The sequence below is a fragment of the Panthera tigris genome, chromosome F3 (genome assembly GCF_018350195.1).
Source record: "Panthera tigris isolate Pti1 chromosome F3, P.tigris_Pti1_mat1.1, whole genome shotgun sequence".
NCBI classification, from domain to species: Eukaryota; Metazoa; Chordata; class Mammalia; order Carnivora; family Felidae; genus Panthera; species Panthera tigris.
Genome location: NC_056678.1, coordinates 54327335 through 54471513, shown reverse-complemented (window position 1 = coordinate 54471513; position 144179 = coordinate 54327335). Strand labels below are relative to the sequence as shown.

The window sequence follows — 144179 nt, the reverse complement described above, 5'->3', positions numbered from 1 at the left end:
ATGAAGCCTGAACACAATGAGTGCTACATCAAAACAGTTATTTTATGAGCATTTAAGTGGTCTCACAGACAAACATTTTAAGGTGCTTTCCACATCATTCCTTAGTGTATTTCTCAGAATCGCAAATAATATATTTTTATGAATAAAAGGGAACCACTTTATAGCACTGCTGCCAGAAATAATTTGGGAAGGAAGAACAGTTAAAAACACATTCCATGTTTTGGAGTTTTTAAAAGAATGACTCCTTAGTGCAGAGATTAAAGCAATGGTACCAGGTTTTATAGCCATTAGTAGAAATACTTTCACCATTATAAGATGCTACAATCTTGATAGTTTTGTTTGTTTGTTTTTTTTAATGAATCCTTTAAACAGAAACTTGGGGGCATGCTAGACATTTTGACGCAGAAAATTTCCAATATATATATTTAATAACCAAAGTATTTCTAAGGAAGAATCCATTTCGGGAAAAATCCCCAAGAGTAAACTAGAAATTTCCAAAAGACTTCCCCCAGTCTACAGGGAGTTGCTCCATAAACCAAAGAAAAATTCCCCCAGAAATTCCTTTAGGATACCATGGAAAGCAGGAACAATTTACAGTTCAATTCCAAAAACTAAAAATTTCTTCACTTGGTAATGGTTCTAATAAAATTACCAGCAGAGGGGGAGGCCCCCAAAGACCGGATGAGTCATCCTGCTTATTCTGGGCCATGTATTTAGTTTGGCGTTCACCTTCCATAATTTCCATTAATGGCTTTTCTAAGCAGTATTTGCATAGGAAACATAAAGGTGTCTCTGCCACTTCCATTTATTAAGTTATTCCACTGCACTGCTGCTGGCTCAGAGGTAAACATCGCTGAGCTTTTAGGTGAAATTAAGTCCCACAAAGCAGTTTTGGAAAAACTTGAATTTTGATAATGGGATCCTGAGGAGTAGAAATAGTGATTGTGCCACCTACGTCTGTGTGAGCGAAAGGGGAGAGCAGATGGTCTAGACTCTTCCTGCCTCGTAGGGCTAAGCTCTGCTCATGTGCTTGGACCCAGGACAGACCACAAAGAGGGAAGGGACACAGGAAAGGAGAGGGAGGAGATGGAAGAAAGAGGAGTGGAGAAAGGAAGTGTAAAGTGTGTTATGTCCTATATAACACACTTTTTTTTTTTTGGAAGTGATGAAGGGCCCCTAGCAAGCTCCTTTACGTGCCCTTCACTGTAACCCAAGATCCTAGTCTTCTGCTTCAATTTTTTGACACCTTAGAATTGAAACAGCTCTTTTCCTGTCTTTTCCTCCAAGGCAAATTCATTCGTTCGTTCCTTCATTAGTTTGTTTCCTCCTTCTTTCCTTCCTTCCCTCCCTCCCTCCTTCCTTCCCTCTCTCTTCCTTCCTTCTTCCTTTGTTTCTTTCTTTTAGAGCAAGAGTAAATCTTAAGAGTATCAAGTATATAAACTACTGTCTTTGGACACATGCAGGGATTCAGCCTTTTCTTAACCTCATACATCTCTTCAGTTACTAAGCCTAGAGGATTCTACTTACAGAGGATCCTTTGATCTTTTTCGATGCATCCCCTCAGCTTGAGTATAGGTCACTCTCCTTTGTCATCTGCGTGACTGAAATTGTCTCCACTGGTCTACATGTCTTCAGTGCCACCTGTGCCCGTCACCTTTTGCACCGCATAGGATGAATTCCAACCCTCCGAGCCATTATATAGGCAGCTATTCACAATTAGAACCTAATTTATCTCCCTAGCCTTCTTAAGGTACCATAGGTTTTAGTCACCTTGCCCTTCTCCTGATTGCCTGCACGTAGCATGTTCTCATTCCTATGTATCTCTGTGCAGTCTCTCAGTCTGGAATGCCCTTCTCATCCTCATTTTTGCCTGGAGAAGTTCAACACATCTAGAAGAAATGACTTCTGTTTTGTGAAGACTTCCTGAATCCTTAGACAGAATTAACTGTTTTTTTTTTTCTCTACATTCCCATAGGATTTTCTACATACCTCTAGTATAGCACCAAATATATTACAGTGAGTTGTTAAAGAGTCCCCCAGTGGATTCTGGGTCTTTGAGGGCAGACAGTAAGTTTCATTCTTGTCTGACCTTCTCGCCTCCTGCCCCTAAACCCAGCATGGTGTTTGGGACCTGAGTCCGTGTTCCATCAATATTGATGATAAACTCATTGGCAGTGGATATACTAGGAACATTCTTTGAAGGTTCACTTGAATTGTGTATGTATGTGTGTGATCATGCTTGTATGAGTGTGTGCGTGTTTATATGTGCATTATATTTGTTAGTAGCCTTAATTTTTACCTACTCTTTTATAAGATTTTTGTATCTAATGACTCAATGCTAGGATCTGTTATGCCAACTGAATTAGTCCTCCAGGCTACTCTAAGAAAATCTGGCTGTTAATTTATATGAAAAGGAACCACAAACAATACAGAGAGAGAAAGAGAGAGAAGAACCTACCATTTATATTGAGTCCCTACTGTGTGCCAAAGTCTGTCCTTAGATGCTTTTTATAATCTTAGTTATACTTCTCAGAGGCCATAAAATAGCCAGATCCCAGGTCTGCCATTTTTGGTTGAGTAAACTTGGGCAGTTACTTAGCCCCTATGTGCTTCTGTTTCTTTTGCTTTTTTTTTTCTTCATGGATTGCTGTAAGGAATAAAGGAGTTAATGCATGTAAAGCACCTAAGACCTTGCTTTGCACATACTAAGTGCTCAGTATTGTCAACAAATATATAATTTTTAGTAGCACCTACTATCCTTATGTCCTTACAGATAAAGAGGCTAAGGCTTCGAGCGTGTTTAGGTATCTTGGCCAAAGTCATATAGCTAGGAAGGAGCAGAGCTGGGGCTGGAGGTGGGGGTGGGGGCATCCCATTCAGTGCTTTAGGCACTTATGTTTTTCCTCCACTGCAGCATGCCTCTCTCTCCAGAGTCCCCTATCAGAACCTGTCCAAATCATTGGTTAAATAACTCAGAAGAAAAAAAAAATAAATGATCACACTGAAGCTATGTCAAATGGGAAAAAATATTCCACTAAATATTCTGTTAATGACTTCAAACCCCGTAAGCTGAGTTGACATCACCTATTACAGAGATGGGGAAATCAGCCAAGGATAAAGTTGGTTGGTGGGGATATTGGAACTCTGTATTTTTCTAAATTCATTGTTAAATCCTGCCAACAATAGGAATTCTGGTTTGGGAAATGGCAGCATCTTTAGGATCATTTTGGAACCTGGAGCAAAAGAAAATACAAACATTGACTTTTGTACAATTATTTAGACTTTACTCTAAGGGCACTTTATGTTTTTAAAGACTTCCAGTCTATTTTAATAACTTCTATCTCTATTGCTAAATGTGTGACCTCTAAATTGAAGGCACACCTGCTATTGTACATGCTGCTCTGTACCAAATACTGTATAGGGAAAGAAATGAGGGCTAGGCTTTTCCGTGACAATGAACTTCACTTTCGTGGAGACTGATCACTCTTGAGAGGTGATAAATGCCAGTGGAAAGGTACAGTAAGCCATCATATATTAAATATGGAAAAGTAGTTTTAAATAATACTGAAACGTGCAAAATACAAGCTGACAGCCACCACGAAATGAATTGTAAGCCAAGATTTTGTTTGACAGAATTAACAGCCAATGAAGATTTTGACAAGAAATGCCAGCATACACAACACACATGTTAGCTAATGTGTCAACAATCATGCTATTTTTACATATGTGTCTCCTGTCTCTTTTGGGGTTATTGTTAAGAAATTTTAAGATTATTTTCAGAAAAAAGTAGACTGTGATTTCTAAAGTGGTTTTTAATTGTGATTAATTATCGTACCCCAGAGTATTCTGTCTTCTTGAATCTGATTAAAATAGTTAGGGATCTTACTGTGTTTGTATTTTTTCATAAAACAGATATTGCCAAAACATGAAGCCGGGATTATTGTTTTTGTTATTTGTGGCTAGAAGTAGGAATGCAGGAGCATCAGAGACTGTGGCCACTTGGGGGTTCAGAGCTCTGTTGCAGAAGCCGTTGGCAAGGATGAAGTGGGCTCTCCGGGTAGATGAAGGTGTGACTCCATCAAAGGTTCTCCCGAGACAAGTACAGAGTAAGTGTTGGCTTCTTTGCGAAAAGGTCTGTGTTCTCTTCACATGATGTTGATGTGCCAGCCATTGTGCTAGGCTTTAAGTATACACTAGTCAACAAAAGCCGACGTGATCCACGTTCTAGGAAAGTTGATGATGTTGTGTGTAATAATCTCCTGAATAAATGTAACAGCGGAAGTACTTATGTAGCAGAGGTAGGTGGTGCCATGAAGTGCTTGTAATAGCTTAACAAGCACAGCTTGTATGAACGTCTAACGTCGTACACATTACAAACAAGAGTTTGTGATAGATTTGTTATGAAGAGGGAGCTTTCACTGGCAATTGTACGGTGCAAAAGAGAAGGCGAAAGGAAATTCAAAACTCATAGATGTTCATGTACCAGAGAATCCTCTGAGCAACACAGAAGGTATCTATGTCATTTATTTGTGTATCTTTCAGAAGAAATGATCCCTCCTTTTCTTGTTTCTAGATTATTCTGGTTATCCTTATTTCGGAAGTGTTCTGCGGACTAGGGGAGATTGGCAAAGGTGTTCTTAGAACAAGTTGCAATCTGATTGCTTCATTAGATTTTAATAATATGCTTGGTGGTTTCTGCCCATTTTGAATGGGCTCCAGTCAGTAAGAACCATCAGGCTTGGGAAACTGTACAAGTGTGTCTGTAGTTGGGGAGATGGGTTAAGCTAACGGTGGCAGCTCATCAGTTGTAGAGCCAAAAATAGAACACTGGCTTCTGAGTTCAGTGTCTGGGCACTAGAATATCCGGCACACTCCATGCACAAGGGCCCAGTGATGTTGTCCAGCCCCATCGTTTCTGTGAATTGGATACCGGGAGCTCCAGGGAGGATTAGGTTATGATTTGGTGAATCTATGATTCCCTAAGAAGGTCTTAGGATGTCTAAAAATATCTTCCTTTTCTCTCTTGACACTTAGAGGAAATCTGCTTCATGCTCCCCTCAGAAGGAGGACTGAAATGAATTTATAACCTGAATGCCTATATTAAATATTTGCCCTAAAAGCAATGAGACCGGGGCAACTGTGCATGTATGAAATACACATTGTTTTGGGAGAACATTTTCAGAGTCTGCAGTCATGACAAAAGTAATAAAGGAGGATAATATTTAAGTTGATAAAAGATGCAAACATGGCTTTATTGGGTTTCTAAATTCAAATTAAAAGAATAAATATTTCATCAGTGATACTAATTAAAGATTGGTCAAAGATTTGTCTGTGTCTCATATAGCAAATACCAATCAGAACTGATTAAGAGAAGTAACATTTATTGGACTGCTCAGTTATAGAAAGAAATGATTACTATGAAGTCCATTTTACTGAGTAATGGTTATTTGATTATAACTTGATTTTCAAATGACATTAGTGCTTCTTGATATCATGTCCCTCTGTTCTTTCCATGGAGTAGAATTTTGATCTGAGGGTGGAGGCGGATAATGCTTTGGGATGACTAATTATATACATTTTGTGTATTAGTAGTATTGTGTGGTTATGTGTGCTTCAGTGTTTTTCCTTAGCGCTATCCTTGCTTTTTAAAAAAGCCAATTAAAAAGTTGATTGAAAGGGCTGTGAGGTTCACGTCTTCTCATTGGATCAACATAGTCACATGTTTCTTTTCTGTTTTGTTTGAAGTATTCATGTCTTATTAGACAGAAAACTCTGATAAAAACCATTTGTGTATTCAGTAAAAATAGCAATTGAGGCAATAGCGTTAATGGTGATATTATTTCAGTATTGATGGTGATATTCAAACCATTGTCTCTGGGCTGGGTCCTCTGGTGTACAAGATGGGGCTGTTCTGTAGTAGGGCCTAGGGGCTGAAATCTCAGAGGCAAGTGTGAGTATGTACACATAGGGTTCTGGGTGCCACATCTTTCTGCCCGGTTTCATTCTTTAGAGTTTGAGGCATGTGAAGTTCCACGCAAATGCCCACTTGCTCACCTTTCTTTCTGAACCATGGTATGTGCTCTGGATTCCCTTACTTTTAGTTTATAAGTTAGGCTGATGCAAAAGTAGTTTTGCTCGTCTACCTAATAAATGTAAACAGGCGAATCAGAGGTCACCATGGTCTGGCCTGTACTGATGTCAGCCTTAGCCGTCCTTTCCCCCCCCCCCCCTCCGACTCCATCCACTTTTCTCAAGGAAGGGGTCATGGAGGTGTGGGGATGTGGTCAGCATTTAGATGGAATTGTCTTTAACCCTCTCAGGAGTCTGGATGTGACCAGAACAGACTCGAGATTCCTTTTATGCTTTCCAGGTAACATGCTCTCATGAATGTAGAAATTCTTCACAGTTTCCTAAGGACAACAAAACCATTATGGATTCACTTGCTGTTACACAGGGAGAGTTCTCTGTGAACAGCCTCTCGCAAAGACGATCTACAGATCAATCTGTGGATTTATCTGAGGATAAATTACCTTTCTCTGTTAACCAGATGAAAAGTACTAGAGCATTGTGACATCTTTTCCTCTCCCTCTCCACGGTTACGCTGCACGCTTATGTGGACACATGTCTCCTTGCAGCTGGTTTTGTGAGCAAATATAGGAAACAATGAAGAGTTAATTCTCAAACTGACCTACGCGTGCTGCTCCCGCACTGTCTCTCTGTATGTATGTATGTATGTGTTACATACCAGGTACATTAAAATTCACATTTAAATTTCAAATGAGTTAAATACACCATTGCTTTCAAATAAGTGACTGATTTTTGTTCCTCTCATGTTATATTAATATTAATATTATGGAATCCTGTACCCTTGCATTCTTTGCTGACTATCTGATAATTGGGTTGGGGGGGTGGCGTATGGAGGGTCATCTTGTTTAGCTTATCTCTGCAAGAGAAAGAGTGGCCAATAATAAGGGAAAGCGGCAATAAAATAGTAACAAAAAATTGAAAAGAAGATTTAATCTCTGGCCAATTTGAAACATATCCCAGGGAATCCACAGAGAAAAAGATAAAGTGTGACTATGAGTAAGTTAACTAAACACATTACACTGTGTGAGAGCAAATGGAGTTAGTCCATTGTACATGTTTAATTTCCTATTAGTCTCTGGCGTTTACTACCACGTCTGAGTTGGGGCATCTGTAAATTCAGTTAAATACAGTGCATTGTCTAAACATATCACAGCTCCAATCAGTCACCCCAGCTGCTGATAAGAAGCCTCTTGTATTATTGAATCTACAATGGGGAGGCTCTGCAGACACCAAGATAACAGCTAGGTATTTCACTTTTAAGTATGGAGAGGGGGGAAAAAAATAATAATAAAAAAAAGGAACCTAGCCGCTGCCTTTGCTTTTACAGCTCTGACATTTATTATTGCGCCCAGATTTGCTTTCTACTAGCGACGTGATTTTGTTTTGGGATGTATTATGTCTTTCTTTGGTTTTAACTGAAACTCTGTGAATCAAAGAGCAAGGAGAGCAGGGCAGCAAAAGTACTGCAAACAAAGAAAGAAATCAGCTCTCCTGTTACTACGAAGATAGCAGCGGCTTCTTCAGGAGTATTTTTTGTTTTGTTTTAATTTAAGCTCTCTTTCACGATTTTGCTTTTCTTTCCTGGATGCATAGGGATGAAACCTAGTCTTTTGTTTGCTTTTCTCTTTCATAGTTTCGTTGAAATTTTTATTAGAGATCTTTTTTCTTTAATTTTTTCAATCTTAATTTTGAGAGAGAGAGAGAGAGACAGAGAGAGAGAGTGGGAGCTGGGGAGGAACAGAGAGAGAGGGAAACACAGTATCCGAAGCAGGCTCCAGGCTCTGAGCTGTCAGCACAGAGCTTGACGTGGGACCCAAATTCACAAACCGCGAGTTCATGACCTGAGCGGAAGTCGGATGCCCAACCGACTGAGCCACCCAAGCACCCCGTTATTACAGATCTTCTAATGATCGATCTCAGAAGGCAAATCACTTTGACTCTAACAAATTGTAGGGCAGGTCTGTGTGTGATATGGTGTGTGTCGTTCCCAAATGCCACCTACGATTTTTCTTGCCTCTTGTTATTAATTTATGTAGCCTCGTATAATTAAATTCCACCGTTATACTATTGGTGACAGTGTAGACACACACATTTATTTTTAGAGATAATCCTGTTTTTTATTTTTAAAATTTCTTTTCAAGGAAGGTGTTAATAGCTACTCTCATAGTCGAGAAATAGTCACATACCGTTTTCTGAAATTGTATTCAGATACTGGCTCTCATGTTGTATGAAGATCATAATGTTACCTGTTTCACACTTTGTTTTTTAATAGAATGATTGATCATCTCTTGCGAACTGCTCCATATGTCTCACATTCACATATTTGTGAAAGTACAGATCGCATTGCCTTCATTTAATTTTATGAGTTTATATTTCCTCTTTCCCAAGCAGATGTTTTACTACAGCTGCTATTTGTTTAGTAAATTGGTTCACAGGCCATGGTTCTGTTTTCATATAACATTGAGGAACTGACCAAAAACACTAATGCCCCCCCCCCCCGCCAAAAAAAAAGCCATGTGACTCCTTTGTCAAGTTCTGGTTTGAGCTGTGTCTTAGTTACATTTTTTTGGCCTACTTTTTGTGCTGTGCTTCTCTTTACAATTGCAGCCTCATTGTACACACATACTCATCCGCCCCTCACATACAGGCATGGCCCCCTCCCCCTTCCATCCACCTGTCCACCTGGTCACAAGCCAAAGCAGCCCCAAGGCCACAGGGCTAGGGTTTCAATATATTCCAAAGACGTATTCATCCTGCACAAAAATACTACTGTGTATTTGGCGACAAACAATTATATAATTTGTCTTTATAAGGTTAAAAGGTCAAGAACAAACTTTTAGAACAAGGAGCAACAGATAAATATTTTAGGTGACACAGGCCATGGAAAAGAATGTAAAACGTGGGAGTTTGGGGGGTGAACACGAGGTATTAGCAACAGATTATTGGCTCATGAAAGTGACCCAATCCCTTTCTAATGCCATAGGATGCACTTTTATAGAAAGGTTACGGTTTCTTAGAGATGAAGTTGACGACCCAGTTATGAAAGCCCTCTTAAGCCTGGTGCGCTTTATCAAGCTATTGTTTCTCAGCTCTAAACCCACCCTTTTTGTGATGCGGGGGCTGGGACTCCCGGCAGGAGGAGGGAGAAGAAATTTGATCTTTATGTTGGCTTCCTGTTGACTTGTTCCTGACAGAGCCACCCCGTCTAGAGACCCTTTGCCCTGGCATCGGCAGTTGGCACAGTTTCTAGCTCTTTCTGGCACTCCAGACCAAGCCCCATAGTGCCCCTCGGAAAACCCAGCACTAGCCACTGGCTTCTGCTGCTCAGAGGTCTGAGTCTCAGCCAGCAGTGTCTCTTCATTGGGCTTCCAGATTTTCAAAGCCCTGGACCCTTCCTTTTGCTCCCACAACTTCTAGAAGCCGCAGTTGCAGTTATTGCCCCTGTTTCCTTTTTGCTCCTGTATTTCTCCCACACCCTTTGAAGCAGTTTCTCATATTAAATTCTCCCTGTTGAGAGGCCTGGGGCGGTTTCCATTTTCCTCTCTGGTCTCTGTTAAAGGTGAAACAACAGTCTCATAATTTTATATACATTATTTCTTTTAACCTCATTTCCTCCCTGGGTGCCCAGAACGTGTAGCTAGGGTGTTACGGCATACATTTTGATAGTTTTTCTGTTTTCTTTACTGGAAGTACCAGAGCTTTATACAATCATTTGAATACCGAGATCAATGAGCCTCCGTGTTTGTTTGTTTTTTTTTATCTTTCGTACGTCTGTTACTTAAGCTGGTTTGCTGCGTGGATGGTCTGTTGTGGAATATTCACAGGCTCCTTAGCATTCAATAGTGTCTTTTTATGGTGAGGATTAAATAGAAATCTATCTTCATCCAGCCAGTAGTCAAACCATATAAAGTAGGTAGGTAAATAAAGTTATAGCAAATATTTGCATGCTACTTCAGTGACATTAGGGTTGATTCATGGATCGTGTCAGTCTGGTGGAGAATAGATGAATAAAATGAATTTTGAAAAACTTTGGGTAGAATGTGGGTTTTGAGTTTATATTTTAAAGTAAGCAAAAGATTTAGTGTTAAAAAGGAACAAGAGGAAAAAATAATGAAAATTAAATGATATTTAAGGACTACATAGATTTCCTTTAAAATGTCACTCAGCACATTTTAATGATTGAAATGAGGTTTGAGGTAATATAAAATGTAAAAACAAGAAAATTAATGTGATCATTGTGATCGGTAGAGAGAGCAGTTAACTTCAGTAATTCAACTAAGAAGACAATGCTTTGGGATCTTTGTTATCATATTTTGCTGTCTATGGCCACAAGAGTAAATAGTATTTCCACCTATTATTTCCTTTCTGCTGAATAGATATTGTTTACACTAAGTTATGATACAGCCGAAAAATTATTTTGTCTTACAGGCAATGTAGGCAATGAAAACAATGTTGGATTATCGATCAGGTATTAATTTAAAGACTAAATTAATTTATAGTGAGTTTACATTTATTTTCTGAACCTTGAACATGAGGAAAATCATCTCATTGTTCTGTGAAGCTGTGAAGATGTTGCTTGGCTAGGTAATTCGCTGAATCACAATTTTGAAAACTTGGTTCATCTAGATTGTATGTCAGAGACATTCTTAGGCAATTCTAGAATAATCCCCACAGAACTTCTCTCCAGTACATGGAGTCAGAGATCTACTTGGGAACATTTAGCCTGGAATAGATAATCCAGGGAGTCTTGGCCTTGAAATGGCCAAAGTGTTCCAGGTCAGAATAGGGATTATACCAACACAGTGATTCATGGAAAAATTTTATTAGCACCTGTTACAGTTGGCACTAGTTCTGATTTTCTTATCCCAGCCTTATTGTTTGAAAAGTACAAAGAAACAGATTGTATTTGGTATTGAAGAATGTTTGCTTTCACAAGCAAAAGTTTATTTTTTGCATTACATTTCGCATCAAAAGCTTGTAGTACCTGAAATGGTCACAAAGTCTCGTCAAGCTCATGAAAAGATAGGGTCTGTGAGGGTGTAGCCTCCTCGGGTAAATGTAATGGGAGAGGAATTATATGTACAGCAGGGACAGGTCCTCTCATTCTCCCCACTGATCATTACAAAATCCCTGCAGATGTCAAAGGCTCATTCAGGCCAGTGCTTTCTGTGCTAATGTGGATAAGAGCCTTAACTGTGTGTTAAACAATTACTATCTTTGAAAGCACCAGGAATTTAAGCAGGACATAGAAAGGCCAGGAGTTATTGAGACATTTTCCTATATATTTATCTTACTAGCTATGTGGCCTTAGACAAGTCATTCTACCATTTTGAACCCTCATTTATGTATTTGCTTTAGAGGCATTTTAATAAGTCTCCCCAAAGTTCACTCCAGCTGTGAGGCGCCTGGGTGGCTCAGTCAGTTGAGCGTCCGACTTCGGCTCAGGTCATGATCTCACAGTTGGTGAGTTCGAGCCCCGCATCGGACTCTGTGCTGTCAGCTCGGAGCCTGGAGCCTGCTTTGGATTCTGGGTCTCCCTCTCTCTCTGCCCCTCCCCCACTCATGCTCTGTCTCTCAAAAATCAATAAATGTTAAAAAAAATTAAAAAACAAAACAAAAAACTCACTTCAGTTGTAAGGGCTTTGAATGCACTTCAGTTTTTAAAGTAATATAAGGTACTCTTGAACAAGTCTATGATTTTATGAGGTGTGCTATAGAAAGCCTGTCAGATTAATACAAGTTAGGGAGCACTATAACATGATACTTTTTGTCTTGTCTTGTTTTGTTTTGACGGAAGTTATCTCTCCCTGTGTCTTTACTTCCCCTTGTAAATTGTAGGTAATCATGTCTACCTCCTGTCTTGATTAATGAAATCTCTTCCAACCTGTGGGCAAGCAGGGTGTGGGCACAACAGTTACGACAAGGGATGTGGGAAACAGGCCACTGAAGAGAAAGCAACCGAGGAGAGCTGACTTGCAGCAAACGTAGAAATCCCAGACTCCCCACATCCCTGCCCTGAGTAAAGGTGCACCCCCTTGCTGCTTCGCTTTGAAGCTGTGTTTTTCTGGCAGACCCAAACGGCTCATAATTCACACTGGGTAGTACATGCTGTAAAAAATATATATATTCTCAGTTGTTTGCCTGTCACACACAAGGGGTGTTCCTTACAGTGTCTGGTTTTCCGGGAGCCTCCCTCCTTCCCCATGGCCGGTGCCCTGTGTTGCCTCTGACTCTGACATTGGCTCTTGGCCGCACACAGCCCCCCACGGTGGTTCTGAGGCAGTCCCGGGGAGCCCGCTGAGGGGGGCCCCGGGGCGGCACCCCGAGCCCTGGCTGCAAGCCAGCGGTCCTTGCCGGGCTTCAACACGCAGCTGCCCCTGCGGGGTCCGGGCTGGAGCTGGGCTGAGGGGGGTGCCCTCCACTCCCGCAGCTGCAATGCTGACCCCTCTGGGGCTCTGCGCAATGCCCCTAGCAGTCCGGGCCCAGGAGAAACGCATCCCAGAGAACAATTTGGGCAGAATGCACCAGCCGCCTTTTCGCCCTCCTCATTGGAGATACTGTGTTATGTTGAACAGTCTGTGCCCGGGAGGGAAAGCTTGGGGTCCATCTGTCTACGGAGGAAACGGGATGCAGCCTGTGTGCAAAGTCTCCGTTACACTTTCTGAGACCTGTTGCAAGGCCGGTCCTTCCGAGTCCCTTACTCTTGTACATACAGAAGTTTAAAAAATTGAACCAACCGAGGAGAGGTAGTGAAAATCTAGATCCTTTATTCTAAATTTCTTTTATAAGATTTGGGATGAATGCAGAAATCCTGTGGACCTCAAAAGTGGGGTGTGGGGGTGGGAAGGATTATTTTTTCTTTGTAATTGAATTTATTTTTTTAAGAGTATTTATTTATTTATTTTTAAAATTTATTTGAGAGAGACAGAGAGAGTGTGGGATTGGCCGAGAGAGAGAGAGAGAGAGAGAGAGAGAGAGAATACCAAGCAGGCTCTGCCCGATCAGCTCAGAGACATACCCGGGGCTCCAACTCACACATGGGAGATCACGACCTGAGCCGAAATCAAGGGTAGCCGCTTAACCCAGGCGCCCCTTTTAAAAGTAGTTTTAGATTCACAGCAAAACTGAGTGGAAAGCACAGAGTTCCCATATACCCCCGCCCCCACCCTCCCCAAGCACACACACCATCCCCCGCTTATGGACATCCTGCACCCTCGTGTGACATTTGTTACCCCTGATCCTACACTGACTCAGCATTATCCCCCGGAGTTCCTAGTGTACCTAGAGGTTCACCGTAGATGTTCTATGGGTCCTGACAAATGTATGATTAACCACGTCCACCATCATTGCATCATACCGCATAGTTTCACTGCTCTGAATATCCTCTGTGCTTTGCTTGTTCATCCCTCCCAACCCCCAAACCTTAGCCAGAAGTGAATTTTTGAAAATAAAGATCAGGAAAGAAGTTCTTCCCTAATTGGTGGCTTATTTTCCTTATGGACTGCTCCTGCCTCGTGAAAGGACATGGGAGCATGAAGCAGTATTTCATGGGTTAGGTTTTATTCACAGGGGCTATTAGTGTGTGTGTGCTTTCCTAACCCCTCTAGTGCTGAGGGGGCGTCTCCAGCCCAACCCGGTTTAATTAACAAGGAAATGCTCATATTATTTTGGTACACTGATGACAGGGAAAGCCGAAGTGGAAGTCAGTTTGGTATCCCAAGAGATTTTAGTGTTAAAAAATGCATAGGGTACCCTTTTCCTTTCTTTCTCTCTTTCTTTTTTCTTTCTTTCTTTAATTCTCCTCCATGAACTCAGATAAGCAGCAGGCCTGAGCCAGATTTCATTACTATCACGCACCCTTCATGGTCATCTTTTAATATTTGAAAGGATCATTTGTTAACTGGAAATGGTCAATTTTTTTTTCTTTGGCTTTTGAAATATAATTTTCAATTTTTAATTTGATTCATTTAGATGAAATCATTAATCAGGGTTGAAACTGAGTTAATTTTCTGGAAAATAAATGAGGTTGTTAGAGTGAACATTATTAAGTGGGCTCTTTGTGAGAAAGGGATAATAGCTGAAAATATGGAATAGTTGGAGAACTGTAGCATGTGGGTAAAAATCAAAAGGATTTTTTTCTTATTAAGTGGAATAATTCATTTTAAAAATTAGTTAGATCGGAGGATTTTCAGCATTAAGCATTATAAACACCCCATTAATTATATTAGAAATTGTAAATAGCAGAGTTTTAAGAATTTATAAGGAAAGTACAATGTGTAAAGTTCTCTTTCTTGTTGTGAGATGTTAGTACATGTAATTTTTCCAATGTGCTTTTTACTCTCTTTCTTTCAAAACGACTTATGAACCAGTCCTAGCTTTAATATATTTTATCTCTTATTTCTTTTCAGATTTTTAAAACCTTTGATTGTGGTTTTATTATAAAATAAATCAGAAAGAATTCATTGTGACCCATTATAAATATCCAAACCTACAATATGCTTAATTCCTCAGTATTTCCTTTAACCTGGTTTACAATTGTTAGCCTTAAAAATAAAATAACCAGTCACTGTATCAGCAAAAATGTATTGATTTGGGAATGGCAGAGGAATTGCAGTTCAGGACATGCAGACTGTGGTGAACCATAGGTAAGTCCAGAAAAACGAAGGAGGGGAACATTCTTTTATAAAGAAAAAGGAGGAGTTGGGAGTGGCTGTTTAAAATGAAAGTCCATTGAAGAACAAAAATTCAAGGTGGTGACGTCTTTTCATTGGTCGAGTGTGGCAGTTTGTCATTGGCCGAGCTGTTACTGGGCAAGGAGAAAATCTTTCTTCCTCCTGCTAGGGCATGTAAAGGGTAAGCTTCTTTTCCTTGGAGAAAGGAGGTCCATTTCCTCCTGCTGGAGCTGCAGAAGGCCCTGAGTGGTAGTACGTGAGAGCTCCCCCTTCAGGGCTTCCAGACTCAATTTTAAGTGAAATTTTCCTTTACACATTTTCACATTTCCCCTTTAGATCAAGATCTTTTCTTTCCTCAAAAGCATTGCCCATCAAGAGTTAGGTTTTCTGCCTTTAGTGGTTTTGTTCCTCAGTGCCAGGAAGGACCTATCCTGTTATATCCTATGTCTGAGGGAAAGTGCACAGATTGAAAACTGCTGAAGCCATATTTGAGTAACAAGGAACAGTAGGAGGGAGGACACTTGAGCAGTTTTCATCTAAAGCATATATTTTGTGGGGTGCCTGGGTGGCTCAGTCAGTTGGCCTTCTGACTCTTGATTTCAGCTCAGGTCATGATCTCACAGTTGTGAGATCAAGCCCCACATGGGGCTTTGTGCTTGGTGTGGAGCCTGCTTGGGATTCTCTCTCTCCCTCTCACTCTCTTTGTCCTCTGCTTGCACCAGCATGTGCTTTCTCTCTCTCTCTCTCCCTCTCTCTCTCTCTCTCTCTCTCTCTCTCTCTCTCAAAAAAAAAAAGTCTATATCTTATCAAGATTGTAAGCATTGGAGATCATTTTGAAGTGCACAGTTAGCATCACCCTACTGAGTAGGCCATTTCTACAAAGGTTTGACAGGGAGCAGATAAAAAGAATTAAAAATAATTACGCAAAGTAGAGTTAAAAGTAACATGAGAAATCCAGTCTGTTTTATGGTTCTGAACCAGGAGCCAAAACCTGAAGGTATCCAGGTATATAGGGCAAATAACCAGGGGTCATTAGCTAAAGTTTGTCGTAACCAATGGGCTCGTACCCTGTTATTGTATAATTGAATTTCTACCCTCCAGATGCATTTATCCATATGCAACAAGTGACATTTCCTATTGCACAAATGCCTCCTTGTTCGGCAAGTAGGTAATCAAGGGCTACGTAATTGACCAGAACTACTTTGGCCAATGAGTCAAGTGATTGCTGTTGGGCTGCTACTACTTTGGCTGAGGAAACCAACTGGCTTTCCCTATGGAGGCGAACCCAGAGTCACATGTACCTCCTGGAAGTTCCTGTTTAAAGTAGCCATGGAAGTTCAGTGGTGTAGACCAATGGGAAGCTTCTGACTTATTATGTATGTTGACAGGGATGGTTAAATGTCCCAATAAGCACTGACCTCCAGTTCAGTGGCTGTCTAAACATTCATATGTCCATGAGAAATGCTGTCTACCATGGACATACATGAAACCAGGTGGAGTACAGAGGACTTCTGCTAAGGTCTTGTTATTGATAGGTCCATTAGCTGGAATTTCCAGATTGATGTTTTCAAGCTGCGTATCAGAGGAATTGGGATGACATTCTGAAGGAGTCTTTCCCATCCTGAGGAGACCTTTCCTTGAAAGCATTACAAAGAGGAATTAGCCCCTTTGTATTTCTGTTGAGTGCAGGGGAACAGATCATATATGGATAGGGAAAAGTATGTGTAGAGGGAAGGCAAAGGTTGTAAAATTGTCAAAGCTAAGGGTGTTCAGCTGAATTAGTATGGTTATAGTTGGAGGAAGGTTGAAGCAAAGTATGGGAACACGTGGTTCTTTTTTTTTTTTAACGTTTATTTATTTTTGAGACAGAGAGAGACAGAGCATGAACGGGGGAGGGTCAGAGAGAGCAGGAGACACAGAATCGGAAGCAGGCTCCAGGCTCTGAGCCATCAGCCCAGAGCCCGACACGGGGCTCGAACTCACGGACCGCGAGATCGTGACCTGAGCCGAAGTCAGCCGCTTAACCGACTGAGCCACCCAGGCGCCCCTAGGAACACGTGGTTCTAATAGCCTAACCTGATAAGTAACACCCATAACGTTGTGGATATAATCAATGGTGGCATTTGAGACTAAAAAATTGGTTACAGGCAAACCAGGGGATTTCCAGCATCATGAACAGATTGGAGATTTTGGTGACAGATTCAACAGTAAGAAAGGTTTTCCCCTTTGCAGGGGATTGAGAAATTCAGATTAGAGCATGTCTTTCCAAGAGAAAGAGGGAGAAGAGAAGGTAAGAAGCAGTAGCAAGAAACAGGTACACAGGCTAGTCTGGACATCTTGGCCAAGCTGTCTCCTTCCAGTGCCACCTGTTTCGATTCCTATAAATGTTTACTTTTATTTTTGTATTTCATTTTTTAAAAGATTTTCTTTTAAAGTAACCTCTACACCCATTGTGGGCTTGAACCAAGGTCAAGAGTTGCATGCTGCACCAACTGACCCAAACGGGCACCCCTAGAAATCTTTACTTTTAGGTCTCCTGTTGGTGTGTGGATCCAGTTGGGTTTGCTCATTTGGTTGTTTCTAGATGTAAAGTTTGACAACACAAGGGTTGTCAACACAGTACTTGATAGGAACCTTTCCAACAGGGTTGAAGAAAACCTTCCTGGAGATATCTTTTCTAATAGATGAGATCTCTGGGCTGCAGATTATGACATCTGATGCTTTCATCTCCCAGGAGTGAATTATGGAAGATTGTCCTACCAAAGTATGATTATTCTCTATGGATTTGATTAGGCTTTTGCAAAATTGAAGTATAGCTCTTCTATCAGCTGTGAATCAAAGGAAGTAGGGGCTAGGTGCATTGGGTGTCCTACCACAAGAAGAACATATTCTCATTGATCTTATGCAAGTGCACATATTGCCATGGAAAGTAAGAATATTTAATAAGAGTTTCAGAATTCTGGAGGGATCAGGTAGGGAGAAGAAGATAAATGCTTCACCCTTTGTCCTAAAGATATACTTTATCAAATTGCTTCAAGTTAGAGAGCTTAAAGGAGAAGAGAAAAAGAGATCCTTTAAATCTGGAAAAACAGAACATTAAAGCAATCTGTTTTCTATTAGTTTTAGCAATTCTTACCCAGTTCAGTGTTCTGATCTTCAATTTATCAAAACCTGTATTTTTAGAGTACTTGTCAAAGTCTTTTTCATGACTCTCTTTGAACATGAAGCACTTAAAACAACAAATGATAAATGCTCATAAATGGTAAAAATCTTAAAAATAGCATTGGTTAGAGATCTGATCAAAGTTCATTATGATATAATTGACAAGTAAATTTGGTTATTTTTGTGATGTACATTTTAAAATTACGACTGATAACATTATACCAGGACACAGCAGAATTTTAGAAATTTCACATAATTTTTGGAACACTTTCATTGATGTACATCTATACAAATACAAAGTAAAAATGGCTTAGTATTCTTATTTGACAAATGCTACCCACGTTATTCAGCATATCAAATAAGCCTAATGAGTGTAACATCTCTCTTCTTTAAGAAGAGAAAACAAATCGTTTGAGATGTTCCAGGTACCTTCTGGAAATTTTAATAGCTGCCTTGAGTCAAAAGACTTCATTTAAAATTTTACTGGGGGAAGTTTGACAGAATGTCAAAGGTTTGGACACTTGGCTAAATAGGATCACAGAAAACTATGAAACAATACTTAATTATCTATTTAACCAAAGTGACAAAAACATTTCAAGGACATACATAGAAGATTCCATGGCTGCAAAAAGTTTGGCTCTTTTTGAGGAAAGAAGTCTCAGCTTTTCTAAGTCACCAAAGACAAATCACAGAATGTCTGTTTCTGAGGCAGATTACATTACAGGTGAAGAAGCATTTTTTTTTACAATTTCTTATTAAGATCAGACCCATACGCTAAGAAAATTTTGTCCTTTCAGCAGAAATAAAAACAAATTCTAATTTTGTGCCAGTGTACTTTTGATAGTTAAACTTATTTTAAAATAGTCATCCCAATCATAGCCAGCTTGATTACATATAAAATTAATGTCCCACGAACCTACAGCTTCCTGTGTCCATTTTAGTTTATCCCTTTTCTTTTTCTCTTTCCGAAATAACCATCTTTACTTCAGGAAAAAGTCACTTTCATTTCCCTCAACAAAATACATTTCCATTCCTCATACCATCTTTTTTTTTTTCAAACAAAAAACACATATTGTGTTTTCCTTGCTTGCTTGAACATATACAATGATTTTCTTTGACCCTTATTATTTTTAGTATTTTTATTTTATATATATTATTTAGAATTCTTAACCCTTAGAGTCCTTAATTGCCAGCAAAAAAAAAAAAAAAAAAAAACGAATAAGCAAGCAATTATGGACTAGGAAATTTAGAAATACATTTTATAATTTCTAAAAATGTGTTCTTTCTCATCGAACATTCTCCCAGTGTGACTGTGACATAAAACATGTTTGCTAAACATGAGAAACCAAAAGTGGATAAACTTATGTTCAGAAATTAATGATTTAGTATTTTATCTTGTTTAGAAAATGATTCAGGTATTCAATGAAATTCATTCATTTGGTTTTACTTAGCAAAACTCTAAAGTTGTGAGTTACCAAAAAAAAAATTTAAAGAAACTAATTTTTTAAGCACACCTACCATAGAGCATAATTATTGCACTTAAAAACTATCCCATTTCAATTCATGTCTCTAAATAATTTTGTTCCAGACAATTAGGTTTAGCTTACTCACACAACCTTTATGAGAAGTTCGAGAGAGTCAGTCATCATCTCAAGTGAATGCTGTTGCTGACAAATTTTATGATAGAGATAACATGAACGCATTTGGCTAATAAGCCCATGTAGAGTAAGAGTGGTATGTTTGCATTCTATTCAACGTTGATAACTTTAAGACATGCCTGTATTAAACCAACAAACTTAAACTAGCTTTTATTATCATAGATTATCCCAGATCACATAAACTTGAAAAACGTTCGGGTTAGTTTACTTAGTTTATACAAGTGCTTATTTTTTCCTTACGCCAATTAAATAGAGCTCTTTACAAATTAATTTTGGCAATACCTTCTGGAGGTAGAAATATATCATAGACATTCATAGACATGCATAAACAGACAAAGATCTTATTGGTGTAGTTAAAAAAAAAATGTTAGCCATGCTCAGGTACAAAACTCAAAAGAATAGTTGGGTCCACATTGTGTTTCTGGAAGATGAGCTGTTATGGTCACCTGCTCAGATGGCCAAAGTAATTTGCTAAAGATTTTTATTTTTATGCTGTAAGAATCCTTTTGGAGCTGTTTTTGAAGTCATTTTGTCTTTAAAGCTTCTGCATACGAATCAAAAAATGCATTCCATTGTCTCTGAGATGTTTGGGATCCTCTCTTCTAAGGTATTTCTTAAGATAGATTTATATAGGTCAAAGCTTCCCCAGAATGGCCATTAGAGTTACAAATTATCCACAAGTTCACCCAGTTTTCCAGAATAGCACAAGACCTTGTTCTTTTTTTTTTTTTTTACATCTATTTATTTTTTGAGAGACATAGAGAGACAGAGCACAAGTTGGGGAGGGGCAGAGAGAGAAGGAGACACAGAATCCGAAGCAGACTCCAGGCTCTGAGCTGTCAGCACAGAGCCCGATGCGGTGCTCGAACTCAGGAACCATGAGATCATGACCTGAGCCGAAGTTGGCCACGTAACCGACTGAGCCACCCAGGCACCCCATACAAGATCTTGTTCTAAGGACCAGGTGGAATCTATCGGACTCCCTAAAACATCTTAAATATGAGTGGCCCTGTTTTCCAACAGCTATTCTAAAACACCAGAAATCAGGTGTTTCCCTCATTTTGAACAGGATGGGTGGCTTACCGAGAAGCTTCATAGAAACAAAAAAAGATCCAGATAAAGTTGGAGAGCTCAACCAAAGGAAGGGGAAGTCTCCAAGAGGAGACCTACCAAATGGAAAGGGAAAAGAGAACTCAGGGAAACAGAGAGTGCAATGAGCTTAAGTGGGTACTGCACTCGAGTCCATGGGTCATTGGTTCCTCAGGGGTTCATTTCCTTTGGATCCCATTTCGGACATCATATAATGTTAATCTTAAGAATAAAATGGCCAGTTATTTTATCAGCAAAATGAATTTATTCAGGAAGAGCAAAGGTCAATTCAGGAAATGCAGACTGGTGAACCATAGGCAAGTCCAGAAAATGAAGGAGAGGAGCATTCTTTGGTAAAGAAAAGGGGGGAGCTGGGAGGGACTGTTTAGAATTCAAGTCCATTAGAGAAGAACAAGAGTGGTGGTGGCTTCTCATTGGCTGAGTGTAGCAGTTTGTCATTGGCTGGGCTGTTGCTGGGCAAGAAGAAAATCTTTCTTTCTCCTACTAGGGTACGTAGGATAAGCTTATTCCATTGGAGCTTGTGAATGGTGGCAGGTAGTGGTGTAAGAGAGCCACCCCTTCAGGACTTCCCAGCTTGATTTGAAGTGAAGTTTCCTTTACACATTTTCACAACCAGTCTCTCAGGTAGTCTTCCTTCCTGCACCCCATATCATTATGCTCATGCTTTATCCTAATTTCTAAAATCTCTGTAGCACTCAAGGATTCAGTTGAGAACATATTATTTTAAATATTGACTATTTGTTGCTTTTTTAATATTTGTCATACTATTTTCTATATGTATATGTTGTCTCTTTTAACTAGATTTTTAAAACTTTGAATGTCAGAATTCAGTAGACATTCAATTAGTTCTTTTTTTAGATGATCCACTCATGTGAATTACAAGAAAGTGATAAGGACTTAAGAGTCTAGTTTGGAAGGAGCTCCAGGGTCCAAACCATATCAGGCCAGGCCTCTATGTTTTGTTCTTTCAGAACCTGGACCAAATGTTGGCCATTAAAGAAGAAAGCATATTTCACTTGCTTACTGTGAAGCACAGTGTGACTTTAAGTGATTAGGATGGCGAGCAAAATACCCTACCCAAGAAAATAAGGAAAGCTGAGATTTGGCCAGACATCCAGCCACCTCAATTCACCATTTAAGTGAAATGCAGGTCACTGGAGAATTCACTGCTCCTGATTGCTTATAATTGTTGCCTCCCTTTCTTATAGTTTCGCACTGTGGGTTTTCAATATGAACAGTTTCCATCAGGGCTTGCAGTCGAATGCTCTAGGTAGAGAAGTTCCTCTTAACACAACTCAAGAGATTTTTATTGGCACTTCCATGAATGCCATATTATCTATTTGCAGATGTGTGTAACAAGCACAATCAACAGTCAACTCAGCCCCAAGTTCCAAGATAGGCTGCTTAAGGCTTAGGTTTGGTTGCCAGGATGAATTACATCATTGATTCAACCTGTCTGTGTGTTTGTCTGTAATTATTTCTACTCACAGTTCTTTTATTTCTAGTTCCATAAAAACAGTATAAATGAAGGATTAATTGGAAATACTGACGTGTAGATGTCAACATGGTTTTCTAGGACACCCTTTTACCTGTTGATCTTTATGCATTAATACATGGGCAGCATTTGGGGTGGTGCCTGGTCCACAAGAAGCATTCCATAAGTGTTAATCATCATCATTATTATTGTGGTTGTTACTGAAAATAGAAGTGGAAAACAACATATCTGGTGGTAAACATGTATGTGCAGTATCGCTGTGTGAGTGCGTGTGAGTGTGTATGTGTGCCATCTACACTGTGGCCTCAATGAAATTCTTTCCAAAACACAAGTCTCATCAAGTCACCTGTTTCCTCTTTTCCTCTACCCACACTACTTATTCTCCCACTTAAATGAATGTGTGGCTTCTTAAATATGGAGCCAAAGCCTGCATTTCTTTGAGTGGTTTGTCAGGATCTAGAGGATCAGGTCCCTTGGTGCATTTCAAACCTCATAGCTTGTCACTTCTCAGAAGTCTGCATCCCTGAGTCAGCACTGTCCAATAGAATATTCTGTAGTGATGGAAATGTTCTGTAACTGCATTGTCCAATAAAGTAGCCACTAGCCATACAGGACTATGGAGCATTTGAAGTACAGCTAGTATAACTGAAAAAAAAAACCCATTTTAGATTTTAATTAGTTTACACTGAAATTTAAATAGCCATATGTTGGGCAGCATGGCTCCAGATCCTGTTTTTACTTGCTTCTCTGGCACAACTATCTTGTGTGACTCAAATGTCCTATCTTTCTACCTTCTTCTTCTACATATATACTTCCATGTCTCACCTCAGTGATGCACAAGTACCTTCCTTGACTTCCAGAGAAGTTAATTTTTTTTTTTATGTTCCTTCTAGGGCTGGAGTCATGCTTTTATTAGAAAGCAAGCATTACATCACTGTAATTATTTTGCTATGTGCCCACCTCCCTACCAGACTATGAACCTGAAAGGAATCCTCTGTTATTGCCCCATGCCTACCACAGTGCCTGGCACATAACAAGCACTCCATATGTGTTGGAATGTTGGATTGGGTGAATATAGTGAGGCCAACAGATGAAACCAATCCCTTTAAGATGCGGTAGAAAATTAAATGTGTGGCCCACTCAGCTTGTTACTGCTGCTACTATCATCATCATCATCATCATCATCATGACACGGGGCAGGTTTAAACATATTAGAAAAACAACAGAGAAGAGCCTCTAGCTGGTCAGCCACTCTTACCTCTACCACAAACATGGTAGATATCCAAGAGACCAAAAAAGCAGCGTATATCTTGTATTAGTTAACCTGTCCTCCCCTCCCTCCCACCTCCCCGGTTCGAATTGCATCGCCTTAGCACTCAGGATGCTATGGCCAGATGAGATTTGGCCCAAGTCATATTGTAAGCAGATGCAAACATATGCCACTGATTGCAAAAAAATTAAATTTAGTTACTGTTTGGATGGGGAAGCCTAAGCCGCGATTCACTTATTTCGGAATTGAGTGCATTGTGATGGGTTAGCCATCTGTCCCACATGTGAGACGTTCAGCTCACATATACTTGTGGCACTGATACTGGCTGGTGGTGTTGGCCAAAGCCAAAGTGAATGCAAATGTTTCATGTTCACAAACAGAAATTGATTTAGAGGTAGCTGCTCGGTCCTCCCTCCCTTCTTCCTTCCCTCCAACCCTCCCTGGCCTGCCCACTTTCCTCCCAATTCTTCAGGCTTTGCAAAATAAAAGCGAGGCTAGTAGAGTGTAATGGCTCAGCTTTAACTTCCTTATTCCGAGGAAACTCCCTAGGTCAATTTCAGTCCCTTTCACACATCCTCCTCTGACTTTGAAGACAGAGCACCACCCCCTCCATCTCTGAAGCTGGGCAATGGCCCTTTTTTGTTTTCATGCACTGAAAATAAAGTGTTCACATGAGCTCATTTACTGAGAGTGGAGTTGGCAGTCTTATCAGGAGAAGAGAAAGGAGCTCTGAAGATGAAAAGCTCTCGCAGTGACAGAAGTCTTTATTACTTTGGGCAGTAATGGAATGTGGTATACACAGAGTAAAGTGACGGCTACCTAGAGCATTTAGGGAAAACTAGAGCAGTAATCGTGTTTTATGTTGTTCCTCATCTGGCTTTCTCAGGAAGCCGCTTGACCCCAGGGATGGGGCTTGTATAGGTTGGAAGCAATGTAAAAATGCGTGTTCTTCTCCAGAGAAAACGGAGCTGCGGGTAATCCCCGATTGCTCTCTGAATTGACTTTGGGGCAGCACACGTCAACACAATGCATATGAAACATGGCAATAAACCCTTGCCTTTCCACCTACACAACCGAAACATCCAACTTGTTGCAGGTTTTTACTTCGAATGTGCTACCATTTTCTACCAAAATTATGCAGAGAAGAAATTCTATTAACGTTTCGTAGAAGTGTTTTCATAATCTAGTGTTGTAGAAAATAAAATCGTCTCTTGATCCCAAGGGCTTTGAGGCAGCTTAAGCAGAAATTCAGCATTCTAAATAATCAGAAGTTGGGAGAAAATAGGCAGGAATGCCCTTAGCTTTTTCTCTGAGTTGTACTTGAATAGACAGCTAATTAGGCTCTCTCAAAATTTATTTGTCTCCAGAAAAAGAGGAAAGGTGCTAAAAGCATAATAGAAATGAAATCTGTGCTGCACCCTTTCCAGGAAATTGACATTTTATGCATTTGACATTTGACACTTGATACTAGCAGTTTATTTTTTAAACTATTTGAAGTTTAATTTTCTGAAATAATTTAAACAAGTTCTTATTGTGCATGCTTCTTAATGCATTTCCTGGACTATGTTTTATCAAATGGGAAATAAATACGCTCAATTGTGATTGATTATGTTAGACTATAGCAGTAGGACCACATCAGTTTCCTGTTTCTCTGTGGATTGGGCCCTGTCATTTTTGAGTGAACCTGAGTTCTTAAAGTAATGAGAACTGAATGCCATGAGGACTCAAGAATTTTAGACACCCGGTAAGCCTACCCAGGTACTAATATTAACCCTAAAAAAAAAAAGCCATGTGTTCTATCATTAAACATTGTTTAATGTGCTATATAGTAATGTTTTAACCATATTAGTTTCTCTTTTTCAAATATTTGTCTAGAAAGAAGTATCCTTCATCTCTCTTAGAAGGAAAGGAGATAGATTTCCATCCCGCACAAGTACTTGCAGGATTTTTCCTAGAGGAGTTGATGGGAACATTACCTCTACCCACAGTCTCCTGTCTGCGGGATGGATTCAGTGATTGCCACTTGTGACGTGACAGATGCTAGAAATATCCCAGGTCTCAAAACGTCTTCTCTATCAAGACACTGCTGAGTGCAGAAACTCAACCCAGAAAGACTTATTTTCTTTGCATTGCCGTGGTTTCCTTTGCGTGGTCATCCTTCCCAGGAAGGAGTAACGTGAAGGCCAGTAGAGAATTAACTGTTACTGAGGGTCTCTTGTGTGCCAGATACGGAGCTAGGCTTGTAGAAATGTTTTTCTGATTCCTCATGCTAACTCCACAGGAAAGGAGGAGAATGATCTTCGGAGGTGTTAATGAATTGTGCATAAGTCACACAGCAAGAAAGTGTTAGAGCTGTGTGATTCTAGCAAAATCCAATCATTTTTTCCACTTCATTTTACTGTGGCCTGAGGGATCGATCAGATCTCATTAGTTGGTTCCAGAATGCTTAGTGATCTGGTTAGCTGACAGGATGGAGGTAGGGGACCAACTTTGAAAGGTGGGAGGGACGGAAGACAGTTTCTGAAGGTTTTCCTTCTAGATTGGATAGCTGGCTACAAAATAGGGCTGATGGAACCATTGAGCAGATAAATTCGCATGGACATTTTGCTACCCATGGAATATTCCAACTGGAGACAGTATTCAAAGAGGTATAAATAATTGTCTCTAAATAGGCAGGGTAGAAATTTGAAAAACTAAAACAAAGTCTAACACATAGTAAAGTGTATCAGATATGCAAATGTTATTATGAGTAATAACTAGCATTTTTTGGTAATAGAAACAAATTATCTCATTTGGTATCATGTGTCCGGGAGGCGCATACGGTTATTATGGCCATTTTATAAATAAGCAAGCTAAGGCCCAACAAGAGATAAAACACACATCTGGGAAATGATGGAGCAGGGATTTGATCCTGTCTTATAAATTTAAAGTCACTGTGCCACTCTTAAGTGCTTCCTTACCCCAATTATATAAGGATTCCCTGTGTTTCAGGATTCATACTACTATTAAGATTCAGTCAGTATGAGTGAAATAAATCCTAGAATTATTCACTGGGAATTTATTCAAGCATATATATAGTTCCTTTTGATTTCAAATCTGTTAACTCCATCAGACTAGATAACTATCCAAACTTTACAAAGGCATACAAACTGGTAGACTTGTAATTAGTTGGATTTTTAAAGTAATAATTAGAATGCAGGTAGTTATTTACAATTGGCCATTATCAGAATCCAATCTTCTCTACAGTGGTTGGCCCAATTGTCATGGATGTTCCAGTTCAAGAAGGCAGAGCTGGGGTATGAAGGAGGGCCAGTGTCAGTGTTGGGATTGTCTTTTTAATGTCCAGAAAACAATGGGTCTATATTTCCATTTAATTAAAACACTAACATTGTGCCTCAAATATATGGAATTCACCAACAATTATAATTGATTTTGTTCATTTTCTTTATTTCTTTCCTTTTTTTTAAAGAAAATCACAATTAAACAATAAAGGACTGTCCATTTTAGTTACAAAGCTAAGTAGCAATGGAAGAGAAGATCGATTACTGTGTCCTTCCATACATTAATTGAGATGGCATAGGGACCATTATTCATTCACATTGAGCAACCTGAACAATACCAACTTCTTTCAGTGGCAATTCTTTGTCTAATTGATTTCTTCTGTTTTATAATGCTGAAATGCAGATAGTCCTTTGGATATATGATGCTGATGTCAGAGTGCTCACTTTAATCCACAAACAATGGATTGAATTTGCCTCAGTTTCCTCATTTGTAAAATGGGAAATATAGCAATACCTGTCTCTCAGAGTGGACTTGACAATCAAAAGAGGTAAGCTAGGTGAAGTGCTTCAACCAAAAAGTAATACACAAATGGTCTTCGAATTGTTACCTCTGACAGCTTTTACCAAGATGGATGCACCATCCTGAAATCACACCTACTCCAATGTCATTAAAATCTATTGAAAATACAGGTTCAGGAGGTAGAAAAAGAAATGGAAATCTATTGGAGGATAAATATTGTTTCCTGGTAACACTAACCACTAGAATCTGGGGAAGGGAGAGATGAGGAAAAAGAGGGTAAGACAGAAGAGAGAGTGAGCCATATTGAAGGAACTAAAAATTAAAAAAAAAAAAGAAACTCAAGGGATTACTGAAAATTCCAAGAGTAATATATTTCCATTGAGAAGAACTATAGGTTTATAATTAAATTTGAATTTTTTTCTTGACTGTCATAACTAGGAATGTTGAAGATTTGGGGCCAGTTATTTTGTAGAATCTTCTTCGATTTGGGTTATTATGTTTCTTCATGATTAGATTCAGCGTACGCAGCTTTGACAGGAACATCACAGAAGTGATATCACAATTTCATTACATCAATCAGGTGGCACATGGTTTCCCCTTGTCTCATTACTGATGACATTAGGTTGGCCACTTGTTGAGGGTATCCACCAGGCTTCTCCACGATAAGGATAAGGTTGCCCTTTTCTGCTTTGAGAGTAATAAGAACTATATGAGGTGATAATCTGATACTATATAGATGTTCCATTCTTCATCCAACCTGCATATTATTCATTTATTTATTTATGTCAGCATGGATTCATGGGTTCCTCTTTCATTCAGTGAGTTATACCCCATTGCTGTCATTATTTATGTGATGCTCAAACTGTCTCAGACTTATCCAGTGGGGTTGAGGGGGATGCTCTTCAAGATGGCTTCTTGTGAGTTACTGATATGTTGCTGCCATTCTTGGTTCACTTTTGTGCTTTTCTGGCCCAAAAGGACAATCCAGGTTTATTTTCTACTTTCTGTGTCATGGACGGAGCTAAGAAGCTTTAGTTCTTTGTGGTATAGAATGGTCCTAAGAAACCAAGATCTAGACACTATTGCTATTGGGTTTTCTAACACCAAGAACCAGTCTTCTGACTCTCCAGACACCACCTAGGTGTCCAGCAATTCACTTCAGTTCTGCCTCCATCTTTCTGGAGTTAGCATCAGATTTGACATGTTAAGGGCTCAATCACACAAAACTACTTTACTTTATATGCCCATCACAAGTTCCAGGCTACCCATACTTTTGACCAACTGGCTATAAATGGGATGTTCTCACACCCCTGTTCCTTAGGTTTTATAATTTGCTAGAATGGCTCCTAGAACTCAGAAGAAACTTCACTTATTATCAGTGATTATTATAAAGGACATACTTGGAGACTAGTCAAAGGAAGATATGTATAGGGCAAGGTATGTGGGGAGATTCTAAAGCTTCCATGCTCTTTCTGGGAACACCATCCCCCTACTTCAGTGTGTTCACCAACTTTGGAAGCTTGGTGGTTCAGTCAGTCTTCAGTCCCTGTCCCCTTCCTGGAGATTGAAAATTCCAAGCTTCTAATAACGGCTTGGTCTTTCTGGTGACCAACCGTAATCCTGAAGTTTACCTGGGGCTTGCCAAGAGTCTCCTTGTTAGAACTTAAGAGGCTCCTATCACTCTTATTTATCACTCAGACAATTCCAAGAGTTTTAGGAACTGTGTGCAGAGAATAAGAACAATGAGTAAATATCTTTGTATGATACCACAGGTATTGTTTGATTGTTTGTATAAATGGAATATCATCTTACCACAGGGTAATGGTCACGTGTCAGTAAAGCTTAAGCTTTAGAAGGTCACATGTCAATAAAGCATAAGCTTTAGGAGACAATAGAAGGAACATATATTTAGTCTTTAGTTACTGAATATGAGTCTATCTGTGATGCTGTATTGTGGCTCATACTCTCTTGTGGGAAATAAGGTTGGGTTTGTAGTTCTCATGTTATACTTTCATACTCCATAATAAGATGTCAGGCTATATTGTGTGTATTTAAAGACTTGAAATCACAGAATAATATTCAGTCTTTTGTTTAGAAGCTGGTTCCCTCTTCCGTTTCTCCATTTCGCCAAGAGCAAAATTTCCTTTAGGATCTAATTTTGGCACTTCCTTTGAACTTTGTCTTCTTTTCTTCTCTCACATATTCAGTTGTGAGTCTTGTGGATTGCTGCCTTTCACTTTGTTCCCATTGACTGCAAGTCCTGGGGGTGGGGAGAACATGGAGGTGGGAGGATCAATGAGTGAGTTACCTGCTTTCCTTTTATTTATTTCTTTTTCTATTTTTTCTTCTTAAAAAAATTTTTTTAGAGTTTTGGAAAGTATATGCTATATGTGTATTATACATATAAATACACACACACACACACACACACACACACACACACATATGTAACTTAGAATTACAAAACCAAGTCCAAGATCTTGGTTACAAGTTGCTTAGCTCTGAGCCTACAAACTGGAGATAGTAATCCTATACCCACAGCACTGAGTTATAAGAATTAAATGAGATGATCTATATGAAAGTGCTTGGTAAACATTAATAATTCATTTGGATGCTTTTACTTACTGTATTCCCAAGTCTTTGAAATAGAGGTGATTGTGCTCCTTCCAGCAGCACATATACTGAAATAGAGGTGATTAATGTATTTGAGATGTCTGGAACTTAAAGGCATTGAAATTATAGTTATTTATTTTTGTTTCATATAAGGCAATGCCAGACTTAATTCACAATGATAAATTTATTAATAGAAACGGTCCCAAATGCCTTGGTTGTTTTTTGTTTTTGTTTGTTTTGTTTTGTTTTTGTTTGGTTTGGGTTTTGGTATTGTTGTTTAACATGGTAGTTCCTTACTCTCGGGTCTTCACATATTAAACGTTATGGAAGGAACAGTAACCCAAGGATACGAAAGAATTAACAGCAGTGTAATCTGCAAGTTTGCCTAACTTAAATAGTACTGATTTCATGTGCTAAAAACCCTAACAATCCGTGGGCATCCATCAAATTAAACCACTAGATTGAAAATAAAGGTGAAATCACAGGTATAATGCACTTATTTATTGATATTGGTTCAAATTAATTGATGATTGAGCATTAGCCAGGGTGAGCCCATGTTAAGTAGTATGCCCATAAGATATGGAGGAATTCACACAACTGTCTGTGATATATTTGATACTAATTTCAGATTTATACTGTTGCTGCTAAAATGGCATTTCACTCTGTGCAGAGCTCATGCAGTTTCAAAAGATGTTTAATGTAAAATTAGGATTAATGGCTCAATGTAACCTTTCCAAATAGAGTCATGCTTAGGAAATGAACACACCTCAGCAATAACATACTGCTTGCATGAACGCTAATTCTCGTGTATTATGTCCAGAGTAAGCCTGTAGGCTATCCCTGCTTTAAAAAGGTTTATTACTAAAGGAGGGGAAACTATACGTGTTTCTTGCTGCACAGTGCTTTTCTTGCAGATTCCTTTTCTTTTGTTTCTTTTGGAATAGTTTTATTTAAAAATATGAATTATTTTTGTGAAATTCTAAACATAAATGCTTTTATAAGAGCAGGAAGGGAGGCAAGCCTTCTCTTGTGACAATTATTGTCCTTATTTTTTTATTTATTCATTTTTGGGTTAATTTAGTCTGGCTAAAATTACATACATATTCATGTTTCTTAATAAGAACAAAGCTTTACTCTTGGTTATTTTCCATAAATTTGTCCTCATAAGCAATTTGATAGACATGTACTTTAACTACTAGAATACAGGTTCACAGTGAATCCATAGAACTTGGTTTCAGATCTGTAATTCATTAACTCCGTCCCCAAAGGTCCAAATGCTTCTTTATCAGATTACAGTAAAATTGCTACTGCTTTCTTTTGAAGTTTCAGTGTGGGCACATATTGTCATCGAGGGGTAGATTGTCTGTTACTAAATGTGTTAGGATTATGAATGTCATTTCATTTTGGTCCGAAACATTGATTTGAAACAAAATTAGGGATGATGAAATGAGTTATAATTTTTCAAAAATGATTTTTTTACTCAGAATTCCATGGAATATATGTCTACCTGTTTTATGATAAAGATACCATTATTTTACTTACATTGCCAGTTTATCATATATGTATACACACACACACACACACACACACACACACACACACGAGATTTATAATACCCATTCATATTGAAGTACTAATAATGTGATGCTTTTTATTAAACTTTCAGTTATCATATGGGATTGATTGGACATCAGACACAGGAGACTTAAGTAGGACAAAACATCTCAAGTATATGGAGGTGCTAATAAAGGAAGATTTTGGAAACCCAAAAGTTAACTAAGGTTATCAACTTCTTAGACAAGTAGAACTTGACACAAAGTTCACTGTGATTTCACTTAATAGTTTTATCATTATTATATATATGTATTCATTTATATTTATTTATTATATAAATAATTTATTATATTTATAATATAATACATATAATTATAATTATTTGTTTATTTATATTATATTATTACATATTACATTTTAAAAATAATTAACACATCCTTTTAATGGCCAAAATTAATGCACCTTTTAACTTTGCCACTAATGTACTTTAAAAGAAAGCGTTAACTGTTGGTTTTCAAAATGATGTTGTTTCATCTATGGCAAAAATATCTTTGGAAGTCCTTATTTTAAAATATTTTTAAAGTATTTTTTATTCCAGATGCCTGGAGAGATTGTGCTGAACTTTTTGGTAAGGAAGCTGAAACCCAAGTAGTTTCAGAAACTAGCCTTATGCCAAAAAGGAAACTAGAAAAGTTGTAACGATTTCAGTTTTTAATTTAAAGAATCGTTACTCTGGTTGTGAATTATCATTTGTATATATTCACATTTCCTTAAAGGAAAAATGCAGTATTGGTACTGTGATTTCTTCAAAAGTATAAGGACTTTTTAAATATTAAAGAGTTAGCTTGATTTTTATGTATTTTCATTGGATTCAATTGTTGGGAATGAGAAAGCTTATATAATCGGTCCTATATTTCTATTTATATTGCATTATTCGATAGCAACATGTTATTCAAAAACAATGTTACTTACACACAACTATAAGACATTTCATGACATTGTTTGGAATAATTAATACCCTACTTGTAAAAGGTTCTTTTTTCTCAAATATCAGATTTCTTCCCCCATTTACTTATTCAGTGAATGTTTTAGGATTTATTTACTTCCTTATTCAGTCCTAACTTGATTTCAAGAGAAATTTTACAATTAGGTATTCTAAATGCAGATTTGGCCCTCTCTAAGAAGGCAGCATATGATTTAAATTGATATATACAATATTTGATGTACCCATGCTAAATACTTTGCATGAAAATTCAGAACATGTTAGCAGTTTATTAAATGTGATTATGTAGATTTACAGAGCTCATGCCATATTCTTTATTTTCCCATTTTAAGTATATTTCAATCTTGAAAAAGAAAATCCATAACAAGTACCAGCGAAACATTAAAAATACCAAGTAGTATTTTTTGTAGGTATTTTTTTCACATTAATACCAGGCCACTATCATATCTTATTTAATTTTTAAACACTTTCTCAATTTGGGACTGAATATGTGCTGATAGATTAATTGAATTCTCATTTTGTTAGAACCAATAATTAAAATAATTCCAGTTACTTTTATTTTCATCCTTATTAACAATGGACTTTTACTGAACATTTTTTGTACCATGAGATCTGAAACATTTTAACATGGTCCGGTATTTAACACACAATTGGTCTTAAAACAACTTCATCACATGTTGATATTCTTGAGTCATGCCTTCAACAATAATAAATAAATCATATTATGGACGGATATGTAGAGAATTATAGAGCAGAGTTCTATTTTCCCCATCTTAATAGTAAGCTAATAGTACTTGTCTTTCTTTTTTTTTTTATAAGTAGCAACTGAGACATATGTAGAAACAATGTGAAAATTTTAAAAGGATATGCAAATTTTTTATGATTGCTGGGAGATTATTTGGAATTTGAAATAATTTGAATAGTGGCTATTCACAGAATGTTCCTGAGTTTCCTGATGTATTTATGTTTTCTCAACTGTAACGTAAAAGTTCTTATAAACAAAGTACATTGATTTACAAAAAATATAATTTCATTGGGGCACCTGGGTGGCTCATATGGTTGAGCATCCAACTGTGGTTCAGGTCATTATCTCATGGTTTGTGAGTTCAAGCCCCGCGTCAGGCTGTGTGCTGACAGCTTGGAGACTGGAGCCTGCTTCCGATTCTGTATCTCCCTCTCTCTCTGCCCCTCCCCCGCTCATGCTCTGTCTTTCTCTCTCAAAAAATAAGTAAATTTTTTTTAAATTAAAAAAATACGTATATATAATTTAATTTAGAAAGATTTGATCAGTCCTTACATATATACATAATGCATTTGTATGTGTATAAGTGTGTATGAATACATATAAATTTAAATTGGTTGGGCAGACAGGAGAAGTAATGGAGAATGAGGGGGAGAATGACTTCTGTTTCTCCTCCCAAACACATTGGCCGTGTTGACGGTCTCCCTTAGGGTGTGCTTAAATGCATGAGGTAACTAAGATAAGACTATCCAAAACTTTTTTAGAAATCAAAATATCATATGTTTTCCAGTCTCAACATTGGGATGGAAATTTTATTATGACGTTAAAGTCTACTCCTCCCACCCACAGATAAGTAAGTAAGTAAATAAATAAATATAAACGTAAAATAAAGTCTACTCCCAGGCTGCTTGATGGGCCACCTGCTGTGCTTTCTTAACCTACCGTGTGATGACTTAGTTTCAATTTCTTTGTCTTTCATTTCATATCATTTCCCCCAGTATTTCCTGAATGCTGAGAGGGCCACCAGGAAGCCCCTGGAGAGGAAAGGGACATCTCATGCTGCCTGACGGCAACCTTCCTGACTGATCAGGACACTGTGATGATAAGTTCCAGGGCATTTCTGTCTTTTCTCTTGATGGCAGCAGAGATGAGATGGCCGCTTTGAAAAGCGACCTTCTGGAATTCATACTACTAGAAGCAGCCAGAGGTCCATGTTGCTGGGATGGCTTGATATAATAGGGGTTATGGAGTACCATTTAGTTCCTCAGATGTACACATTTGGCTTTCCTCTGTCAAAAATGAGTCTGGGGCCTCATAAAAATGAGTCAAGAGCCTCTGACTCTTAACTTCGGCTCGGGTCATCGTCTTCATGGTTTGTGGGATCGAACCCCATGTCGGGCTCCATGCTGGCAGCATGGAGCCTGCTTGGGATTCTCTGCCCCTCTCGCCTGCTTGTGTTCGTTCTCTCTCTCTCTCTCTCTCTCTCTCTCTCTCTCTCTCTCACAAAATAAATAAATACACTTAAAAGAAAATGGGTCTGTGTTTTCCTCCACTCGGCTGCAAGATATGTTGGTTCAGGACCTATTGCTGTCCAGTGTGTGCCATGGTCTGTCTAGAGATGCACTTTTTTACCCTGTGTGATGCTCTATTCGGCATATGGAAAATCATTCATGATGCATTTGCATATTCTTCATAACATTTAACAGAAAAGTGATTTTTGCCACCTTCTTTCAAACTTACCGGTTTTATTTTTTAAACACTCAAATCTTTTCAAATTAAAATTCTTTCTCCTTCTCATAATATCTTTGATAGACAGTCACTCTACTGCGACCATCTCCCACCCACACTCACCCCCTCCAGCTTTCCATCCTAGCAGCATCTTCTGGTCCTCTGTACTTTGTGACCTACTAACCCAGGGAAAGCACGGTTACAGCCAAATTCCTTCTAGGGCTGCTCCAGAAAGCATTCAGCATCATCTTACTCCTTTGCCACTTCGAAGACCTTCTCTTCCATATCATGCAACAAGTTGGGGGAGAAAGGGTGTAGGCCAACAGAAAAATGATTCTCCGCCAGCTAATTCCCAAAGATGATTCATCTGGTGTAATCTCAGTGACAGTGGAAATGTGCCAGTTGTATGATAAGAATTGTCATTTCCAAAAGAGTTCACAAGGCAGAAAGATGTTCCTTCAAAAAGTGAAAACATTTAGCACACCTAATGGGTGAATTTAAAGAAAGCCTTTGCTGCCATTTACAGTAAATTACCCTGGAGATCTGTGCCTAATAAGAGATTCTTGAAGAGGGACTGGCAGCCCGAGGGCCGTCAATTAGCTAAAAAATTGTGCAACACTTAAATATTGGGTGATTTTATGTAAAGGTCCAGATTGCTGGCTTCTTTTGGAAAAGGGGAACTCTGATAACATCAGACTGCTATTCAGTTGTGCCGACCACTCACGAGGCGGTACCACATCAGAGCTGGCCAGAGGCTGTGCGCATCTGTGGGACGAGTGCACTTTCACTCCCTGCATACAGACCCCTCATTTTTTTTTCTTTTTTAACACATAGCCCATTTCACCCCATGTAGTTGTTTGAATTTGCAACTCCTGATATAATTATCCACATAAACACACATAACGCGAGTTCTCTTTGGATGGGAAAAACTTGCAAATATAAAAAATTCTCACAGGGGTGACTGGGTGGCTCAGTTGGTTGAGCATTTGACTTTTGATTTTGGCTTCATTCATGATCCCAGGGTAATGGGATTGAGCCCCACCTTGGACTCCACACTGAGCGTGAGCCTGCTTAAGATTCTCTCTCTCCCTCTCCCCCCTCCCCCCACCTCTATTTTTTTATTATGTTTATTTATTTTGAGAGAGAGGGTGCAAGTGGGGGAGGTGCAGAGAGAGAGAGAGAGAGAATTGAGAGAATTTGTCAGTGTAGAGCCCAACATGGGGCTCAGACTCACGAACCATGGGATCATGACCTGAGCTGAGATCGAGTCAGACTTAACTGACTGAGCCACCCAGGTGCCCCTCCCTACCTCTAAAATAAAAAGTAAATAAATCTTAAAAATTCAAAACACAATTTGCACAGAATCATTTGACCAGCCAAATCATTATCAGGAAAATAAAGAAATTGAATAATATCTCTATATTTAGAATTGTGTGTGTATCTTTCTCTGTACTGTCTATATATTTTTGTATGTGTGTGCATATACATAATGTGCACACACACACTACAATTTCTGAAACATGGATGGCTGTAGAAGTGGAGATGGAAGATTACCCACTGTGATATATTTACTGAAATCTGATCAACTTAGATGCCTTTTTCTTTTTAAACTCCAGATGAGATTTAGTTAAATAGCACAGTAGCCATTAACTACTCATTGGTTGCTTTCAAAATATCCATTATTAGGTCATCTTCTCCTCTCCTTAGCATAATGTAGTGTCTATATTGTAAAATGCACACAAATCTGTAGCTGTTTATGATTTTCCATACTTCATTCTCCATAGTGATGTGCAACAGGCATTGATCTTTTCCTAATGCAGTAATAAGCTAGAAGCATTTTTCAAACATGGGCACTTTATTTGCTTTATTATTGTCAAGAACAAAAGGAAATGCATTTGGCCAAGGTCAGCATGAGGGGAATGCTAAGACCTGGACCAGAAAGCCTACTGCTCTTCTGGTTCATTAATGCTCTCCATTTGGCTCCGGTCTTCCCTGATTTAAGATATGAAGCATGTTGATGTTTCCAACTGCCAAGCAGTTGTCGTACTCTGAATCTGTGGGTCAGTTCCATCCTTTTAAATACACCCATTTCATTCATAGAATCCTAGAACTGGAAGAGAGCATACCACATGATCAGACTCATTCATCTGCTTCCAGGCAGAATGACAATAAAAACGTCTCAGAAAGAGAATGGTGTTCTTCATTTGTCAAGTTTCCCAACTATAGGAATCTATGATCTTTCTTGTTCAGTATTCAGGATCTAAATGTAATTATCATTAGTAAGTTTTCTTATTATCTATCTGAGTTTTTCCCAGCAAACCAAATGCTGGGTGTGTTTTTTTTTTTTCTCATATTGTCCAGGATGAACATAGAAACATTTAATTCTGATGTCTTACCATTCAGAAACTCCTTTTTTCAGTGCTTCATGCTATTTGTTACCTTTAAATTTTCTATCCCTTTCTAAAGTTATTATAGATTAGTACATTGAGAGAAACACAACCAACAAGAACTATTGAAACAATTGTCAAGAGAGTCCTATCTCTCTGTGTGTCCATGTGGGGTTTCAAACAAACAAAAAGATGAGAAAAAACTAATTATTACATAGCGATAAAGGATATTGTAAATTTATTTTTTTATTTAAAATGGTTTTTTTTTGAGACAGAGAGAGAGAGAGCAAGTGAGGAGGGGCAGAGAGAGAGGGGGACAGAGGATCCAAAGCGGGTTCCATGCTGACAGCACAGAGCCCAATGCGGGGCTTGAGCTCAAGAACCACGAAATCATGACCTGAGCCAAAGTTGGACACTTAACTGACTGAGCCACCCAGGCACCCCTACATATTGTAAATTAGTTTGTTTGTTTGTTTGTTTGTTTATTTATTTATTGTTATTTATTTCCTTCCTTTCTTCCTTCCTTCCTTCCACAGTATTTTTGAATGTCTATGTGGCAGGCATGTGATATATATACTTCATATGCAATGGTTAGCAATATACAGTTCAAACACACACCAAAATCACTTTTGATCAGTTGAAACTATTTCAATCAGTATATAATTTCTCACCATACTCCCTCCCTTCATTTTTTTTGTGGAATGAATCTGGATACATATAATAAATAAAATATTTTGAAGTTTGAGGTTAGTCCAAACTTTTTGGGTTTTGTATTTTTAGGTTTTGTATTTCAAAAATATAGAGAGAGCCAGTTGACAGGGAAGACTTAAGAAAATGTAGCTTGGAAAATGGCACACTTTTCATGGGAAATCTGCCTCCTCCTACATAAGGTAGTGACACTGGAGTCTTTATCCCCAAAATCTAGTCTTGAGCTGCCTTTTGACTGGAAAAGTGTGTGTGTCTTTTCTTGGCACACTTTGGGATTTCAAGATGGCTCCTAAGATTAAAGACCATCGGAATATGGACTCCTGAACAGTCCTGACTCCTCATGTAGCATCTGTACACAGGAAGTCAATCGGGAAACTCACCACCTGGTGCAGGTACAGGCTTTCTTCAGCCAGAACCTAATATATTTGGCATCTGGAAATATCATTAGTGTTTTCTATATTCTTTCCCGCACTCTTCACATGTCCTAATTTGAGAATAAAAGTAAAGACTGTGGTCTATACCTGCCATAACTCTTTAAATGTACAGTTTTCTTGTGCCTCAAAGTATGCACTTCCCCGTTTGTTATTTTCCTTGACAGAAAAATGTGATGTGTTTACATTATGTGTAATGTAAACCCCAAAATTTCAACACTGTTTATCAATTAAGCATGAATCTAGAGTAGATATTTATTAAAACCTAGATTCTCAGAGCAGTAAAATAAACATGTCATTGAACATTTGGGCTTGAAAACTGGATGTAAATTTTTTTCTTTTTATGTGCATATTGTCTCCAGCAAATCAAACCAAATTGATAGTCATCTTGCTGAAACCAGGTAGAACAGAGATTCTGAAAATATTCAAGAGATAAAAAGATGATAAAAGGAAATTAGTTGCACAAGAAACATTACTTAGCATGTCTGTTATTGATAGACTTTTTTAAAAGATGTTTTCAAAAGTAATCTCTACACCCAACATGGGACTTGAACTCACAACCGCGAGATCAAGAGTCACCTGTTCCACTGACTGAGCCAGCCAGAGGCCCTGTTCTTGATAGTCTTTTAATATATTCCTTTATTTCATTTTAGTGAATGTATCACTTATATAGAGGTGCTTTCTGGGGTGTCTGGATGGCTCAGTAGGTGAAGCATCTGAGTCTTGATTTTGGCTCAGGTCATGATCTCACAGTTCCTGGGATCAAACCCAGCATCGGGTTCTATGCTGACAATGTGAAGCCTGCTTGGGATTCTCTCTCCCTCTCTTTCTGCGCTTCCCTCCCCCAAATAAATAAATAAACAACAACAACAAAAATGAAGGTTCTTTCTTATTATCACTGCCAGTCATGATTCTCCCATCCCAGTTTTTCTCATGAGGTCTTAAATTCCTCAACAATCAAATTTGTTACCTTTGAGGGAGAAAAATTTTATTTTATTTTATTTTTAGGGTTTCCAAATAATTTATCATCCAAACCGCACTTTTTAAAAAATATAATTTATTGTCAAATTGGCTACCATGCAATGTATACAGTGTGCTCTGGGTTTGGGGGGTAGATTCTCGTGGTTCATCACTTACATACAACACCCAGTGCTCATCCTGGCAAGTGCCCTCTTCGATGTCCATCACCCATTTTCCCCTTTCCCCCACCTCCCCACAAACCCTCAGTTTGTTCTCTGTATTTCAATCTCTCATGGTTTGCTGAGAGAGAAAAATTTTAGCTTGAAAATGTGTCCACAGTGGCCACATGCTGTTGTGAATGTCTCAGCGTCAAAGGCAACTGGGAATGTACTGATTCTTCCATGCTTGTTTTCTCCACTTCTGCATTCCTACAATCCTCATGCTATCTTTCATACTTCCTCTTGTTTTTCTTTTTCTCCCTTAACTTTCCTCACAAATATTTAACAGCACAAGTAGCAGGTGAATAGGCGTTAATGATGGAATATAGAGTTAGTTGAGAAGGGATGAAAACCATTGCATTTTCTTTATTTCGTATCAGACCCTGAATCAACCCATTGTCCATTCTCTCTCCAACTCCGTTTTTATGTTCCTTACTTTCTTGTCTTGGTCCATTTGGGCTGCTATAACAGAATACTATAAACCGAGTGGCTTACAAACAACAGAAATTTACTTCTCACAGTTCTAGAGGCCGAGAAGTCCAAGGTAGAGGAGCTGGCAAATTTACTGTGTGGTGAGTTTCTGGTTCTCTGACCCTCTTCTCTCTGACCTCCCATGGCGGAAGGGGCGAGGGAGCTCTCTCTGAGGTCTCTTTCAGAAGGGCCCGAATCCCACCATGACAGCTGTACCTTCATGACTTAATCACCTCTCAAAGGCCCCGCCCACCTCCACACACCGTCACATTGGGGGTTAGGTTTCAACACATGAATTTTGGTGGGGCACAAACATTCAGTCCAGGGCACTTCTCATTGACTCCACTAAAGACTTACAGTGGAGCCGCTAGACTCCACTATTTTCCTCTCCAATGAATGGAATAAAGTGACCATGGCTTTCATCCCAGCCACTCGAAAACTAGCTTGTTTAATTTCATATTTAATTCATTTTTACAGGGTACTGAATTCTGCATAAATAGTGCTTGTGCTTTTGTTTACACAGAGCATCCCTGTGGAGTGCTGTGCACTGTTATTACTATTATTATTGTATTAAACTTATTGCTGCCACTATCACAAGAAATTCGAAATAAGTGTCAGCACCAAAAGAAAATTTGTCACTGGTATGAAATTCGGGCATGTTTGCATTAATATTATATTAACATTTAATCTCTCTTGAACTGATTTGTTCCCTACATATTTTATGTGCTAGATATAATTCTTCTTCTTCTTCTTTTTTTTTTTTTTTTTTTTTTTTGCATGGCCTGGAGATATATCTATCTATCTATCTATCTATATAGATAGATAGATATATAGATAGATAGATAGATAGATAAAATGTTTCTTTGTACTAGATTTACTTTGTTTTGAATCTCAATTTTGCCAAATCACAATCACCAGAAAAATATTATTAAACATCTTGTGTCACTATGATGTCTTATCATTGGCTCTCAGCATCTCTGCTGGAGTCTAGTAGTACAATTTATGTTATCTTTGGCGACTTACTAACAATTTGGCCAGGACTTAAAGTTTTCTGCTGCTAAAATGACCATACGCTTCTCTTTGAAGCTTCAAAACTGTCTTTGGGTGCCCAACTGATCAAGAGTCAAACATAATGAAAACAAATGACCGCCCCCCGCTGCCCCGACTCACTGCCACTTTTCCCTGTCACCTATTCCCGCCCCCCGCCCCCAACCTGTATTCTCTTTGAAACCTACATCTGCATTTTTGGTCATTAGACTCCACTGTATTCCTGTCCATTGAATGAAACAAAGTCACTCTGGCTCTCAACGCAGCAACTTGTAAGCCAGCTTGGTTGATTTCATATTTAATTCATTTTTACAGGGCATTGAATTTTGCATAAATAATATTTGTGCTTCTGTTTACACAGAGCATCCCCATGGGGTGCTGTGCACTGTTATCACTGTTATTATTGTGTTAAACTTATTGCTGCCAGTGTCACATTTAATTGTGAATTAGTAGAATCACTTCTCCTGATGTTGATGTGCAACCACATTTCATGTCCTTACCCGCTAACTCATAACTTTATTCATATGAGAAGGCAATTTTGAAAAGGATAAAGGGAAGAGTCGCCAGTATTAAATAGTAACAAGACAAAATAGAGTTTAGATAGGCATAAGTCACAGCAGTATCTCTTTGAGTAGTTTATGCAATTTTTAACAGGCAAAAGAAGGAAAGGGGAAATCTTTTTTTCTTTAAAGGTTGTCTCTGTGTTTAGCAAGTGCAGGCCAAGCGTGCTCTCCCTTTCTCTCTCTCTCTCTCTCTCTCTCTCTCTCTCTCTCTCTCTCTCTGTGACATCAAGCAAAGTAAGAAATAGTGCCTTTTGAATAGGAGATTTCCTTTAATTACATTGGGGAAGTGATAATGGTAGGTATTGCATGTTTAATGTAATGTTCTGGATGCCCCTTTTTCTTTTTCTTTTTTTTTTTCCTTCACAGCCACCTCATCTTGAGCAGAAATAAAAGGTTCAAGGCTTGTCAGCATCAGTTTATAGATAGCTGTTTAAAAATAATGAGATATTGGGTATTGTAAGGCTCAGGGCCGTCTTGCCAGACTCATTTATTTCCATTCACCTTTTGTCAGAATTGCAGACAGAAGACATTCAATTAAAACTTGTCACCTGTTGCAGATGACCTAATTTGTACTTGTATGTGTCATAGATTAGGGCTGCATGCTTCAGATGAAGCAACTTTACTCCTGATGGAACAACATTTCCCCTGCAAAATATTTTGTCTATGGTATTTCAAATTTCTATCATTTTGATTTCCGCTCCAATCCAGATTATAAATTTAGCACATACCTCTGAAGCAGCCAAGCAAGAATGGTGAATCACACCTTGAGAAAAAGAAGGAGGAACTTCTGTAGAGTTATGCCCTATGCAGGAAACTCTACAAATGAATTTTAGATGCACCTTGAATCTGAAACAGAGGGAAGCCTTTGTAATTTCCTATGCAAGCCTCACATGTTTAATAGTCCAGATAGCTATCGGGAGACCAAAACGAAAGACTTCCCCTTGCTAATTGTTAATTCATCTGTAGAGCAAGGAAGCTTTAATGTGAGCCATGGATTTTATTTCTTTTAGTGACTGAGGACTCGGTTAAGAAAAAAAAAAAAGCCCACCTAATGGATATGCATTTTCTCTCCCTGTGTGATTTTCCCCTTTTATTTCAGCAGAACTTAAGAGTGTTTCCACAGGCAGCCAGTCGATTTCCAAAGTTCCTGAAATGTTGCCATGATATTCCAGCAGAAGTAAATGTAACCCTTGGGCAGGGGTGTCTGGGAGAAAAGCTGCTGTTTGGACCTCCCTCCTGAGCTCAACATTCAGCCAGAATGTTGCTCTGCCTGCGTGGCCCTACGGAAGAGGCTTGTCTAATTTGCAATAACATTTTAAGTAAGAACAAAGAAATTAATTTCTTTGGGCCCCTGCCTCAGTGGAAAAGCAGAGTCACTGAATCTTTTAATCACTTTTACTTTGTCTGCAGTCTCATAGCTGCGAACTTTGTAGAGGCAGCTCACCCTTTATGGAATGATAGATGCAAAATCACTAGCCTTTTAGTTGAGTAAAAATATTCCTTCCCCCTGCTAGTCTAGTGTTCTGCCCACCTCTATACATGCACCCCCCATATCATGATGCGAGTATTGTTTACCATGATAATCAGGTTTTATCTGCCTGCAGTTCTAGCTTTTGGAGTAAATACCAACTGTTCTTTTCCAAAAATAGAATTTGATGGCAGGGAAGCGGTGTAAACATAGTGCTTAAGAGTGTGGGTTCTGCAGCCATTCTCCCAACTCCCAGGCCTGGCTCTGCCTCTCCCTAGCTCTGGTCTTCTCATTTTGTAAATGGGATAATAATAGCACCCGCCTCATAGGATTGCCGTAAGGCTTAAATGTGTTCATATATATAAAACAATTAACCCGCTGCCTAGAAGGTAAATAAGCTCTTGACAACCAGTGGCAGCGGGTAACTGGCTGAGATTTTGGTTTATTCCAAGACGCTCCGTGCAGAGATTGATTCATTCAATTAATAATGAAGACATGGCTTGGGAGGAAAATGTAGGTACGAGGCGTCGAAGACTGCTGAATCAGGAAGAGGGACCAAACCAGGAAGACAGGTTTAGCAATATCACTGTCTATTTTGAGAAGAGGCTATGGCAGCTGAAGATACCTAGGGGTCGGTGTGGCTTATTTTCTCATGCGATCCTCAAGAATTTAATATGATCAGATTCTCCCTGGAGTATATGTGTGAATACACAAGTAATTTTCACTCATCCCATTAAGAGAAACCTCTAAATATGCACAAGTACTCTAGGTTAAACTGGTACACTCTTTCAGGACATTGTCCCAAAGGAGAACCCCATCAGAGGCTGCCACTAACACGACCCTCTGCGGTGTGTGATACTACTAATCTGCCTTAGCTTCTTTCCCTGCAGCTCCTCAAAGGGATTTTCTCTATCCTCTGTTTATGACGGTTCCCTCACAGGAGCATCTGGAGAATTGAAGGGCGCTCTTAGGTACCTGTCTTCCCAAAGGGAAGGAGCGTGGTTTCCTCCTGCAGCAAAGGGAACTGCAGGATGGGGAAGACATCAAGTGGAAGGGAAAACTCCCGTCCTCTCCACCTTATTGTTTCAGAAGTCCTGCTTTTCTAGTCCCATCTCAAAACTCAATTGCAAGCTACGTTTGGTAGCATTTATTTAATACAACCCTTTATTTAGCATTGATTAAATTAACTGATCTTTTTAAAAAATTCACTATCTTTAAAAAAATAGTATCACTTTAATGTGACTGTTTGCATCTTTCTTAAGTGTTCCAGGAGTCTGTGTAATTAATATTTTTAGCAAACCTTTGCGAACAACATTGTAAAAGGCTGGTCTTTAATATAGGAAAGTAGGCTAGGGTATCCTTGTATAATTCTCTGAAGGGGAGATTTTTTATTATCCTATGAAATGTCTCTGACTTTGTGCTATTAAAAATGTGAAAAATACTTTTGACTTTGGACTATATAATATTATAAAAATTTGCATTTGGGCATAAAATGTGGACTTAAAATGAGCTGACCTAAGAAGACCTTGTGTTGAACTGTTTCACTTCTTTTGGCGTTTATTTGCCTCACGGCGTATTTTTTTCCTCCTTGCCCTCTTCTTGCTTTCTCAATTTTGTAAATTCTGACAATGTAGAAGATTTGTAATTCCCTTGTGGCCATGTAGGCACATGCAGTATTTGAAAGAAGAAGCAATGTGAAACATTCTACTTGGTAGGTAATGCCAACTATTAAAATCTTTTTTTAAAAAAAAAAAAAAAAGCAGTCTCCACATGAATAGAAACTCCAATTGCCTTAATTAACTTCAAAACCTGTCAAACATTGAACATTGTGGGTATCTTATTTCCTGGGAAAAATCTTACTTTTCAACTTTTCCCAAACTGGTTACAAGCGAAGTCCAGACAGACTGTGTGTGTGTGTGTGTGTGTGTGTGTGTGTGTGTGTGTGTGTGTATTTCAGGTACTAAAGAAGTAAAAAGACAGGCTTTGTCACATTCAGTGGATATATTCCAATTAGATTGATATCTTGTTATGGCAAGTCTGGATTTCCCAGGTCCTGGTCATACATAGTGTTGTTTTTCTTTGTTTCTGCTAAACAATTTGGAAGGCACCTGAGTGGCTCACTGGTTAAGCATCTGACTTTGGCTCAGGTAATGATCTCATGGTTCATGGGTTCAAGCCCCATGACAGGCTCTGTGCTGACAGCATGGAGCCTGCTTCAGATTCTGTGTCTCCCTCTCTCTCTGTCCCTCCCTCACTCACGCTCTGTCTGTCTCTCTGTCTCTCTCAAAAATAAACATTAAAAAAAATAAACTATTTGGAGACTTTTAAATACATTAGGTTAATTGGATAATTATCAGTTGTTTACCTTGTATTGTGTGCTTACAGCTAAACTCAGGGATAGCATCCTTATTTTTTATAGAATTTGGTTTAGTTTCTGTATCTAGTCTAAAATAATTACATACCTAAATGATATTATTAATGACAAGGATGAACAGTAAATAGAATGGGACCAAATATTTCTATAAATCTCTTCGACATCAAATGAGTATCATTATTTGTCTTGTATCCTTTGAATTCTCTTACCACTCCATCATACCTCAGTCTATTTTCCTCAGAATTGAGGCAAGGTAGACTGTCAAACTCCATGGGAATAGATTTTTAATAAATGATCAGGATGCAAAATATATTTCAATAAAGTAATACAACAACAAGTATTTCAACAACAAAACAATGATAAAATGACAACTTCCTTATTTTCCTTGGCATTTTAAGGTTTATAAAATATTTTAATGATGCATATGGATAATATCCAAACATATTAACACATTATATAAATACAATATTGAGTCCTTACAGAAAGACAGCAGGAAGGATATTGTCTTTATGTCTATCTTATCTTTGGAAAAATAGATAGGTTAAGGAACTCACCAAAATTTACAAAGCCGGTTAATAAAAGAGCCAGAAAAAAACAACTATCTGACTTGCAAACTGTGCTTTATTTTCTTTTTTTAAATGTATTTATTTATTTTGGGAGAGAGAGAAAGAGTGTGTGTGCCCAGGGAAGGGGCAGAGAGAAAGAATCCCAAGCAGGCTCCACGCTGGAGCCCCATGGGGCTCAAACTCATTAACTGTGAGATCATGATCTGAGCCGAAATCAAGAGTCAGGCACAACCGACTGAGCCACCCAGGCTCCCCTGCTTTATTTTTTTGAGCTTATTTTTCTTATAATACTTAGGAATAAATTACTATGTTATTATAGTTGGAGACATTAAAGGGGGGGATCTTCAGTCTTTTCACAATATCATTATTATAGACAAGGGACTAGCTGATAGGGATATAGAAATTGATGATACATACTGCTTTTTGATAGATGCAAGGCAATACATTTTAGACTAGATAATCCAAGAAACTTTCTATAAAATAGGAGTAGTTACAACAATTACATTAAATTACTCTTATTTGGTGATTTTTAATATCTTTATTTTTTCCCTTGAACCATCTTCATTTTTTTTTGTAGATACCTGTTTCTTTTTTAACACAAAGTATCATTTGTGTGTTTTCCTTACTAACGAGAGATTGTGGTTTAAACCTATGTGCCCTCAAGTGCAATAGAGGTAGAATCTTTATTTACAGTGTTTGATTTACAGTGTTTTAAACTTTAGTAGCCTTACATTTTGATTAAGTATTTCTGTTCTTTGTACTCTACCGTTTATCTCTACAAAATCAGCATCCTAATGGGAAGAAGCGTAGTATCCCAGTTCTGCAGTTTCTTTTCCGCCAACTTTTCTACACTTAAAATCAGATGAACAAGGGAACAGAACTCTACTGTAGGCAGAAAGTACTTTAAAAGCAGCAATAGGGAGGGGTACCTGGGTTGCTAAATCAGTTAAGCCTCCGACTCTTGCTTTGGGCTCTGGTTATGATTTCACAGTTCGTGGGTTCGAGCCCCACAGTGGGCTTTGCGTTGACAGCTGTGGAGACTGCTGGGGTTTCTCTGTCTCTCTGTCTCTGCCCCTCCCCTGCTCGCTGTCTCTCTCTCTCTCTCTCTCTCAAAATAAATAAATAGACTTTTTTTTTTAAAGGCAGCAGTAAGAAAAACAGCTTCTTTGTAACTCACGTGTGCTACTATTTTCAGTAAATACTTAGACACTGTACTAATTTCTTTGTTTTGTGAAATTTGCTGTGGAAACCTTCTTAATTGCTCTTGAAGTTGTCTCCTGATTTCCTTTAAACTCCGCTTTGATATTTCAGTATGACATTTCAGGCTTTATCTAGAACCAAGCATATGTTTCTGTGTTTCACGAAAAGATAGTCAACTCTTAAAGCAGTATTATTAAGCTAATATGAAAAATTGTGTTTTACTTTATCTCGTGGTTGAATTAAGTAATCCTGAACATTCGAGTGTATGTATTCACTTCAGGATTCCCTAGAGCTGTATCAGCCTTTCCCAAACGGTTTCGTAAAACTCAGAGAACCCACCATTCACATGTTATACATGATGTTACTAAATATTCCAAAAACAGGATCTTTGGTTCAATTGATTTGCAGAACATCGCATAGGCTGTATCTCCTTCTGAGAGTTTTACAGAGGTCATTTGCATATTAAAGGCTCTGAGAGGCCTTTTCAGTAAAATAATAATACTGATGATGCTGTTAAACGAAATCTGTTTTCTAAACATTTTGAGAAATGCCAAAACATGTACAGTGAATTACTTGCTTGAATTTGTTAACGGATCATGTTATACCGTTTTATCAATTAAGGTGCAGCCTAATATCAGAGTGAGTCTCTCTCCTGGCTCTTACTCCCAAGCCACTTCTTCATTAGATAAAGGTTTATATGGTCCGGTCCTAAACTTCATAATTGCAGATTGGAAACCAAGTTATTAATAAGCTCAGCTCACCACTCCCCCACATATGAAACATTTATATTTAATTCCTTTCTTAACCTTTTGCCTCTTCGCTCAATCTTTTAAATCCAGTACCAGCAAAAACTCTCTGAACCTTGACCCAACTCCTCACTCTTTGGGGATTTACTAAATACCTGTCGGCTTTACCTCCTTTTCTAGCTTCACCCTTCAGCTCTGCCTCAGTAACATAGCCTTCCTTCGACGTCCAAGCCTTCTGAATTCTTTCAGGAAGCTCCTTTTGTCTGTCCTGTGTCCAGTCCCGGTTTTCTCTCATCTGGAAGAAAATACAGACGTGTGCCAAAAATATAAATGACGTTCTCCTCTGAGACATGGTGACATTAGAGTATGGAACATCTCCTCTTACGGAGTGTCATCCCACCTCTCCACGGCATGCACACGCTTGCAGTTCAGTTCAGTTCCACGGGGCCATATTGAGCCTTCTGGTGGACCAGGGAGGGTTGGATAGCTCTTACGAATTGAGCTTTCACTGGTGACTGATGAAGAGGATCAGCTTGCCACTGTCTTTGATTTGAGAAACTAGGCTAGTACCAAGTAACAGTTTCTTTGTATTAATTCCCATGGAAAGGGGCCTTTTCTTTGGTGTGCAAATGGGACTTTGATGGCCTTGCATCAAATGTTTTTCAGGCCTGTTACTCTCTGCTGGGTTTGGTTTCTAATTACCGGCAATTTTGGTTTAGTCACCCCCTCTTTACATTCTCCCGACACCTCTGGACCATTCTGGGTTCTACTCTCGGTCTCCATAGCACCCACGGGTGATACTCCATGTGTTTGATTGGTCTCAAAGATGGATACCTCAGGAGTAAGCCAGTGCCTGTCTTTGCCCACAGGGGTGCGCCTTGACAGAGTACGTGGAGGTCGGCAGAAGTACAAGCGCAGAATAGATGCGGAGAACAGCCCCTACCTGAACCCTCAGCTGGTTCAGCCAGCCAAAAAGCCATGTAAGTACAGCAGACATGTCTGGCTTTCCAACACACGGAATCCTCCCAGTTGGCTCAATGTATATCCGTTTTGGCATGCCCATCCCCACTGACTCCAAGGAGACTTGTCTTTGTTGGGGGCCGTGGCTCTGTTCCCAAGAATTGCCTTTTAGGAGCAACAGTAACTCAGCTAATTATCTTTTTTTTTTTCCCTATGGTTTCTCTCCCCTACCTTTTTTTCACGTAGTCATTTTGTAGAAGCATAAGCATATTAAGGCATAGCTTATATAGTGAGAATTTTACATTTACTGGTTATCTTTATTTTCAGAGGTACATAAAATGGATCATACTGTAATCATTAGTTCATTGGAGCTGTTAGTTTCAGATTTCACAAGAAAGTGATTTTTGTAGTTTTCACTAACTAAATGAGTTTGACTGCTCAACCTCCCAATGAAAATACATTAGGAGCCTCATTAATTTGGAGCTATGGAAGGTTAACACACTAGCTAGCAATAGATTAAAACAAGAATAGGCCCTACTAATAACAAGCATAGGTTGGTGGTTCCATCTCAGATGCCCTGATGGGCCTTATGAATTGTTTTTAAGGAGTCCATGGTTTTATAATGCCAGATTGCAATTTGAAAGGATGATGGGTACACTGCTAAAATGCAAGCCCCATTCTCTTTGTCATTAACTAAAAAGAGCCGGGATATAGATGGAGGCAATAACTGCATCCCATTTTCTGAAAAATCAGCTCATAGTTCTAGCACAACAGAGCTAACCTCCTAGGATATTTGCGCATAGAGTTCGTACTAGGCACTGAGAAGTGCTTTGATGGAAACGGTTCTCACATTTAGCTGTCTTTGTCTCAGAAGACACAACCAGCACTTAACCAGAGGAAGCTGCATCCAGAGCAGTTGTGGGAAGACACACGGGTAATTTTTGATCTGCTTTCAAGGGAAGAGAAAGTGTCCGCTTCTAATTCAGATTCTCCAGGAGGGGTCGCTGCTGTGCATCATACATGTGAGCATATGGGGATCTGTTAAATAAATAAAACAGACCCTGAACTGTAAATGAAAGGACATTTTAGCTATGTCAAAGGAAAAACAACCAGTTTTACATAAAATTAAAGCTTAAGTGAACATATGGCATAGTTTCCTTTTGCCTTTCCAAAAAACATTATGTTGATTATACCTTCAATTGTCCAATCTGGCATCTTCTCCTCAGCCTGCATAAGCTGGTTGGCATTCTGCAAATACAATCTAGGACTGCATTAAGCAGATTTTGCACATTATAATAAAAAACTTTCTGATAATACAATAAAATGCAATAAACACTAATGCTTAATTTCGTTAGGGGTTAGTTTCCTAGGCTCAATATTACACAGCCTGCCCATTTCTCATTCATTTTGCACGAACATTGACTGAAACCATTGATAATTTCCTCTTCTGAGAGAAAAATGAGCACCAGCCCGTTTGTAAGTCCACCTGATAGAGGAACATCTATGGTTTTCGGCGTAAACCTGAGAAATTGGGAAGTGGCTTGTCGAGTACCTTTAAGAAGATTATAGCAATTTCAGTGAGCTCCATTTGTCTGAGATAAAGAGGACTCCTAATAAATCATTACTCATTATCTCAAGGCCTCTGTGTTAATTTCCCTTAGTCCATCCAATTAGTGTGTTTTTGTAACAAACATTTATAAAACTTAATTTTCAGATCCTGTCAGATAAGTCAAGAGGCTGTGCCTGGGCTTTGCTGAGAAAGTGGCTCAGGGAGATTTCTGGACCCTGACTGATTGTTTGTGTACTACAAAAGCCCAAGAATGAAAATTGGGTTCTATTGATTCTAATTAGGGAAACATTAAATAAGATTTACCCAGAAACAGTGCTGTCGGCTATTCCATTTTCCGAATAATGGGAATTTCTTCGCTTCAGCCAAATTTCTCTAACCCTTCCGGTCAAGTCCACTGACTTGGGTAAAACAAGTACCATCTTCTCAGTACTAAAAGAACTAGAGTCAGGATTTTCTTTGGGTACATTTCTGTGCCCTTTGTTAAATGTTGCATTTGCTTCTAATCCTGAGAATCCAGTGGTTGCTGACAGGTTTTGTCGCATTGTCAGAGCAATGAAAGTTGAAACTTTTCCAAGCGTAACTAAACATACAGGGTGTTGTTTCCATAGCATATACAAGAAACAAATGCCATTCTTCACAGATCCTAAAAGTTAAAAAAAAAAAAAGAATCTGTATTTAATTTTATTTTTTTCCTACAAAATATGGTGTTTGGGAATATTTCCTCCCAAATCTGCATTTTCAATTTGGTGATAATTGAATATTCCTGCCAACGAACGGTTATCTGTTGATCATTTGCAATAAATGTAATTCTTAAAGCAGCCATAATAACAAAGTTTTTAAATGTTAGAAAAATTGCTAATTACAGCTTGTATAATTTCCTTGTCATTTCATTAAAGAAGACCAAAACGCATGCTACGTTTTCAATTCTAAGAAATATGCAGTCTTTTCATTTAGGGTTAAGAAGTTAATGATGGGTTAAATAGTTAATAATGAAAGGAAAATTATCTAGTAAACACAGAGGAAACTTTGGCTTTGCTCACAAAAGTCCCATTTAATGCCCTGGTTTTCTAGAGTCATAGCAGTACATAGAGCATAAAAATATTTGGGTTTATTCTTACCCATTTGTATCTCTTAATTTAGAAGAAAGTACAAACTCTAAAGCTACACATAGAAATTGAGAATAGGGCCAACAAGAAAAATCATTCTGTTAGCAAGGCTTTACAGCCTTTCCATAAACTCTCACATGCCCCTAAGCAATAAAACGCATTTGATGTGATGCTTTCCATTTGTCTCTAGTGTTTATTTTATGAAGGATTTTAAAAACATATATCACAAATTTCAGACAGATAAATCTGAGCCAGAGAATGAGCTAAAGACAACAGATAAAAATAGAGGATTAAAGAATTAGGCGCTCCAAAGAGAAAATATTGTCGCCTTTAAGTAGGAGTAGTTTTCTGGAAACTGATATTGGCTATATTTGAAAGATTGGCTGGGTGTGTGGGGAGGGAGAGAAAGGAGAGAAATTCCTATTTAATGCATCCCACAGAGATAGAGTTATATAGTCAGTAATTCACCCAGGCAGAAGGGCTCTGACCTTTGCTCTTCTTTAAAAGAATTAAGACAATTAATGACTTTCGTGCCCATTATGACTCTGGGCACTGGTAGTTCTCTGCCTTCCACATTATATTCCACAGTTCAGTGGCTCATTGTGGATTTTTATTTTAACGATGTTGTATACTATTTCATCTGCTTCCCGAAATCCCACTTAAGAATCAAAGAGCAAACCTAGAAAGCATCTAACTTCTCTGATCTCTTTGCTATAAAAAATTTCATTACAGGACAGATGCTTCATTCCAGCAAAGGCAGGTAGAGCAAAGAAGAAAGGAATACATTCTGTTACAACTGCAGTGGCTTATTTCTTGCTATGAGTTTTCCCGAACACTGTTTGCTATATATATATATATTGTAACGTAAATAGAATATTTGGGGTTTATTGTAGACCATTTGAATTATTTTTCAAGATGCGGCATACTTTAGGGTCTGTGAAACAGGGGTGATGCTACTAGTGATCTTGTAGTGCTCTGGTCTGATCCTGCAGATAACAAGATTGTCTCACATTTGTTGGTGGCCGAACCGGAGAAGATCTATGCCATGCCTGACCCTACGGTCCCTGACAGTGACATCAAAGCCCTCACTACACTGTGTGACTTGGCTGACCGAGAGTTGGTGGTTATCATTGGATGGGCGAAGCATATTCCAGGTACATTTTCTGAAAAGAAAAAAATGAAACAGAAAAGGTTGCGATGATTCCCTAGGTTGCCTATGTAGATTTAGACAAATTCAAAATTTTCTCACTAGTATGGTTTTTAACGTCTACATTTGTTTTTATCATACTTAATTTAGAGCTTTGCTGATCCTAATCGAATCATAAACCTTTCTATGTCTGTAGCACCTCGAACACTTGTTATTTTCTTCATATGCAAAGGCACTATTGCCAATATAAGATAAAGAAGAGTGTATCTTTAAAAAAATATGTCTTTATTCGTCTTAAAATTCTGACCTTTCCCCTCAGGAGATACTTCTGCTTTTTCTTTTCACTTAAAACAATGTCTTTGTCAGCAGTTATCTAATGTACCTTTTTTTTCCTGTTAAGAATAACTCATTTTGTTGTTCGTGGTGGCTATTTACGCTGAATTGCTATTTGTATTTATAAGCCCTGCTTTGGTTGACATTTACTATTTCCCATGGATTTGAACACAGATTATAAAAAGGAATATTAAATTGACATCATACGGTTTCTCATACGGTACCTTAAAAGTAGTATTTGAAAGTAGCCTATTACTTTGCTTTCTTGGCCAATCCCATACCATCCATAAACATAGAGCTGGTCACAAGTTTTGAGAATTCTAGTAGTCTGCTTGAATTATTTGTTATTTGTTTGTTTGAACTTTGATCTTCAGGTAGTTAAGAAACAAGTTTTTGAATGATGCGCACTGTTTTCCTGGCACAGTTAACTTATTTCTGTCTCCTTAAACTAGTTTGTCTTTATGCTTTGAATGCTACAGTAATTTCTTTAATCAAATTGATGGAAGTCCCTTTCCCAGCCCACACTGAAACCAATTTCTTGGTCATGATACGCCAGCTATGTTGCTAACAGTCGTAACGAACTGTCAGGCGATATCGCAGTGAAGCTAATTTGAAGTCATTAGGTGTGCAGCGTTCAGGCGACAATTTGTTACAGTGGTTAGGAACACAGCTGACATTTCTGAATGGCTTTGTTCGGTGCAGTTCTAGATGAGGCCAAGCAAATTGTAAACTAATTTAAACATCACTCTGTATTATACTAGCTACTTTGTCTTACACTGTTTGCTAATAAAGCACCCCAAATTAAGTCAAAACTAGTTAAATAGGTGAGCTTGAGTGTGTTCTTTGGAAGATACCTATACGAGGGTTACTGCACGTGAAAGGAGGAGCATTTGGTCATCTGGAGAGTTGATATTGCACTTCGATTGTAATCACACTCGTGTGACTTCTAGAAAAACGAATAAAGGATATGCTGAAAGATGTTGAGACATTTGGGAATTGTAGCATTAGGAAATGTCAGAATTCACTTAAACAATGTATGAAGACTTTTCTGACTTACCTGGATGCAAAGTGTGTTGAAGTGTTTTAAAGCAAAAAGAAACAAAAGCTAACATCTGTTGAAGTATCCACAGACCCTTTTGAAGATAATCAATATATATCATTTGTATTTACATATTTTATTATTTTATATAAACAGAGACACACACACACACATATACTCAGCTATTTATTTTATTTTTAAATTTTTTAAAAAAGATCTTATTTTTAAGTAATCTCTACACTCCGTGTGGGGCTCGAACCCACAACCCTGAGATCAAGAGTTGCACTCTCTACTGACTGAGCCAGCCAGGCACACCTACCTATACGCACATATTTAAAATATCATTATTCTAACCCAGGGCTTCTCAGCCTTGACACTACTGACACTTGGAACCAATTATCCTTTGTTGTGGGGGACTTTCCTGCTCATGGGAGGGTGCTTACAAGCTTCCTTGGCTTCTACCACTAGTCCCCTTGAGTTGTGACAAACAAAAATGTCCTCAGGTACGGACATATGTCCGCTGGCCAGCAAAACTGTGCCCCAGCTTCCCAACTGAGAACTGTTATTCTCACCTGGGAATCGAGTAGTATTATCTGTGATTCATAGCTAGGGACAGTTGAAGCATAAAGAGGTAAAAACACACGGAATCACAAACGTATCCGGTGCCATCAAAGCATATATTCAGCATTGCTTCCTGGAGTAGAGTCAGGAGACCTAGTTGACTGCATTTCACAGAACCATTTCAGAATACTAATGATAATAATGTTAATGTTATTGATAACGACATGAAAGACCATGTAACTATGACTCCAAACCACCCATTATTTCAGAGAACTCTGCCCAAGTTCTCCCTGAATTGAGATACATGTTAAACCAATCCTTTAATATTGTTCAGACATCCCATAATAAAGACCAATAAAAGGCAACAACTCCTTACAGTGCTCTCTGGTAAGGGAAAGTCAGTGATAAATTTGTGGGTCCAGTTGTGCATCTAAGTAGAAATGTCAGCTTACAAAGGAACTTGTCACAGTAAAGGGGCTCTAGTGACTTTTGTGAAGACAGTAACTTTAAATAACTATGAGTAACAGCATTTCCAGTGGTGGAAACAATTACTATACGATTATGTGTTCAGTCTTAAGCTGAGGCTTAGAATCGGTGGGGACTGACGTTATTCTCTCTCCATAGCAAATGCCAGAGGAGGTCACTGTGAAGTGATGATTCACAGCTCTGGTGTTCCACAGCTCTGGTGTTCCCGATACCCTCAGGGTGTTTTAAATGATTTCAAGGAGTGGGTTGGCTTTTCAGAAAAGGATTAGCTGAACAAGAATTAACTGAAATTCTTTTAAATTGTTAAATAATGAGTGTGCCATGCAGTGCTTTGAGGTAGAGGAAGAGGATGCTCTGATCTTAGAGTGCTGGTGTACCCCGAGTTCAGGGAGGTTGGGCAGAGCAGCAGTGTGGAGTCTGGGATGGGGGACTGGTGGGGAGGGAGGGAGACAAAGAGAATATAAAGATTTAAGGTCACATTTGTGCCATGATAGAAGTAAAATCATGTTCCTGATAACATGACCCAGTCCTCATAACTGGGGTCAGAGCCTGAATTAAAGCCAAATCAGAACAGAAATTCCACCTGTCTTTGTCTTAAGCATTTTAAAGTTATGTTAAAATTAAAATGAAATATTTTTTAATACCAAAATTTAAGCCTCTGCTCTCTTTATGCTGCTCTCAGTTTGTATAATCACACACACACACACACACACACACACACACACACACACAGTTCAAAAATTAAGTTTAGCATCTAAGATAAGATCAGTAGCCTTTCTACACTGCTGGGAATGCACTCTTGTATCCTTGCTTTTGCTACATAAAAAAATGAAGAATTCAACAAAAGAAAATATTGAAGAAAATACATATGGAGTGTTTTTTTTTATCAGTAAATCGAATTAGTTGACTTACTTTAATAAATCATATAAATGGAAAAGTGTGTTCTTACAAAACATGACCATACTTTATCTGTAGAAGAAAAAAGATCACAAGGGCTTTAGAAAATGCTTGACTTTAGCTGGAGGAGCATAAGGGCACAAGAACAGATGATGGTGCCCTAATAGCCCTTTTTAAGAATGACAGGGCCCCGCCATTAGCATCCTTTTATATCCTTGGAAATTGCTCATGCCTCGCTTTTCTGGTTCCTATCTGCCTGACTCTTTTTTATTTCTCTTTCAATTTCGTCCGCGCTCGGATAAGCGCATGCTAACACAATATGATTGAGCTGTAAAATGGAACGCTGTCGCCTCTAATCTCTTTTATGTAGATACGGACTTACTGCACACTCCACTTCATTCTCTCCCCATTGTTGGCCTTTTTTTAGAATGGGCTGCCAAGTAATGGAGGCTCCGTCAAATATTAGAGCTAGGTTTCACAGGGTGTGATAAGACGATTATCAGCCCAGCAGTCAGATCTATTATTGTTCTTTGTGGTTGATTAAAATATTATTATGTACCGTTACTTTGTTAGCAAAATGCAGAATGTGCTTAGTCAGATGGTGCTTAAAAAAGCATAACCCATATTAGCTGACCTATATAAGTGGCTTAAATATATTATGGGTCTCATCCGACTGTTCACTTTAAAAGAATGGAAGGGTATTTTAACAATTAAGTGAATGAATATATTTTAGAACGTTTTTTTCTTTTATCATATATGGTAAGTTTTCAGGTAGGCTTCTTTATTTTTAACATGACAAATTAAACAGCTGTCCTACTGAACAAGAGGACTCGGCATAAGTTCGGGGCCTCTTAGTCACATTTATAAAATGGTATTTATTGTAATGACATCAAACAAACAAACAAAAAACTCTAATTTTTATTCATGCTCAGTGAAGGCAGGAAATACTAAGCTCTAAAGGAAAACCACACTAGGAAGGTAATGTGATAAAACAGTCTTTATGGGTAGTTTATTCGTGTAAGAAACAGAAATCTAAAGATTAGAAACCAGTGTTTTTCATTTACACTGAAATATTTTTTGTAAAACAATCCGTTAGAAGAATATATCAAAAATTGCTCATTGAGTTGGGATTTGTATATTTTTCTCAACAGAAGTATTGAGATTTTTCTAGAAATGACAAATCTCTAAAGAAGATGTATAAGCTATTTCTACATTAGGATGTAAATTTTGTGGGCAAATACCCAAGAATATTTTGAACATTTATTGCTAATGATACTGTTTAAAAATCTATCTGTTGTTCTAATGCATTTTCTATAGAGACCAGTTTTTTAAGATTATGTCATCTGCCAACCAAAGTTGTGGAGGTTTTAATTTTTTTAATTTTTAAAATATTTTTTTAAAGTTATTCATTTATTAATTTTGAGAGAGAGAGAGGGAGGGAGGGAGTAGTGGAGAGAGGACAGAAAGAATCTCAAGCAGGCTCCACACTGTCAGTATGGAGCCCAACACAGGACTTGGCTCCATCTCAGGAACCCTGATGTCATGACCTAAACTCAAATCCAGAGTTGGATGCTCAACTGACTGAGCCACCCAGGCACCCTCAAAGTTGTGGAGGCTTTTCAAATGCCCATTACTTACCTAAAACTGGTAGCACCATTAAGTGATAATGATATGGGCAAAAAGCACCAAAAAAAAAAAAAAAAGTGTGGTGGAAATAATTACCATAAGATTATGCTTCCATTTGTAACATGAAGTATGTTTCCACGTGTGTATATGTGTGTGTGATTATGGTTTGATGTGCAGGTCAAGGGCATGGTTGACTGAGAGTTATATCATATATAAGTAGCACCTAATATTCTGTTCTGTATCTGTATCACTGACATTTGATAAATATTTTTATTGATTAGTTGATTGAAAATATGCATAGCCCAAAACTGTTCATTGACCCTGAGGCTCCACTCTCTACCCCATCCCATAACCAAATTGACGTGTAGTTGTAATTTCTACTTTGCTGTGAATGAATTGAAGTGATTACAGCCTCTTTCCTCAGGATTAATTTTCTTTTGCATATGTAACTTGATGATTTCAGAACTATGAAGTAATCGAGTCTTTTATTTAAGTGTAGAAAATGTAAATTTAAGACTCGAAGCCTTGGCTTAATAATGCTATTAAGTATTACCAAACATTTGGAAGTAACATTTCATGTACCTGACATTTGTATACCTGTGTACCTATAGTTGTGTTTTTTTCGGGTGCAATGAACCTAAAAGTAAAATCAGACAGCCTAAGCTGTAGTTGAGTAATTTTTTGTAAGTTACTTAATTGCTCTAGCCATTAGTTATATTGTGAAAATCAAATGAGGGAAAGAATACACATGCAAATTAAACACATATGTATAATTAATTTGCAAATTACAAAGCATGATCTAAATGTAAAATATTCAGTGTTCATTCTAGTTTCTGAGATGCTGCACATAGATTGTCATTTTATTGCAATTAAAACCAAGTGATCTAAAAAGTCAGTTTAATAAAATCCATTTCCAAAAATACTCACAGTAAACCTCAGTGGTAATGCAAAGGTTGGATGGAAACTTTTTGACCAAAGGGATCTTTGTGTGGATACTGTCATCATTCTATCTTAGGTGGGCAGGATCATTAGCATCTAAATAATCTAGTTCATCCTTCTTGGCCAAACCTAAAATAACTGAATGTTTATCAGTTCCTGAGATCACAACTATGATAAGGAAATAGGAACCAGTAAGTTGAAAACTATGTTATGAAAAAAATAATCTGAAAGGTCACCTAAGGTCTTTCATTTTCTGCAGCTACCCTTGCTAGAAGTAAAAAAAAGAAGAAGAAAAAAAATAGAGAGACCAATCAAGAAGTCACAAGTTTTCCTAGACAACCCAAACATGGTTACCGTTGCTTATAGAGACTTATTGCCACCACTCAGTGCCACTGTTTGTGACCTAATGCCTGTTCTGTAACCATGTTGAATTACCTGTGCTCACGTGATCTCTATTCCAGCATTACTTACGCTCCATTACTAGGTGTCCCTAAATTATGTTTGCCATCTATAATAGCCATGCTGTTGTATACCTCTAATCAAAGAGGAATCATAATTTCATAGTACTCATTGAGTACAATTTAAGTATTTGAGTTGCTGCTATGTACCTAACACTATGGTAGGTACTATGGGAAATATAAAAGATTAACATGACATGATCTCTACCCTGAATCATGTATCTCTGTCTACATAAATATATATGCATGTGTGTGTACATATATATGTGATTATTTCCTTTTACTGAGATTAAGCTTTGAATACAAAAACAATTGACATCTAAATAGTGATTTAATGTTTACAAAGTGCTTTCACAAACATTAAGTTGTTACTCGTAGCAATTCTGTTATTCTCTGGGTAGGCTTTATTCTTATGATCCCCACTTTATATATGAACAAACTTGAGAGTCAGAAGTTTGACTCACACTGTTAATGGGACTTGTACTCATAGAATATTCAACATACATGACTTTTTACCAATAGCTTCATTATGTCTTTCTTCCCCATCCTTATCAACCCCCCTTCCCCCACACCAATGTACTATCATATTTGTTCCAGGTTACCTATCTACCTGTCATAACAAATTTAGGTGAATGTAACATATTTGCCCTATCTTTAAATTCTGTCTATGCATTTACAAAATACAAGATTAAAGGAAAGGAGGATGAATTTAAAAAGGAAATGTGTGACACACCTTCACTCAGTGAAAATCAAGGCATTTGACTAATAGTGTACCCTAGATATGCCCGATCACAAATTTTGATGAAACAAGGCAATTGCTGTTTAACTACTCACCTGAATAGTTGAAGAATTCCTTCAATGATTGGTTGCTAAAATCGGATGCTCCCCCTCCCTTACTCCTGTTTGGATTCACTGGCCATTGAATTTGATTGAGAGTTACAGGTAAACTGGAGCAAAGGTGAGTCAAGAGACTTTCAACCACACCAAATATCAAAATGTTAGTTCCACCGCTTAACCTTGAATCCCTTTCTCCCTTCCTCCCTCTCTCCCTCCTTCCTTCCTTCTTTCCTTCCTTCCTTCCATCTTTCCTTTCTTCCCTCTTTCTCCCTCCCTTCCCCCTCCCTCCCTCTCTTCCTTCCTTCCTTCTGTAAAGTATTTAGTGAGCTCTGTGTCAGGCAGTGTGCACAAAAGATACACACATGAGTATGAATAAAGCACAAGTTCTGCTTTTACGACCCTCCCAGGGTAGTGGGTGATTAGAAAGATGAATCGACAACTAGAACTCCACGATGTGGGCTGTGATGGTGCTCTTACACAGAGTCGCATGGAAGCATGGAAGGAGCCGCATGAGGCTAGACACAAAAGCAAGGACCCCATTATGAAGAATCTTGATAGCCATGCTAAGGAAATAACATTTTATACTAAGACAATAGAAGTGATTAAAAATTTTAATTGAGCCAGCTTACATAGGGAAAGATTACTTGGTATACTTTTGAAAACAATAGTGTTAAATTTCTGAATGTTAAAGATGTCTATATGTACTATGTCCTAAAATATGATATCATTTTCAGGCAAGTTCTTGGTAATTGTTAAAGTCTTTGAATGATGAGGTGACAGGATGAGTCCAGTCATTTGGATTACTATCTATCATGATCTTTCAGAAACCTGAAATACCCGAGGTTTATCAAACTATTGACCTCCTATAAACCTGGCCCAACTCTTTTTGTTCTGGAATTCAGTTTGTCAGTGGAGCTGTTACTTCTGACTTGTCTCTTCTTCTCAAGGCTACTTGATGAGTTAAAGAGAGAAAGACTTTTGTATCTTGGGAGGAAATTGTTATATGAAAGCAGCTATAATTAGTCTAATTCCTATATGCTTAAATCCTGAATCAAAATATCTTTTTCTATCTCTAAATGAAGAATTTGAGGGAGAAGAGCAGAACATGACACTGGCATGTTCTGTTTCTCTCTGTTCCTTTTTGACCCTCCCTCCAACCCTAACCCCACCTCCCTTCTGGGGCTGGTTGCACTTTTTCCCCTGCGCCCCCCTTTATCTGCCTCAGCCAATCTCCAAATGAATGCATGTCTATCCTGGCCTTGGCTTTGACACTCTGGATATATTGATTAATAGTTGCCCTAAGCTCCTTTTAGCAAATCAAATTTTCACTTTTAGCAAGGATTTCGCCTCTGATTTATTCAGCAAAGTGAAATGCACTAAATTGACTTTGACATTCAGGGAAAATGGCTGAAAAACAAAGAGCAGAAGAAAGAGATATAAATTGTGTGGCAGCTGGAGACTTCAAGCATCAGAGAAACAGTTTTCTATAGAATACAGAGTAATTTAAAAGCACTTTTTAAACACGGAGAGAAGTGATGTCTTCAAAAAATTTAACTGCTGAGTTTTCTTTTTGCAAGAGGGTGTATGTATTACTCAGCTGAATTCAGAATTTCTAGTACAAGACATTATATTTTGTAGAGAAAAATAGCTTTGTAATCCAGGATTGTATATATCAAAATTAGTTTATGCAGGCTAGGAAGTAACCTAATTACTTTGGAAAAAGAAATATTCAAAAATTATCCTATACAAAATAGAATAACTTGTAGGTGTTAGTGCTTTACAGCTATGTGTGTGTGTGTGTGTGTGTGTGTGTGTGTGTGTGTGTGTGTGTGTGATAACGAATGGAAATACTTCATCACCGTAAGGAGAATTTGAAATAATTTTGGATCACAATCTCAGTGTAGAAAAGCCATGCAGCTTTGCTCTTCTGTATGCCTTTTCTCCAAGAATGTCAGCCTTGGCTGTGTTCTTTTGTGTAACTAAGCCAGCCTACTTCCTTGTTAGACCAAGGTTCAGTGAGTAAGTAACCATCAGGTTCAAGATACAAAGTGTGGTTTTGATGTGTAAAAAGAAATAGTACTGGTCTGTGGATGAAGCAAAGGAAGGAAAGCTGAACTCACTAGGGGCACTTGGGGAGGAATTAAAGATGTGAAAGTATCAGGGAATATTTTTTGATATCAAGACCTAATAGACTGTTGCATCGCTTCTGTTGAGGGATTATCAGAGTAGAGAAAGGAGAAGGGGAAGGTGAATTTTACAGTTGGAATTTGGTTCCTTTCCCTCTTTCCTGTTCAGTATGATTTTTCCTTATTAACCAAAGCCAGGGTCCCCGTAGTCAATGCACTCTCCCTTTAACTCTATACATTTATTATTCTCTTTCCTGTGACTAAATAAATGTGATTTATTTTAAATAAATCCACAGTGACCCATTTTGGCATTTTACACATCAGTTATCATCACACTATACCTCCTCTGTCTATATGCATATGTTTTCCCTAAAATCAAGCCACTTCCTCCCCAATTCGGGCCACTTTCAACCATCATAAATGACTGTTTAAGTAGAAGAATCCAATTAAAAGAACCTATTTAACTTGCCAGAATCACTTTAATTGACAAAAACTTCTTAGAAGTTTATGCTATATGATAAACAGACATAACACATCCATTTGTTTATAAAAACCTTGATATTTTTCTTTTTAAATTTTGTTTATTTATTTTGAGAGAGAGAGTGAGACAGCCACTCACGTGCATATGAGTGTGGGGGGGGGAGGGGCAGAAGGAAGGGGAGGGAGAGAATCTTAAGCAGTCTCTGTGCTGAGTATGTGGCTCTGTGGGACTTGACCCAGGGCTCAGTCTTCACCATGAGGTCATAATCTGAGCCAAAATCAAGAGTAAGACAGACGCTCAACTGACTGAGCAACCCCAGAGCCCCAGCCTTGATATTTTTCTTAAGAAAATGTTTATTTTTGGGGTTCTCTCTCTGGCCCTCCCCCACTTGTACTCACTCTCTCAAAATAAACTTAAAAAAAATTTTTTTAAAGAAAATTTTTCTTTTTTTCCCAGAAAAGAAACTGTTTTTTTTTTTCTCTAAAGCCATCAAAACCTTTTTTTTTTCTTTACTATTTTTGCCAAGTTTCTTTTTTCCCTCTAGCAAAAGTCAGGAATCAAGTACAAAATATACAAACTCCGCATGAAAGGAACGTTCAGCTTACGATTTATACTTGGATCTCTTATTGGGCACTTCAATATTGTTGTTCTATGAGTTAAAAAGTGCTAATACATTGTGATTTAAAGAGGAAAATATAATGGGTAAATACCACCCCTCGGTGATTCTGAGCAGTCCCTTCAACTTAAGGAATCCCAAACTTTTACCGGTCTCCATTAATCACATAATTTTGCTTCCAGTAAGAAAATTCTACTTTCATCGCCAAAATGGGCATTGAGCCATTACTGCCAATTGTTAATATAAAATCAAAAAGGGGAAAGGGCCAATTTCTTCAACTCGATTCAGATTAAGCAAGTGGGTCACTGGACGTCCGGCTCAGCAGCTTAGCCTATCTGGTTTTAGAGTCATCGGAGCCCAATTAATAAACACGATCACTCCAGGGGTGTCTCTGAAGAGCGGCTCCCTCCTCTCCGTGTGAAGGAGGCTGCACACCTGCTTAACCTACATTAGGCAAGGATTAATTACCTGGAGTGCCGGGCCCCTCAGCCAGTGAGCACACGGTGGCCTCAGCTGAGGAGGGAGAGGGGGGAAAGGAGCAGCTGGGAGATCACAGAGAGACGGACCCCTCCCGATGCGGTCAGCACTTTAGGAGAAAAAAAAAGAAGGTCCAGCTGTACTTATTCTTGTGATTTGCTGTGTCGTGGTGGAGCCCAGTGGCAGGGGATCTTCAACACAGATGTGTATGCCTGAGAGAGGAATATACTCCCGAAGGTTGTTTCGCCTGTGAGCGTAACTCAGATAAACCTCTTGTGGGAGAACATGGAGTAACTGTTGATAGCGTTTCAGATTTATTTCTGTGAGTTGCTGTTGTTATGAAGTAAAGTGTTTTATGGTAGATTTTCCCCAAAGTTTTAAAAATGTGCTTGCTTATTCAGAAACGTGCCCGAAGAAAACTTCGTGACACTGTTGTTTTGGTTTGGTTTGGTTTTTTAATACGTGAAATAATATCGAAGAGAGACCTTGTTCGCAAAAAATTAGTTATGGGATGACAGAACCAGAATGGACCTTGGAGAGCATTTTTTAGCACTTGGCTTTTTAAGTGGAGGTTCCACACTGTAGTGGGCATTGTAGCATCTTTGGAGTTAGAGACCTTGATTCAGATTCTGATATCGCTACATACCATGAACTCAGTGCGTTTATATATAACATGGGATAATAATGTTTACTTTATGGGTTGTTTGGACAATTCTGTGGGTTAATGTGTATAAAGTGCTCGATCCAGTCTTTGGCTTTTCATTGAAAGCGTTCAATAAATATTAAATGGCTTTACTTGCAAATTCACTTATGGATAAAGACACTTAGGACGAGGAAAACTGAATGAGTTACCCGGAGTAACAAGCGAGTCAGAGACAGAGTTGAAATTAAAACTCAGTCTTCGTTCCCATTTGGGCATTGTTGACATTTGTCATTGTCACTACCAGTTTTTCAGAAAAAAGTATGCATCCTATGCATAGTATTAAACATTAGCAACTTATCATCTTCACTTTATATCCATTCTACATTATACCATATTATGTTACATTATATGAAAACATGCATGTACTTTTAGGACATGTATTTCTTGAAGATAGACGAGAAGTGAAAACGTTATACAAGAGTTATTGTGGTATGTTTTTTAAAAGGGTATACTGCAAATTACAAGCAATAAACCTGTTTTTAGTTTTGGTTATTCTGTGGTATAGCCTGGGTAGCACATCTGGCTGGATATATGAGATAAAGCCCCTTTCTGAAGGATTATTAATCTCTAGATATGGCTCAGAACACTTCTGTGTCATACAGGGGGAAAGGACAGAGAAATATACCCGATTGAAGCTTCAGGTGGGAAAACATGGCCAACAGGCCAGAGTGTCTATAGGTTGCTAAGAGGAGGCTGTCAATTCAGAACGAAGTGTCTAAATGGCATAAAACAAAGTAACATGAATACATGAGGGGTGCCTTATTCATAAAGCCTCTCTGAATATACTTATATGTAAACGCTGATGCTATCTTTGAAAACAATGTCTCTGGCAGATCAGTATATAACGTTTGGTTAAAATCAGCTTGTGAATAATCCACGAATGTTAATTAACCTGGTTAGTTATCTGACCTGTTACATTCTGTGAGGGTTTTAGGTTTTAACATCTCTGTAATGGCCATGGAACTTTAACTCAAGCTTCCAAGGCAATGTTCTATATTTGGAATAGAATTATTTATTATTTAATTTGAACCTGACCATACTAGAATTGTACGGTTGAATCAATTTTATATGGGCTGAGAATGGGTGATATGTTATCTTTAGAACATCAACTATGATAATATTTGAGATAATCTGAATACAGTAATCAGCTCTGTAAATTCAGTTCAACATGTACCTAAACTCTTTGTAATATTCAGCTCCCCACCAAAAATGCCATGTGTGAAAGCTAATACCTATCCATTCCTGCACTGAACAAAAATATATATTGAAGGTCTAGTTAGTACCTGATAGGCCTGATACTATAATTGATGCTCTTGGGAGACTTTCTTTGTCATTATTATATGGCTAAAAGGCACAGTTGATCTCTTATCAAAATATATTTTGAATTTTTATCTCAAGAGTGTTGCTTTGCAACTCACTCAGGATCACGGTTTTCATTTTTCTGTCAAACATCCTCAAGAGTCTTGAAGAAATGTTTTGAGAGTGATCTAAGCCAGATGTCAGCCGTGCCTCCTGGCCCAGTATTTCAGTGTTGACCCTTCCATAGAGCTTTATCCCCGGGTTCTGTATATCAGTGGTGTTCTGTGAACTAGACCGAGTGCCAGCAGCTGCCCGAAAGGATTTTTATGCTGTTTTCAAACTATATATATGTGGTTGTTCTGAACCCGTTGGGATTTGAAATGATTAAACTACCTCAGAAATGGAGTCTCTTTATGAAGAGAGGCCTGCTTACTGCATTAAGAAGGTTGGCAGTGTTTTTACTGTAAGGAAAGGTTCTTCATCTCTCTGGCCACAATATGGGAATATAGAGCTGATTTCAGCCGTAGCTTTTCTCGAGATTAGGAAGCTCGTGTCGCATCTCCCGCGGTTAACTTTTGTTCTCGTCTGCAGCAGCACAGTTCAGAGGTGTGGGCTCCATGTTGCATCCATACTTGGCGTGTTATCCTCTTATCAAGCTCTTAGCATCCCTTTGTTTATTTGAGGCGACAGGAAGACTGTGTAAAGGCTGCTTAGTCAGGGATATCAGCCTTGTTGGCAGGGGAGTGATTGCCAGTTGAAAAACAAGGCATTATTGCTCATTTTTTCCCTCTTATTAGTTTGATTACATTTGCAAATCAAATCAATCCATCAGACATGATCAGGCCTCGTCCGCATTTTAAGGAATAGTAATCTCCGTCTAATAAGATGCAAATGTGTCACATCGGTAAGTAACCAATAAATCATCGTCTTGTCTTTGGCAATCATTAAATATCAGAACCAACAGTCAATTTTTAGTATTTTCAATTTGCGATATGCCGCTGGAATATAAAGATAGATGGACGTAATTACACAAACCAAACACTATTTCAGTTCATTCCAGACAGCAAATTTAGTGGAAGGTATAACTGGCTTGTCATCACACTACATTATTCCTAGCAGTTCATGCAAAGTTCACAGACGAGCTTCAAATGGACATTGCTTTTTTTCAACTTCTAACAACGTCCCTACAATGGCAAGCAAACTTTGATGTAAGGACTTGAACTGACTTCCGCGCGGCTGTTGCAGTCAGATGCCAACATGACAGGAAACATATGCTCTCTCCCATCAGAAACTGCTGTCAGTGCCAGCTTCAATCTTCTATATTTTCCATTAAAAAGAAAATGAACTCACAAATGTAAAAAGAAAGAAAAACAAAAACAGCCAGAACTCTTCAGATGATCTATACTGTCTTCATCTATTTTGACAGAAAAGTTTCCCTTGGGGCAAGAAGTGGACAAAAACTTTGCATTTTTCCGAGTTTCACATTTTTAGAGCTTCTCTGTTTGGGCGACGTATTCTTTTCACCTAAGCCCTTCTCTGTAAAGTTGTGCATGTATGCAGTGCCCTGATATGGCCAAGGAAGAGAGTGAGTGTAAATTTTTGGTGCCATAATGAAATGTTGACGTACGAAAATGTTGTAATTCGAAGGGTAAGAAATCAATTGTTTGGGCGGCATATCTGATCTGAATGCCTTTTCCCAAATTATGCTTGGCAACTCAATATCTTCTGATGACCTGTGACGATTGCCTATTCATTCATCCATCCATCTACCCATTCATTCATTCATTCATTCACTCACAGGAATTGACTTCTCACAAATGGAGGATCATCCCCAATCTCTCTTGGCTCTATTTATCTCAATACCATCAATATTCATACTTTTCCACCCTTTTCCAATAATTTCTCTTGTCTACTTCTTTTTTTTTTCTGAGTTCTAATAGAAGAAGCTCTTTTAAATCATTGATCAGATGATATTTAAAATTTGCAACATTTCTCTCTTTGATTTTTGTTTTTCACCTTAGCCTCACCCGGTTACCGGCATCACTTTTATTCTTTCACTCTCTGCTCTCCAAAAGTTGCTTCTCTTCTCCAGTGGAAGTTGCTAAATAGGATGTGAAGAACACATTTCTATGACCTTGGTGCACCTGCTACTTTATTTTGGTGGCACTCCCAGTCATCACTGACTGATTCCAGTTTGTCTTGACAGATTTATCATATTCTTTATAGTTAAAGCTTAGAGCTTAAGATTTGGCAAAGCCAACCCTTTGCCGTACTAGATTCCCTTATTTGCAGTGACAAAAGCAAACTCTTCGGAATACTATTGAACAAAATCTGTTGTTTAAAGTTGATAAAGTTAACATTTCTGACTGCATTTCTTATTTATTTTTAAATGTGCTGGGTACCTTTACCCTAATCACTCTGTAGGAGGAGGTGTACAAAGTACACAGTGTAGATATGGTCACAGTCGGCTGGGGGATTAAAAACAAAGAAACGATTATTACACGATGTTCTAAGTGTATTGATGTGGTAACACAGCATACTAGGGGTACCCCATGGTAGGAACTCTAAGGAATCAGAGAAGGCTTCTGGAAGGCTTTTTGTGTAGAAATCCAGTGAAGATAAATTTATAGAGAGGTATCAAGGTGTTCCAGTTAAGTGTTAGCTTCCTTCTGCTAATGAAACCAATAGTGTAATGAAGCCCATTTCCAGTACCTCTGTCCCATTTGTTAGCAGGACTGAGGAACATCATTCATTGAAAAAGGAAGAACATTCTTTCAAATTTTAAGAAATCGTAATAGAGAAGTTGATTTACATGCTGGTTAAAAACAGGCCAGGAGGTTTCAAACTTAGACTGGGAAAACATTCAGTAACTGGAGGTGGTGGTGTGGTGGTCAAAACAGCTTTTGAAGCCGCATAATCAACTTCTTACATTTTTTTTAATGTTTATTTATTCTTGAGACAGAGACAGAGTGTGAACAGGGGAGGGGCAGAGAGAGAGGGAGACACAGAATCCAAAGCTGGCTCCAGGCCCCGAGCTGCCAGCACAGAGCCCGACGCGGGGCTCGAACCCATGAACTGTGAGATCATGACCTGAGCCGAAGTCGGACGCCCAACCGACTGAGCCACCCAGGCGCCCCCAGCATAATCAACTTCTTAAATGTCTCATGTGTATGCCTGTTGGACGCCCTCTATGTGCCATCCACGTGGGCAGGCAAAATGCACCTTCACTCTGTGAAAACAATTTTATGCTGCTTCTGCACCTCTTCCCGTCGCCATATCCTCTCAAAGTTAGTAAATTTCCAGCATTCTTTTCCTTTCTCCGAAACTGTTGTCAATTTTTTCAATACAGCCCTGGTCTTTCCAGGGGATTGTTTTGCCAGCCAGCCCATGTAGCTCAAGGAACCCCATACATGGCAGCAATTGCCAGGCACCCCTATGAGTTACAGCTGATGAAAGCCATACAGCGCATGCCTTTGAAGCTTTGTACCAGAACCTTATGCTCTCTCTAACCGATTTACATACCACCATGGTATGTTTAATTTGCTTTTTCATCAAATCAATAATGGGTCTAATTGAAAAAATTGGCAGTGCTACGTGCAACCTAACTGCCGATCTCAATGTTTGCCGGCTAAAGGGAATGTTGCGCAGCCCCGTGTCAGACACCTGTGTTATTGGTGCTCCTGCTCCTAATGCGTACAAAAACAAACATTAATACAGGTGGAGCATCTGCACCAATTGATCACTATGCTATGAGAATTAATCACCTGGCTTTCAGCTTGAAGAATAAAATTTACATCTTTAATGTATGAAATGTATTAACACACACGCTTGCACCATCGACTCAGGGTGATGTCAGCAGTCAAGCACGTGCAGCGCCATTCAGATGTGTTCCTCTGGACACTTGGACCTGGCTGTGTAAATTCGGGGCCAGGTTTAAAGCCCTCGATAGCAGTTTTAAAATTTAGATTTGGCACTTTTGTGTCAATAGTGATTGGAAAAGATCGGGCAAGTGTGATTCAACGTTAAGGGATCGACTCTTTGAACTCCGTAAATCCTCCTTCGAAAACTTGTATGATGAAACTTTGGAGGTTGAATTTTATTCTCTCATTTCAATCCGGGATGGATTTTGGCAACATCGTCATTGTCACGGGGCTACATTCGTTGAGCCCTTACTAGGGACCAAGCCCGGTGCTAATTGTTTTACATGCATCATCTCAGTTCCTCTTCAGAGCAACCCCATAATTGAGGCTTGCCTCTGATGTCACTTTATAACAGAGAAAATTAAAGCATAGGGAAGTCAGGCAACTTGCCTGAGCTCCCAAAGCCAGTATGGTAGAGGAGATGAGATTTGAATTCAGATCTATTGGATTCCAAACCCCGATTTTTATCTCCAGTGCAAAGCCAAATTCCTGGTATAAACTAGTTCATTATTTTTGAAGTTCCAACCTGATTTTTTGTTTAGCACGAGGGGATCTTAACATCTTTTGCTGGGCGAAACACGTTTCATTGTTGCATCCCAATACTGTTGATATGACAGTTACTGCAAGACTGGCTACGTAATTGGTGGAGTCCAGGACAAACCAAAAATGCCAAACCCATTGTTAAAAATTATTAAGAATTTCAAGGTGGCAACAAAAGAGCATGAAACCAAGTCTGGCTCCCTATCCGGGTCACACACCCCAGAAATTGGCCGGGTATTGCCTTAAGAGATGGAAATTTTGCTCGGGGACAAGTTTAACAAATAGAGGACTCTTTCTTCAGGCTATTTTCGATATCATTGTTCTCAACGTCTAGTCATTCCTTTAGGAAAGAAAAGATGTTTTGCATTGCCCCTACCACCCAGGTGCATTGTTTACCACCCAGGGGCTAATTTTGTCTCACAGGGAACATTTGGCATTGGCTGGAGACATTTTGATTGTCACAGTCAGGAGGGTAGAAGGGAAGAAGGAGAGTCTAGTGGGTCAAGTCCTGGGATGCTGCTACATAACTCTAGAACTCATAGCACAGTCCCTTATCCCTCACTCCCCAGCAAGGACTTATTCAGCCTACAGTGCTGAGAAACCTGTCAAAAACTATTGTACTCGTAAGGCTTGTGAGTTTAGTGTTCAGTTTTGCAAATCTTGTGACTACATAAAGAAATACGGTAGCTTTATTACTAAAGAGAAGGCCTTACTTCACCAGAAGCCACCTTCATCCACAAGATCGATAAATATTTATTGGGCAGCCAAGGTGCATTTGCTCCGGCACTTTGTGGCCAAGCTGCAAGTTTTATCTTTGGTGTTTAAAAATAAAACAGAAAGGTTAGTGAACTCTGAAAAGTGACTATGGCACATATGAATTAAGAGCTTTCTGGGAAATTTCATAGGAGATATTTATTATGTGACTAATTACATATTCACATATAATGGAGAGGAGCCGTTGTAGCACATCCAGTAAGCAATATGCATTTTAACAGATATATAAATATGTATTTATTCATCAAACAGAAACATTTTCTTAGTTATTTGGATGTAAATAATGTTTATAAAAATTTATAAACATTAAGTGATAAATGTTCTAAGCACTCAGGTAGATGCTATGTATATTTAAAGACATTTGAATTTTTGACAGAGATCTTTTATGTGAGCTTATACAAATAACATTGGAATAATTCTAAAGATGTTAATATCAATCCAAACATGCTTAGAATTGGTGAACTGGGATAGATATGTCATAAGCTTGTCAATGAGCTGTATGAAGTTTATATAAAGATATTATATATAAAAAGATATTACATAAATACTTTGGTAATTATTCATACACATGTATTATATAATCCAATGCTTACTGGCATTTTCTAATTCTTAGACTCCTTTTCTAATCACTTAAGAGGAAAACCAGTGGTGCCTGGTGGCTCAGTCTGTTAAGCGTCCGACTACGACTCAGGTCATGATCTCCTGGCTCGGGAGTTTGAGCCCTGCTTCAGGCTCTGTGCTGACAGCTCAGAGCCTGGTACCTGCTTCAGATTCTTTGTCTCCCTCTCTCTCTCTGCCCCTCCCCTGTTCATTCTCTCTCTCTCTCTCTCTCTCTCTCTCTCTCTCTCAAAAATAAATTTAAAAAATTAATTTTTTTTTAAAAAGAGAAAAACCAATAAGCCATAGTAACCATATTTTTACACAGAAACTTCTGTTTCAGTAAGTCTTATGTCACTTTCAACTTAGTTTCTCTCCATTTTAGGAATAATATGGCAAATTTCGAGTAGCCCAACTCCCTATAGCATAATTCGAAAAACAAAAAACAAAAAAAATTCAAATGTATTGTAATTGTGAAGTCCCTCAGCCTCTCACTTAAGGGCTATTTAAACTCTTTCTTCAAACCATTCCAACTCACTTGCTCTTCTAGTACACAGCATATCTGAGGAGAGATTGATGTCAAAGGGAATCCCATGGACAGCAATAGAAAGTACGAGTCTGCATGCAAAAATATAAAATGCAGAGCAGGTCCTAAGAAGCCTAGCACTGGAGCCTGTGTAATGTGGGTTTGGGCAGCCGCTCTCCCTCAGTCACCAGTCAGGGCAGCTCGGTGCAGTTTGGATGATCTGACAATTCTTATCATGCTGATTCTGAGTCATCAGGAAAATTAAATATGTATTCAGTAGACTTAGTTTGAGAAGACGGAGAAATAGGTAATCATTTTGAAGGACTTGATCCAAGATGACTAAAATCTTGAGAAATGTTTCGGAGTTGTATATAATGAAATTCACTTACGTGAGATGCCTCCTTCCTTTACAAGTCTGAATCACTATTACTATTAATGAAACAATAATAATGACAATGATTGTCATTTGCATAGTGATGCTTAGATTACAAAATGATTCCAAATAAATTCAGTCCTTACTTGCATTTGATACCTACAACGTCCCTATGAGGTTGCTAGATTCACCTTCTTATTTTCAAATAACGATACCAAGCCCCAAATGTGAAGTGATTTTTCTCCAAAGTCGTAGTTAACTCTGTATGCACATCTATCTCCTGAATAGTATCACTTAGGTAATTACTGTTCACATTTTATAAGATATGTAAATTCAAATTATCAAAAGTTTCTGTTATTTTGATATTTGAAACAATTTTCTAAGTTTTTTTCATGTTCACATGTACTGAACATAAACACAAAAGTGGTAAGCTTCTATAATCTCTATTTTTTTTAAATGGCTCTAACTCTTAGATGTGTAAGTGATTTTACATGTCACTATGATGTTAAGTATAGATGGAAATGCTGCAGATTTTGGAATGGTGTAAAAATACTGTTCAACTGATGGTAAGCACTATATTTTTGTTCAATGAGCTGAGAAACTATGCTGCAAATGTCATCATAGTTTTGACAGTGAGCCGATGGAGATAAATGAAATAAGGATAATAATATATGTTGAAATGCAGTGTGTTTCCAACCCCAAATTTTCGTAGTACGTCTCCAAGAGGCAACCACTAGACATTAATATTGAGATAATAAAAGGAAATTAGAAGCTTGCTGGAATGCTCTTGTGATAGAAACCTGGGATGCCGAGATGGTCTTGCGTCCTGGGGCTTCAAGGAAATTCATTGTTTGCCCTTTTAGAACTTCCAGGGATTGGTAGAGTTCCAGAAGAAATGTCCTGGGTCTTGGTGCTGAAGAAAGAAATATATTTTAATCCCTAAACATTTTCTTAAAGGTGATAGGGAATTCAAACCCTCCAGATAAAAAAATGTAGAATGATATTCTAGAAGCAGATTTGGAAACGGTACTTCCACCTGAAAAATTGTGTGCATTCGTGGATTTGGGACGGGTGGCTGTCACAGTGCTGTGGAGAATTTCAGAGCACACAGTTTCTCACCAGTGATGTGAAGACCGCCTGGTGTGCATTGTTGCACATGGCACCTGAGCAGTCCATTTACGGTTTTGTTCAGTGCACTTAACTCGTGGCATTTTTCGGTGACATGCTATCGTCATTTTGAGCAGGAGATTATTTATTTTTGCAGAACTTTTAGCATCCTTTGTTTCTCCCACTGAAAGTCTCAGTTAAAAAATACCATAGTTCTGGGGCACCTGGATGGCTCAGTCCGTTGAGCATCTGACTTCAGTTCAGGTCATGATCTCATGGTTTGTGGGTTCAAGCCCCGCATCAGGCTCTGTGCTGACAGCTCAGAGCCTGGAGCCTGCTTTGGATTCTATGTCTCCCTCTCTGTCTTCCCCCTCCCCAGTTCACACTCTTTCTCTCTAAAAGTAAATAAACAGTAAAAAAAAAATAAAATAAAATAAAAAATAAAATAAAATCAAAATACCATAGTTCTAACCACTGTTTGGTGAGGGGTAGTGAGTAGAGTGGGTAGTACCATTGGCTGAGAATAATTCCGGTGGAAATAAACACTAAATTCACACTGGTACAAATTAAAATGGGTTTGCTTTGTGCATGCCATGTGCAAGACTATATATGGGAGCCATACAAAAGTGTGGACCTGGGGCTATATTAGTAAATGAATAGATAAGTAAGTAGATAGAGATAAATCAATCCTACATTATTGAAGCTTTTTTTTTTTTTTTTTTGTATGGAATGCACTGTTTTTAAAATGCCATCCTAGTCATTAAATCTATTTGGGAAAACGGTATCAAAATGTGAAAGTTTGAAAAAAAAAAAAAAACAGATTTCAAGGATAATTTAAGACACATGCGCAGTAAATGCTGCAGTGTGTCCTGACTCAGGACGGGAAGACAGTAGCTGGAATATTATGGAAGTGTGAGCTTCCAAATGGCATTCCGTGTCTTCACTCTCCCCTCGTGTTGTTACTGACACAGAACTGCATGTGGCTGTGTTATGTACATACGTGTTGCAGTCTCACTTATACGTGTATGTGAGAGCTCTAGCTAATTTTTAACGATTACTTCATAAGAAGTCAAAAAGAAGTGCATCGTTTTATGCCTAGGAGAGCAAAAGGCTTGAATCTTCCTGAACTGATTAAAAAGGTCTCACTTCTGTGATGGAGATAGAAAATAGTTCAAGAAAGAGGAGAATGGAGCAGGATATAAGCCTTCAAAGGGATTTCCTTGGCAAGAAGCATAGGAAGAATAAGAATTGATCGACCAGGATTAGTAGTAGCATCAGAAAACTCCCTGCCCCCACCCCCCAACAAAACACACATAGTACAATCACAGGATATAGTACAGTGTGTCTGATTCTTGAAGACCCACCAAAGGGCATATTTCAGGTCAATTTTTTACCAGGAAATTGGCCCAGGTTAGGCTCCCAAAGCTGTGGATGGAAACCACAACCCACACCTTAGTTGTTGACAATCCCAGGAAGCTGCTCTGCAGTCATGCTCGGGGATCACAGGAAGGTTTGGTATGAGGGGTTTTAAGGATATACTGAGGATGAAGGGAAATGCAGTACTTGGGAAAAACTACAGGTTATCTGGAAGGATTTGGGTCTAAAATTGATTACAAGGGTGCCAGGGTGGCTCAGTCGGTTAAGCGTCCAACTTTTGATTTCGGCTCAGGTCATGATCTCGCAGTTCATGAGATTGAGCCCCGTGACGGGCTCTGAGCTGACAGCACGGAGCCTGCTTGGGGTTCTCTCTCTCTCCCTTCCTCTTTGCCCCTTCCCTGCTTACTTGCTCTCTCTCTATCTCAAAATAAAGAAATAAACATTTAAAAATAAATAAAATAAAATTGATTATAGACATAGAATAAAGTAGAGGTTAAGAAAACATATTTGGAATCCATATCCTGATTTGGTTTAAGAGACAGGAAACCTCACGGTTTATCGTATAGTCCCTGAACTTACTCTTGGGGCCAGGGTATATGGGGTGGCCATTCATAAAAATAACCAACAGACTCAGAACGAGCCTCCTTTACTTAAATATCATTATTTCCCAAACTTATTATTAAACAGAGGTTCACACTCCATAACGTGTAACAACATATGGGAGATGATAATGCCACTGGCTAAGAGATAACACTTAGCTCTCAATCCTTCTGTGATCCTATTGAATTTGCCTGTTAAATTCTTGGTGTAATTAAAGCAGATAGGAGCATTCATACATTTTGTTGCAAATTGATATGATCTCCTTTGTCTGTGATCTAAGTGAGATTGCCCTGTAGTTTTTAATTTAGCAGGTTAAGAAGCACAATTAAAATATCATGAAAAAGATCATAATCAGAAACCGTCTTTTGGGTTGTCCCTGCCAAGTTGATAAAGGGATCGGTGTATTTAATAATTACCTCCTCTGCTGTACATTTGTTCTATTTGTGGGCTGAAGTGTTAATAAATACCTTGCAGTATTCCAGTGGGAAGGTAGGCTTTCCACCTAATTAATAAAACTCTGAAGAATACCTAGGACATTGAACCATATCTTTCTTATTAGTGCTGCCTGCCTCAAAAGAGAATCCCTGTGTCCTCACCACATTAGTAAATGTCATCTTCCTGGGTTATAAAGAAACCTCTTGAAAAACTGCCAGTTTTCAACAGGAATGAAAACGCAAATTCTTTGATGGCTTTTTTTTTTTTTTTCAGAAATAATTCAACCATTGAATTTTAAGTAGTGAAAAATCCTAATCAAGCACAACAGGACTTATTCTGTCGAAGGAACGTACCTTAGTAAAAGCTCCAGAATAAAGAAACGTTCATATTGAGATATAATTGGCCTTGAATTAGCCTTTATTTCTAGCTATTGTTTTGCCTGTGGTTCAATTGCTCAAGTACTTTCTAGGCCTTGATCCTAGAAAGCTGAAGCTGAGGTTAGCATGTAGCACCATGGCGTGCATGTTTTACCGTTAATTCAGAAGCGCCTAAGTTATTTGTGAATATCTTATTCTTATTAAGATTGAATTTAGAAATGAAAAGTTTGAAAACACATTACTGTTTGACTGAGATAGGCAACTTGCTCTTGTGAGTATATACATTTAATGAATATTTATTTGAGTGCCTACTGCTCTTTAGAGGGCAGATTGAAGAAGTATTTTCATAATAAAAACATTGTATATATTTCTTAAATCTCAAATTAAGTTAATTGGTCTTCCTTTGCTCTGAAATGGGAAAAGAAACTGATGCATTTTGAGCACCTTCCATTAAAAATCTATACAATTCACAGTATGATGCTCGTGCTGAGCATGTTGACATGCTTCTCTAAATTCATTTCTTCCAAGTATTTTATAGAGCACATACTCTGTGAGGCTCTGTGATGTAGCAGTGATCGATCAAAAGTGACAAAAAATACCCAGCTTTGTGGAGTTTAAGCTCTAGGAGAGGAGACAGAAAATGTATAGGAGACATCGTACCTGCAAAGGTCCTGAGGCAGGAATGTGCTTGAATATTCCAGATATAATATGGATGCCCAACTGGTTGGGATAGAATGCACTGGGCATGGAGGAAGGTGGTAGAAAATGGGTGAGAAAGAAGAGGGCCACTGATTCTCATGTGGTTTCAAGTGTATCATTTTATTTAATCATCTGTGCATTAATATCCTCAATAATCAACCATATGAAAATTTTGTACCTTCAAATGAGGTGAGGGACATGCTCTCCTTATTAAAGGTTTACGTAATAATGTGTGAAAAAAATTCATTAAATAGTCAGCAAATTCATTAAATAGTCGGCAAACAAATGTTAGCCTTTATCTCGTAGGTGACATGGCTAAAAATGTTCCCTGTTGCCTACAACCTTTGTTATATCTGAGGAGCCACCCCTCCAGAGATTTGAAGTTAGACTTTACTTCTGCAATTAAAATGGTTATTCTGATTTCCTAGACTATTTGGAATGTTGGGCTCATATTGTAGGAAATGAGTGTACATATCAAAATCCATTTTTAAAATTTTTTTTTAACGTTTATTTATTTTTGAGACAGAGAGAGACAGAGCACGAACAGGGGAGGGGCAGAGAGAGAGGGAGACACAGAACTGGAAGCAGTCTCCAGGCTCTGAGCCATCAGCCCAGAGCCCGACGCGGGGCTCGAACTCACGGAGGGCGAGATCGTGACCTGAGCTGAAGTCGGACGCTCAACCGACTGAGCCACCCAGGCGCCCCAAAATCCATTTTGAAAATATATCGTGACAACAAGTGTTTGAGTCCCACCATTGTCGGTTAGAGTAATTGCTAAGCGACATGACGTGTCTAATGTAATGGTGGAATCTGTCTTCCTAAGGGCTGTCAGCTTTCTCATCTTTTAAATGAGCATTGTGAATAATATAATTTTTAAAACTGCTTCTGGGCTTGTATCCTATGCTCTTATGGACCTCATTTAATAAACACCTGGTAGCATAACCGTACCATGGCATTTAGCTTTCCAAAGTTACCTTGAAACAGTTTTGCTATTAATTGGGCGCCGGGCATGCTAAAGAATTAAACCCAGGAATGTGGAGCAGCAGCTTGGTGTTAAGCTGGGGAATATGATGATAGTTAGGGCTCTTTGAAAAGGTTTTAGCATGTTCTTTTTGGGCTGATGGGTGCATTTGCTGCTTTTTCGCTCTCAAGCTTGTCTAGCTTCTCAGGCTTATCCTGTGTTCCCCTTGAGGAATTACCTAGCTGCCTGAGTCATCTCTAACTGGGCAGCAGCAGTGGGAAATCTTCCCTGTGCTCTGATTTCCAGCCTTTAGGGCAGAAAGTGGGGCCAGTAAGGGCTGGGGAGCACAGGTGCCACGGACTCACTATTTCTGCCCTTACCTAGGCTCTGACCACTTTTCCTTCCCACGAGTCATTTATTTTTTTCTTATTTCCTAAACGTGGATTAAGACCAATGAGGTCCTTGACACCATGCAAGCTCTGGGCATACGCAAACAAAATATTTCCATTAAAAAAATTCTATTTATCACTTAGTGAGGATGCAAAGATGAGTGAGTGCTTTGGCATCATAGAAGAGGTAGTGACTTCAGTTGTGCCAGTGCAATGTGACCGTGGAAATAGGGGAGAGAGAAGTCGAGAAGGAGCGTCACTCTCCCTAAGCTCATTAAGAGATGCTTATCGAAAAATATTTCAGATATGGATGGATGGTTTCCATTCACCCTGCAGAGAGGAAGGGAAAAGGCATTCCATGCAGAGGCAAAGAACTATCAAGAGCACAGAAGCACTCTATGCTCTGGCCTGTTTGGGGGAAGGGATAGATAATGGTTGGAGCCTCGGAAGAGAACCGTGCGGCATGGTGGTTAAATGACAGGTGCTGGACTCAGATGGCATGGGTGCCAGTCATAACACTAATACTTTCAGCCATGTGACTCTGAGTGGTACCTCAGTCTCTTCCTGTGTAAAATGGGGAAGAGACTAGTATAGGCTCCATACGGATTCAGTGAGAGTTAAATGCTTGTAATGGCCTCACTGCTCTCCTCTACCCAGTCATCTTTTTAAAATGCAAGTCAGATTCTGTTTCCTCTTTGCTCAAAGCCCCCAGTGGCTTCTCATCTCACTCAAAGTAAAAGCTGCAAAAGTTTGCAAAAGTCGCCAAGCCTTTGTGCCGTGCCCATGCCATTAGATGCTGCCGCCCATCTCCCCCTCTTCCTCTGAAGCCACGCTGGCCTCTTTGCAATTCTCTGAACCGTGCAAAGAAGTCCCCTTTCAGCAGGGGTATCTCTGCCATTCCCTCTGCCTGAAACACCCTTCCACAGAGAGATGCGGGGCTTGCACTCTCCCTCCTTCAGATCTCTGCTGCACGGTCCAGCATCAGGGAGGCTTTTCTGGATGGCTTTGCCGAAAACTACACTTCCTTCCCCTCGTCTCTTCCTGGTGCCTGTTTTCTGCCTTAGTTTTGTGGACGTGTTCTCCACTGCACTCCTGTACTGGGAAATGCCTTTGCATTTGTATTTGTTTGTTTTCTCCCCACTCCTCCTGAATGTAAACCCCCAGCGGGCTGGGACTTGGTCTTTTGGGTATCTCTAATGCTTGGCTCATGACAGGCACATGATAAATGGAAGAGCTTAGCATGCTGCCTGGCACATAGTAAGCCCTGAGTGAATTTTGTAAATTGTTACCAGCACCATCATTCTTAAGAAGAAATAAAGAAGAATTGACCCCTGGCTTTGAAGGATTCAGGAGACCTCACTGAGAGAGGATCCCTGCTTCATATAGATCCATAAGGGGTCAGATCCTAGTCGGGGAAACCATGAGTTGGGTTCAGGTGGAAGATAATGGAGGGCTGAGGGCTGAGGGCTGAGGGCTTAGGCAGTGGGACTGGAAATACGAGGTCGAACTAAGGGGTGTTTCATAGAAGCAGTTGGACATTGGAGAAGAATTAAACAGAACATCAAAATTTCAATTCTGTCTTGCTGAGTATTTGATGATGCTTTGGGGAATACATTGGGATGTTTTTTGGGGGGTACAGGATGAGTTCAATTTTAAACATTTTGACTGTGATACATTTCAATGGGAATGGCCTTCAGGGAGCCAGAAGTAAGGATGCACTTGTAACACAGGTTTGCTATATCCCTAGACATGGGGAGAGCAGCAGAGGGAGAAGAGAAACTGCCAAGGTAGAATTATTGAAAGTATCACATGGAAAGGATTATCACAAAAGAAGGAAGGGAGACCAGGAGAAATATGAGGCACACTGCCAGTGGGGGGTGGGGTGCAGGTGTTTCAGAGAGGAAGAGAGGAGAAGAAGAGCCAAATAGGATTTGAAGGAGGGAAGGCCATTGGATTTGGCAGTGAGGTGATTGTAGGTGGCCATGGTATAACAGAGGGGCTGAGACATGATTCAGGCGTCAGCGGATTGCAGACCAATGGTAGCAGACAAATGTGAGTGTGCTACTTGTGGGGATTTTCAATGGTGAGAGGGTGGGGAAGTGGAGAGATACAGACAGACAACAGACACACAGAGACAGAGAGCTGGCTATTGAGGAGGAACCAGTGTGGAGAGGAAATTTTATGAGAATAGAAGGACGAAGGAATGGAAACTCAGGAAGAGAGATTAAAAGACACAAGAAAGGAAGAGGGGTTGAGCGGGAAATTGATGGAATGAATCTTCAAGGTGGCCAGAGTTGATGGGATTGAGAACATAGTAAAGACCTTCCTCGGGAAGAAAAAGCAATCCCTTTTCTTTACAGACAAGTGGGAGGTATTAGGAATTGGTCCTATTACAGATGAGAAGGCGAAGTAAGTAGGTCAAGGGCATTTATATCTATTATTCTTCATTTCTCAAAAAAGTGGGAGGTGAGATCGCATTGGCAGAATAAAATACGGTCAAGCCTAGAAAGGGATTCAGGCAGGGAGACCATCCATTTGTGTAGGAAAGGTATGTTTCACATCTACGCTTTCTCCTGCCCAAAACAAAGAACACCAAAGATAATAGAATGTTCAATCTGGACTGTAGACTGGCCCATCCAGTCAAGCAACCTTGTTCGGTAGATAAGGAAATTGAAAGATTCGGTGACTAGCTCAAGGTTACACAGCTGGTTAGTAGCCGACATTGTACGGAAACCAGTTTTTCTCACTCTTAATTTGTACTCTTAGTGAAGTGTTTCAAGCTGTGCTTTCCAGAGACTTAATGCCACTTAAACCAGTAATATATCTTCGTTTATAGGCACCACCCCCTTTATGCACACATACACCTTACCTCCCTGCTCGTCTTCAATCTCAAAATCAGCCTACATGCATCCTGCTACTTTTCTTTCTTGCCCTGCGTGGTCCACTGTCTCAGCTTGCAGTCTGAATTGGATTGACCCTCAGATGGGCTTTTTCTCCTGGATAGCCATGTTGCAGACTGGCTGTCTGGTCATATTCATGAAATGAGCCAGCATGTGGCTGATGCCATCATAAGGACTGAGGGCATTAGCTCTGTGAGTTGCTGCCATATCCCAAAGGCAGAGTTGAACTAGATGCTCCCTGGAGTGTAGCACTTATGGTTGTCAAATGAACCTCCTACGTGGCCCTTTTCCACTTAACTTGATATTTGGAAGGATCTACATAAATGCTTAATTCAAAAAAAAAAAAAAGAAAAAAGAAAAAAGATGTTGTTGGAAACCTGTCAAGCAAACCCTAATTTTATCAGTTGTTAGGCTACATGAATTCTTACATTCCAAAATGAAAATACTTTTGAGCTACAGATGTTGTAGTTGTATCCGAATATGATTTTAGTTTCCCTGTCTGCGTCGCAGCCTGGGTTTCTGTTCTTAGATTACAGCTTATATTTTTAAATGTCAGGATCTATAAGAAAGATACTCATGAACTATAATCTCATTTGTTTCAGGGTACTTATTGTGAATTGCTGTGCTAGTGGTATGTGTGGGCAAAAAATCCCAGATATCTAGCGTTTTTATTTTTTTTTCCACCTCTGAAATAGATGTTAGGATATCTGAGTAGTTTCTGCCCTTTCAATAATGCACTAAGTACAATGCTCATGGACACACTCACACCCCTTCTTCCTTCTCTCATTTGATTTCGAGATACAGAGAATAAATGAGACGTTCACTTGGGTTTCGCTGTCTTTTATGAAATCCAACCCATTCTGGAATGAATGAGCGAGAGACTCGGGAGGCTGTCTTCGTGGGAGCCAACTGCCTTTCCCAAGTGTCTCATCCTCTCTCTGTCATCCCCAGGCGATGTGCCTGCATTTGTGTGTGTAGATTTATAGTTTATCTTTATCAATGGCTTCATCTGTAGGTAGCTATTATAGCTGCCTCGCCTGGATATTGTTTGGGCCTGATAGATCTGTCTGTAGTTCATCAAAGGGGAGCAGAGTGCCTAAAAGCCATCGGGTCCAGCTGAGGATGAAATACGAGCCATCAGCCTTGGTAATGGCTGTAAAATTTCATAATTACACGGCCTTTATTACATTGCATAATGATCCTGAAGCAGTATGGAACAATTAATTAAGATTTTCAACCGTGGCTCTTTCAGAAATTAAAAGGTGCTAGTAGCTGAGAAATGGGGATCTGTCTTGTCCTAAAAGCATTAGGGATGCTTAAGAAATAACTTTCCTAGGCACTTTTGGTTTTTTTGTTGCTGTTGTTGTTGTGAAGAGGAACATCTTCTAGTTAGAGACCAAGCATCGGTATACCATGGCTATTCTCAGGTTTTTACTCCAACTTCAAAACTGATACTTTAAAAGGCATGGGAGTGAGCATGCTAAGGGTCTATATAACTCCCCAACTTCCCTTTTCTCTTCTTTGAAAAATTCTATTCAGCCTCCCGCTATAGCCATTTATCACGTTTATGGTTGTTCGTCTCTACACATTAAATAAATGCAGGCTCTGAGATAGGGGGTCAGTTAACTGCCTACTACAGTATACTGACCAAGGAGTTTCTCTCATACACTCTCTCATATCTCGAGGCATTAAAATTCTTTCAAGATCTCTATGGTTTTGACAGTCATCCCCAAAGGAAGACTTTACTGTTTTCATTTATTATCCTGTGAATCCAGCATGTCACATCTAATATATACCTTTTATTTTTTGTTTCCATAATCTCATCTTCCCACCCCATGAAGAGTAATTAAATTTTGTGAGGGCCTGTAAGAGCTGGTAGGAGTTTGCTATTTCTCAATAATAACAGAAGCCAAAGAAAAATATATGGTATACATACACGTGTGTCTGCATTTGCGCATGCAAATTATGACCCATTCTTGACTCTGTTTTCCATGTCAGGGAAATTATGATTGAGATGGTTGCATACTATAAAATACTAATGACAAGGTGGTGAAACAAGCCAGCATTTTTATTATGATGACTCCAAGCCATATCCCAGGCTTTCATGCATGTATTTGAGAGGAAGTAGATATGTTTCAAGGAAACATTATCAATGGTACAACGGCGATGAGAAGAAAATTAAAAAAAAGAAACCCCTAACATCATTGCGATTTACACAGAACTCCTGCATATTTGTTTACGTCAAGTATTATTGTTTTTAAATTGACAATCATCATATAACGTTTTACGGATCTAAATATTTCATGGGAGACTAAAACTTCCCTTGGGCATCCCCAATAATAAACTTTCAGCAGAAAATTTGGACGGGATTATGTGCTTCAAGGAGGAGCTACTGCTCAGAGTAAATTCTCTTGTTGAGGCATTTAGTCCCTTAATAGGAATTTTCTGATCTGCTGTCATTCTTGTTCACACACCGAGTGTCACTGCCTCTAAAACACTTGTCATTCTTTAATGGAAACAAAATAGTCATTGCAGCCAGAGCCACAATGTCATTCCACTACCCCTTGCTGCGTCGGCAATAGTGAAAATGACAGAGCGGCTCTCAGTAGGGGTAATTAAAATGTAAATATTGATATTTTATTATTTGAAATTACTTTCCAGTGCGGCATTTAATATCTCTCCATCTGTGCGGCTCTGTTTAGCGGTCACTTTAGTGCAGCTCTGGGATAGCGAGCAGCGGCTTGATTCCCGTTATGTCAAAATGCTTGTTGCTGCTTAATTTTGATATCTAATTAAGTGGAAAAGTACAGTCCACACTGTAATCCATGGCATCTTAACCAGCTGCTTGGGTATATTTAGAATTAATCTCCACTATGGAATCATCCTAATGTATGCAATTAAGAGTCTGCCGATGGCTAATTAGGTGTATTAGAATCAGGCAGCTTTTTTTTTTCCCTCCTTTTTTTCCCCCTTTCATTTTGGACTGTTGCAAACGTAAGAGTCTCTCCCTGCAGAGGTGGTCTTAATGGGACTCAAATTGAGTTAGGAAACAGTGCAACTTCCGAATAAGTTCATCCATGGACAGCAGTATTTGCATTGTCCTATGCTTATTTCCGTGAGGCAACCTAATGTAGGAATGTCCAGGATTTCCTGGATCTATTTGCAGGATCTCAGTGACATGAAAGGGACTGGTCACAGCATAGAGGAGAGGTGGGACACAAAGATAAATATACTTTCCAACAGATCAAAGCAGGGAGACTCCCGGGCAGCACTCTGCAAGCCCTTGTTCATTTAGGGAGGAGAGGAATTATAGCGTGAGAGCTTTGCACCGCAGCTACATTTCCCTCCTCCATTCTACTTTTGAATGGAGCACTGTCTCCGAAAGAGTTATGATAAGAGGCACGGTTTGGTTTGTATATTATGTATCCGTGGTAAATACGGCAGGCAGCCTTTTACTACTGATAACGACTCTGCATTCATGTGCTTGGGGAAGTCCAAGAGCTGTGTTGTTCCCTGTTTTTGTTTTAACTTGGCCAGTGATCCAAATTGGGGGCAGTGAAGAGAGGAAGAAGGGAAGGCAGCGAGGAATCGAAGGGGTTGCCTCTATTGTCAATGAGAAGATAACTGGTAGCCTCCCCAGTGGAACGTATGCCAAGCCGTAATGACTTAGCTCTGCTTGAGCCAGCAAACACCAGCCGTGAACTTGGGAGTAAATATTCGTAAACAGATCTTCATTAGCCACAGAGAAAAATAGTGTGGGAGCCTGACTTTAAACCGAACTCTTGGGGCTAGAAATTCAGAGAAGCTGTTTTCTCATGCTGTCCAGAGCACAAATTATGCTCGGGTCTTTTAAGCATAGATAGTGAGGATTTCTAATATTATTTGAATGTGGAGTTTCAGGGTCAGCATGCTATAATTTCGTATCTGTGACATGCATCTCATGGATAACATATTTCTCCTATGTTCTTTCATGAATACATATGACACTTTGTTTTTAATGGCCTGTGTTGTAAATCCTTTAACTTGTGTTTATGCAGAAGAACCTCCTGATTTTTTTTCCTGCCTCTCTTCCTTCTGGGGCGTATGTTGGAGACTCCCTGAGTTATAGTGTCTTTCTGTTTTGAGAAAAGCAAGAAAAGCACACGTGAAGGACTTTTTTTTTCTGCTTTTCCTGTAACTAGTAAAAGTGAGAGAAAGGGAGATATTAATGTTAACTCCACAAATACCATTTTTTTAAAATAATTAGTGCTCTCATTAAAATTTGTGTTTCTGTATCAAGGGGCCAATTAGGAAAATCTGAGAAGATTTGAAGGTATGTCATTTAAAATTAATATAGAAATTGTAAGTGATTTTTTTCTCTTAGAGCTCTCATCCAGAATCAGCTCTTGGTCATTTCACTGAAAGCACACAAGATGATCACAACTTTTTTTGTTGTTTGTTTGTTTGTTTGTTTTTGTAATTGGTAGCTGACATAACATTTTCAAATTTTAGGTGAGCTCATGAAATCACCCAGGTTGTCATGCTGCAAACATTATTCTGTGTCTTAACCTGTGTGTGGTCGTGGCTTTCAAAAATGGGAAAATAATAAAAAGAAAAGATAACCTGAGCTTTCAAGTCTGCAGCTCTGCCTTCATTAATGCGAGTGGATGGACTGGGAAAAACTCTCACCTTTTGTAGATGGGCAGCATTTAATCCCAAATCAGACTGGAGTGGAGCAAGCACTTCTCTCTTTCTCCTAATTTTCTCTTTTGTGCCCACTTAAGAAAAAAAAAAGAAAAAAAATAGATATACACACACATAGATATAGATTCTTTAATTTTTCAATATCAGAATAGTATTTTGGGTCACATATAACAGAAATAAAGCAGCCATGGCTAAATTGCTATTCATAGATTTCTTTTAATGGTTGAATGTTCCCAAGAGAAGCAGTTCCTCATAAATAAATAAATAAATAAATAAATAAATAAATAAATAAATAGCTAGCTTTTAAATGTTATGTGTGGGCAAAAGAAACATTCACAAAAATTCATTTTTAATTTAAAATACAATTTAGGTCAAACACAGTACAAAATCAAATATTAGAAATTATGAAGGAAAGTAAACCATGCCAAGAATTTGTGGTTTAAAAAAAAGTTAGCCAGAAGTTACAGTTTATGGTTGTTTTCCAGCTGTTCTAAAGAGTATTAGAGGCACATTGATCTCTTGCCGAAGTCTGGCAAATGACGTGCTTTATTAATAACTTATTGGTCAGTTTATTAAAATGTTGGATGGTGAAAAAACATGTTATCTGGTCCTAAAATTTATGTTATCAAAATTCATCTTCTTGTGTTTCTCCCTGTATTTGTATTTTAATTGAAACCTCTCCTCTTCAGGGACACCTGGGTGGCTCAGTTGGTTGAGCGTCCGACTTTGGCTCGGGTCGTGATCTCACGGTTCGTGGGTTCGAGCCCTGTGTCAGGCTCTGTGCTGACATCTCAGAGCCTGGAGCCTGCTTTGGATTCTGTGTCTCCCTCTCTCTCTGCTCCTCCCCCGTTCATGCTCTGTCTCTCTCTCAAAAATAAATAAACATAAAAAGATTTTAAAAAAAGAGAAAATCTATCATCTCCAACAGAGATAATCTGTTTGCCGTAAGTCAAAATTCTCAGCTTAAATATGTACAAAAAATGGGGGGGAAGGAAATGTTCATATAAAAATCATGAGAACTTACTACCTGACTGATTAAAAATACTTTCGGCCGCCTGCTTGATTTCCTTAAGGTCCACCCTGACTTCTTAGAGAGAGACTTGAATGGAGCCTGCTTTACTTGCCTGGAATATTTGCATAGGACTGCGCCCAGCTATGCTTGTTCCTAAGGCAGGTGGAAATGGTTCTTTTTCAAACTTATTACATAGGAGTGGATATGCAAACCAGTTTGATAAACCTGAAACATGTCTAAACGGCATTTAAATTACATTAACACCTACTTGTACAGACACAGTTGAAAGGTCATGACCGACAAGGACCATCTTCCCTGTAAATGTCTAGTTTGCTGCTTTAAAACGGGAAGGCACCTTACTCCCTTGGTGCTGCTCAGTGGCTGTCGTGTTGCAAGTATTTCTGACAAGTGAGTGTTTATTCAGTGAGAATCCATTGTTCTAAAATGGACTGAGAGGGAGATTTCATATGAATGCATTTTTATTGCATTGTCTTCTCTTGGCTGTTCTTGATTCAGGGAACGGAAACCCATAAAAAGGAAGCCCAAGATTTCTCAATCTCTCGGCCATTTTTTTAAAGTGTGGGAAGTGCCTGTATTCGGGTTTTATAAAAACTGGCTTTGAAATCTCTGAAGAATTTGTTTAAAAAGTAGGTATACAGATTTTTTATTCCTGCAAGCAGAAAGAAGCACTGAGCATTTGTTTTCATTCCTGACTAACTAGGCTAGGATTTCAGAGGTTTAGTAGTCTAGCTACAGAAGATAAATTCACACATTGTTAAGATCGTTATACAAAGAAGATAAAGTAGAGAAATTAAGATTAAGTAGAGAAATACTTGTAAATAACAAAAGTCATTGTGACATTATCATGGAGTCTGTTGTGAATGGCTATTTATAAATATAAGAGAAAGCAGTTAGGCCTTATGATCAAAAAGTCAACTTTAATTATAAATTAAAAAGGAGGGGTGCCTGGATGGCTCAGTCAGTTAAGTGTCCTACTTTGGCTCAGGTCATGATCTCACTGCTTGTGGGTTCGAGCTCCGCGTTGGGCTCTGTGCTGACAGCTCAGAGCCTGGAACCTGCTTCGGATCCCGTGTCTCCCCCTCTCTCTGCCCCTCCCCACTCACACTCTGTCTCACTCTCTCTCAAAAGTAGATAAACATCACAAAAATTAAAATAAAAAGAAACTAGCTGAGGTTTAGAACAAGACCTTATCAGAGTTTAAATGGCTCCAAAGAAAATCCTATACACTCTTGGCACTTAGAAGCAAAGAGCTTTACATATATTCAGTGCCTTAATAAACCCTTCTAGAAATACGAAAAACAATTAGGCTACATTTTGTTGCATATTCAGATTTTCTTTCTGGGGGAGGGGACTGATATCTGAAATGCTATCTTCACTTCTAGTGTCCCATTCTTTGTGAAAGCCATTCAGTGAGTTGTGATTCATTAGTTGATTTGGCACAAATTTATTGAGCACCTGCTACGTGGCTGGTGCTGTTGCAGGTGCCAGGATTACGGCAAGGAACAAGGAAGAGGAGGGCTCCACTATTAAGAACTCCGAAAACATGGCAGCCCACTGGGAAAGATCTGTCTGTCAGGTGGCACATCATCACATTCACTCCTTTACTTGTTTAGGGCTTTAACCTGGAGCTCCACTTTCATATTTTACAGCTGGAAACTATGCCCGTGGATGCTACATAGGAACAATATAATTATAATGGCAGTAGGAATGGAAAAGAATGAATGTATCCACTTGGTTTCAGAAATATGAAAAGGAAGGCTTGGTGATAGAACATTGAAAGGCTGGGAGTGAGACAGCAGGCAGATGGTGATGCTGTTAAGCTCGGAAGTAGGAGAGCTACAGGGTGGGGAAAATGAGCTCACTTTTCGCCCTGCTATGCCATCTACAGAGGAGTTACCAGAAGAGGAGTTTTCAGGAAATGTGGCAGGAAAGGGATAGAAGGGCCAAACAGTGAAAGAAATTCCATTTTGTGCCGGTGGGTTTCAGTTTTTTGTCCACTGGGGAAGTTGAAGCCAAGAAAGCATCTTGGCCAATGGATGGCATGCTTAGAGTTCATATTTAAAAATAATGCTGGAATAGCCACGGGTAAGATGGAAGAAGGAAATACCAGATAAGAATTTTGGTATCCCTTTATTCCAAAAGAGATGATGGAGATCTGAACCAAAACTGTGGGGAGTAAGGGAGGAGAGAAATTGATGACACATTGAGGAGGATGTGTACAACCAACACCAATCTTTCCTCCTTTACATATCCGTACACTTTGATCATTTCTTATGGTACCTACCTACTTTTCCTCATTGTATTCTAATTTACTTTTGCTGGACTGTAACATCTTACAGGGTACGCATTATATTGTACTCATCTTGTATATCCTAATGGGTCGAAGCATAGTGCTTCACTTATCATAGATGCATTAAATGTCAATTGGTTTTAATTTTGTTACACAACTGCAGCAAAATTCATTGGAAACTGAATAATGTACGTCTGGACCAAACCTTTAGGGACATTTGTTTCTACTTCCCTACTTTACCAATGAAAAGGCAGGAACCAGAGAAGTTGACTCATTCCCCAGAGTCACACAGTCACTTGGTGGGACAGGTGGCACCCAGTGCTAGGTTTATTTACTCTCGGTCCAATGATCTTTATCTGAGGTGCTCACCATTACCCACACAGCCTTGTGCTTCATGTCAGTCGTTCTCGCTGCATACTCCGAATCACTCGGCATTGGAACTGGAAGCTTCTTCAAAGATGTCTGGTCCCTATTTCGCATATGTCCATATTTCACAGATGAGAAGTCAACTATGGGTCTGTGTGAGTTTGCTGGGGCTGCTATAACAAAGTGCCACAAATGAGACGGCTTCCAACGGAAATTTATTGTCACTCAATTCGGAAGACTAGAAGTCTGAGATCAAAGTGTCGGGAGGGTTGGTTCCTTCTGAGAGTGGTGAGGGAGAATCTGTTCCATGCCTCGCTCTTGGCTTCTGGTGACCAAGCGTCTGTTGGCTTGTAAATGGCATTCTCTCTGTGTACTTTCACATCATTTTCCTTCCATTTGTGTATGTCTCTCCCTAAATTCCCCCCTTTTTAATGAAACTACAGTCAGATTAGGACCCACCCTCATGACCTCATTTTAACTTGACTATCTACAAAGACCCTATCTTTGTAGGTCACATTCACAGGTACTGAGAGAATTATAACCTCTTTTTTGGAGGGATACAAATCAACTGACAACAGGGGTCAAGTTAGCACTATTGGTTGGAGTGTGGGTAGAAGTAGAACCTAGATCTCCAGACCTCAATGTCACTGCTCCCCACTCTAGTCTCTTTCATCATATATCCCTCAATGGCAGTCACCCTTTAGCTTTTGAATGTTTGACATTACTTATTTCCTACAAATTCTTTAAAAGTCTTTGGAAATGTCTGTCAGCCTACAAATCCTCAAAGTTCAGATAGAGGCAGTATGCCTTTATTTTCAAGGCTTGATTTTTAAGTCAAGTATTAGACCAAATTTGATGAGAACTTGGGAATTTCCTGAAGACAGTTCCCTCACATCTGACGCCCAGGCTGGGTTGATATTCCTTGGACTATTGGTCAGGTCCCCGTTAGCACCCTGTGGTATTTCCTGACCAGCCCAACAGTGATTGGGTAGAGCCAGTCAGATTCAGGCACTGGATCTTTTTCTTTCAAACCAGAAATGTGGCTTCAAAATGAGCTTTTTCCTACTCCACGTCCATCTATTCCCAAAGTAAGACTGAAAACTAAGGTTTTTTTTTTAGAGTCCTACATTATATGGCACTGCCTTCCTTTTTTCTCAATGGTCAAACAAAATGTAGTCACATCAAAAAGGAAACTCTCCAGGCAGAGCTGTCTTGTTTTCAACTAGCACAAAATAAAGGTTGTGGGAAAAGAAAGCCATTAGGTATCCCTCCTTTAAAGCAGCTCAGCCTATACCTTTCTCTGTGCCTTCTGACAATTTTTCTTTCTTCTTGGCTTAGATGAAAGGATGGGAGAAGTAAAGTTGAGGTCAAGTAAAAGGGAGTTTGGGGAAAGCTAAAGGAACATTTGTAATCATTCAGCAGTGGTAGGTAAGTGGAATTTCCAAAGAGGAACTGCATACTTCATCTAGATAGTCTCCATATTCCTATTTTACATCATCTGCCCCAAATCTAGTTCTTTTTTTCTTTTTCCTCTCAAAGCAGGTTGGCAGCTGTCACCCTCCCACACTCACAGAAACAAACAAAAAAAACCTCTTGTTACCATTTTCAGGCTTTTCTGAGTAGCCCCTTGGGAATATCTTTCTTTCGCTGCTATTATAATTTTAATTTTTTTAGCAAGCTGGATTTGGAAACAAGAAGCAATTACTAAAGAAGGCATTTCACCAGGGCCATGGGGGCATGGTTTTAATTTCTGTGCCCATGAGTGGGCTAATTGAAAATTCATTTGGCTGTTTGCATAATCAGCATGAGTGGTCAGTGGCCAGTTGTACCTGGAAACTCAGTTAACAGTGATAATTCCATCTTGGACCAGTAGATAGTGCCTTTATGATTCTATTCTACCCTCCTTTAATTTATCATCACCACCTAGACCATTTACTAAGTTTTATGGATGCTGGTCAAGTTTGCCACGTAGAATTTTTGAATCTGAATTCTGTCTTGCAAGATTTCCACATTTTTCCTATGAAACCACTATTTTAAAATAATGGTTTCATAAAATCTCTGTGAACCATACTTGAAGTATAAAAACAGAACTGAAGAAACAGAAAGAACTAAAAGAAACAGATTTATTATGGAATCAACAAATGTTGAAAGCTGATCAAATTACAAGAAGGAGAGCTGTCCCATTATTGTTAGTTACTGTTGTATTTTACCCAAACTAATTGAGATTGAGCCTGAATTAATGAAATCTGGTTTATGGTCCAACTAAAAGAATAAAGATTCAAAGGATAATATTGGAGGTATTGTATCTAATGCTTAGGTACTAATATAATAGATAATAATTACCATCTATTACAAAGAAAAAATTTTAAATAAAATGCTTCTGATAGCACCAGGTAAAGATTCCAGCTTTCACTTTAGCACATGACCATCTGTAGTTGGCTTAACTCTAGCCGCTACTGAGTGCCAGCCCATAAAGTCCATTTCTGTAAAAATCAAAATAGAAAAAAGATCTTTATATATTTATATATATTAATTTTATATGTTATATATACATATATATACACCCTGCATATATATATATATGTATATGTTACATATATATATGTTGTGTGTGTGTATATATGTATATGTATACATATATATGTATATATATGTATACACACACACACACACACATATATATATATATATACATACACCCTGCAACCCCAGAGCTGTGTGTTTTGTGAATTATACAGCAAGTGGTATGTCTGCTCATATGTGAAGTAGCAACTGGCTTAAACGTAAAGTTTAGCTCTAACAAGGTCTCCTGGTAGGCAAGATCAGATCTTAGTGCCATTGTGATTCTTGTCTCCCCTAGTTCCTGTAAACAGTAGGTTCATTTGTATGAGAGAGAAAGAATCTAGCTCATGCCACACTGCTCGCTCACCTTCTCTCCGTGAATTTCGTTTGCGATCTCCGTGAGTCATTATGGCATCATTACAATTCTAGCATGATATGCTATTCGTTGAAAGATGTCAATGTTTTGCGGAACAGAGACACTACAGTTCAAAAACTGTGAGCGGGCAAATCAATGCCATGATTAACTGATATTAACGGACACCCTGAAGATTTAAAATGCTTGCTCTCTGTTTCAAGGAAGCAGCCGAGAAGAAAATGCCTAGCAGGGGTTAAAACCAGATGCCTGCACTGCAGCCTATTTCTGTCAACACTCCGTTCAGGAAATAAACATTTATGCTTTCTGAAATGAAAGTGTATTTTTGAAGACTAGCCGTCAGATATTTTTTGCCCTTCACACTTTCAAATGCTTAGCCTTTTCTGAAAGTTGACTGCAAAGTGCATCAGTTTGCCAGGCTAAAAAAAAAAAAAGTGCTTGACAAGTGCCCATGGCACCACTGCCATCCTCCGAAGTTTCTAGTAGAAGAAGGCAAGAGGGCTGGCACAGAACATACTTTCTTCAAGCCTATTACTTCAGGGGTACCTGCCTCTTGAGAAGCTTTTCAATCCTTCCAAGTGATGTTATTCCCAACTGTCATCTGGTTTATTTGGAGCACACTGTATTGCAGATAAACATGCTATTTAACTGCGGGTCAAGGTAGAGAGTCATTCTGCTAGCAAAATACCTGAGATACATTAAATGGCACTGACTCCGGGACAGAGATGAAGAGAGATCCCAGTTGTCAGCGATAGGCATGGAATGGGCTGGAGCCGGGGAGGAAAAAAAAAAAAATGCACCATGGTATCAGTGTGTTTTAAAAAGCTGTAATATGGCTGAACACTTAAAACTATAAGCTGTCACACACCAAAGATTAAGATCCCAGGACGCACAAAACACGAGGTTCACACAACACGACTGCAAAGCATATTTTATTTCACTTGGGAGAGAGGTTTCTCTCCAAAGGTATCTGAATCCTATAGGTGATGAGAACCTCTAATTTGTAGCCCAGTAGCTATAAAACCCCACTAAATGCCGGGTGAAGGTGCACACAAGTAATTATCATTGGGACACAAGCGTGTGTGTGCCAAGAGAGCAGTAAGAGTGTGTTTTTAAAAAATTCCTTAAACTCAGTTTAGTTAGATCTTGGACATTTAGGTTTTGATACTTTGCTCAGGTCCACTGGTAAAAATGTTATCCAGATATGCTTATATTTGTAATGTGTCTTAAGCTATCACTCCTAAGGGGCAGTAGAAGAACTTTGTGGAATTAAAAGCTAATGTCTGTGATGTATGCAGCCTCCTTAGTGAGCAGGTGAGCACGATAATCTCATAACAAGGCCATTTCACTGCCACGCAGGCATCTGGGCAGAAGCGGCCTTTGCAACAGCTTCCAGATTGCACAAGTGTGGTAGGAAAGGGTTAAAAGTGTTGCGATTCAGTTATTTCTAGAGCAAGAGGGGATAAAAGTCCGGACTTTTATTTATACTCTGTAAAGCATGGATTGTCCTTTTTCCTACCGTTTTGCAAAATTACACCTCCTTTAATCAGCTGAAATAGATTTGAGGATATCAGGCAAGCAAACTTGTCAAACCTATATTCATCGTCACCTATATTCATCGTCACCTCCTCCCTCACCAAAAAAATAAATAAATAAAATGAGAGAGATCATCTTTTTCTTTACCCTTTTTCTTCTTTTTATTTCAAGAAGTGAAAGAAAAAAGTTAAGTTTACAGGAAAGATACACGCACACGTACACACACAGAGCCATCGACAGAGAGCAAACAAATTGCAGGGTCCACTTTAAAAAATGAAATTTTATTGTTTTTTGCTTAATTAAACCCCAAAGAAATGTGTGAAACGTTGTTATGGCTGAAAATTGTTAATTTGTAAATCACAGGGACAAAAGGGCCCCTGTGCAACTTTAAAGTTTCCGTGCACGTAAATGTCGATAGCGTGCCTTCTCCATCATCAGCACTAAATTCACATTGATGCCTCTTTTCTTCTCCGTATTGATCCTTCCATGAGAACGTAGATTTGTATCTGTTAATTAATGCGTCCTGAAACAGCGTTTGTATTAATCAGGCAGATAAGAAAAATTGGATGCCTGCATCCTCCTGACAACCGTAAAAGTGCTGGCCCTGATAAAATCGTGGCTGGACCTCAATAAAAAAGTTCCTCCTTCCACTCAATAAACTAATCATCCTGCTTTTAATTATTCGGCAGAAAGATGTGTGGAGATTGGAGAATGTGTAAATCTATTTACTAACAGCAGTGTCGGGAGGGAGAATAGGGCTGTCACAGGAAGGTGCTGCGGGCTACGCGCTCTGTCCGTCTGCCGCTGCAGAAAAACTGCTGCTTGGGAGCCTGAAAAGGAACAAGAAAACTAAGGCAAAGGGAAAACAGCCATCCCTTTTGGCTCGTAACTTTCTGGATGAGCATTTATTTCTTCGTCTATTTCATGTACAAAAGAAATCGTACCGTTCCCTTTTCTTGAGCGAGATATTTGGATTTGCATTGCATGTTTTTTTCCTGGAGGGGGAACAGAAAAAAGAGCAATAGTGTTTGTTTGTTGTTAGTGTAACGTTCTTAAGATCAGAAGCAAATGGAGCCTAACCTACTCAGGCGAGGCCATTATTTTACTCTTTTGACTGTTTGAAATGTTACCAATTGTTGTATCTTTATAGGAATTTATTTTTAATAAATGTGTTAATTATGCTGACCAAAACAAAAGGCACGGAAAAAGAGAAAGAAAGATTGACACAGCCAGCTCAAAAGAAGCTCTGTCACGTAATGTGTAAACAGCTTGATAAACAATGAAAGAAATGCTTTTTGCACACGTCTGAAGACCATCCTTGACAAAAGCTGGACTGATCCTTCTTGATGATCTTCTTAAATACTTCTAGTTAATGGTGCCAAATGGCAAACCACTGGTTTTCACCAACAGGCCAGGAAATCACTTTCTTTTCCTTATTGTGCAGTAGTTTCTTATATCACATGGGACATGAACAATTTGATACGAATAAAAAATGGAACAACAGTGATGAGCATAAGCAGGAGCCTAAGTAGACTGGGCAGCAGTGGGTATTTATGAGGAAAAAATAGATTTCATAAGTTGCACTATTAAAATTTTCTCCTATAGAATTATTGGTGGCAAGATCTTAAATCATAGTCCCGTGTCCTCAAAAACCACAGAGGTGGTCGATCGCTCTTGGAATTCCTGGGCATAATTTTGGAAATGAAAGTGAAGATTTAAGAAATATTTCTTTTTTTAGGACTCTTGGAAAAAGTAGGTGGCTGATCATCAGGTATCACCAAGACTTCCTTTTATTTTTATTTATTTACTTATTATTTATTTTGAAAGGGACTTCGTTTGGAATCCAGACCTAGTCCGTCTGAGATCTAAATAGACATTTTAACTCCTAACTAGGTTTAAAGGCACTACGTCTGCTTTCCCTATTGAACCACATTTTCTTTTAAAATCTGTTTGCATGTTTTCTTAAGCTCAGAAGGAACTTTAAGCATGTATGTGTGTTGTGTGTGAATCAGACCAGATTGTTACGGAAGAACTAAAGCAGTCATATAGGTAGCTCGATAGTTAAGAAAAAAGTAATATTTGATATGGCTGCATTTATTGAACCTATGTTATAAATTAGTATTTTGCTGGGTTTTATATTGTATTTCCAAAAAAAAAAAAAATTGAGGTGCAGGTGAATTGTCTTGCTCATGGCGAAAGACACAGTAGCTGAGTGGGTCCAATATTTAAATTCAGGATCTGGCTCTGCCTATATGCTATCCATGGAACCCCATTGCTTCCACAGTTAACTTTTTAAATAGCTGGATCCTAATAAGAATAAACTCTGCCTTTTTGATTTGGTGAGGAGGCCAGGCTGCTAAGTAGTCTCTCTCTCTCTCTCTCTCTCTCTTCCTTTTTAAAGAATGTTTTCTTTTTTCTTTTTTTCTTTCCTTTTTTATTTGTTTTGAAAGAAGAAGAGTGAGTGTGGTAGCAGGGGAGGGGCAGAGAGGGAGAGAGAGAATCCCAAGAAGGCTCCACACTGTCAGTGTAGATCCCGATATGGGGCTCAAGCTCAAGAACTGTGAGATTGTAACCTCAGCCAAAATCAAGAGTCAGATGCTCACCTGAGACACCCAGGCTCCCCTTCGACTCTCTTTTATACCAATAATCACCATTTTAAGAGGACTTCATGCCAAATATCCGTGGGTGCAAAATATCAAATTAAGAAGTCTCTTTCAGGTATCAGAATACCCATTATTCACTGAACGTCTGACTATTAGAGAGAAATGTTTCCAAATTGCACTCTATAGTGTGAGTCTAAATGTTTGTTTTCCTTTATTTTGGGATTCTTTTTTTTTTAACTTTTATGTTGTTTATCAGTAGTAGTTTTTAGAGATGAAGTAGATGAAAACCTGACTTCCTGTAAGACATTTATAAAAACTCCAGCCAGAAATTTGAGTATATTTAAAGACTACATATTATTTTCTCCTGAAATGAAAGAAACAAAACTACTTTTATGTTCTAGTCTCCTCAACTGTGTCCATAAAACTTATAAAAAGCACCAACAAGTTGAACTGGTTTATGACTTTTACTTTGCCATTTGCAAAATGATCAGGGAAAAATGTAAGAGCATCTAATCAAAGCTCAGCATAATTTTGAGCACCGATGCAGAAGCCGACTACCATATGAAACTAATGTTGCATTATGAAATTATGGCTTTAAAGTAACTTGATCTGCCCATCTTCCCATGCAGGCTTCTCCACGCTGTCCCTGGCGGACCAGATGAGCCTTCTGCAGAGTGCTTGGATGGAAATTTTGATCCTTGGTGTCGTATACCGATCTCTTTCATTTGAGGATGAACTTGTCTATGCAGATGATTATATAATGGATGAAGACCAGTCCAAATTAGCAGGCCTTCTTGACCTAAATAATGCTATCCTGCAGCTGGTAAAGAAATACAAGAGCATGAAGCTGGAGAAAGAAGAATTTGTCACCCTCAAAGCGATAGCTCTTGCTAATTCAGGTTGGCATATTGACATGGTCATTGTTACATTTTTTAATATTGCAGTTTTACCCTTCCCTCAACTTCTTCAGGGATTTGCTAAACCCAGTTGTAAATTCTGTATGAGACAGCAAAATTATAGTCATTACAGCTTTCTAGTGAAAAGTTAGATACAGAAAAATCAACTTGAATTATTTTTATTATATTTACTTACTAAAAGCGGTGAAACTTTTGGCACCTAATGAATTTCCTAACTGGTAGTGTAAATGGCCACTCTCGGGACAAAATTACCTCCATTGTCTTGTAGGCACAAGTGAAAATACCTATGAATTGTGGATACACAGAAACCTTTTCTCCCCCTCAAAAATGCACATTTTGCAATTGGAAAAACATATTTGGTGTTGTTTTTAGCTTTGGTTATCAAAGAATCCTCTGTTTTCTTGTATTCTGGAGTTCTCTAGAAATCTAATTCTGCCGGAGTATTTCTCTGAAAGGTACCACCTATGCAGTAAGGGTTAAGAATTATGGGAATAAATGGTCTTTACATTTGAACTGAAATGTACTAAAATAGCAACCTCTGATAAGTAAAAATCGTTGCTGCTTTGTTGTTTTTCCCTTTGTGCCTCTCCTAATGCTTTATTGTGGTCTTAAGTCTCTGTTAGCATTTGCATAAAGTTCAGGATAGATCCCTCCTTAATGACGTGCCGATCATTAGATACCTGCATGTCAATAACATGCTCTGATGCTATGTACCATTGACAGTCACACCGTGCCCCTCCATCTGCTTTTGTTTTGACCCTATCTTTGAACTTTATCTTGGTTGCTGGCCAGTAGTTTTCCCTTTAATTACAAGAAGGAAACTGTCAATAAAATCTGTTAAATGGGATGCAATGAGTGGCTTGAATGGGCGGACGGCTATTTGTTCAAATTCTGCAGCATTCAAGGTATTGACAGTTTGTTTTCTGGGGCCATATGTGACGATCAATCTCAGGCTGGGCTCAGCCGCGCTGAAAAATGAAAAACCAGATTGCTTTTGCTTACTTGTGGATGACGACTTTGTGATTTGGCGCGGTCCTAGTGAGATGAGACCTTCTGCCCAAATTGCCCCCATGAGAGCCGGGGACGCGTGACTGTTTTTAGAAATAATTTTTAATTGATTTTGTAATTAACAGTTCATCTACAATATTGATGCATGCATCCTTGGACTGATAGGAGGGAAATTGTTTTCAACAATGAAGTTGTACTTTCCTATTTGTCTTCATAATGGAGTTTAGCATTGCGTACTTTTAATCGCGAATGTAGCCCCTTGCTTACCACACCATTCACCTCTTTTTCTTTTCCTACTCCCCTGTGAAACTGTAAAATATGATTCTTTATGACAAGTGGCACTGTTGATGCAAACTCTCAGATACCCCCTGTCTGCCTCTCTAGAAGAGAGTCAAAGTGGGAGACGGGAGAGAGAATTTTCCAAGAACATGTTAGTTTGCATGGACTTCACATTATAACATCTCTCATAATTAGGTGAAAGATTTCACAGCAGTGCTTTGGGGAAGAATTTGTGTTTGGTAGTCATACAGTGATTCTAATTTAAAACATATACTTGGTTAATTATTTTTAAAATACAGCGGGTATGTTTTATATCTTTTATATTACCTACTGCTTTTTAAAATTGTTAACTAATGAATGCTAAAACTTTATCAAAATTGTTAAAATCTTATAATTTTAGATGCTAGATATATACTTTCTGGCCTGAATTAATTAGGAGCAGCATTTCTGTCTGTTGTTTAGAAGTGTAATCATTAATGTTTTGATATGTAAATATTCGAATCTCACAGACTCTGCTGTTGGGAGGAGGAAGTGACCTACTTTAGAGCCATGACTGGTGATTATAAAGTCTTTAAAGAGCTCGTTAGTTTGCTTTTCCTGTTTAAAGCCAGACATAGTGAACAGGCCCTCTCTCTTTTTCTCTTGTACTGTTAGTGAGTTACACTCACGCCGAAAATTTGGCCTTGTCACAGAGTTTTTCTGCAAGTGATTGTAACTTATTTTTTAGCTTCTCAATACCAAGAAAATTAACTGAACCAGAGTCCATGAAAAGGAGTAAAGATTAAGTACTTTAAGGACTATGTTGATGTGTAAATTGTGCCACCTCTCTTGGGTTGTATGGATATGGCCCTTCCCTCATGCATGCATCCCATGCGCCCCACCATTTTAGTGTGGGATAAACCACTCAGAATATCTTTTTTTTAAAATTGTTTTAGTGTTTCTTTATTTTTTTTTTTTGAGAGAGAGAGAGAGAGAGAGAAAGAGAGCATGCGTATGCGCATGAGTGGGGGAAGGGCAGAGAGAGAGAGAGAGAGAGAGAGAGAGAGAGAGAGAGAGAGAATCCAAAGCAGGCTCCACGCTCCGAGCTGTCAGCACAGAGCCTGACGCAGGGCTCGAACTCCTGAACCATGAGATCATGACCTGGGCCGAAGTCAGATGCTTAACTGACTGAACCACCCAGGCGCCCCAGAAAAGAATTTTTTTTCTCACACTGTCAATATGATGCTACTTTATTCCATTTTTTTGGCCAGTATTTGGTTGACAGCAAAAAAGTTGTAGATTCAGTTTTGCTTAGATCCAGCTTAAAAACACATCAGTATGAAAAATGTTTTAATACTATTTTTTAATAGACACCCTAAAAAGCTCATAGATTTTCTTTTAGTATTTAGAAATTTCAGATTAACATCAGTGAGCTTTGGTGCACCAAAAAAAAAAAAAAAATTCTGTTTTAGTGTTAGTTATTTAGATATCTTAGCGTCCCCTCTATGGCTATAGGTGTTAACAACCCTTGTCTTGTTAATCTAAATTTCAGCTTATTTTAAATATCTGTCTTTATTCAATAATTACAAATATTGCACTTATGCTTGGGAAACAGGGAATCGTCTTCTTGATCAAGGCTGTCATATATTTTTGTAGCTCTGTTTCTGGCATGTGTGAATTCAGGAATTCTTACAGCACCAAAAACATCATCAGAAGTACTTTCCCTATCTTGAGGTATATGGCCAAAAAATAAAACCCAATATATTATGAACTAATGTTGTAATTCTCACATTCAAAATTTGAAAACCCCAAATAATTGTTCCTATTATTTTTGAAGGTAAAAAACTCACAGTTTCTTAAACTCTAAAGTTTCCTACTTTTGAGTGCCCATGACCTCTTAGCTGATTACCGCATCCCTAATATACCTCTGTGCGATCAAATTTAAAAAGGAAAATCTGGGCCCCAATTTTAACATTGTTATTGCTAGGCCCCAGTTCTCTCATCCATACACCAAGAAGTTAGTCTGATCTCTAGAATCCTTTCCATTTGGGGAATGTTATGATTCTGTAATTAATATTATGTATTTAGTGGAAAATTTAGTGAAACATTACCACACACATTTTGGGTAAGATTACATCATGTGATTCTATTCTCTCTGTTTGGTTCTATTGATTCTTATGTCTAAGAATTTGTTTGACCCTATTCTCACTGTCCCCATGAAAATGTACTCATTTTTATGTAACAGAAGACTAAAGCAGCTTAAGAGGAAGAATAAACTTTTAGTCTGGTCATTCTCTTTTGCTCAGATCACAAGTGACCCCTTCATAGCTGCCCCTCATACCTCAAGTCACCCGGCCCTGCCCCCAACCTGGAGCCCTGTGAGCCCAGCCCATTCGAGAATGAACAGAATCACGGTGCCTGGGTAGCTGAGTCGGTAGAGTGTCCAAATCTTGATTTCAGCTCAGGTCACGATCCCAGGGTCATGGGATCAAGCTCCAGGTTGGGCTCTGCACAGAGCATGGAGCCTGCTTAAGATTTTCTCTCTCTCTGTCCCTCTGCCCCCTCCCCCACTCCTCTCTCTCTCTCTCTCTCAAAATAAAAAAAAAAAAAGAAAAAGAAAAAGAGAACTGAAAAAAATGAAAGAATAAACAGAATCTACAGGCTTAATGCTGAGTTTTTATTTCTATACCATACTTCTAGAATAATAGCATCTGTTAATATAAAACAGTGAGTAATATTTTGGTCATCAGTTTCAAATCCTAAGTAATTATAACCACATCCAGATAGTATTTTGTCCATGAGAACAAATGTTTGATGTGTAGAATTGTGATATAATTTCAAGGGATAGAAAGTTTATGATGACTGTAGGAGACTGGAATGAGGGCCATACTTAATCACAATATTTGGATCCTCATAAATTTGACCAAGTGTTTCTCAGTCTTTTTCCATTATCACTGCCTTGGGGTAGCCTTTTTAGATATGTTTTTCTTAATAAGTCCCCAGTGAAATATTAACATTACAAATATGTTATGTATCTGTTTGTGTACTGTATATATATGCATTTTACCTTTTAAAAGGATTTTTTTCACCACTTCCAAATTCCAAATTTCACTTCCTTTGAGAATGCATGCTTTAGTCACATAACTTTTCTTGTCTGTAAAATGAGGTAGGTGAATTAAATAATGTCTCATATCTCCTAACTGGCCTAAAATTTTTATGTCAGTTACTTTTAAGTGAGAGCAGTGAGTTTGGTCATATATTTTTTGTGTGTGTGTGTAGGTGCAGAATTTGTAATATAGAAATATTAACATCTTCATGAATCTGAACAATTAGTGTAAAAGTAAAAAAAAACCTCTCCAGTCCCTTTGTATCTCCTGGGCCCTTAGACATAATTTTATTCAAATTTTGACTACATTTGGTGATTTGACATTTTAGATATTGACCAAGAGATTATCCTTTTTAAAGAATCTTTCAGTAGACTTTTTTTTTTTTTTTTCGCTTTTACTGGGGAATCTCATTTGATTTCCACAACATGCCTGTGAGGTAAACCTGTCCAATGTCATTTTACAGGTAACTGAAGCGAGCTGATAAAGACGTGTGGCCGCCATGAGACAGAGGGCTGGGCCCTCTGTCCCTTGCTATCAATAAGCTATTTCTAGTCCACAAATAAGTATATAGCACGTCTTTAAAAGGGTCAGTGCAGAAGATTAGCAATTGCAATTTCACATCCGCCAACCTAAATTAGTACTTTCAATGTAGTTTAGAATTTTGCACTCACTTTATCTTGCTGTCTTCTTGGAATTACAAGAGTATAAAACCACCCTTGAAAGTGACGAAAAAAAGAATTGGAGACAAAATTTTTACTGCATTTATAGCATTTTATAAGAAGTTAGTAATGGTGGGTCTTTTGTGACAGGTAGATATTTATTCTTAACTTTTACCCAGACCAAACTGTAATTAATACTCTCCTCAAAATCAAAATTATGATTTTACATCTCCTAGTCTACTTTTCTTTGACTTTTGTTCAGATCTGCCATCACTGTTTGGTTTATTTTAATTTTGATTTTTCTAATGTTGATTCATTTTTGAGAGAGAGAGAGTAAGTGTGCCACTCAAGTGGGGGAGGGACAGTGAGAGAGGGGGACAGAGGATCCGAAGCAGCTATGTGCTGACAGCAGAGAGCATTGACAACGCAGGGCTCAAACTCATGGACCGTGAGATCATGACCTGAGCCAAAGTCTGAGACTTAAGCAACTGAGCCACCCAGGCACCCCTAATTTTGTTTAAGATGATATATTTGATTTGAAGCGGGTGGTGGATTTATTCGGCGTAACCTTTCATACATATTGGAACTTCATACATATTATGCTATTTCAAATTTTTATGTGAAGAGTAAAATTGGGTTTTTAAGTGTTTCTTATCATATTTAGTGATCACTATGCCCTGACGTGGTGTGAGAAATATTCACGGCAAGTGTCTCTGTGCTTCCGACTGGGTAATAAGCACATAAACACTCTGCAATTGCTCTCCTTCTAGGGAATGACATAATATAACTTTGTTTTCATTTACAGGTCTTAAGATAATGACGAATCCCTTACAAAAAGGTAATTAGCGTGGTGCAGATTGTTTATGATACTGTGGAATGTTGAAATATTTACCACCCAAGTTGCTATCAACATTCACTTATGGAGTATAATTGTCTTATCGCTTCTAGTAAAACAAGTTAGAAAGCTCCTGGATAAGTAAGTAGATACCGAAGGGAGACAGAAGGCCTTAAGTACTCGTAGGGAAATAGAACAGGCCTAGCAGGGAAATCTGACCGTGCAAGGTAAATAGAATAATGGTAACAATAATTTGGGATTTATGAAAGGGAAACCTGGAGGAACTATGCACTATGGATCTGTACTTTAACATTTGATATAAATGCAGTAGAAGAGTGATTTGTGTGGCCTGTATAAACATCAAAGTCTGGCTCAATGGAGCAAGAAATGAGGAAAACAGCTATCCCAAAAAATACATATGTCTCAGTGGAAAGCTTTAAAATCAATTCTGTTCTTCTCATCATAGTTAAGCACAAAATAAGAATTGCTATTGCTATTTCCAGCATTAGAATTATAACCTTTCTGCATTAGGAAAGACCTAAAAAGTTTTTTGGTCTAACCTCCTCCTTTGTGTGTGAACAGCTTCCTTGGCATATCTGCCAAGTGTCTCTACAATCTTGCTCAGAATATTGCCTAACTCACTAGTTTCTAGAAGGGACCATTCCATCAGAAGTCTCTCACTGTCCCTATCTCTGTCTCTTTTGTACCATTTTAATGTAAAATAAAACACAGAATTTAACACACACACACACACACACACACACACACACACACACACACACACAACCATATGTATAATTTAATGGGTGTTTTATTTTTTTATATTATAATTTTTTTATGTTTATTCATTTCTGAGACAGGGACAGATCATGAGTGGGGGAGGGGCAGAGAGAGAGGGAGACACAGAATCCGAAACAGGCTCCAGGCTCTGAGCTGTCAGCACAGAGCCCGACTCGGGGCTCGAACTCACAGACCGTGAGATCATGACCTGAGCCGAAGTTGGTCGCTCAACCGACTGAGCCACCCAGGTGCCTTTTTTTTTTTTTTTTTTTTTTTTTTTAATTTTTATGGGTGTTTTAGTTTTCTATGGCTGCTCTAACAAATTACTGCAAGTTGGTGACTTCACACAATACATACTTATTCTCTTTGTGTTCTGGAGATCAGAAGGCCATAATCATGTTCACTAGGTTAAAACAAGATGTAGACAGAGCAGCAATCCTTCTGGAGGCTCTAGGGGAGGACCTGTTTCCTTGCTTTTTTCATCTTCTAGCGTGACATTCCTTGCATTGCTTGACACATGGCACCTTCCTCCATCTTCAAAGCCAGCAGCATAGCATCATGAGTCAGTGGTAACATTGCCTCCTTCCGTTGCCTCTCTTTTATAAAGACACGTTTGATTTCATTGACGATCTTCCTGGATAATCTAGAATAATCTCCCATGGCCGATCCTTACTGGCAGCTGCAAAGTCTCCTTTGCCGTATCAGGTGCCATTCAGGTTCCCATGATGGGCTATCTGGATATCTTGGGGGCCATTGTGCAGTCTGTCATGGTGGCTGTATGAGCAAAGACACAAAACTTTGCAAGATATCCCAGAAAACCCTCCATGTGTTTCATCCTCATGTCACCCCCCTCCTTTCTCACAAAAGTAACCACTATCCTGTCCTGTTTTTTTTATCACTTCCTCACCTTTCATTATAGCTTGATTGCTAAATGTGTATCCTCAGACATAATAGTCTAGTCTTGCCCATTTCAAAACAATTTTTTTTAATGGATTTTTTTTAACTCTCTTTTAATCTAAGAGTTCATCTTTCATTTTCTTACAGTTTTTCTGTTGAAGAAGCCAGGGCATGTGACTTGCAGAGTTTCCCACAGTCGGGGCTTTACAGATTGCACACTTCAGGTGCCGTTCACTGTTTCTCTGCCCTTTGCATTTGTGCAACTTGGCGGCTGGATCCAGAGACTTAACCAGGCTCGGGGGCAATCCCTGTGGCACCTGTAGGAGGTGTGCTGCTCATTTGAGAGGCACATAATGTCTGGTTGTCTCAATGGGATGATAGCAGCTGCTGATGCTCTTTGCCTAAATCTGTTTGTCACTGAGGGTTGAAAAATGGTGATTTATAATTTTTTCATCTCTTGTTTTCTTTCAACCATTGGGATACTTACATAAAGTGACGCTTTTGTTCATCTCTTATCTGATTACCAATGATACGGTTTACATAGGAGCTTGATTCTTTCCCGTCATTCACCAGTTTTCAAAACAAAGAATTGATGGCCTGTCTTTTTCAAATACCATTATAACCAAATGTATTTAAACATACTCAGTGGATTTTAATCAATTGCGATTATAATCCTTTTGGAAGCTCAAATTGCCCTCTTTTGGGTCAGCAGGAATCTCTTCAGGTTGGCTTCTGGAATCTTTCTGAATGATTTAGTAATTGTAGTTAGTGTCTTTCTATCTAGCTTAAGATGTTCTGTTCTTACCTTAAACATTTCCCAGCTGAAGCCTGGAATCTAATTACAATCTGGGTGCTAGGTTGCTCATTATTCGTTTCTCCATTCCCGGCTTGGCCATCCTTCCTAGGTCTCTTCAGTGGACAGAGCTAGGAACACACACAATTCTGATCTCGTGTGTGTGTGTGTGTGTGTGTGTGTGTGTGTGTGTGTGTGTGTCTTGGGGATACCTTGTCACTTAGTTTTGTTTGTAAGTGTTGTCTGTGGGTTTTTAGTTTGGCCATTTAGTTCTATTTTTTTTATGTGCAGATTTGAAAAAATTTTGCTGCCACCACTGCCATCTTCCTAGAATCCTGCCTACCGATTTTTAATTAAAAGTTTATGATTGGCATCACTTTTGGAAATTTAGGATCAAGTATCAGTGCTAATCAAGAGCCAGCTTGCATTGTTATCAACAAATGTCCCTCAATTTCCAGCTGATTGCAACCACGAGAGTCACTGTTAGACATATATTGCATATAAAACTTTTGACATCAAATTATCTTTTAGAAAACAGACCTTTGCTCACTTCTTTTTCCATCATGTTGTGCTTCATTCATTTAGTGATCAGAGAATCTCATTGGCTCACCTTTCATTTCCCCTATTCATGTAGGCAATTTACAAACACTAAAGAAATCAACACTTGGGTTCCACAGAAAAAAGGTTACTCTGAGTGTTGATTTATATTAGGTACTAGACTTTGCTCTGAATATGCTTTGCCTATTTTTAATATTCATTTCCACCCTCAAAATATGATTTGGAACCATTGAGAAAGTATTGCCAAGAAAATATTGCCAAGAAAATATTGTCTTCAAGACAGCTCCCAGATAGGATTTGGACATTCTGGAGTAGCTATGCCCATGCCCACAATAGTTAAAATTTTTACCATAGAGAAAGGCAGTATTTTATTCCAGGTGAAATACAAAAATAAAATCTTCTTCTGCAATGGCTCTGAGTCTCACTGAATTTTGCAGCTGTAGGTGTGAAGATATTTAGCTCTCTTCCCAAAGTAAATGGTCTCAGCTAGACATGTTCCTTTAGGATCTCACTTCACAGAGTAAAATATTGGCACTTAATGAGAGGGTTCTATTTTATTACTAAGTGCTGATATTTAATATATGGGTGACAATGTATGTATCATTTGAATGTTTGTTATCTTTTGAAATCTGGATTCTTTTAGCAGTATGGTTTTATAGTTCAACAACCCTGGCTTGGCCATAGAAGCACCTAGATGTTTAAAACCACCGAAGATGCCTTGGATCTAGCTCCAATATTCTGATAATAGGCCTGGGCTTGGGCCCAGACATCCTCGTTTTCTTAACCATTGACCCAGTGTTTTTAATGTACAGCCTCACCCTATCTAGTTAGTTCATAAGCCTATGATTCCCTTTATTAAAGTTTGCTGCTTTTCATTAGCACAAATACTGGGGCTGTTTCCTTTAAAATATAAAGTTAAAAAGAAACCAGCACTAACAACCAATGCTAAATAATTCCATAAATTAATGCCAGTTCTATTGAGCCTGGCATAAATGTATAAATGTAGCCAAAAGAACAAAACAGATTAAAGCCACAGAGCCAGAACTTGAACTAGGATCCCTAATGGAGATTAATATTTTCTTCAGCAGTCTGCCAGCTGAATCATGGTCTAATTAAATAGTTCAGATTTAGTGAGTTTGCATTTAAAGTATTAGCAGATCCGAGAATGGGTAAAGCTAGAATGAGTTAGAATCTTTTCTGTAAATGGGAAGTTAAATTATCATAGTAATTTGATTAAATCATTTTTAAATCTCTCAAGCTAAATCACAGCCTTTAAAGAATAGTTTGAAGTCTTAATTGCTGTTTGTGAGCATATCTCTCTGCTATTTGTTCTCGCCTCATTTCCTGTGACATCCTATAATATATCTCCTGCTGGGCAAGAATAGTGGGGGAGGCAAGGCTTGGGGCGGGGGCTGAAGTGACTGCAGCTCACTTCCGGCTTTTAGAGATCCGCCATGGAGAAGGACGTTTAGATACTTAGGAACAGGACCAAAGAATGGAAGTTGTAGACAGATTTGGGAAGATCTGAAGAGGACACTTCTAATAATCGCTTCTGTCCCTTGTAAAATAGAATGCTCTACATACATCTAGAAATGTCTTCATTAAAAATGTTGTAGAGAAGGTTCTTGGTGAAGATGGCAAGTCATGAACTCAGGGGATAATTATAACTCACTTTTTAAAAAAAGGAAATGCCATGTGCAGCGTCACGCATTCTGGCAGCATAATGTGATTCAAAGAAACCTGAGTCAAGCCGAACTGTGACACTACCAGTACCACATGACTTACAGGCAGCTGGGAGATGAAATAAGGCAGTGTCACCCCAGACAGGTCCTTAATATGTGGTGTATTTATCATATTTATTCTGCTTTTTTTTGGTCCGATGGGACAAGTTATTTCGTATTAATTTTGTCTGTGAGGATGCAATTCCTCTCTTCCCCACCCATTTATTCCCATTTTCACGCAGAGTGCTTTGAGTTCCGGGACAGATTGAGTAGGTCCCACCTTATCTCCCTTCCCTTATGTGCAAGGTCTTTTTTCTTTCCTTCTTTCTTTCTTTCTTTCTTTCTTTCTTTCTTTCTTTCTCTCTCTCTCTCTCTCTCTCTTTTTTTTTTTTTTTTTTTTGGTGTGCTTTTTTGTTCATTTGTTTTTGTTTTGTACCTGGACACTCACCGTTAGCGTGTGTCCGTGCCCACCATTTTCCCTTCAGACAGCATTTAAGAGTAAAAATAGAAAACAAATAGCCCATGTTGTCATCTGCATGACAGTTTTTCCCTCACTAACGTTACCAACCGTTAGACATCTTTGACAATTACGTGTGCTGTTGCTATGAGAAGGCACATAGGAAGTGGATGGGATTGTCATTTCTGAAAGCGTCCAAAGTGAAGAGAAGCCTAGCTAGCGACTATCCATAGGGAAAGGCTAGGTTAAGTACCGAGGAATGTCCTGGGTTCCACTCCACCACCAGCAACATTAACCACGTGGGAGAGTTCCTTCTCTTGGCTCAAACAGGCAGGCAGGAGTTGAGTCTTGAGCGGGGAAACACCAATAAGCCTCTCTGTCCCAGATCATTCAAAACTCTTTTAGAGAAGCGTGTTATTAACCACCTAATGTGAATAGTGGTCAGTTTACCAACGATGTGATGAAACAATTTAAAACTGACAGGGTAACAGAAAAAAACAACAAAATACAAACGAGTTTTTAAAACATGTTCCTGGTTACAGCTACCAACGTTTTAATTACTTTCCCATATTTTTTTTATCATATGTTTTTAGCCACTTGGTTGTAAATTACATTTCCTCTCTCTTTTGTGTGCGTGTGACCTGTTATTTGAATTATATGAAAGATTAGGCTAACTACATATATCTTAGAGCTCTGCATTCTCAGAGAACGAGAATTATTAAACGTGAAGAATCCCCCAAAGACTCCATTATGTGTAATTAACAGATAAACTGTCATCAGAATCAATAAAACGTGCTAAATGATTCAAACTTGTATATAATTAAGTGTCTGTTTTAGAGCTACAGCGGTAACTTTTCTTTTTCCTCGCATCTCACATTTCTCAAAAGAATAATTGTGGCAACCCTGTTAACCCTTTCCTTGCCTGATTGAATTAGATTTTTAAATTAGTCACTTGAAGTTCACCTTCACAAATGTGAAAAATATTTCAGAACTCATTAATCTAAAGACTTCATTTGTTTTTCACTAGAAGCAGGCTGTGGAAAGATGCTTTAAAGAACTGTTAATAGGACACTGAAAATCTTAAACGGACAAGCAATTTACTGTGATTTCTGCATATTCGACAACTGAACATGGTGTCAGATTCAGTGTATTTACATGGTGTTCTTAAAACCTTGCTCATCTACTTTTTTCTTTTTTTTTTACTTTTGGGAAATATGGGCTTTTTGAGGGCAAGGTCATAATTTTAGACAATTTTACCTCCACAGGTAAACTATAATTTAATATAATTTTAATTTAATATAATTTAAAATATTTAAATTTAATATAATATAAAATAAATTTATATATAAATACATAAAATAAAATAAAATAAAATAAAATAAAACAAAATATAATATAATATAAATTTAATATAATATAAAATTATAATACTTTTAACAGATGACCTTTGATAATTGTTGAATGAGTGAATAAATACATGTATGAGATAATGAATAAAGTAACCAAAATTGTAATCTCTTAAAAGAAATTCTTCTCTGTTTGCTCAGTTTTAGAACACACACACACACACACACACACACACACACACTTTTAAATAATGGATTTTTTGCAGTAATTTCCATGTTCTCGATCCATACTGGTAATAATCTACAGTAGGGAAATCTAGGGAAAAAATAGAGATTTTTGAAATGTAAACTTCTCTGAGCAAATCACAGGTTAGAATTTAGAGTCGTTCAAGAATAATATTTAAGGGCACCTGGGTGGCTCAGTCAGTTGAGTGTCTGACTTCGGCTCAGGTCACGATCTCGCGATCCGTGAGTTTGAGCCCCGCATCGGGCTCTGTGCTGACGGCTGAGAGCCTGGAGCCTCCTTCAGATTCTATGTCTCCCTCTCTCTCTGCCCCTCCCCTGCTCATGCTCTCTCTGTCAAAAATAAATAAATAAACATTAAACTTTTTTTTTTTTTAATTTAACTTCCATAACTGTAATCTACACATCGGTTGGGGTTTTTTCCTCACTATTATTGATATTGCTGCTCTGTGTTTTGCTTTGTTGTGCAGACTCCATGCACATAGAAGACGTCGAAGCTGTTCAGAAGCTTCAGGATGTGTTACACGAGGCCCTGCAGGATTATGAGGCCGGCCAGCACGTGGAGGACCCGCGCAGGGCCGGCAAGATGCTGATGACCCTGCCGCTCCTGAGGCAGACCTCCACCAAGGCTGTGCAGCACTTCTACAACATCAAACTAGAAGGCAAAGTCCCCATGCACAAACTGTTTTTGGAAATGCTGGAGGCCAAGGTCTGACTAAAAGCTTCCTGGGCCTTCCTATTCTGCACGCCGAAAAAGGGAAAATAAACCCAAGAGTGATGTCGAAGAAACTTAGAGTTTAGTTAACAACATCAAAAATCAACGGACTGCACTGATAATTTAGCAGCAAGACTATGAAGCAGCTTTCAGATTCCTCCGTATCTTCCCGATGAGTTTCTTTCTACCTTATCTCCTCTCCTTTCTCCCTTTCATCTCTCATTTCTTTTGCTCTTTTTTTTCTCCTTCCCTTATTCCTCCTTTCCCTCATCTCTTAGCTTTCTTCATTACTGATTCCCGCTTGCCTTCATTTCCTTCCTTCTGTCCTTCCTTCCTCCTCCTCCTCTCTTTTCCTCTCTTCCTTCCTCCTTCTCCTTCTCTTTCTCTTTTCTCATCCTTCCCCTTTCTCCCAAATTTCACATATGTCTAGTTGTAAGGAAATTGTCCCTTTCCTTTCCTTTCCTTTCCTTTCCTTTCCTTTCCTTTCCTTTCCTTTCCTTTCCTTTCCTTTCCTTTCCTTTCCCTTCCCTTCCCTTCCCTTCCTTCCCTTTCCTTTCCTTTCCTTTCCTTCCTTCCTTCCTTCCTTCCTTCCTTCCTTCCTTCCTTCCTTCCTTCCTTCCTTCCTTCTGCTGCTGAACTTCTAAAAGAGGTCTCTAACTGAAGAGAGATGGAAGGCAGCCCTGCCAAAGGATGGAAATCCATAATATGGATGCCAGTGAGCTTGTTGTGAACCATAACGTCCCCAGTGACTAAGGAATCAAAGAGAGAGAACCAACGTACCTAAAAGTACAGTGCAACACAAACAAATTGACTGAGTGCAGTATTAGCTTTCACGGGAGCAGCCTCTAATTAGACAACTTAAGCGACGTTGCATCGGCTGCTTCTTATCATTGCTTTTCCATCTAGATCAGTTACAGCCATTTGATTCCTTAATTGTTTTTTCAAGTCTTCCAGGTATTTGTTAGTTTAGCTACTATGTAACTTTTTCAGGGAATAGTTTAAGCTTTATTCATTCATGCAATACTAAAGAGAAATAAGAATACTGCAATTTTGTGCTGGCTTTGAACAATTATGAACAATAATGAAGGACAAATGAATCCTGAAGGAAGATTTTTAAAAATGTTTTGTTTCTTCTTACAAATGGAGATTTTTTTGTACCAGCTTTACCACTTTTCAGCCATTTATTAATATGGGAATTTAACTTACTCAAGCAATAGTTGAAGGGAAGGTGCATATTATCACGGATGCAATTTATGTTGTGTGCCAGTCTGGTCCCAAACATCAGTTTCTTAACACGAGCGCCAGTTTACCTAAATGTTCACTGACACAAAGGATTAGATTACACCTACAGTGACTCCAAGCAGTCACGTATCTTACGCACTGCACATGGAGAACAGATCCGTAGAATTATCAGGAGTGCGCCTCTCTACCCGGGAGGTACAGTTGCCATACGATTTCTAGCTGCCATGGTGGTTAGGAATGAGATACTGCCTGTTTGCAAAGTTACAGACCTTGTCTCAGAAGGAGCTGTGAGCCAGTATTCACTTAAGAGGCAATAAGGCAAATGCCAGAAATTGAGGAAAAAAAAAAATCATCAAAGACAGCAGACGCCTGACCAAATTCTAAAACCTAATCTTTATGAGTTTATTCATTTAGGAATGTTTGTTTAAATTAATCTGCAGTTTTTACCAAGAGCTAAGCCAATATATGTGCTTTTCAACCAGTATTGTCACAGCAAGAAAGTCAGTCAGGTTCCAGACTGTTAAGAGGTGTAATCTAATGAAGAAATCAATTAGATGCCCCCGAAATCTACAGTCGCTGAATAACCAATAAACAGTAACCTCCATCAAATGCTATACCAATGGACCAGTGTTAGTAGCTGCTCCCTGTACTATGTGAACAGTCTTATTCTATGTACACAGATGTAATTAAAATTGTAATCCTAACAAACAAAAGAAATGTAGTTCAGCTTTTCAATGTTTCATGTTTGCTGTGCTTTTCTGAACTTTATGTTGCATTCGGAGACTGTCGTCTTGTTCTTCTTGTGGTGTTTGGATTCTTGTGGTGTGTGCTTTTAGACACAGGGTAGAATTAGAGACAATATTGGATGTACAATTCCTCAGGAGACTACAGTAGTATATTCTATTCCTTACCAGTAATAAGGTTCTTCCTAATAATAATTAAGAGATTGAAACTCCAAACAAGTACTCACTATGAACAGATACACATCAAAATCATAATAATATTTTCAAAACAAGGAATAATTTCTCTAATGGTTTATTATAGAATACCAATGTATAGCTTAGAAATTAAAACTTTGACTATTTCAAGAATATAGATAAGTCTAATTTTTAAATGCTGTATATATGGCTTTCACTCCATCATCTCTCAGATGTTGTTATTAACTAGCTCTGTGTTGTTGCAAAACTTTTTGGTGCGGACACGTTTCCAAAACTATTGCTACTTTGTGTGCTTTAAACAAAATACCTTGGGTTGATGTTTCATCAGCCTAGTGCTAGGAATACTGTGTATCTATCATTAGCTATATGGGACTATATCGTAGATTGTGGTTTCTCAGTAGAGAAGTGACTGTAGTGTGACTCTAGATAAATCATCATTAGCAATTCATTCAGATGGTCAATAACTTGAAATTTATAGCTGTGATAGGAGTTCAGAAATTGGCACATCCCTTTAAAAATAACAACAGAAAATACAACTCCTGGGAACAAAAAGGTGCTGATTCTATAAGATTATTTATATATGTAAGTATTTAAAAAGATTATTTTCCAGAAAGTCGGTGCAGGGTTTAAGTTGCTACTATTCAACCACACTATATAGAAGTAAAATATATGCGATGTATACGTTGTTTTCACTGTATCACATTAAAGTACTTGGGCTTCAGAAGTCAGAGCCAACCAACTGAAAACAGGAGCTGGAGATGTGCGAAAGGAATGAGGTACAAATCTTAGTTTTCAGTTTAAGTGACTCTTGGCGTTTCCAAGAACAAGCATCTCACATGTAGGAGACACGACTTTAAAAGGCAGATCTAAAAGAACTGCGCGGGCTTTGGGGTCAATGGTCATCTTAAACCTCGCTCGAGGTAAGTTTGTTTCAAGTTTCAAGCAAGGCCATTTACTTAATGTGAAGTTTTGGAAAGGTATAAAAGAGTATGTTTTCACCATATGATTTGAACTTTCATTTCGCTTCTTTTAGGTTTGTTCTTATTTAAAGCAATATGATTGTGTGGCTACCTGTAGTTACACTTGTGTTTCAATCAGATCAGATTGTTGTATTTATTCCACTATTTTGCATTTAAATGATAACATAAAAGATATGAAATATTTAAAACTGCTATTTTTCTTATAGAAGAGAAAATGGGTGTTGGTGATTGTATTTTAATTATTTAAGCGTCTCTGTTTACCTGCCTAGGAAAACATTTTATGGCAGTCTTATGTGCAAAGATCGTAAAAGGACAAAAAATTTAAACTGCTTATCATAATCCAGGAGTTGCATTATAGCCAGTAGTAAAAAGAATAATAATAATAATAAAACCATGTCTATAGCTGTAGATGGGCTTCACATCTGTAAAGCAATCAATTGTATATTTTTGTGATGTGTACCATACTGTGTGCTCCAGCAAATGTCCATTTGTGTAAATGTATTTATTTTATATTGTATATATTGTTAAATGCAAAAAGGAGATATGATTCTGTAACTCCAATCAGTTCAGATGTGTAACTCAAATTATTATGCCTTTCAGGATGACGGTAGAGCAATATTAAACAAGCTTCCACTTTTGATTGCTCTTTGTATTGTGTTTCTTTTTTGTTCCCCCCACCAAAGAGCCAAATCAATAAACACTGCCCTTTGTTGCTTCCATTCAAAAAGGATCTCTGAGTACCTATTCCCTAAAAATAAAGTAGGAGTTTAAATAAGAGCTATATAAAGGCTTGTCAGAATGAATTCTAGGGTGCCAAGAGACATTTTGCATATTTAAGAGTATGCAAAGTGTCTCATGGCACATTAGAATTCATTCTGACAAGCCTTTATATAGCTCTCATTTAATCTTAAAGCATCTCCACATCATCCTGCATTACTCAAAATCATCGCCTCTATGTCAATGTCATAACAGAAAACTTTCTCCCTATTTTAAGATCATATTAAAACCTGCTAGAGATACCTATTATTTCCCTCCATCCACAATTAAATCATGTGCTTGCACGCAGCTCGTCGGCGAGCTGCAGGCTCTCAGGAGCAGCCGCGGAGTCGCTGGCCAGATTTCCTGAATGGGAAATCAACAGAGACCTTGCAGATCCGTGTGCGCGAGGAGGGGGAGCTGTCTCCGAATTCAAGAGGGTTAAAGGCACTGCTGACAGCAAACGGCCTCCCCTTGCTTCCGTTCCCCGGAGAGGTCGCGGCCCTTGTTGCCCTGGGTCAAGCTGCACGTCCACAGGACCCTCCTGGAGCCGTCACCGAGGTGCTGATATGTGCTTTCTTGGCTTCTCTGCCCATCTTGCGTTTTGTCGTTGTGTTTGGCCACCGTATTTCTCACCTTTCAGAGGTGGCCGGTTCTCTCCCGCCAGCTGATGACACAAAGGCCACCGAACGCAATCCGATTTAGGGGCATGAGATTACCTAAATCACCAAGATACCCTAGCTAGCAGCATCACTCACGGGTCTCTTCCTCTTTCAATGTCCTTTGAGTGGCAATAGCGCGACAGAGACTCTGAGGTGTTTTAGTTTAGATATTTGCAAAGTATTCGGGGGGACCTGACACCATGCGAGGGACAAGCCCAACAGGAAGAAGCCGCCTGTGATCTTTCAGTGAGGTCCTCATTTAAACACATGTAAGTCGCAGGCGAATGCTTTTAAGAAAAATGTCAGACTTCTCTTGCTGGTTTTTGGAATTCTGAATTATTACGGAGTCACTTTTCTGGTACTGACGTAGTTATCAGAGATGCCTCAGGTGTAAAAGAAAGTAAAATAGGATTTTGACATTTTAACATGTTTATTTCTTGATATACAAACAGTGAATACCTCTGACAAACGGCTTGGGTATTTGTGTCAAGGGATTACTTTTCTTTTCACCTGTTGTTTGTAAGTCACTTTTGGCTTTAAACTAGTGATTCCCAAACATGGCCACATATTGGAATCACCTGAAGAGCGTTCAGAATTCCTGACATCCTCCACCCACAGAAGTTAGGGGATTAATTGTGGCCCGGGCTTCTGAACAGTTAAAAAATCATCTCCGGGTGATTCAAATGGGCAGATGTGAAAACATATGAAGAAAACGTAAATTGTTACACGTTCCTCAAAGAGGCCAGGGAGATCCTAAAAAAATAAAAAGTTCTCGCACATTGGCTCTGAACTTTTGTGAGGGTTTTAGACTATTTTTTTTTTTAATATCATGACAAAAGGATTAAGCCTTGTTTTTAATCACAAAGCCAATGAGATGCATTTGGATTGCTTCAGCCACCACCTCCCCTCAACATCCCCCTCACACACTGCCTGGTCGTCTCTTCCCATCCATCCTTCCCCAGACACATGGGGACACGTTCTATTTGATGACTCCCACTCCACATCTTTTATATGGTCATGTCCCATATAAAAGCAGAAATGTGCCTGGATGGCCCAGTTGGTTAACCATATAAAAGCAGAAATACCTGCTCCAAAGCTTATGCAGAATATCTCACAATCCCCTTTAAGGAAAAAAAAATCCTGCTCATTTGACCTTTCCATGTGCTTTCAAGTGAATTTAGGTGTGGTTTAAATACCTGTTTTTCCCTACTTAAAAAAAAAAAAAAAAACAGAAGCAAAATTAGAACAAAATTCATTTCTCACAATGACCTGTCTTACCTACGTTTTCCAAGCTTCAGATTTAGGTAAGCAAGAGGTAGAAATGGTAACAGAAATAAGAGTCTTTCACTCTCGGGCCTATGCAAAAAACTTTAGGTACATTTTGCTTTTTGCCAACTTTCATTTGCGATTAATCTGTAAAAAAAAGAGGTGTGTTTAAGTTTCTTGTTTCATCCACGATAGTTTATGAACTGCGTGGATTCTTCCGTAGTCCAATAGATACCGAAGTGGTTAAGTCAGGCTCTCAGGCCCTTTCGCATCCAGAAGTCTGGCTTCTCGGGCCCCTTGGTGGTGTGGAAAAAACAAAATGAAACAAGTAGCCTCAGATTGATTGCCCACCTCATCTTATTATGAAACAAAACAGAAAAGAAAAGAATTTCAAAATATAATCCCCCTTTCCCAGGAGTATTTATCTTGTTCTCCATGAAGTTAAAGGTCTGAAATAATGTGCCCATCAGGGGCTCAATGTTGCATGTCCATGACAGTTGGTCCAAGGGCTTGTTATGATGGTAATGACCTCCTGAAACGTGAGCTTGGATCGCAACAATACTATTGCTACCAGCTCACCCGCTGGGAGAAATATTTTATTATTGTCAAATGTCCTCCATAGAGATTTGTTTTGCCTGTTCCTGTTTAAATTAAATTCAAAGCCGAACTGCATTACTATTTCTCTGGAGTATATTTGAGATAAACAACTAGTCTCAAAATTTAGGATTCCTGGCTAGTTCAAATTTGTTTATTAGCAGAAAAATTACAATAGGTGACACCATAGCTGCAGGAATGTTATGATTGCAGCCTCACAAGAGATTTACATACCAAGTCCATGACCTAAAAAAAAAAGAGAGAGAGAGAGAGAGAGACAGAGAACTCCCTCTTCATTACAGATGCCAGCCAGATTAATAATTAACTATTCCATCAATTGGACAACCTTAAAAAAAGAAAAGATGTCCCAATGTACTAATGCATTGCCGTAACATGCCACAGAATTTTGGCCATGAGAAAATTTGCCCCAAGTAGGAAGTGTTTTAAATTTAAAGTCATAAATCAAGAGTGCGTGTAAAAATATTTTTAAACAGCAGCCAACTATAAATAGCACAGAGGCCCAAAGCATGAATTAAAATGCTCTTTGAGCATGGTATACTTTTTCCAGCATTATTTTTTAAAAAAGAATTAAATGTCCTAGAATATACGGAATTACTTGGATCATTGGGCCACAGGCGCTGTAATGCAGCTTTGGCAAAGGATTCTGCAACAGTGAAGCTTCAGTCAATACACATTTTGTCACGTGCAGTCAAATTAAAATGGGACCTTACTCCACCAAAAAAAAATGCCCGTTACCTTTGTGACAACATCCCGGAGGCCCATGTGTTCCATAATGGCCTGAACTCTGGAGAGCTGCTTTTGGGAAATGCAAATAAGCTGCTGAGAGGGGTGACTAAGGACCTAACAGGAAAACATTTCAGACTATTCAGACTAGCGGGAGCATTAAATCACAGTATTCACACTCCAGTCCCATCCGCCATGCTCAGCCGAATTTCACAGTTTTGTTGGGAAGTGAGGAACCGTCTGCTATTAAAGAAATAACAGCACTAACGTCAGAAGAGCAGTTTCTAAAATGAGGTCTAGGGCTATATGCAACGATTGGCTTTTTTTCCTTATAGACATTGGTTTCATGTCATTACAAATGAAAAATACTAAACATTAATGCAAAAAAAAAGAGAAAGAAAGAAAGAAAGAAAAAAAAACCCCTCCAGATCCTTTTGTATTAATCTGTTTGAGATTTGTTATCTCCACTAGACTTGTATTTTGCCTTGGTCTTCTTCCTTTAGTGAACAAAATGAATTGATAAGCCCTAAAGTATCAACTCTTTGCTTACAAGTCAAAACAGATATATAGCCTGTATTTTTAAGGACATGTATGGAAAAACATCCCTTCCTCCACAGAAATAAATATGTAGTTGAGAATAATCTCCAGGCTGGATAAGAAATAAACTGATGTTTAGATATGATGATGTTTTTACACATAAGGAATTCTATACCACGTGACTTCTTTGTTGTTCTGATTTAGTAAGATTGGGTTGTGCTGAATGAAGTAGATGGGAAAACAATGAAGAGAAGCAACGTGTCTTACTAGTTTCATGCTTGGACTTTGAGTCAGTAGTACATGGGTTCAAATTCCAGCTCTGTCACAAACCAGCTATGTGAACATGGTGCTCAACTCTATTCAACTTCAGTAAATGGGGATATAGATACTATCAAGACATCGTTATTTGAATTTGGGTAATTTAAGAAAATATCTTGTACCTAAGTAAAAAAAAAAAAGTTCATTATGGTGAAAAAAAAAATTTTCCCCCCAAGAGAGACTAGGTAAGATTCCAGGATAATCTAATTGAGACTGGGAGAAAACGTCATTAAGATGGGGAGGGGAGCAGTGGGGGGAGGTGTAGGTATTTCAGATCCAGATGTATATAGTATCTGCTTTGGAGAGTTGGTCTTGAGTGGGCAACACTGAAGTAGTTCAAAGTCAGCGTCAGTGTGGCTCTGCACATACAGGTCTGCCTGGAAAGCAGTCATGGACCTAACTATGTGCTGGCACCATGCTGGTTCTTTTAATGCATTATAAAATTTAATATTTCCAGCGGCTTAATGGGGTAAGTACTGCTGTCTCCAACTCATACATGAAACAGAGGGGGCTTCAAGAAGTTAAATAACTTGTACAAGGGCCATCTAGTTAGTACAGAGTCTAACTAAATTTGAATCCAATTGATCTAAATCCTGAGACTAGCATCTTAAAACATTAACTCTGTATTTAACAATTTCTCAAAATTGAATAATAGTATATCTTTTTTTCTTATTTGGACATATGGGACACAAGGTTGGATTAATCCTACTGCTTTCATGAAAGAATACTATATTCATCCTCTGGCATCAAGTTCATTCCCTTCCCCCACCATAAAGCTCTTTGTGAATCCTTGGAAAATACGAAATGTTGATCTGTGTGTATAAGAATTTTTATATACAGAAATTGTGCTGTGTTGACTATCGAATGCTGTTTCTTACTTTTACTCTGCACTAGGTTTTTAAGACTTATCCATGTTTGGGGAGAAAATCTGCTGCATAGTAAACCATATCGCATTTTATCTGTTCTCTTTGTGATGAATGATAAGGTTGCTTTCAATTCCTTAATACAATCAATAATGCAATGAACATCTTGGGGTGTTTTTCCTTACAGACCAATGTAATTATTTTTCTAAGTTATATGCCCAGGAGGGGGTTACTGAGTTATTGACCATTTATATGTTTATTTTCACTACAGAAATTATTCTACAGAATTAGAGCAGTTTGAACTCCCAGCAGCACGGTGTTTGAATTTTATTTTCCTTCAGCAGCACGTGATACTATTTTGCTCTTAAATTTTTACTAATTTGATTATTTAAAAACTAACATAGTATTGGTTTGACTTAAACTTCTCTGAACATCTTATTCTTGTGCTAGATCAGGCTTTCTTTTCTGCGAAGCCTATTTATAATCTGTATATAAAGAGCAAACTCTTTTGTCTGTTGGGTTCTTATCACTTTCTTGTTCATTTGCAGGAGTTCTTTGTATATTCTAGATATTGATCCCTGTCAGTTTCGGGTTTTGTGAATGCCTTCTAGTCAGTCATGCATCTAGTAACTTTGGCCTTTGTCTTTGTTCACTAGAAATTATTAATTTTGAGAAAGTCATACTCATCAGTTTCTTCATGTCTTCAGAGTTAAAAATATGTTTCTAGTGTTTTTGCAATTACTTCTATAATACAAATTTCACATTTAGGTCTTTTATAATCCACTTTGGATATTTTTAATGTGATGTAAGTTTTTCCTTGTTCCCTACCAACTTTGTTTTTCCCTACCAATGTATAATGTCACATCTATATTATACCAAATTACCGTATATAGAAAAGTCCATTCCTTGATTTTTTTAAGTTTTTCTTTCTTTCTTTCTTTCTTTCTTTCTTTCTTTCTTTCTTTCTTTCTTTCTTTCTTTCTTTCTATTTGAAAGAAACAGAGACAGTGCAAGTGGGGAAGGGACAGAGAGAGAGGGAGAGAGAGAATCCAAAGAAAGCTCTGCACTGTCAGCACAGAGCCCGATGCGGGGCTCGAACTCGCCAACTGTGAGATCATGACCTGAGCTGAAACCAAGAGCTGGATGCTTAACAAAATGAGTCACCCAGGTGACCCTCTTCATTTTTTGTTGTTGTTGTTGTTGTTGTTGTTCTTCTCTTTGACAATCTCTATGGTATTGACATAATACTGTATTTATCTTTGGACAATCTCTATATTATTGACATAATATTATATTACTATACTTTACTATACTATTACTATATTTATGACTGCATTTTATTAGTAGTATATTTTAATTCTATACTTTATTATTTTATTTCTATAGTTTTGTAGTTTGCCTTAATGTCTGAGAGAATGCATCTTTCACTCATCCCCACACACTTTGTCTTATTTTTTCAAATTCTTCATTTTTTGGAAAATTTTATTCTTTCTCATAAATTTCAAAATGTTTTTTGGGGTGCCTGAGTCGCTCAGTTTGTTGAGCATCTGACTTTGGCTCAGATCATGATCTCACAGCTCCTGGGTTCAAGTCCCAGGTCGGGCTCTGTGCTGACAGATCAGAGCCTAGAGCCTGCCTCGAATTCTGTTTCTCCCTCTCTCTCTGTCCCCTCCCCTCCTTGGACTCTGTTTTTTTCTCTCAAAATAAATAAATGTTAAAAAAAATTTTAATTTTCAAAATGTTTTTTCAAGTTTTCAAAATGATTACTCTATAAATTTTAGAAAAATTTTTAACATACAAATTAACCTGAAAAAATTAACATTTTTATAAATCAAATGTAATAAATATATTGTCTCCATTTTTTTCATATTTTCTTTTATTTCTTTGGTAGAGATATTTTTTAATTACCTGCATAAAGTCTTAGAGATGTCTTACAGGTTTTTTTTAAAGTTTGTTTATTTTGAGAGACAGAGAGAGAGTGTGTGTGTGAGAGAGAATGGAAGGGGCACAAAGAGAGGGAGAGAGAGAATGTCAAGCAGGCTCTGTGCTGTCAGAGCCGGAAGTGGGACTCAAACCCACAAGCCGAGCAGCGAGATCATGACCTGAGCCAAAATCAAGAGTTGGACACTTAACTGACTGAAACACCCAGGCTCCCCAAAGGCTTATTGTTTGAAAGTCAAATCCTGGATGATTTATGGATTTATAGCTGTTACCAATTACGACAACTTCTTTTCTATTATATGAGTGAACTGTTTGGTTTTGAATAAAAGAATAATACTACATTTTGCGTATTGATCTAATACTTGGGAATTTGCTGCGCATCCTCATTAGTTGTAATCATTTGTTTACAGACCTGGATTTTCTACAGAAATTATCTACTTTCACTCTAAATTTAGACTGCAGACTGATTGGCTTATTTCTGAAGCCATCTCTTTCTCATTGCGCCTTATTACAGGCGGTTAAGAGCAGTCGACTCACGCTTTTCGCATTCTGACCATAAACCATCCTTCCCAAACCCATAAATCTGTTAGATTCATTTTCTTTCTTCCAAGTTACTGAAGGCAAAACTTTTACAAATGGGTTGCCAGTATATAACATGAATTGCCATTTTTCAGCCTTCAAAAACATCTTTCAGCTTTCTATAAGAGTTCCCCACTGCCTTTGTCCTCAAGCTACTTCCACATATTTTAGGTTTTCATTATGGCAGCAGCTCCCTTTCTAGGTACTGATTTTTCTGTCCATCAGTTTTTGTTGCGTAACAACCTGGAAACCCCAGTGTGGAATAAAATAAGTAGTTTTTTCTTGGAGTTGGTTGGGCTGCCTAGATAGGGTTTGACTGAGTGGCTCTCCTTTGACCTGTGGCTCCAGGGGGCTCAGGTCTGCCCCTCCCATCTCACTCTAGGGTCTGGGCTGAAGGGCCAGCAAACTACTTTAGAAGATGCTCTTACCATGATGGTCACAGAGGGCACAAGAAAGCAAGTCCCAAGGCACAAGCACATTTCAAGCTTTTACTTGTCTTCTATTTACCTCCCATTGGCCAAAGCGAAGCATGTGGCCAAGTTCAAAATCAAACAACAGGGCAATATGCTGTGCAATTTTGTGGAAGAAACTTCAAATTTATATGGCAAGGGATGTAGATATAGGTGGGAATAAAGAAATAGAAGCCACAATTCAATATGACATAAGTGCTTTCATAATTTCTTTTCAATTTGTAATTTTTTAATGACTCTTTTCAAGCCACCCATTTTCCACTCAATACTGCTCTAGCAGTATTCCACAAATTGTCACATGCATTGTTTTGCTGGCATTTGGTTCTAAATATTCTATAATTTTTCTCATTATTTTTCTCTCTGATTGAGGGCTTTGTACCAGCATGCTATGTGTGTATATATTTGCCAGAATATGTTTTATAATATTTTTTACAAATATGTCCTGTTATTGATTTCTAATTATATTTTGTTATGGTCAGAGAACATAGTCTATATGAGGTTGAAACATGGAATTTACTAAAGATTGCTTTGTGGCTAAATTAGGATCCAGTCTCTGAGAACATTCACTTGTGTTCAAAAAGAATGTGAATACTCTGAGTTGTGGGTAAATTTTTCATCTTAACACATTATTAATGTTATTTAATATTTGATCACTGTTTATTTTTGTCTGCTTGATATTAGAGCTTCTTGGTGGAATGTGTTAGACTCTCCACTTATAATTATTGATTTATTTGTATCTTTGTCAGTTAAGACTTTATATATATTGAGCCTATATCATCAATTACATATATGTTTATTATCTTCATGACAGTTTAATCATTCATTCTTTTTTCTTTTTCTTTTAAAATTTCTTTTAAAATATTTTTAAACATAGGAAGGGCATAAGACATAGATATTCCTTAAAGAATTCTCATGAAGTTAATGCTCACAAAAGTATCAGTGGGGTAAAGAATGAAAACATCGTGAATTTCAAAAACATCACAGCTATGCTCCTTCCTTAAAACAGATTATCATGATCTACTTTTTTTTTCTAATTGTACGTCTCTAAACAGCATAGAAGTTTGTCTGCTTGTGACATTTATATAAATTGAATTATACACTATATAGCATTTTGTGACTGGGTTGTTTCAGTCAGAATTACTTTTTTGTCTAGTGTTTGTTTTTCGAGAGAGAGAGAGAGGGAGAGAGAGGGAGTGGGGGAGGGGCAGAGAGAGAGAGAAGGAGAGAGAATCCCAAGCAAGCTCTGTGCAACACAGAGCCCAATGCCGGCTGGAACCCATGAACCCATGAACCCACAAACTGTGAGATCATGACCTGAGCTGAAATCAAGAGTTGGACCCTTAACCAACTGAGCCACCCATGTGCCCTTCAATCAACATTACTTTGGAGAAATTCATCCGTGTTGTGATTAACGGTAGTTTGTTCATCTTCAGTGCTGTATACTACTGTTTATTTTTCCAAATGATGGACATTTGAGTTATATATAATTTTTGCTAGTACAAACAATGCTTCTGTAAACTTACTTGTTTGCCACACCACCTGGCTCATATGTACACACAGTTGTTACTATCCTCTAAGGAGTAGCATTGCTATATTGTAGAGCCAGCATATATTCAAATTTAGTTAATTCTAAACTATTTTCTGAAGTGGTTGTACTAATATACTTTCCCACCAACAATATGGGAGAAAGTTCTAAGCATCTGAATGTTACTGCATGCCTTTAAATTTTAGTCATTTTCATGACTACATAGTAGTATTTAAATTTTTTTTAACGTTTATTTATTTTTGAGACAGAGAGAGAGACCCAGCATGAACGGGGGAGGGTCAGAGAGAGAGGAAGACACAGAATCTGAAACAGGCTCCAGGCTCTGAGCGGTCAGCACAGAGACCAATGCGGGGCTCAAACTCACGGACCGCGAGATCATGACCTGAGCCAAAGTTGGATACTTAACCGACTGAGCCACCCAGGCGCCCCTATGTAGTAGTATTTTATAATGGCTTTCATTTTCATTTCCCCAAGGACTAGTAATATCAAGCACTTTTAAATACTTTTATTAGCCATTTCGATATCTTTTTGTGAAGATTCTGTTCCGGTTAATGGCCTCATCCCACACTTCTGGTCATCTGTACTTATTGATTTGTAGGTATTTTTAGTAGTTTGTAGGTAAGAAGCATTTGTGGGTTATATGTGTAGCCAATAACTTCTCCAACTCTGTAGCTTACATCTTCATTCTCCAATGCTATCTTTTGATGAAGACGTTCTTAATTTTAACATGATCCAAATTATCAGTCTTTTTCTATAACTTGTGCTTTCAGTCCCCTATTTTTTTAAACGTTTCACTCCTTTGAGGCTGTGAAAATACTTCCAAAAATTATCTTCTAAAAATTGTATTGTTCTACCTTTCTCTTTTAGGTCTTCAAATTATCTGGAACTGATTTGTGTGCACGACATAAAGTGGAGATCAAGTTTTCTTTTTGTTTTTCTATATGGGCATCCGATTGGGCAAACACCCTTTATTAAGAAGACGGACCTTCGTCTGTAGCTCTATAGTGTCACCTTTGATATACATGGATCTGTTTCTGAGTCCCCTCTTGCACTCATTCATTTGTCAACCTTTGTGCCAATCCTGCACGTTAATTACTTCCTAAAACACTTGTAAGACTTGATCAATGACGGGGCAATTCTACTTCATTATTGTAGTTTTCCTAAGTATCTTGTCTTTTAGCCTTTCTATATAAAATATAGCATCATTTTGCTAATTCACGCATGCATGCACACACACACACTCGTTCAAATTTTCACTGAGGGGCACTTTGGTGGCTCAACTGGTTGAGTGTCCGACCTCAGCTCAGGTCATGATCTTGGGTTTGTACGTTCCAGTGGGTACAGAGCCTCCTTCTCTCTCTGCCCCTCCACTGCTCATGCTCTCTCTCTCAAAAATAAATAAACATTAAACTCTTTAAGAAATTTTCATTGCTAGGGCACCTGGGTGGCTCAGTCAGTTAAATGTCTGACTTTGACTCAGGTCATGATCTCATGACCATGTTTGTGAATTCGTGCCCCCCCATCTGGCTCTGAGCTGACAGCTCAGAGCCTGCGGCCTGCTTCAGATTCTGTGTCTCTTTCTTTCTCTGTTCCTCCCCCACTCGTGCTCTCTCTCTCTTAAAAATAAATACTTAATTTTTTTTAAATTTTCATTGAGATGGCATTGATTCTATAGATCAATTTGTAGAAAATTTGTATCTATGTTACAGTGAGACTTCCAATTCATGAGTATCTTATAACTCTCATTTTTATTTTTCTTGAGTTTTTTTTATGCTTTTAATAAAACAGCATCTTTAAAACAGTTCTTGGGGCACCTGGATGGCTCGGTTGAGCGTCTGACTTCGGCTCAGGTCATGATCTCACAGTTCAAGCCCCACATAGGCCTTGCTGCTATCAACGCAGAGCCTGCTTGGGATACCTTTGTTCCCCTCACTGTCTGCTGCTCCCCTGTTTGGGCTCTCTCTCTTTCTCTCAAAAGTAAATAAAGATTTAAAAAAAAGAAAGTTCTTATAGCATATACATTATAAGTATATGAATCATTTTGCTACTTTTGTAAAAGACCTATGTCTATATTACTTTTTAAATTTTCATGTAGTTTTTTACTAAAATATAAAATAAAAATTGATTTTGTATATTTATTTTGCATTTGTGAACCTGCATAAACTTACCTATTAATTCTAATAATTGTCTAAATGTTAGATAAATTATTATCCAATAATTTATACTTTTCACATACCCAAACATATCTTTCACACATAATTACTATTTTAATTCTTCCTTCTCAGTCCTTATATCTTTTACTTGTTGTCTTTGTCTTGTTGCACTGGTAAAGTCCATCATTCCACGTCAAATAAAACTTGTCAGAGCAAGAACCTTTGCTTTACTGCCTATCTCAAAGAAATAGGGTTCAACTTTCAGCCTTAATTTTGATGTAGGTTTCTTGTAGATAGCCTTTAATAGACTGAGGATGTTTCCTTCTTTTCCACTTGTTGCTAAGAGTTTTTAAAATTCCTGGACTTTGCATTTTATCTAATACCTATTCTTACATCTACCGAGATATTCTGTGATTTTTCTCCTCTCTTCTAGTAATGTGGCAACATATATTGATTGTTATTTTCCTGTAAAACTGATTTTGCATTCCTAAAATAAACTTAACATGATCATGGTATATCAATCTAAATGTTGCTGAATTTGGTTTGCTTATGTTTTGCTGAAAAATCTTGGCATCTCAGTTGATGAGCAAGAAAAGTAAAACTTCCTCTTTTCATAATATAACTCTCAGGCTATGATATAAAAATTATCATAAAATCAGTTTGAAGAGTGGTAACTTTTTTTATCTTCTCTGGGACAATTTGTACGAGAATCAGTCTGATTTATTGTGTTATTTCTTTGGTAAATGCATCAAAGAATTTGCAGTGAAACCATACGGGCCTGACATTTCTCTTGATAAAACCATTCAATGGTTTGATAGGACCATTCAAATTTTTAAATCTCTTCTTGGATATTGTTTGTTAGTTTTTACTTTCATAGGAAATTGTACATTTAATCTATTTGTTAAATTTATTGGAGTAAAGTTGTACAGTTTTTCCTTATTAATTTTTTTTAGTGACTTGAAAGTCTAAAGTAGAGGGGTGGTCTTAATTTCCCATGGCTACTGTAACAAATTGCCACAAACTTGCTAGTTTAACAAGAGACAATTATTCTCAGGCCAGAAGTCTGAAATCAGCTTCACTGGTCCAAAAATTGAGGTGTCAACAGGGCTGCGTTCCTTCCAGAGACTCTAGAGGATCATCCATTCTTTGCCTCTTCCAATTATGGGGGGTGCTAGCTCACCTTGCCTTGTGGCCATATTATTCCAATCTTCAAATGTCTTTTGGGTCCATCTTCGCATGGCCTTCTCTCTCAGTAGGTTATCTCCTCCTGACTCTCCCTTATAAAGATATTTGTGATGGCATTTAGGACCCACCAGGATAATCTAGTATAATCTCCCCATCTCCAGATCCTTAACTTAATCACATCTGTACAAACCCTTTTCCAAATAAGGTAACATTTACAAGTTCCAGGGATTAAGACCTGCTATCTTTGGGGGGTATTACTTAGCCTGCTACAGTGGCATTTCCTTTTCCACTAGAAATTCCTTTTACATTGGATATCTGTATACTCTTATTTCTTAATCAGTCTCTCCCAAGTTTATGAATTAAAATTTTTTTTTCAAAGAACAAACTTGGATTTTCCCCCCCTTCTAAGATTGCTGATATGTCAATTTCCATTCTCAAATCTATCTTTTATTTGCTCCTTAGATCATGTGCTTTTTTTTTTTATCTTCTTGAGATAGATGCTTATCCACTTAGTTTTCATCTTTTCTAATATTATGGAATTTCCTCTTTGACAGCTTTTGCTGGACGAAATACTTATTTTGTTAGCAGTAAATTCAAAAGGATTTCTAATACCTCAATCTCTTTCTGCTTGATTGTAGTTTATATAGGAGTATATTTCTTGATTTCCTTCCGTTATTAATTTCTATCTTAATTGCACTGTGGGTAGACAACACACTCTGTACAAATTCAGTACTTTGAAATTTGTTGAAACTTACTTTGTGACTCCGTATATGGCCAGTGTTTGTAAATGTTCATGTTTGTTTGAAAAGAATGCAAATTCTTCAGTTGCTAGGCTCAGCATTATATATATTTCCATTAGGTAATCTTTACTGATCAAACCTTCTACAATTTTTATTATATTCTGAAATTCTACTGATATTTTGTCTGCTTATTCTACCAGTTCCTAAAAGAAATACTTCTTTTAACTATCCCAAGAGGATTATTGATTTGTTTACTTCTCATTATAGATTTCTCAATTCTTTAAATTTTTGTGGCTGTATAAATTTAATTTCTTGTGTGGTTTTGGCAAATGACATCTTGACCATTCGAGCATCCTTCTGTAGCTCTAGGATCCATTTTCCCCTAAAAGTCTATTTTTTTCCTCATAGTTCCACTAGTGTTACTTGTTTTTTCATGATACATGTTTTTCCTCCCTTTTTTGGCCCCACTCTCTTCTCCTGTTCCACAATGACAAATTGGATGGGATGCAGGGAAGAAAAAAGCCCAACAAGAAGACCCGCCCTTGCCTTTCCAGCCTCTCCTGTGTTTTGTCTGTTCCTCTTCACCCTCTTGGTGTGGTTTTCCTCCCACACGGTACCCCAAGTATTCCTCACACCAGGTGTTTTTTTCTTAATACTTAGTAAGTCCATCTCATTTTTGTGGCATCTTCAGCGTTGAGTGTAGGGGGCAATAGAAGCAGTTCACGCTAGTTAATACTCCTGATGCTTTTAAAGGAAAAACAAGTCGGGGATCTCCAAGGTTCACTTATTTTTTATCATAATGTTACTTAAATAATTACATCTGAAAAATTCTGTGCACTCCGACCGCAATTACACAACAAAGCAACTCTACAAAGTAAATATAAAACAAATGAATAAATTAAGCGATCGATGATGCTATTTTCTTAAAACCAGATTATCTGGCACAAATAATTCGGCACAAATTTTACTGGTGTGGTGCCAACCAATAAAATCCAGGTCCTATCGCACTTGGAATTTATGTGCTATTGGGAATGCAGGTGTGGGGAAGGTTGGGGGGGGGCAGGCACCTCATGAGCCAAGTCATGGGTGTCTGTGAGCGTCTACATTTGCCTGGCCAGTATCCCTGCACTCAAGGGACTAAGGTCTTAAATACTCCCATGCTGATAAAATCACCATGACAACTCAAGAGAGAATCCATGTGGAAACAGAAATGCATTTTCCCTCTGAGTTTTTGAGCCAGGAGCCCCACATTTTCATATTGTACTACCTCCTGCAAATTATAGGGTCAGCCCCATTTGTGAATTTGAGGCTACCACTTTACTCTGTGTGAACTATCCTGAAACCTCTGCTCTAAAGCATATTGCGTTATCTTTTAGCATGCATTTGGTGCCCAGATAGCACCATATAAACATATGTATTTTTAAGTTTAAATCCAAGTTAGTTAACATATAGTATAATAATGATTTCAGGTGTAGTGTTTAGTGATTCATCACTTCCATATAACACCCATTGCTCATCCCAACAAGTGTCCTCCTTAATGCCCATCACGCATTTAGCCCACCCCCTCACCCAATACCCTGCCATCAACCTCAGTTTGTTCTCTGTATTTGAGTCTCTTCTAGTTTACCTCCCTCTCCCTTTTTATCTTATTTTTCTTTCCCTTCCCCTATGTTCTTCTGTTTTGTTTCTTAAGTTCTACATGAGTGAAATCATATATTTACCTTTCTCTGGCTGACTTATTTCACTTAGCATAATACCTTCCAGTTCCATCCACATAGTTGCAAATGGCAAGATTTCATTCTTTGGTGGCTGAGTAATACTTCATTGTATGTATATACCACATCTTCTTTATCCATTCATCAGTTTGTGGACATTTGGGGTCTTTCCATAATTTGGCTATTGTTGATAGTTAGGGTCCATGTGACCCTTCAAATCGGCATTTTTGTAACCTTTGGATAAATACCTAGTAGTGCAATTGCTGGATCATAGGGTAGCTCTATTTTAAATGTTTTGAGGAACTCTCATACTGTTCTCCAGAGTGACTCTACTGGTTTGCATTCCCACCAAAAGTGCAAAAGTATTCCCTTTTCCCTACACCCTCTCCAACATCCCTTGTTTCCTGAGTTGTTCATTTTAGCCATTCTGACAGGTGTGAGGTAGACAGCATTATATATTAAATATACCTCTATTACTTTTGTCGTGGTCCTGAAACAATCTTACCCCAAAGTAATTGGTGGGAACACTTGGTGGGAAACCAGGGAGGTACCGAAGCATGCTTAGTTTAAATGTGTTTGCACAAAATTAACTTTAAGATTTCTTAGGAAGAGTTCTTTTACCCTACAATATGAGAACACCAAAGTAGAATGAAACCATGAATTTAGCACATGAATAAAAAATAACCATCTCTGAAGATTCAAGCTGAGTTAAAGGTAGATCCCCCAAATTAAAATCTTAATATGGTTTTACTTTACTTACCTATAGAGAACTTTTGCTTGACATTTCCTCACACTGTTGATAAGTTGGTCAGTCACCAGGCTAAAGTCTTGCCAAACATGAAATAAGCTAAAGTCAATGTAACTGACATCCCTAGGAAGGGATGGCATTGCGTATATGTTGCTGTTTTTCAAACGATCTATGGCTTTTCCAGTTAGTATTTGCCTCATCTTGTGGTTTCACTCATGAGAAGTGCTGGACTTGTATATTTGCCTGTAGTGGTAACCCTCTCTATTTTTCCCTATCTGCTTTGGTAATTTTCTCATAATGGCCTTAGAATAAACTAAACTATTTCTGAAAGCTCACATTGTTTCACACACGTGAATTTTTGTATTTTACGAAGTGATTTGAATGTGAATTTCAGAAGACTCTTGGAGACTTTCTAAGTGAAGCTTCCAATGAATATTTCAGCATACTGGTCTAGGTATACCCACAGTAGCTAACAAAATAGGACCATGCAAAGAGGCAATATTAGAGCCCAATTAATATAAAATACAGATAGCTCTCTTTATACTATGCGTTTCTAGTGTAAACAGAGTCATAGCATATTAAAGCTGGAACTGACTGCATGGGTTATCTGGCCCAATTCATTTATGGTAGAGGTGAAAGAACAGACTGAGAGGGTTTGGGTCTTGCCCAGCATCCTGCAGTTAGCTACTTGCTTTTCCATCTTTCTCCTATTTGGTGCCATGCCCTCATCATTCCATGCTTCAAATGTCGCTGTCATATACTAATTGACTCACTTTTCCTCTCTCCTCCTTTTCCATCTATCTTGGGTCTCAGATTAATCATCATAAAATCTTCTAGTTAATATAATTGTCTGTCACAACAGGAACAAAGTTTCTTTTTTCTGGCACTAAGCACCCTCTCTGACCCAACCTCGATAAGACAGCCTTATCTCCGAAAATCCCAGAAATCAAATCCTACCCTGTGTCTCCTCTTTCTTTCTCCTTTCCTACCTTGGCTTACACTGATGCACCTCCCCTGCCTTCACCTCTCTAGGAACTTGCCCCCAGCTGGTGTTTGCCCCTACTTTTCTTGACTTCTTGTTGATCTGTATCACATGATCTAATTTTTCTTTCAGATTATGTGTTTCAAACTAGAAGGCAAATAACTCCAAGCCAGAGTTCTTTTCTCAGATTTTTATATGTATCATTTCTAACTTACCATAGTGCTACGGGGCACAGAGGTTGGAACCAGCCCAATGACAGAGGCCCTAGACCAGCAACTGCGTTCTTTCTCCCTCCCTCTCTTTTACTGTTTTTTTTTTCAACCAGAAAACACCATTCTGAGAGATATCCTTGCTTCTTCACCTTCTTTAGATCATTGTTCAAAGCCTCAGTGACATAATCATTTACTTACACTGAAAACCCCATCCCCAGCCTCACTATCCCCTTTTACTGCTTACTTTTTCTCCAAAGCAATTATCACCTTCAAACATTTCTCTAGAGAATTCCCTTCTTATTTGCTTATTGCCTGTCTCCCCTCATAGAAGGTAAGCTCCACGAAGCAGGATTTGTGTTGGTTTTGTTCATGACCACGTGACATGTGCATAGGACAACATCTGTTACACAGGCCGAGAGCCCATCATGCACTGGCTGCTGTGGTATCTGGAGAAGGATGTGAGAAACCAGACCTCTTCCCTGCATTCCTACAGTTTGGGTGAGAGAGAGAGGAGAAGCTCTGAATGAATAATTGAACTGTAGGGAGTCCATACAAAAAGGAAATACTGGCTTCTAAGGAGTGTGAAGTGAAAGTCCTAATCCAGCCTCTCTGGGTTGATGCAGCCCTCTAGAAATAAGAAATATTTGACTGAAAACAACTAGCTGTTAGCTCCCCTGAGGAAAGAGTGGAAAGGAGGGAGCATAAATTGATGTGGGGATCTTTTTTTCCCCCCTTTTCAAATTTTTATTTAAATTCTAGCTAGTTAGCATACAGTGCAATATATTGGTTTCAGGAGTAGAATTCAGTGATACAACACCCAATGTTCATCACAGTAAGTTCCCTCCTTAATACCCATCACCCATCTAGCCCGTCCCCCATCAACCCTCATTTTGTTCTCTACAGTTAAGAGTGGTTCAGGAGATCTTAAATGAAGCTATGCACCAAATGCATGCTCAATGATAGTAATTAGAGGCCAATTTTTGACCTCCCAGTTGTACTTTAAACCACATTTGATAACATGCAAATCAATTTTTGGATGTCTGGATGTTTGCCTTTCTGGTTAGTTCTTTCAATCCCCAGCAACACTGACACATTCCCAACATGAATTCCCAAATTAAGACTGCCATATACCTTACAATATATTTCAAAGGAAAGTATAGACATAAATTAATAAGTAATAGGTCTTACAAAACAATCATTATTACAATGTTGACTAATTTCTGGGATGCCTGGGTAGCTCAGTCGGTTAAGTGTCTGACTCTTGGTTTCAGCTCAGGTCATGATCTCACAATTTTGTGAGTTCGAGCCCTGCATTGGTCTCTGTGCTGATAGCGTGGAGCCAGCTTGGGATTCTTTCTATCCCCTTCTCTCTCTACCCCTCCCAACTTGCACTGTCTCTGTCTGTCTCAAAATAAATAAATACACTTAAAAAAAATGAATATTGACTAAGTTCTAATTCTCTTCCTCTACCCAGCCACAAACATTTCCATCTGTGATTTTTTTAAGACCTTTTTTTTTTGTGTTTCCTCACATGCAATCTACAGGGCATTTCTGTCTGAAGGCATAGAGCCTTCCCTTGGCTCGTGTCTGAGCTGGGTACCATCCGGACTCAATACAGTTTTCCTGGTGCTTTTATGGATGAGAAATGTGTTCTCATATTTTTTTACCCATGCCCCTCCCTTCAGTGGAAGGTGTCTATTCATTTCACTCAGGTTTAAAAGTAGAGGTATTTTTCTTGAAAATAAGTCTGTCATCATCTAGCTTTCTGTATAGACCCCACAAACTGCCTCCCCCTAACCCCAGTGAAACTGGTCAACAGTTAAGTTACTACTTCAGACCAGTTTTAATAAAGTTATATAAAAAGCAGTTTTCAAATTTTAACATCTTTGTTTTCAAACCAATACACGTGATCTATAAAACTTTACACACCAAATCCATACTCTTTGGCCTTCCTCAAAAGAGGTAGGGTAGAAGTTGACTCACAAGAAAGGAGCCTATAAAACAGAAAGTTTTTTAAAGGGACGAAGGGAGTAATCGTTATTTCAGTCTATATTTCCAGGACCCTGGGGATCGATGTTAGTATCTCCATTTTTTAGGTTAGAAAGCCGAGAAAGAGAGAAAGATCACCCAGAAAACAAGAAGGAGAGAATAAGACTTGTATCCAGGTGTATGTCTCTAAAGTCTGTGTCTTATCCACCTGCCAAGTGGCCTCCAGGAACAAATGGGTGACTAAGGCAAGATGAAAATAACAGAAATTAGAAACAATAGGGGAAAATAGTTTCTTTCTTTCATATAAAGCTTTTATTCAACAGTTGTAGGTGATGAAGTAGCTTGTTCTGTGCTTGCTTGATTTTGGAACCAGTGTTTGATTTCTGAGCATAAGTTGCTAGATATTAGGAGTTCTTTAAATTTACTTAAAAAAATTTAAATTAGGATACCAGTGGAATCTTCTTTAAGCCAAATAATCTGTCTGAATATTTATACCGTGGCCTGTGAAGACACTTCTACTGAGAAAAGTTGACAGTGATGAAAGAAGAAGACAACAGGACACTGTCATATGTTAAATTGTAGCCAGTTAGGAGTTAAAAGGGAGGAAGAACCAAAACTCAAAATCTCCTGCCTTTTGCTTTACTTTTCAGAAATCAGAAGCAGTCCCTGGTGTGCCTTAATGTGACCCTTGGAGGTGCTCTCCTACAAACAAAGAAAGAGGAACTGTCCTGTGACTGGAGATCCGTTGGGAGATGGGTGAGTATGTGACCCTGCAGGAGCTAGAATCCCTCTGTCCAGGGACTTAGAACCCAGGAAAGAGGATCAAATACCACACAATTGGAACTATGAGAGGTCAAAAGAGAACGTAACCTTTACCAGGGCTGCTCAGAAAAGTTGTCAGAGAAGGTCCTTTGAGTTGGCGTGGTGTTCCAGAAAATCAGGGAGCAGGGAGGAGCCCTTCAGTAACCCTTGTCTGTAAATAGACACCAATAGGGGAATACATCCAGTTTGGAGTCTTCAAGTTCTATAAAAGGTCAGAGAACCTGGAGAATGCTAATTATGTGTCATGAAAGTGATAGTGCAACCAAAAGGAACAAGTAGAAGAATTCATATCGTGGACAAAGAAGAGAATAAGCTAGCTTCAAGTTCAGTGAGTTTTACCTGGTGGTCCTAGGTGTTTTGGGAGCCATGGCTTTGGTGCGGACATGGCCAAATCAAGAACCACACTATGTATAACCAGTCTCTAAAATGGCACAGAAATGACATCAAAACAAAGCCATGGATGTCTTAAATGAATTGATCCCAATTTCCTAAGGAACACGTGCTTTGCAAGAAGCACAATAAGAAGGATCAGAAGAAGATGGAGACCAACAATGCCAAAGCCATGAGTGCATACGCTGAGGCTAGCAAGGCCCCTGTAAAGCCCAATGACATCAAGCCCACGGTCCCAAAGGGTAGCAGTTGCAAGCTCAGTCAACTCGCCTACATCGCTCACCCCAAGCTTAAAAAATGTGCTCTGCTCATATCACCAAGGCTCTCAGTCTCTGCCTGCCAAAGTCCAAGGCCAAAGTTCAAACCAAGGTTCAGGTGGCAGCTGTGGCTTCAGCCCCCAGAGGTACCCAGGCCCCCACAAAGTCTTTAGCATAGAGACTTCTGTCTGCTGATATGAAGACAGAAGGACTGGAGTGACTCCCAGGCTTCTGTCTGCATGGGGCCGCTGTCCTCCTGGGCTATTTGTACAAATAAAGCTGAAGTATCTGTTAAAGAAAAAAAAAAAAAGATCACTACCTGAAAGGAATGCTGACAGAGGCCCAGAATTATCAGGAGTCTTGATGATTACACCTGCGACATCACACAAGTTATGTCATCTTTTAATGCTTAGTTCCATCGTCTGGAAAACAAGGGAGTTGCATTAAATTATATATGAGGTCTCTCTCAGCCGTAAATTCTAGATAGGTGAAGAACATGTCTATAAGACGGGAACTGGGAAACCATTCATAGCATTTAAAGAAAACAATCAGGACAAGCAATGGGTTTAAATAAAAGGGGAAAAAGAAGTGTGCAATTAAAAATATTCTCATTTCCTTAACTTCTACATTAGGTCCCCTTACATATTATGAAATGATGACAGACAACCATTTACTAGGTACAATTTTGCTATAATAGCTATCATTTATTTGGGGCTTCCCATGGGTCAAAGTGCTGTATTTAGCACTTTAGATATTATATTTCATTTAGTACCTAAGACCTGTGAGGTAGGTGCCATGGTTGTTCACCCTTTGACAATGAGATTGAAGCTCTCAGAGCTGAAATATCTTTCCTTAGGTCCCATGCTACGTCCTAAGCAGCAGAGGTGGGATTGGATTCCAGTCTGTCCTCCTGCAAAGCACTTGATCTTAACCTTGACAGCCCACGGACTTAGACCAAGAATGACCAGATCAATTTGCAAGATCCCTTCTTTAATGTTGAGATCATGGAACAGCTGATAAAATTTTAAGTACAACTTTTTTTTTTCTTCAGATGTTACCTATCAAAGAACAAATATCTAGTGTTTACAGAAATAAAAGTTCTATTACATTTCTTCATGTCAGAGTATACAGAGGGTTTATGTGCATCTGTGGGAAGAAAAGGAAATACAGCTGTTTTGCAGGTAATAACAGTTTATTTTATGTCCCATTTTCTTTAACAGTGATTGCTCTTACTTGGAAACTCTCCTGGCATTTTGTAGGCAATAAAAACGTAAGAAGAATGTTTTTTGCAGAGTTTCACAACCCTGGCCCCCAGTTCATAATCTGTGGCAGAAGGCATCTGCACCCTGATTCCAGAGTGGTTTATCGATATATCCAACAGAAGCATGCGAACCAGGGCCACACCTCTGGTGTGCTTCATGCCTCTGGTCGAATCTTCCATCAGTGGACCCTCCAACAGCATTGTGAGAAAACAAACAAACAAACAAACAAACTTGCCAATTTGAGAGAATGCTGAGGAAAATGTTTCTCACAAGAAAGAAACAGAAATGGACTATTCCAAAATAAAATGCATAAGTTGATGTTAATAACACTTCATTGCTCTCCGATTAATGATCCTCGTCCAGACTCAGGGCTAGTCCAGAGCAATAGAAACTGTGTTCAATGCCTCAGAAAACTCCTTCTGAGCATCCTCATTGCTTACGCTTCTGTAAGCTCCCACTCTCCTGATCTCTGTAAGGTCCCATTCCTGGTGGCCCTCGAGGGACAAGTTTTGTTCTCTGAAACTTCTCTGCTCTCCATTCAGGTCTCTTTGGGCCTTACTTGCTACTAATGAATTAATCTGGATGAATGGGTACAGGCCACTGAAGTTTTGGCTCTTTAATTTTTGAAAACTAAAGCACCTATTTAAGTACCCCTATTCTGGGGGCACCTGGGTGGCCCTGTTGAGCGTTTGACTTCAGCTCAAGTCATGATCTCACGGTTTGTGGGATTGAGCCCCGCAATGGACTCCGTGCTGACAGCTCAGAGCCTGGAACCTGCAGCCTGCTTCAGATTCTGTGTCTCCCCATCTCTCTGCTCCTCTCTCGCGCGCTCTCTCTCTCTCTCAAAAATAAATACAAACATTAAGAAAAATCACTATTCTGAACCTAAGCGTGGTGCTAGGTGCTTCATGTAAATCAGCTTTGAACCTTCAAGAGCCCTGCGATATTGATATTTATGGAAGAGGAAGGGGAGGCCTGGAGAAGTGAAGGGATTTGCCCAAGTCCCATGGAGTTCACGTGGGAGATGGTGGTAGCAAAACCTGTGCTTTCCTCACTGTTGTGCATTTCCTCCCCATGATGTTTTAGTCATGCCATTGGAGACAATGCTAAAATTATAGGCCCCTCAGGCTTCAAGCAGGCCCATGCGCACGAGTGAGAAAGGAGGAAGGGTGCTCAGCGGATCCATTAATCGTCAACTGAATCAACTCTGGAATGTTCTATCGTTCTTCTTCATTCTCTTGCTGCCACAAATATCTAATAGAATAATGAATAATAATACCTTATCATTCTCTCTTTCAGTTGTATAACAACTTTGTGGTATTGTTTCAGCTAAATCAAGAATGAGGTCTTAGTTCCAGGAGTGCTTATCTTCCCTAAATGTTCCTTGGAGTAGCAACATTGCACCCTGGACATTTTGAATTCGTAAGTCTTCACTGAAAGGCACCGTGGAAACTTAGGATAATTTTATACTTGTTATTATTGTATCCCATTGCTAGAGACTTTGAGGAAACTTTATGAGTGTGAACGGTTGACATTTGTTTGTTTTAATGGCAATGACTGACTAGAAGAAAGGGATTAAGAGAATCTCATGGCCTGCTACTGTGTGTTGATATTGAGGTTAGCACATCCACGCGCAAACAGTTGAACAAGGTATTTTGCAATTTGTCATGACACACTCGATTCAGTTGATGACTTGGAGGATGATGCCGGCTTATGGTTCTGACAATAGGACCTCTGGAGTGAGCCCGAAAGCATACATATTTCAGCAGGTTTTAAAGATCATTTGGCAGGTCAGATTACCAAGAGCAACACCCAGTCAGTCCACAAGCAATAGCAAGGGGTGCATAGTGTAGTGTCTGTTCGCTGATCAGAGCAGGTGCTACAGAAAGTGCCCTCAGGGAAAGAGGGCTTGACTCTTAACCACTCCTACAAGCGAGAAAGCTGAGGAACAGCTTCAGAAACACTTGCCCAGACACAAGCTATTGGGAGAGAAATACAGCAGTATTTAAGCATTTACAAGCTATACCAGTGCCGGAGGCAAGCCGACCCTTTTCTCTGCTTTTGCACAAATGGAAAAAATACGAATTGCCATGGGATCTAAAAATATGCACCACAATGTTTGGGAGAAATCAAGCATCTCACATAATTTCAGAATGGGCTTCATTACCATGAACTATATGGATTTTTCACTCTTAGAACATGGGAAATGTGAACAGTTTTTATACCCAGAGAAGGAGGTTTCCTTCTTTCCCTTGCTCAGAGATTTTGTTCTAAAGAATTTTTTTTTTTCATTTTCTTCTCATGGAAGTGTTACTTAAGAGGTTACATAACCAGTTCCTAATAAAGGATCTCGGAAATATCAGCAGTGTTGCTAGAAGTTCAGGGGTGAGATTTTGGTTTTGTTTGTTTGTTTGTTTGTTTTTGGGTTTTGTTTTTTTTTAGCTTTTGACGTTTCTGAGATGCTTCTGCAAATATGGCTCTTATAACATTATCTTAATATTCCTAGAAAATAGGGGGTTATCTCATGCAGACAAGGTGGCTTTTACTGACCTTTCAGCCACCAAGTCACGAAGTCTTACAGTATTCCTTGCATAATAATTGACATACATTTACAATAATGGATGAGTTAAATGGGGCTATTAAAAGACCTTAAGAAAAACCTCTCATGTGAATACACATGTTAAGTAGCTATGTAATGTTTTTATGATCATTTCATATTTAAAGCTACTTCACACAATCCCTGGGATATAGGCTTAATTATCGTATAAGTAAACCAATGAGCACAAAACTGGTAATGCTGACATATTTAAAGAAAAATCATATCCTACGTATTTGTTTTAGCGAGTAGGCTGATTGTCCAGGTAGCCTCAATACAACATTGAAGGTTTAAAATAAATAAATAAAATGCTCCCAAAAAAACTACCTATAAAATGTACTTAATGGTTTGATCGATATGTGCGTGTGCCAGGTACTACACTGAGAGCTGAAAACAATAGATAAAAAAGGCAGGGTCCTATTTTTAAAGGATTTGATGAGTACTCAGATATAAGTGTAGAATTTCTATATCATATACACTTATATTGTATATAGACTTTATATTTACATTTATACATATATTGTATATAGACTTGTACTATGTACTTATATTGTATACAGGCTTGTATATTTACATATATATGTAAATTTGCATGTGATATCTATCTGATACCCAGAAACGTCTAAGAATGAGATGGGAAAGGCAACTGCCATTTACTAAGCCTCCGCTATGGAAAATATGATATGTATGTAGGACGTTTACTCACCATAATTCTGATGATGTGCATGCTAACCCTCTTATACACAGATACTGAGGTTGAGAAGAGAAGAACAATTTGTCTAAGGTCATGCATCTTAAAGGTAGATCGAACAAAACAGTTGTGACTCCAAAGCTTTTATTCCCAAATTCCACCTCCTCTCCCATCTCCTCCTGTCTCCATTGTGCCATACTGCATCAAATACTGCACAAAGTTTTACTTTATTTGTTTTGTTTTACATTGATAATGTAGTACACATGTTCTTTCCTGGACCATTATATTTGCTTTTGCTGAGCGTGTAGGAGCAAACGAAGATGAGAGCCCAGAAGCTCAGAGTCAATTGTACAAGGCTGACTGGCTGCTAAAAAATGGATAATTCACAAAATAAATCCATTATTATCTGTTCAAAATATAATGTAGAAACTGGAAAGGACCTTAGAGACCTCCTTCATTTTACAAATGAAGAAACTGAACCCCATCGTGGCACAGTTGTAATCCATTAGTCAATCACTTATTAAATAGGGCAGCAGAGAATTTTATTTGAGCATTGTTCAAGCAACGATTTGCAGGAAAAGGCCTCTAATTTGTCACTTGGATTCTTGGCACTGTTTTTAAACCATGTTTTCTAGAATAAATAGACATCTTCAAAACAAATAGATTATTGCTATGTTCTTTTTGCCTGGGATTATGAGTTTCCTAAGGACTGGAAAGAATCAAACTATAAGGAAAAAGCTAGGGGGAACTAATCTTCGCAGATTAATTTGGTTCTCCCACCCCAGTTTATGAGGCAGCAATCTTGCCATGCTTATTGATTATCAGACAAGACTACTAATCCCCTTAAGGTCATTAGTGTACTTAATTAAAGAGCAGTTAGCAAGCTTCTCTTTACTAAAGTAATGTGGCTGTTAAAAGTGATTTGTACTTTACCAATATGGTAGCTATTAATCTGAAGGTCAATTTGTCATTTATATTTTCCCAAACAAATATATTTGGTAGGTCAAGAGAGCACTGATATTTATCACATGCCCACTTGATGCGCTGTATCTATAATTGTCGGTTAAGAAAGAAAGCTTCTAACTGCCCTGTCTGTATATGCAAACCGTCATTCCTATCTTTTTGAACATCACGCCCAACTATTGTTTGCTTAACAATCCGATAACTTTCCTCTTTTGCTAAGGGTATTGTATGCAATAATGTTGATTGGAAAAATATTTTTTTTTCTATGTAAACTGCTGGGTTCCAAAATCATTTGAATAAGAATGAAAAAAACCCACATATATAGCCCATTAGGAAGTGGTTCCAGAGACAGATTTAAAAAATAACAACTGAGTTCACCAAATTCACAGTTGGAAAGCATAGGTCATTGCATTTAACATATATAATTTCATGTGGTAGTTGTAGAAATATGCAGGTGGTAGAATTCATTGGCTGGCCTCCGACGGCATTCTCCATTTGGTCCTATCCACTTTGTTTCAGTATTGCACCTGCAGAATAGTAAATGTTCAATCACATTGTATCTGAGAACAAACAGTCCTGTGGATGATTAGGTATTAAGGAGTTCCTAATGAAAAGGGAGAGAAATTGCATAAACCGTTGCTGGATTTCCTTCAGGAAAGAATGGAGAAGTTTCCAGAGCTCAGAGAAGTGATGACAAACCTAAGTGTTAGCAATCAGATTACATGTTAGATTATCTCACTGCCTTTCTCAATCTTCTAGATTCTGTTTCTATTTTCCAATTGGAAAATGAATTCATAAAGACAGCTATCTCCTTTGGGAACACATATGAAAGCATTCGGCTCCCTGGAGAAAACAAAACAAAACAGGCCCAACAAGGTTTTATTAACTGAGGTTATTTTTGGTCTGTTCCTCCAAATTACAGTTCAAAAGGTTAGACCATGATAAATGAGGAGAGAAAACACTGTTGAGTTTTTGTGAGGTAAGTGGTGAGGGGAAAATACATCTAAGTATCATGTCATTGAATGACAGGTATAAAGTTTTGCCCTTTCTGATTCTAGATCCCTTTTCAGCCCCAGCAATCATTTTCCAGTGGTATCCACTTTCGGAGCCAAACCAAATGTGCCAAACGCAAAAATGCAGTGGCCGGTGCAGCCAATACAGGCTCCCGCCAACTAACATCAGTCAGACTTCCCTTCCGGCTCTTGGGTATCAGTGTTATGGCACTGAGATTGGCTGGTGATTCTAATTTTGCACTTGGGATGGAAACAAATGTTTTGGGGTGATTACTTGGCTCTTCGGGACTATCTATGACATATTTCTCTCTCATATTCTAACTGCAATTAATCTAACGTGTATTTCAGATGCACCGTTACAGTACCAGGAGAGCAACTTAAAGAACCATGGCCCACATTGGGAGATTCCCAAGGAGCCTTCAGTAGGGAGTTGAACCATGGGATTGCAGCCAGTTAGCAAACTTTAGGAACTAGAAGTATAGTGTGAAGTGTAGAACAGCAACATTTATTAAGCTTCTTGGTTTTACCAGGCACACAATTACCTCTTTTATGCAACCACCCATGAGACATTATTATTAGCTCCAGTTTACAAATTGGGGTCTTGAAGCTTAACAAGATCCCACACCTAGTAATCTGCTTCCAGGGTGAGTGCTTCTCCATTATACTAACACTTCAAGAAGAGAGAAGGGCCGGTGAATGAGCACATAAGAGGGGTAGCCAGGATGGTCCCAAACCCATACCCACCGACACTCAAATATTGAAGGACAAACTATGCTCATTCATTAGTGATCATGACACTCATAGACAGGTTGAGTGGTAGTAAGAAGGGTGGTAGCTTAAGTATGTTGTGTCACGAAAGGTTTCTTAAGCTCTCTCCAGTCCCGTGGAAGCTCTGACTCCTAATGTAAAACTGAATTCCAGAGAAAGATATTTGACCATGTTTGTCGTATTAGGATGCTGTAATTATGCTTTAAAAGCATACTGAACTATTCAACATTTTTATTGGTCTGAGGATTGATGTATCTGAAGCAGCAGAAACCAAGACTTAACTAAATTAACCACATTCTTAACTTTCATTTTGTGATTTGTTTTCCTAGCTGTTATTCTGTGCTTTTCTTTAACTTTCTGTGTGTGTGTTCATGTTTGCCAATGTCATAGCCATATCCAGGACATCTCTTTAATATTCCTTCAGTGACTATTAAATTTGATTTAAAAATACATTCATTTGGATATTTTCAAGCTGCTTAACAGTTAGCAGTATTTTTAATGTCCTATTTATCTAATACAGTTGCTTGTGCTGTTTTCATAATCAGATAAGGGTCATTAAACCATTTTTGAGATTAAATAGCACAAAACCATTTTTTTCTGTTTATGTGCCCCATTAATATTGAAGCTTATGCTTACTATGGCTTAATGTTTCAATTTTTAAATATCATTTATGTTAATATGGAAAGGCTGTATTATCTAATTGTGAGGATTATTTCCATTACCTTCCAGCATAATCTTTGCAAATATTGGCCTCCATATTTCTTTGAACTGACAGATTTTTAACCTTGGACATTTCTCAGGACATCATTCAAAGTACTGTTATTAAGTCTTACTCGTATAGTTTTTTCTTTCAAGACTTGATTTTTTTACAGTAGTTTTCAGTTTACATCAAAATTGAGAGGAATAAAATATATAGGGTTTTCCCATATGCTCTCTGACACGACACATCCATAACCTCCCCCATTATCCACATAACTTACCAGAATGATGCTTGTTTTGTTTGTTCGTTGACCAAGGACGAACCTACATTGACACGTTAGATTGAGCCAAAGTTCATATGTTTACATGACGGTTCACTTTTGGTGTTGTACGTTCTATGGGTGTGGACAAATGTATAATGACATGTCTCCACCATTATAATAGCACACACAATATTTTCACTGCCCTGAAAGTCCTCTCTGCTCTGCTTATTCGTGTGGCTTTCCTTAATCCCCACCAACACTGGCAACCTCTGATCTTTTTGTTGT

At 38.5% G+C, this 144179-nt stretch overlaps 1 protein-coding gene and 1 long non-coding RNA gene across 2 annotated transcripts; both read left to right on the top strand.

Annotated features, from left to right (window-relative positions):
- Positions 1-48860: 48860 nt before the first annotated feature.
- On the top strand, positions 48861-111320 carry ESRRG (estrogen related receptor gamma). Its single transcript, XM_007072826.3, has 4 exons — positions 48861-49014; positions 52663-52824; positions 97346-97615; positions 110766-111320. Exons 1-4 carry the CDS (start codon positions 48861-48863, stop codon positions 111008-111010), a joined length of 831 nt encoding a protein of 276 aa, XP_007072888.2. The 3' UTR covers positions 111011-111320.
- A 4064-nt stretch (positions 111321-115384) lies between these two features.
- LOC122235816 lies at positions 115385-137088 on the top strand. The gene is made up of 3 exons (XR_006213876.1): positions 115385-115487; positions 134821-134926; positions 136860-137088. It is a non-coding gene; the product is annotated as an uncharacterized LOC122235816 (long non-coding RNA).
- Positions 137089-144179: the final 7091 nt, after the last annotated feature.

Excerpts from the sequence above, each read along its gene's own strand:
- ESRRG (XM_007072826.3), top strand. The coding sequence starts at position 48,861 with ATGGATACCTCAGGAGTAAGCCAGTGCCTGTCTTTGCCCACAGGGGTG. Across the intron at positions 49,015-52,662 it reads TCAGCCAGCCAAAAAGCCAT|ATAACAAGATTGTCTCACAT; the intron begins GTAAGTACAGCA and ends CTGATCCTGCAG. Across the intron at positions 97,616-110,765 it reads GATAGCTCTTGCTAATTCAG|ACTCCATGCACATAGAAGAC; the intron begins GTTGGCATATTG and ends TTTGTTGTGCAG.